At 40.4% G+C, this 144,179-nt stretch overlaps 1 protein-coding gene, 1 long non-coding RNA gene and 3 pseudogenes across 4 annotated transcripts in view; 2 read left to right on the top strand and 3 right to left on the bottom strand.

The window, feature by feature from the left end:
* The window catches only part of LOC148860945 (agamous-like MADS-box protein AGL80 pseudogene), a 1,122-nt pseudogene extending 428 nt beyond the window's left edge, over positions 1–694 (bottom strand). Inside the window, exon 1 of the transcript XR_016094817.1 lies at positions 1–694. This exon is cut by the window's left edge and continues 428 nt beyond it. The product of XR_016094817.1 is annotated as an agamous-like MADS-box protein AGL80 pseudogene (transcript).
* Positions 695–32,950: 32,256 nt separating this feature from the next.
* On the top strand, positions 32,951–35,368 carry LOC148860944 (pentatricopeptide repeat-containing protein At2g03880, mitochondrial pseudogene; annotated as a pseudogene). The gene has a single exon (XR_016112579.1). The product of XR_016112579.1 is annotated as a pentatricopeptide repeat-containing protein At2g03880, mitochondrial pseudogene (transcript).
* A 1,368-nt stretch (positions 35,369–36,736) lies between these two features.
* Positions 36,737–95,507, bottom strand: BSH (transcription regulatory protein SNF5, putative (BSH)). The gene is made up of 10 exons (XM_088986667.1): positions 95,093–95,507; positions 94,784–94,872; positions 91,543–91,637; positions 89,184–89,255; positions 89,026–89,073; positions 88,841–88,924; positions 40,469–40,507; positions 40,249–40,331; positions 39,998–40,060; positions 36,737–37,073 (listed from the first exon to the last, which is right to left on the bottom strand). Exons 1-10 carry the CDS (start codon positions 95,140–95,142, stop codon positions 36,974–36,976), a joined length of 723 nt encoding a protein of 240 aa, XP_088842793.1. The 5' UTR covers positions 95,143–95,507; the 3' UTR covers positions 36,737–36,973.
* LOC148860943 (protein EXORDIUM-like 2 pseudogene) lies at positions 41,596–51,213 on the bottom strand (annotated as a pseudogene).
* Positions 95,508–123,621: 28,114 nt separating the features above from the next.
* Positions 123,622–128,372, top strand: LOC148860941 (uncharacterized). The gene is made up of 3 exons (XR_016094767.1): positions 123,622–124,158; positions 127,930–128,004; positions 128,113–128,372. It is a non-coding gene; the product is annotated as an uncharacterized LOC148860941 (long non-coding RNA).
* Positions 128,373–144,179: the final 15,807 nt, after the last annotated feature.

Here is a 144,179-nt window from a genome sequence, read left to right as displayed (position 1 = left end):
CTTTCCGCCTCACTACCTCCTTCCCCATTCCCATACCTCATCATCGTCCTCTTCTCGTCTACCGGAAGAAATGGTGGGGGAGGTGTCCTCGTAAGGAGTTCGATCCTCTCTTGTATTGCCTTCATCTTCTCCTCCACCAACCACGCCAAATCACCCAAATCCTCAACACCCACGTCGTGCAAGCTCTTATTCCCTGTCAAGGCCTGATTCATAAGTTGGGTGATCTCCAAATCTCGGTTCTCCTTCTCCTGCCTCTTGAGCTGCTCCTTCACTTTGGATATCCTTTGCCTCAGGAATGCCTCCTGGTTCATCATCTTCTTGCTTTGTTCCATCTCCGGCAAGCTCTTGAACCTTGCGAGCACGCGTTGGGCCTCCGGCGGGGACGGCCAGACATCTGGCTGGCTGTCGTAGGGACTGTAAATGATGGCACAAGCACTCACCCCGCACAGGGTGCTAAGCTCACTTACCTTCTTCATCAAACCCTTCTTCCTTTTCTTGAAGGTGGCCTTCCTAGCCGTCTCATTAGCGATCAGAGCAAGCTTCACTTTCTTCCTCGCCATGGATTGATGGGAATTGGGGACAAGTGTGGTATTGGGTATATATTATTTATATAGAGGTGAAGAGATACGATGTATTAAGTTTAGAAGATTTTGTTGGGGAGTAGTAGATAGGGGCAAGGGAGGGAGGAGATTGATGATGGAATTGGTAGTTTTTGATTTTGAGAGCGCTACAATCTACATTGTCATTTATGTATTTAATTAGGTAAAGAAAATCTCGGAGTAGAGAGATTGAGGTAATGTGTGAAACTGTAAATTGTAATGGTTGGATGCTAGCTAGGTTTTGTCTTAAGTGGGACAGCCTAGCTGTATATATTACTCTTTACTCTTTAATGAATGATGGCATGTATGCATGGGCTCCTATCAATGTATCCACTACCCAAAGTCCAAACGGCCGGTTTTAAAATCAGGTTCCTCTCTCAAGTCATCAAGTCTGCAAGTCTGTATCTTCTTTACAAATTAAAGTCGAATCAATTATCAATGGATTGTTTAATTTTATTCGTCACAATCACAAGAAATTGTAGGAGACTGACTCTACAATTAATCTAGCTAGCCTCTAACATTATATACATATGCCGTAGAGGATGATCCAATTAGTGAATCATTTCTCATGTATATTTTGGGCTTAACCATTAGATCAACATATATAATTTTTCTGTAAACAAAGGTCAGCCAATTCAAGTGAATTTTGGGTTTGGCCCAATAATGAGATGCAGCATTTATAAATTATGTTAATTTTTAGTTAATGCCTCGTATATGGTATCTTTGTATTATAAGACACCTGGAAAAGAAAATCAGAATTAAATGCTTAGTTATATATGAAGCAACAATAATTAAGCAGGCGAAAACCCAGCAACCAGTGTTTGTACTGCTATAAGTCTTTTATCAATGCATATGAAAGAAAAGGAAGTCAAATGAACACGTTTGTAGGTGTTTGTATATCCATCTCAACACATCTACGAAAAGATCTTGTGTGTTGTGGAATGCAAATCAAAGGCCTCAAACTCAAAGTGGAGTTGAATTCTGCACAAATATAAAGTCTAGACTTATGAGTGAGGCCAACCTTTTGCTCCCCTGTAGGATCTCGTAGTTAATGAAGAGTAAGAGGAGTTTCTGCAATCTGAGACGAAGGATTGAACTCTTCAGGGGATGAAACTAAAGTTTCTTTTTTTTTTTAATTTTCTGAGTAAGGGCTGTAAGGCCAAGGCCGACCTTTTGCTTTTAATTAGGCTTGGGCGTTGGGATGAAACTAAAAGTGCTGACACTTGACCTCGATCGGGCAAGTTCTTGAACCTTGCGAGCACGTGTTGAACCTATGTAAACTATACCTGTTGATAGGTGGTGTTTTGGATCGGCTCTATATTGTTCAGGCTCAAGCTTCGGGTCCCATTCAAATTTTGACAATCTTAATATCCAGTGTTTTGTGCATTTTTATTTTTATTTGTAAAATATTTTATGCACTTTTTTATCATTTTTATGTTTTCTTAATTGATATTTCTATTTTTAATGCATATATAATAGAGAAAAATTAAAAAAAAAAAAAAGTGTCAGTTTGGATCAGGATGGGTCAAGGTGGGTCAGGATGTGTTATGATCCATCAACATCAGTAAATATGGGCGGCAAATGAGTTGAAGGGTCAATATGAATGAATTGATAGTCAACCCACACTTAACCACCGAATCCGCCCATTTGCCACCCCTACGGCCTATGTACATGTCTAATGGCGGCCTGAGATCTTCACATGTCAAAAAGGATGCTATTTCTTTTAAACTTTTTGATAGTTTTATAGGCTATCCCAACAACCTATAAAAAATTATAGAAAAATCATAAATAATTTTTTATATGTTTTAAATGGTTTCCGTTATAGAAAATGAGTATAAGATTTAAATGGATTTATCAATGATCTATCTTTCATTGGTCCAACAATAATTCATCATATGTCTTGTAGTGAATTAGTTGGAAGTTCAAACATTGTTTATTGTACTGTTAGTAAAGTTATTGTTTTATATGTATACGTTGTAGATTTTTTGTATGGTTGAGTGTATTCATCGTCATTTCAACCTTAGATTTATTGTTGGGAAAAATTTTCGATTAGTACCATGTAAGTTGGGTCTATTGTCATTTTGGTCCCCAAACTTTAAAATACGACAATTCAGTATTCAAACTTTCAAAGTGTGACAATCTAGTACCTTTCGTTAATTAGCTATTAATCAGTCATTAAGTAGCATTTTAAAAAGACACAAATGCCCTTCAAATGTTATCTAATTTTCTTTATCAACTATGCAAACATCAACTAAAAAAATTAATAGTCCCAAATCCTTAATTCTATTCAATAAAGTTGGGTCACCAGAATGCCCATTCAAACGTAATCCCAACTTTCTTGAATGGAAGAATAAACGGTTTGGGACTTTTAATTTTTTGTCAATGTTTAGAAGGTTGATAAAGAAAATTAATTAAATGACACTTGAAAGGCATTTGTGTCCTTTTCAAATGTCACTTAACAGCTGATTAATAGTCAATTAACAAGATTGTCATGCTTTGAAAGTTTGGATACTGATTGTCACATTTTAAAGTTCAAGGGCCAAAGTGGCACTAGACCCAAAGTATAAAGTTCGAGGACCAAAGTGGCACTAGACCCAAAGTACAGGGTATTAATCAAAAATTTTCCTTATTGTTATTGATGTATTTGTGAGATTTCTAAGGTTTTTCCAATGTATCCACATGTATCCATATCTTTCCATTGTATCCATACATGTCCAAAGCATATCATAATATGTATTCATATCCAAGCTTACGAAAATACAATACTCGATACCAATACTTCATGTTTGAACCTTGACTAAAACATGTTGGAACGGCTTTTAGATGAAGGAGATCCCAATTCGGTTTGGACAAGATACCAATGCAGGTATTGGTTGGCATTATAACTTAATTCAGATGAACTATACACCACTTTGAATTTTCATGGGGTGGATTGAGGAGAGTAAGATTAAGTTGCATTGGGTCGAGTTGAAATCAACCTGCATCAAACCTGATCTGTTGTATCCCTAGCCCCATTCTTAGGGTTGGATTAGGATTAAAAAGTCTGACTTAATTTTGGCTTGGGTTAGGTAGGATTGAGGCCTTCACCAAACTTAACTTAACTTCATCTTTATATGTATAAATATGTATTGATATATATATATATATATATGGGCCTTTTGCAAAATAAATGACAAAGTTTGATAAATTTACAAATTCAGATACGTTAAGAAAAATATGACCAAATTTAAAAAATTGTAGACAAAATTACCCTTAATGAAAAACACCTTTAGGTTTCCTGATCAAAACCCCTTCCCTTACTCTTTCTTTGTGAGTACTGCTAAACAACTATTGAGTCTAGAACCAAGATGAGCTACAGAGGAAGAAATCTGTTAACTGTCATGATGAGATGCATTCAACAGTGGCACCCAAACTGCTTGACCTAACTGTGCAGCTTTGGAAAGCTCAAAGCTGCTGCTCTCTTCTACAGTCTTTGACAACAGATTCAGCTAAATCGTAGAAGACTAGTCCCTAATAACATATCAAGTCGTTTGAAGAAAAACTCGGATACAGGTTATCAAGGTAGATCTGACTTTCCAAATCTAAGACATTTAGAAAGGAGATTTGATTGTCTTATACCTTGGCTTTACAAATAAATGGGATTGTTGGAAATTTGGAAGAGTTTCGTTGATTAAATATACTGCTCTCTCTCATTCTACTTCTTTCTAGAAATAACAAAGTTGATGGCAGCGATGGAAGAAGAAGAAAGAGGAAAAGCGGTGGGGACCATTGGTTTTCCTACTCAGCCTACTCTATTTCGGTTTGAGGGTAGAAGACAAAAGAGAGAGAGAGAGAGAGAGAGAGGAAGCTTGCTCTAAGGCCCTTATTGTGACATTTCAAGGAAGAGACGATGAACAGTACCATTGAAATTTGGGTTCACGTGTAAATTTTAAGAAAGGGTAATTTAGTTCCTAAAACGTTTTGTCGTTATCACAGTTTTTGTAATATATTTCTAATTATATCTTTTTTTTTATAGATAAAAATACTAATAAACTATAGAGAACTAACAGAAGAGGGGTCCAGCCAACTAGGAGTATCTTCTCACGTGCAAAAAAAAGTTTGGGTTTTTACCCCTTTGTTGTCAAGTAGGACGACAACAGAAGAGGGGTCCAGCATCGATGTTTGGCATCGATGTTTGGCATCGATGCTGCACTGCTGATGTGTGAGTTGGAAGCACTGAGAAAACGGTGCCTTTTTTTGTTTGGAAACATTGTTGTCAAGTAGGACGTTTCCTAGAGCAACAGTAATCTTTTCTGTTTGGTACCAATGCTCTAAAAAATGTTTTTATCACTGATACTCATTATACAGTGCCATGTCACTGCCACCTCACATCCATGTTGGAAGCAACGAGTTGCAGCTCCAGTAAATACCAAATTTGGTGTTGCTCTAAGTCAAAACTTCCTGATTTCCAAGGCATTGCTTGAAATACCGTTTTTTATGAAAAAATAGTTCCAAACAAGTGCTCTTTACTGAAGTACCATTTTTTCCGATGTGACACTGATGTGGTGCAGTTTTCTGAAACAACAGCAATGATGCCAAACAGACACTAAGTGAGCCGAAAAGTTTTCTTGCCTAGGCTTATATATTATATTTATAGAACCAGAATTCAAAATAAAGGAGTTAATTTTGTCTAGGTAGTGTAAAACTCTCCAGTCAAAAAAATCCTTGAGACCTCCCACTACATCTACTAGCGTCTTTGCATCTGTAAATTAAGATATTGAGAGAAGACGAACCATGCTCCTTTGCTACTTGTATTCCTTAGAAAACAGCTATACACATTTAACTTCTAGAGGGCTGCACACATTTTCCACTTTGCTACCCATATCTACAGTATAAATACATACAAAATAATACAAAATATAAGATTTTATACTTTATATTTATACTCGTTGAGCCTAAGTTCGTTGATTATTATCAAGAGTGCCGCCATCACACATTATATTCAAAGAAAAGACAGTCAAATTAGGAGGGTTGGAGGAGGTACAAATAGTGGAATTATTAATAAATATCCTGAACAGACTCTTGGTTTGTCGGGACATTGGAAACCTTGCACGGCCAGTTGGATTTGATTTAGTATGCTATGAACAACACAATTTTCATTCTGAAAGATAGCCTTATTTCTAGCTTCTCATATGTAATATCAGGCTATAATTATATCAGATTTTGTTAATTCATCAAACTTTTTTAATTTTGTTTTTTTTTTTCTTTTGTAAAAGGCCATATATATAGGCCTGAGTTTAAGGCCCAATGATCTGGTTGGGCTTGGGCGGATTTGGCCTGATAGAGAGAAAGCCCAGCCCTGAACTCGGTCTAACTCGGCCCGTGAACAGGTATAATTACACCCCTATGCCATCTTGTCACAGGGTTGTGCATTGGGGCCCCGTGCGGCACTCGTTAGTCGACGAGTAAGCCTATTAAGTAAACAAGCAAGCATCAAAGCAAAAACAAATACACACAAATTAGACAAAAGACTCTTTGTATTGCATAAATTAGTGGCAAGCACAAGCATACAGTTTAATGTCGAGGGAATCTCGTACTTAACCTTTACACACTATTAATTCACTCGACTACCTACCTCCCCTCAAAGAGTACATTAAGCTTTTGGGGAAGTGATAGAAAGATACATCAAAATTTTGAATAATTATACTATTATTTACATGATTGCTATTGGCATACCCCCTATACAAAAAGAATACAATGACCCACCCAAGACACATGACGACACTTAGATGGCGTGTGATGGTGTGCTGCTAGTCATGCTGGTGGCTGAACCGTCACAATCTTGCATTCTGCTCAAAGCTTAAGCTTATTTCCCTGAAAGGCTAGAACTATCGAAGAGCTCGGCTTTTTTCTCTATTTTGGTAGGGGAAGAATTAATTTTACTTAGCAAACCGAGTAGTTGTCAAGGTATGCTTCTTCTTCTTTTTCATCATGTGTTACCCAGGTCTCTTTTACAAGAATGAACCCTAGCAATATATTTCTTTCTTTGTTTCTTTCTTTTGTTTACTTTAGAAACTCAGTGGTGGCAAGTTCTGAGCTATGTGAATCTAAGAGAAAGGTGCTCCTAGCAACAATCTTCTATGAGTCATTGGAGTGACTGTACTATTGAGATAAATATAAAACATTATATTAATTTAGCCTTATTTTTCTCATGAAATCTTGACATTTTCATTTGCTTTGATCTTGTGACTGAACTTGCAGCATTATGAGGTACTTTTAGGTTTTCTCTTCTTTCCTCCATAGATTTGTAGGAATGGATAGGTGATTTCTAGGGGCTTTTTAATGTTGTGTAATAACTATCAAATGTGGGCTGGAGTTTCCACTTCGAGCTTCATAGGTTGGGTCTAGTTAGTATTAAGGGGGCATTCTTTTTTTCGGATTTTGAAAGGGGAAAATTTGGTCAATGGAATTTTTGTTCCCATTGACCAACAATCTCATGTTCTTTTTTTCAGATTTATCTAGGGACCAAGGAAAGTTCATTTTCTTGGGTATCACTTACCCGACATCTCCTAGGTGGGTAAATAACTTTTCCACCTAGGGGGAAAGTTGCCAATACTTGAATGGGAAAAAAATACCCTTTTTAATAATGGATTTTTATGGCTAAAATGGTCATTGCTTTATTTACATGAGAAATAAAAGAGCATGGGTAAATGCACTTACCCAGTTAAGTGTTTCCTAGGAAAAACTTACCCAAGTAACTACATTTACCTGGATAAATAACTTATCGAAAAGCGAACGGGGCCTAAGATGCTGAATTATTGAGTAATTTCTTTGGCTTTGATAACTATTTTGTAAGGGTTTCTTTTCGTATATCCTGTATTCATTTTTGTTTTGATCATTGAAAATGTCTAATGTAGGTTCTAGATTTGTCTTCAACATTTGGGTTGGAATATGGGCTGCTCGATCTGAGTTCACATCTATGCCCCACAAGGGGGTGCCCTATAATGCCTCATAGCACATCCAGACCTTGTATTGGGAACATCTCCCGATGATAGTATGAAAGATGATAAGACATTACCGGGAGATGTTCTCAATACAAGGTCTGGATGTGCTGTGGGGCACAGATTTGAACTTGCTCGATGTATGCAGTTTTTTTTGAAATTTCCCTTAGGCATCATATTTCATTCAATCAAAAAATTTATACAAAAAAAAAGGCCGCCAAGGCCAATCAAGAAACCTAGAAACAATTTTTCAAGAGAACAAAATAAAACAATGGATTAAGGAGAATCAAAAGATCTTCTGCAATCGAGAAATTGTGAGATCAAATCACTAACAAAAGTAAACAAGCACATCTCCAATCCACCACAAATGGTAAACGAAACTGACAGAGGAGGGATTCCAAAGACTGCCATCACCGAAAAACAGTGAACGGATCTCACCATGAACAACATCAACCGGAGAACCGCGAACGGGACTCACCATGAACAACAACTGCCAGAGAACCATGAATTGACAGAGGATGAAACCAAAAGATTGCCTTCGCCGGCGAACAATGAACTTGAACAAGAATCGCAAACAAATTCAAACCACGAACAGAGAAACAAAACCTTGAAAAACCTCGAAAAAAACTCAAAAGGAAGGCTCTCTCAAAACAGAGAGAGATGGAGGAGGGAGAGAAACCAGAAGGAGAAAGGGGAAGGAGCTGCCCCAAAAAAAATCCCTTTGAGAACGCCTCTAACGAAAAACCCTGGCTATCCGATGTATGCAGTTAGCACTAATTAAGGTGTCAACAAGATATTAAATCTTGGTAAAGTGGTTGATTGGTCTGCTCATGGCGAGAATAGTAGAATACCTATTGAGTTGAATCTAATTTTTTATCCCTGTTGTATCCTGCATATAGTGAAATTTGAAATATCAAATGGTTGTGTAGACAATGTAAAAGGATTAGGTCATTAGGTGTGTATGGTGTGATGCGATACAACATGGGATAATAAAGCACATTTTAGTCAAACACACCAACTTGTTGAGCTTTTAAATAACATGCATAATCACTTTCCTATTTGAAGGTAATCACCAGCTGATGGTAAGGCCCTAAATGGGTTCCCTAAAGACTTAAATCATTGCCTTCACCTACCCAGAATACAATTGCCTTGGTATTGTTTTCCAGTTCCTTGTAGTAAAATCCAACTTTCTACAACTTGCTTCAGGTTTGTCACTTTTATTTATCTATTAAAAGGGACCCTATGACTGTGGTTGTTTCTTGGATTAATGATAAGTTAGGTTGACAACATATAAGAGCACAAACAGAAACTTTCTAACAAAAAAACATGCTATGCCAGACATTGGGTTTTCATGTAAACCCAGATTAGCAGGACTAGTAGTAGTACTGGCATTTATACCAAAAGCAGAACCAAGCAATTGAGGCTCATACGCAAATTCCCACCATCTAGCAGCTTAATAGCATTTTTGAGATTCTCAACTACAACAACATTTTTAGACTAGCTGAAATAGCTTAACATAGTGGAGCCCTCCCAATTTGTCCCTTTGACATTTAAAACCATAATTTGTGATATATATTTCCTTGGTTAGAGGGTGGCCCTTGGCAAAACAGTTAGGTTGCTCAATTGCAACTTCGGTGACTAACGTTCAAATCTTGAAAATAATCTTTTTCTGTATCTGGTAGGGTAAGACTATCTACATTTGTCTCTCCCCGACCCACATTAGTAAGAGCATCGTGCACTGCGCTGTCTTTTTTTTATATATTTCCTTGGTTCTGACACTGTTCATTTCATGGAAACATTGTGGTCCTTCATGATCGACTACTGCCACCAAATTACTACTTAGTTTCATTCGTAAATTATTCCCTTTTGCTGATTTTCTTTGACTTTCTTAGGATTCTATGTTCTCCATGTGCAATGATAATTATCTTTTCTTAAGATTTATTATTTTTCAATCATTGACTCCATATCAGTCATATTTGGACAATATTGCAGTTTCACTTAGGGGTGTCAATCGACTGGCTTTGGATTGGATCCAATTCAATCCAAACTTTACTAAATCAGATTTGGACACTCTATTATAATTATTGGATTTTAGCCAATCCAAAATAAATTGGTCTATATTCGTATTGGTCTGAATTGGACCTAAACCAAATTTCCAATAATCCGATCATCAGGCCAAATCCTTATCCAATTTGAAACCGATCAAAACTAAAACCAGCATAATAAATATCACTTTTATGAAAGTACTTTTACAGAAGCAATATTATAAAAGTAATTTTAAGAAAAGTACTTTTACAAAAGATCTTTTATGAAAGTACTTTTATGAAAGCACTTTTACAACAGTTTTATAAAAGCTCTTTTACAAAAGCACTTTAATAAAAGCACTTCCATAAAAGTACTTTTACATGAAAGCACTTTTATGAAAACACTTTTACAAAAGAACTTTTATGGAAGTACTTGTATAAAAGCACTTTTACAAAATTACTTTTATGAAAGTAATTTTATAAAAACACTTTTACAAAAACACTTTTATGAATGAACTTTTACGAAAACATTTTTACAAAGATCACTTCTATGCAATGTTTTCAATCTGTCGTTGACTCAGTTGGTCAAACCGTTTGAACCGTCATCCGAACATGATTCTAGGTCTGGTTCAGTCAAGAGTGTCAAAAACCGTTGACTTAGTCAAAAACCATTCGACATGGCTGGTTCGATCACTGACCCGTCTAACCCAGTGATCGAGTTGGGAGTTGTAGACTCGGTACATGCAAACTTTCAGAGGTCATAACTTTGCACTCCAAAGTTCGATTGGGGTAATTTTTTATTTTTAGTAACTTTTCGAGATCCATGTGTCCCAAGGGTCCATAAGCACTTTTCCTTGCTATTTTCGTGAAAAAATATCTTTTTGCGCCTCAAATTGCAATTTCTAATCATTTTTTAATTAATACATATTACATATCTAAAACATATTAATACATTATTTATTCCTAAAATATATATTTATACACACACATATGTATATGTATATAAATACATATACTTAATACATATATTCGTCGACGTGGCACAGTGTAAACTGTTCGACCTGGTCAGTTGAACCGGTGACCCAGGACCCAAAGGCAAAAACGGTTTGGCCTCCAGGTTAATTTTTAAAACATTCCTTCTACAAAAGTACTTTGATGAAAACATTTCTACAAAAGCACTTCTACGAAAGTACAAAAGTACTTTTATGAAAGTACTTATATGAAAGTACTTTTATAAATGCACTTCTATGCAAGTACTTTTATAAAATTACTTTTATGAAAGTACTTTTATGAAATCGCTTTTACAAAAGTGCTTTTTCAATGCTAAGAGGATATATTTTTGTAATTTTCAGATTTTCTTCATTTTAATATATTTTTGTAATTTTTATATGTTCTATTTTTTTATATTTTTTTTCGGTTTGGATTGGATCCAATCTAGTCCATTCACATTTTAATGGATTGGATTGGATTTGGTTTGTATTGGATTTGGACTAGATCGAGTCATGTCCATTTGTAAGTGGACTCACATTGGACTGAATAGGGTTGAACCAAATCCAATCCAATTGACACCTCTAGTTCCACTCCTCTCTCCCTCTTTTAGCTGATCAAAATGAACTTGTGTTTTTTTCCTTCTATGCAATTATGTATGAATGGTGATGATTATAAAAAAGGGTGTTGTTTTATGCAGGGAAGAAAACGAATGCCAAGATACTTGGTATCCTTCTAAGCATGTTATACCCTTTTTGAATAAATAGTAAATACGTTATATTTTGACTTATATTTTGTTTATTTTTATTGAAACATGACCCTCTAAACCTAATCAAGTGAGATTACTCATTCTATATAATAAATGAGAAATAATGTGTTCTTATACATATTTTATATTGATGTGCTGCTAGTTCTCTCTTTCATTGGATTAGAGAACCACCAAAAAGCCAAAAGAAGCTACTTTGAAGTTGCTCTTGTTGCCATTAGTCCCTTGAATGAGTTGGTTGTGCTTTACTGTAATGCTAACCCCTATGTTACTTGGACATGGGTATTGTGGTATTACCCTTCTTAGAAATTTACATCTTCAATTTTCCCCTTTTGTTTCAAGCATCTAATAGCCATTTGTTGCCTATACTGCAAAAGTTGCATTATTTATTTTTCATTAATTTCTAATTACTTCATATACTAAACACCACTATTTCTACTTGTATGTTACTTGATGTGCTTTGTTAATTATATTTCAATGTTTTGTTTTCTATGTTACAAATTGTTTAAAATGTCAATGCCTATGGAAATGTCACTTACCAAAATATAAGACATATGTCAGAAATGTTGAGGGGAAATATTGTAAAACTTAGAGACGTTATGGAAATATTATGAAATATGTGGAAATATGCAATGATATTTTGTAAAATGATAAAAGAAGCTTTAATACATATTTCTAGATTATTATCTAATTCCCAACCATTATATAAAGCTAAGAAACTAAGATCAATAACAAATTATTAAATGACGAAGTTGCCCTATAGACTTCAAAAGTAAAAAAATTAACACCTAAATTACACAATTTATTAAATAAATAAAAATAAAGTTTAGCATCACATTCAAACTATCACATAAAACCAAAAAACTAAGATTGATAATAAAATGATAAAAATTGAAATCACCCTACAAACTTCAAGAGTTAGTGTTAATAGTTAAACTACATGATCTATTACATAAATAAAAACTCAAATTAAAATCACATTCATTAGGTGTGCGATTATACTATTGTTTTGGTGGTTTGCAATGTTGTTGCCAACTCATCACATTTTGATAATATGACCTCCTAAAATCTTCTACAAAGCATTGATTGTTTTCTTGATCAATTCTTTGAGAATCTCCTATTTGGGAGCATTGTTCATATCCATATATGATGGAGGGTGATTTGACCCGACCTCATCATAAGAGGACACGTGGACGTGACTCAGCATAAGTGACAACTCAACACGAGCAATCCGCCAAGATCCAGCATGGCAGCTCGGTACGAGATGACACTCCGATTACCCCGAGCTCTTTCTCAAGGGGGGAGCGCCCCGAGGTCCCTCCAAGTGAGGAGTCCCGAGCTCCTCCCAAGTAAAGGAGTCCCTGAGCTCCTCCTCAAGAAGGGAATACCCCAAGCTACGATTCTTCCAAGGAAGCATCCCGAGCTAAGGTTCTCCGAAGACAGGAGTCTCCCGAGCTCAAGGCACTTTGGGGTGAGCTCGGGAGCCTCCTATTTTAGAATAAATTTATTCCTGCTCAAACCTAAGTAGGCCACCTCGGGTAGAGGCACCTCGATACGGCATCTGCAGCTCGGTGTATCACAGGAAGATCTGTTTGACAATCATACTTGCCAAACCTGGAGACCTGCACCCACGTCTCTCGCCAAGCGGCATCGTGCCTACCAACCATGAAAAGTGTCCCCCGCTTGGCAGGGCCGTACTCTACAACAGTTACCTACGCAGCCCTGGCAAGTAATGGCTGCGGCAGAGAATCAGAGGCCGTTATGCCTAATTTGACAAGACATCGCTATATAAGAGCTTCGACCCCCAAACAGCAAAGGTAATTGAAAATTGTGCATCTCCACTCTTAGCTTATCTCTCTACAACTCTCTCTTTCTTAGCTCTTCACCAAGTTCTGACTTAAGCATCGGAGTGTTCTCATCGGGAGAGCTCCCCGGGAATCGGAGTGTTCCCCGTGCCAGCTAGGAGCGCAGCCTCTGCCAGGTAGGAGTGCTCAGATCGCGCACCGTCAATTGGCACCGTCTATGGGAACCGCTTCGAAAAGCCTTCTTCCACCAAACTCTACAACTTCAGTATCCATGGCTTCTCCAGCAACGCCGGGCGCAACTCAGGTGCGAACACTACCCCTGAACCTCAGCTCCCTACAATGTGCATCGGATAGTTCACCCTTTCTCTCTCTGTGGATGGGGTCCCGACGCTGAACGTGCCTCAGATCATGGCACCGGTAAGCGCTTCACTCTCCTCCACGGTAGGCACCACTTTCACTGAGCCCTCTCTTCCCCCAGTAGCTGGACCAAACCAGCTAGAAGATCTGATGCATTGCATGTGAGCCATACAAGCTCAAGTGCAGCAAGTCCAACAGCTTCAGCTGTACCAGTAGCAAACTCTACACCATGTCTACCAGCAGCAATATCAGTAGCAGTTCCCCCTGTTGCCTCTAAACCAGCCGCCAATTCCACCTCGGCATTCGGCCTCACAGCAGACTAAGCCTCACCGTCGCAGTGAATGCCCCTCTTGTCGGGGAGAGACCTCCTAGGCTCAGAATCCTCCCAGGAGCCAAATCTCGTCTCGCGGCAGGAGGGAGAATCTAATCACACCTAGCTCTCCATGCGTGGTTAGGCTGTGGACTCCAGACAAGGACCGATCCACAGTCATCGTCAGTAGTCTGAGCCACTCCCTGCAAGAACCGTTCCTGACAACACAGAAGTGAGCAGCACCAATGCAGAGCCCGCAAAGAAGCAGCGGAGACGTCACCGAGCTCGTTGAACTACGACACACCACCTGCCTGAACTCAAAGGAAAAGAAGAGGGAAGCTTGGGTGAAGTGAAAACCACTCCGCTCCTCTATGTACCATCCCCTCTGTCTCCTGAACTCTTGGCCGTTCCAATGCCCAAGGACTTCAAAGTACCTCCCCTGGACAAGTATGACAGATCGTTCGACCCGAATGACCACATGGATGCCCTTCAGTCGCAGATGCACTTGGCAAGGGAAAGCAAGTCCTGCATGTGCGTAGCCTTCTCTACCACCTTCAAAGGAATAGCCCGCACGTGGTACAGGAACCTCGCGCCCAGGACAATAAAAAGTTGGGCACAGTTTGTACAGGTCTTCACCGACCACTTCGTCACCAGCAAAAGATGCCCGAGAACCCAAGAAAGTCTCCTCGGTCTATCCGCAACTACATCAACTGGTTTAATGACGCTTGTCAACAGATACCCGACCTGGACTCCATAGTGCGGCTCACAGCAGCCAAGAGAGGCATAACACACAAGGAGCTCAAGTGGCATGTAGTTGTCAACCGGCCTAAGATTGTAACTGAGTTCCTCAAGCTCGCAGACCAATTCATAGGGATGGAGGAAGAGATTAACCAGAAGAATGAAAGTTTGCCTGAAAAGAGGAAAAGGGAAGTTGAGTCCTCGACCCATGGGGACAACAAGAAGAAGAAAGACCCAGCTCGGGGAGAAAGGTCAGGTCATCCTTTCCGAGCTCCTCCATTAGAAAGAAAAACCCCCCGAAGCGGCCAAAGTGGGTCGAGATCCTCATGGCGATCAAGGACGCCTCGTACGTGAAGTGGCCACCTCGTCTGAGAAGGGACCCGAGTGTTAGAAATAAAATTTTTTATTGTAATTTTCATAAAGATCACAGTCATAGTACCGAAAGTTGTAAGAACCTCCGCAATGAGATAGAAGAACTCATCCGTCGTGGATATTTAAGAAATTTTGTACAAAATGATAATAAAACAGGACGATAGGGGGAGCAAGGTAGAGATGCTCCCGAGTCTAGTAGCAGACAAGGCGAGCAGCCGCATAAGAAGCCCCCTAAAGAGAGTTCAGTTCGGGGGACCGTACATATGATCACCGGATGATCGATTGTCGCAAGCTGCACCTCAGCCGCAGCTCAGGCCTCAGCTCGTGAGATCGGAAGCGAAGAGAAAAACCCCCCGAAGCAGCCAAGGACGGAGGAACCGATCTTCTTCACTGAGGACGCGTGTGGAGTCCTCTACCCCCACGATGACGCGCTCATCATGAAGATAAGGATCAATGATTTCGAGGTGAAGCGCGTTCTCGTCGACTCCGGCAGCTCGGCAAACATCCTCTTCAAAGCCGCGTTCGACAAGCTTCACCTCCAAGAGAGCGACCTCGAGCACACAAGTACTTCCCTGGTGGGCTTCAGCGGAGAGGAAGTCAGACCCTTAGGGAGAATCACTGTACCTATGGAGGTCGGCACCTGGCCTAGCATAGTGAGGCTCAACCACAACTTTTTGGTGGTCGCAACTCCCTCCCCGTACAATGCCATAATAGGTCAGCCCATCACCCATGCTCTACGTGCGGTGGTCTCCACCTATTATTTAGTAATGAAGTTCCCCATGGACTTCGGAGTTGGGGTAGCGCAATGCGATCAGCTCGAGTCTCGCAAGAGCTACATCGCTGCTTTCAAAGGAAAAGCCAAGGTGGTAGACAACCACGAGCTGGAGTGACCTGTGAAGCATTGCGAAGAGCGAGCTGCACCTACGGAAGAGACTATTTCCGTGCCAACTTCAATAGAGGACCTAGCTCAGACACTCCAGATCGGTGCTTTAGTCGAGGAGCCTCTGCATGGTCCACGACAGAGATGCCCGGCATAGACCCTAGCATCATCACTCACAAACTAAACACTGATCCTGTAGTTAGGCAAGTTAGACAGAAGAAATGCAACCTAACCCCGGAGCATTGGAGAGCAGTTCACGAGGAGGTCGGGAAGCTCCTCACAGCTGATTTTATCAGGGAAGTCCATTACTCGAGCTCGGTGGCCAACCCTGTTCTGGTAAAAAAGGCTAATGGTAAATGGCGCATGTGCGTCGATTATACTGACCTAAAATGGGCATGCCCGAAGGAATGCTTCCCACTCCCCAGGATCGACCGTTTGGTGGATGCGATCTCAAGGCATGAGTTGCTGAGCTTCTTGGATGCCTATTCGGGCTACAACCAGTTCAGAATGGACCCTGCTAATGAAGAAAAAATAGCCTTCAAAATCGAGCTAGGCTTGTACTACTACAAGGTCATGCCCTTTGGGCTGAAAAATGCCGGAGCTACATTCCAAAGACTTGTAAACAGATTGTTTGAGCCATTGATCGGCAAGAAAGTAGAATGCTATGTAGACAACATGGTCGCCAAAACTCAGTTTTCAAGTGATTTAATAAAAGACTTACATTCTGTCTTTGAAATCTTGCGTAAATTTAACATGAAATTAAACTCGAACAAGTGCATTTTCAGTGTCACCTCAGGTAAATTCCTAGGTTACATCATCAACCAACGTGGCATTGAGGCTAACCTTGAAAAAATTAAGGCAATCTTAGATATGAGACCACCCCAGAAATTGAAGGACATTCAGAGGTTGAATGGCCGCATAGCCCCCCTGAGCCGCTTCATGTCCAGATCGGCAGGTCGCTGCCTGCCTTTCTTCAAGGCAATTAAAAGCAAAGGCTTCGAATGGACCGAAGACTGTTAGATCACTTTCGACGAGCTCAAAAAGTACCTCATTCGCATTCCAGCCTTGACCTGACCCGAGGTGGGAGATACTTTGGAGCTATACCTCTCCACAAGTGACGAGGTAGTCAGCTCAGTACTAATAAAAGATGTAGATCAGGTCCAATAGCCTATCTACTATGTTAGCAAAGTGTTGTAGGGGGCAGAGATGAGGTATCCAGAGATCGAAAAGTTGGCGTATGCTCTAGTTGTTGCAGCTCAGAAGCTTCGTCCGTACTTCCAAGCTCATACTATCGTTGTTCTTACCAATAAGCCTCTGAGGCAAGTCTTCCTCAAGCCCAAGGTCTCTGGTAGGTTGATGAAGTGGGCCATCGAGCTCAGCGATTACGACATCTAGTACAAGCAACGAACTACCATCAAGGCCCAAGCCTTGGCTGACTTTGTCACAGAATGTACTTTCAACACTGAAGTCCTCAAGCCGAACGAACCCGAGCATCGTGAGGGAACAACCAGCGCGGCTTCTCTCCTAGTTAGATTAAACCTGAACTGGGATGAGGAGCCCTAAATCCTTCACGTGGACGGCTTGTCAAATCAGCAGGGTAGCGGGGCTGGAATCGTTTTGTATGGGCCAAGCGGTGTAAAACTGGAGTATGCGCTACGCTTTGAGTTCGTTGTGTCCAACAATGAAGCAGAGTATGAGGCGTTAATAGTCAGGCTGGCTCTAGAAAATGAAGTGAAAGCCAAGCACATTGTCATCTACAGTGACTCCCAGCTCATGGTCAACCAAGTCATAGGTGAATATGAAGCTCGCGAGCCAACCATGGTCGCCTACTTAGCCAAAGTAAGAGAGGCTCTACTCAACTTCTAGTCCCACTTCATCAAGAAAATCTTGGATCTGAGAACGCTGAGGCTGATGCCCTGTCACGGTTAACCAGCACAAGTGATAATACCATGAGAACCATGTACATAGAGAACTTGCCTCAATCTAGCATTCTCGGGGGGCAGAGGAGGTCGGTCCTATCGTACAAGAAGAGTTGAGCTGGATCAATCCGCTCGTGAGCTTCCTGCTACACGGGACCCTCCCTGCAGATCATAATGCTACCAGAAGGGTAGAACGTCAGGCATCCAAATACGTCATGATAGATGAACGGCTGTACTGAAGATCTTACACACTCCCCTATCTACGCTGCATGCGACCTTACGAGGCCAAGCTCGTGCTCCACGACACTCATGAGGGCCTGTGTGGCAGACACTTGGGGTGCAGGGCCCTTGCCAGAAAGCGCTATGATAGGGATATTATTGGCCAACATTGAAAGAAGATGTGATTGAGTTCGTCAGAAAGTGTGACAAATGTCAGAAGAATGACAACATCCACCACCAACCCGCTGCTGACCAAAAGTACCTCACCAGCCCATGGCCCTTCGCACAATGGGGGATTGATATACTTGGACCATTTCCACCAGCGACGGGACAGAGGAAGTTCTTAGTGGTAGTAGTTGATTATTTCACTAAGTGGGTGGAGGTCGAACCTCTCACAACGATCACAACATAGAATGTGCAAAACTTCTTCTGGAAGAATATAGTTTGCCATTTCGAACTACCCCGAGTACTTATCTCTGACAACGGCAAGCAGTTCGAGGACATTAAATTCCAGAACTAGTGCAAAGATATGGGAATACAACAAAATTTTACCTCGGTGATGCACCTTCAAGTGAATGGTCAAGCGGAGGTCACAAATAGATCCATTCTCGACAGACTGAAGACATGCCTAGATCGAGCTAAGGGACTGTGGGTAGACGAGCTGCCCAGTGTACTATGGGCTTACCAAACGACGGTGAAGACCACAACAGGCGAGACCCCCTTCAACCTCACTTACGGCACTGAGGCAGTCATCCCAGCCGAGATCGAGGTCCCCATGCTATGTCTGGAAGCATACGATGATGAAACAAATGGGGACGAGCTATGCACCAACCTCGACCTACTTGACGAAGTACAAGACCTCGCATACATTAGGATCGTGGCCTACCAACAGAGAGTAGCTCGGTACTATAACGCTAGGGTCAAGAAGCGGAACCTCCACGTCGAAGACCTGGTCCTTCATCAAGTCATGGTACCCGAGCCCGATGTTAGTAATCTCGGGCCAAATTGGGAAGGACCTTACCGAGTAAAACAGGTGCTCGAGGAAGGAACGTATGAGCTTGAAACCCTAAAAGGGAAGCAGGTACCTCGAGCATGGAATATTGTCAACCTGAGGCAAAATTACCTGTAATTACCGAACTCTAGAGGAGTGCACTATTAAGTCGCTCCCCCAGGCTAAGGGCCAAAAAGATGAGCTAAGGATCTCGGTGCCCAGTCGCCTCTTCGGCATGGGCAAACTCCAGAGGAGTGGACTATTAAGTCACTTCCCAAACCTAAGGGCCAAAATGCCGAGCTAAGGACCTCGGCGCCCAGTCGCCTCTTTGGCATGGGCAAACTCCAGGAGAGTAGACTATAAGTCGCCCCCCAACCTAAGGGCTAAAGCATCAAGCTAACAAAAGACCTTGGCACCACATAGGACCTAGTCACTTTGTCGGCATAGGCTAAGTACTTTTGATGCCTAAGGCACAGGCAGCTCGGGTGTGAACCCTACGATGCATAGCCCGCCCTGGTGTACAGCGGATTGAACCTGTTAAGGGCAACCGACATTTATCTAAGTGGCCCATGTGCAGATAGGTCAGGTATATACCCTACAATGTTGCTCACATCAGCGCACATCATGCGAAGTTTCCCTTAAGAAGTACTGGTTGACAGTTCGGGGTGACGAAGACCTAAAAGTATCTACTTCGGTTACCCTTACTCGGTAGCTTGACAGTTCAAGGAAAATGGATAATTGCACAAGAAAGTTAATTGCACAACACTTAGCAAAAAAAACATATTTCATTACTAGAATTTCATTACAATGAGTTCAGTACAAAAAGAAAAGAAAAGGAAAAACTGAGCTCGCAGGCTCAATGTACAAGGACCGTCCGAACTACTTACAGGACCCATCACTCTTGCTCGATGAAGGGATGAGAGATCGAACATATGGTCACCCAAATCTTGCAGAATAAAGGGGACGAATTCAAAAAATTTCTCTCCCTTCAACTGGGAATCGCATTCCCTATTTAGAAAATCATATTTTCAATGATCAATCTTGAACCATAAACTGAACCAGATCTGAACCAAAAGAAGTAGGAGAGAGATATACCTGATACAAAGAAATATTATCTCTCAATGGGGGTGTTCACGCCCAATGAATGATCCAAAGGCTGCTCCCACTGAAGATGGTGCAGTGCAGGGTGGAACAGAATCAGCAACGTTCTCCAAGAACCTGATCCTCCGTAAGAATAGTTGGATGGCACGTGAGCATCGCTTCCAATCAGTCCATTCCTAAAGGGCTGCTATCAAGATCGAATCTTGATTTCTCCTACAAAGTTGGAGATCGAACTGGAGGTCTAGCGGTGGTAGGAAGGTGGCGGCAAAAAAGAATTTCACAAAGATTGCAGAAATCTCCCTTCTGTATTTTCAGCTCTCAAGCCTAGAGATCTTAGTGTTGTGTTTTCTATTTGTGTCTAAAGGCTGCTGCCCCCTCTTTTCCTTGTAACCCTAAAGAATCAGCCCCTAATCCAATTAGGAGTTGTTGATCCAAATCACATTTGGGTCAGACATCTCTTTAGATGATAAGGATAAACCCTTATCTTCTCTGTGGATTAGATCAATCCTCTCCTAATCCTATTAAGAGGCTCCTAGATCTAAATAAAGATTTAAATCTTGGACTCTCTGAGGGGATAGGGTCAAGGCCCAATCCTATTAATTGATTTAATCCCAGATCCGCCCCTCATTTAAACTGATCAAATCAGCCCAGTTCGAAATGGGCTTTAGGCCCATTAAGGTTGTGTGCTCACTTAGCCTTCCAAACTGCTGCCCAGTTGGGTCCCCTTGTATGGCGTGGGACCCCAACATTGATCTACACATCAGCCACATGGGTTCAGCCCAGCCTTTGTTACAAAGGCCTGGCCGAATACACTGCTATGGACAATGTAACCCCTGTAACCCATCAGATGGGCTCTATGGGCCCAATACTTACCCTAAGTGGTCCCTGGGCTAAGCCACCTTGTGACACCCAGGGACTGTGGGTAGATGCAAGATTAGCCCATCAAGTATTGCCCTCAATGGTCTTACACTCAACCTCTCAGCCAAAAATGATCAAACATAGCCCGACAAGAGAGGACCTCTCCCTCGCCTACAAGGAATAGTGTTGCACTCTCTGCTTATATGGATCCCGGGAATTAAAACCTTTTGCAAACATATTAAAAACCATAATATATATACTTTTATATCTCATATAAAATATATTTTGCAAACAAATCTCAACGATTCAAATCGGTTGCCGGCAGTCTAGGTTTCCATCAGAGAGAGTGCATCCCCGATCATTACCTTTGTCCGACAAAGGGGTTGATTCTGTCACTATGATCACCCACTCAGAAGAATTCTTAGACTGTCCCAACATACCCAGGTTTTGACCCCCACTAAGGATCTCACTGATTGGTATATCAAAGACAGTTCAATCTGACACTTAGTGCAGTATCATAATCGAGTCTAGGGGTTGGGTGTAACTTTTTAGTTTTGCCCATTAATCTCCAAGGTCCAAGGCAATACTGGAAATCTAGTTCGGTTCAAAGATTCAATTGATCCTACACTGCATGTGCCTACGGTCTCACCCTAGCAGCTAAGACAGGCCACCCCAACCAACTTGGTGGCACATCAGTGTCAGTCCTATCATGATTGGTCTCCCCAGACCGACCCACTGGCTGTGAACATTCTAAACTAACACGAGTCTCATTATGTGTCCAGTTTAAGGGTATTACATAAGAAACATACCAAGGAACATGAATCAAATATGTACTATTATTCATTTACAATAAACTCATAATGTACCTCATTCTGATTGAAGCTAGGGGCATACAAAACTGTCTAACAACTCCCACTTGCACATAGGTCCAATCAGGTGCAAGTCGGAGTCCCATGCTTTTCACGTGTTTCTCAAACACTTTCAGTGATAGTGGCTTCATCAATGAGTCTGTTACATTTTCCGCAAACGCTACCTTCTGAATCAGGACATCACCTCTACCAACAATCTCCAATAGTACGTGGTACTTCCTCTCGATGTGCTTCGAGTTCGAGTAGGCTCGTGGCTCCTTAGCTTGAGCAATGGCTCCATTGTTGTCACACAACAACAGGATGGGTGATGTGCTGGATGGAACTACTCCCAACTCATGAACGAACTTCTTCATCCACAGGGCTTTTTTTGCAACCTCACTTGCGGCAATGTACTCAGCCTCGGTCGTAGAGTCTGCAGCGGACCCCTGTTTGTTGCTTTTCCAGCAAACAGCACACGATCCTATCGTGAAAATATATCTAGATGTAGACTTTCTATCATCAGGATCCGATTAGAAATCGGAATCTGTATACCCTTGGATCTATAGTGAGCTACCATCGAACACCAGACAAAACTCTTTTGTTCTTCGAATGTACTTAAGTATATTTTTCACAGTAGTCCAGTGCTACTGCCCTGCGTTGGCCTGGAATTTGGTTACTACACTCACTACCTAAGCAATGTCAGGATGAGTGCATAACATGGCATACATGGTGCTCCCTACAGTAGAGGCATAGGGAACGTCCTTCATGCCCTCAATCTCCTCAGAGGTCTTGGGAGACATCTTCTTGGAGAGAGTGACTCCATGCCTGAAAGGAATATTTCCTTTCTTGGAGTTCTCCATTCCGTATCTTTTGACCATTTTGTCAATGTAAGCAGATTGGGATAATCCTATTATCCACTTTGATCTATCTCTATAGAGTTGAAGACCCAGTATATAGGAGGCTTCTCCAAAATCTTTCATGAAGAATTGTTGTGAAAGCCATACTTTCACCATAGTTAACATTCCCACATCATTCCCAATAAGTAGAATGCCATCTACATATAGAACCAAGAAGGTAACCTTATCTCCACTGTACTTCCTGTAAACACAGGGTTTGAAGTCAAACGATTTGACAGCAGGGTCAAAACAGATGTTCCAACTCCTAGAAACTTGCTTAAGTCCATAAATGGATCTATTTAGTTTACATACCATGTGTTCCTGACCTGCAGCAATGAAGCCTTGCGACTGCTGCATGTAGATATCTTCAGTAAGATCTCCATTCAGAAATGCAGTTTTGATATCCATCTGCCAAATCTCATAATCATAGCATGCTGCTATAGCTAACAGGATCCTAATGGATTCAAGCATGGCGACAGGCAAAAAAGTTTCCTCATAATCGATGCCCTCTTTCTGAGTGTACCCTTTCACCACCAGACAAGCTTTGAAGGTCTCAACCCTACCATCAGGGCCCTTCTTCCTCTTATAAATCCATTTGCAACTGATTGCTTTTACCTCGGAGGGTGGATCTACTAGAGTCCAGACTCCATTGGTCTCCATTGAATCCATCTCAGCTCTCATGGCCTTCACCCACTTCTGGGAATCTATGTCCAACATAGTTTCCGTAAATTATGGGATCCTCCTCACTAGTCAACGTTTCCGCCAGGTAACTATCCTGCTTCATAACCATAACGGACTGGTGGCCTGGATACCCAAGTGGATCTTCTAGGTTGGTCACTACCTGGAACTTGTGGAACATCTCCCACTGCTCCTGAGCTCTCCGCATCAAGAACTACTTCCTGACGATGGGTGTTCAGGATGTAATATGTTTTCCAAGAATTGTGCATTTCGGCTGCAGAACATCTTCTGTTCACTTGGGTCATAGAATAGGTAACCCACAAAGCCTTTTGGGTAGCCTACAAATAGGCAACGACTGAGAATGTGGGTAACTTTGAGTGTATGAGAAGTGACCGGACCATATCCAATAAGGTCTTATTCCCCCTCTCTGAAACACCATTAAGTTGTGGTGTAGCAGGAGGAGTCAATTGTGATACTATCCCATTGTCCTTTAAGTAGTCCATGAATTCGTTAGAGAAATACTCGCCACCTCGATCTGATCGAAGGACTTTAATTTCTCTCCCTAACCGCTTCTCGACCTCTTGTCTAAAATCTTTGAACTTTTCAAAGGATTCGGACTTGTGTCTCATTAGGTACACGTAACCATATCGTGAGAAATCATCTATAAAGGTGATGAAATACACATGTTGATTCCGTGTCCTAACACTTAGGGGACCACATACATCAGTATGTATAAGGTCAAGTGTGCCTGTACATCTTTCAGGCTTACCGTTAAATGGTCGTTTGGTCATCTTACCTTGTAGGCAAGGATCACAGGTGGGAAGATCTTCTACTGTTAGAAAATCCAAAGGACCATCCTTTACCAACCTTGTGATTCGGTCAACACTGATGTGGCCAAGTCGGTAATGCCATAGGCATGAGGGATTAACTGTATCACGTACTCTTTTCTTGGGGATTTCAGCCGACGTAGTTTCAGTTATGTTAGTTTCTAGAGAAGGATATAGAACATAGAGACTGTTCTCCAGTTCCCCGTATGCGATGAACCTGTTATTTCTTTTAATAGTAATCATATTACTGAAAAAGACAGAATAACCATCTGCACACAGATTTGAGACAGAAATCAAATTTCTTCTTAACACAAAGACAATCCTTCAGTACATAATGACAATCCTTCAGTACAATAACTCCTTCTTTAAAAATTAACACCACGGTTCCTATGGCCATGGCTGCAACAGTTGCAGTAGTCCCCAAGTAGAGTGTGACTTCTCCTTCACTCAGCCTTCTGCTTACCTTGAACCCCTGCAGTGAGTTACACGCATGAGTTGAAGCCCCAGAGTCAATACACCAGGACGCAGAAGCTACCAATAGATTGGTTTCTATAACACAAGTTTCGAAATTACCTTTCTTGGATTCCAAGTAGGCAGGACAATTCCTTTTCTATTGGTCGGTCTTCTTGCAGAAGTGACAGGCATCCGATGCTTTGTCTTTCTCCTGTTTCTTGGGTTTGGCATCCTTCTTCTGGGGCTTTCTATTTGCCTTCCTTTTCTTGCCCGATTTGCCAGTTTCAACAAGCATGGCAATGGGCTCATCCTTTTTAATCAATTCTTCGGCCCTCTACAACATATTGTTGAGTTCCTGCAAGCTGACATTCAGCTTGTTCATGTTGTAATTCATGATGAATGGATTAAAGGATGGAGACAAGGAGTTGAGAATAGCATCGATCTGTGTTACCAGATCTAGCTCGGATCCAAGAGCCTCCAGTTTGTTGATATAACCCATCATCCGAAGACAATGGTCGTGAACTTATTGGCCCTTGGACATCTACGTGGTCATGAACTGTTTCAAGACCTTCTGCCGAGTAGAACGATTCTACTCTTCGTACATTGTCTTGATACTGTCCAATACGTCCTTGGCAAGTTCGATATGATCAAACTGCCTCTGAATTGGGTTGTCCAAGGAGGCAATGATATAGCAACGGGCAAGGGAGTTTTTCTCCTCCCATTCATGGTATTCTCTTCTCCAGGCCTCAGAAGCCCTATCTCCCGGAAGATCCGGAGCAGGATTCTTGGCTACCTTATCCAATTTTCAGAGGTTAAGACCAACATAAGGTTCCTGTACTAGTCGGCATAGTTTTGGCCCTTCAGCTTGTTGCCATCAGGCAGCTTTGCAAAATGTCCATTTGCCATTTTCTAATAAAAGAGCAAACATCAGTCCACAACCTAATTTGATTCATGTTCATTACATAGATATGGATTTTAATCTATGTTCCATTTCCATTTATTCATCTCTGAGATTTCCCTCCTTTCTCAGTGACGGAGACTGCGAGTTGTCTCTGGAAATGTGGGAAATCACATAGGGTGCATGGAGCCAACTGTTTCAGCTGCATAACCCCACCACCTTTCTATGAAGGATCATATCCACTCATCATATGAGTTTTCGCTTTGGCCTCTCTCAGACAAGGTTTAGAGTCGTTTTCAGGGAAACATTTTTGTCCAGTGAGTGCTTACCCATCATATTCGTGAACACCAAGGTACCGTGAGAGAGTTCCCATTTTCTAGTGAAGCTCCTCCCACATCGGTCTTTGACGCCCCTATCATCTTATGAAACATTCAGACAAGCCCAACAGCAAATGGATAGCCCATTTTCTGGTGCGTTTCCTCATTACTGAAGGACCCATCACCTTGGCAGTTGAGACAGGCCACCCCAACCGACTTGGTGGCACATCAGTGTCAGCCTTATCAGGATAGGTCTCCCCAGACCAACCCACTGGCTATGAACATTCTAAACTAACACGAGTCTCATTATGTGTTCAGTTTAAGGGTATTACACAGAAGCATACCAAGGGAACATGAATCAAATATGTACTTTTATTCATTCACAATAAACTCATAATGTACATCATTCTAATTGAAGCTAAGGGCATACAAAATTGTCTAACACTCAGAGCCTCCGCAGAAGCATCAACCTGTCAGCAGCCTGGTTGGTAGTGTCAGCCGCCCCGATGTCTTCGTCGCCCTCCTCCTCGGAGTCCGTGTCTTCAGTGGCCTGACGGGCTACATCTCCCGTGGTTCGCGAGGTAGTGATAGCGCTTACATTGAGCTATGGGAACTCACACTTTATCAGCCACCTACTGAGCTTGAAGCCCATGCGATAGGCATCCACCATTACCCCGTCAAATTCCTTCGACACGACGTAGTCTTGGACGGCCTTGACTTTGGCCTCCTCCATGGCATTAAGGAGGATCTCAGTTCTCTCCTTAACGTCAGCTCCGAGGTTCTCGACCTGTCACTTCATAGTTCCTCTTTCTCACGCAGCAGTTCCTCCTTCTCTAACATCTACAATGTAACTAGCTCTTTCTAAGCTAGCACATCACCTTCCAGCTGGTGGATTTGTCTGCGAGCTATCTTCAGGTCAAAGTGAGCTGCGCGGGCTAAGTCTTCTGCAGCCAGAGCTCGCTTTAAGTGCTACTCAGACTGGTAGGTCAGGGCATGCACGACATTGTTCACTTGCCAAGAGTGCTAGTTAGCACCAGTAAAGCAACAATTGCAGATGTTGAAGCTGAAATACAATGAGACTTACCACCATGAAATGGGTAGCTGCTCGAGCTCCGAGCTGAGCAGGCGTTAGCTCAGCCCAACTGGAGACCTCCTAGGCACATGCGGCCCCTTTGCTCTTCCGGAGGCTGTACTACGGGTTCAGAATACTCTGGGCTGCTTCTTCGCTTCCCAAAGTAGTAGCAGCAGTCTCAAGAGCGGGCTCCGTAGTTGTTTCAGGAATGGGCTCCGCAATCGCCTCGGGCTCCCAAAGTGAGGGGTTCTCCGACTTCTCCAAGTTGATCACCGGAGGAGCATCAGTAGGCTGCTCAGTAGGCAGCTCGGGCTCAGGAGTAGGAGCCCGTGGAGATTCAATGCGAGCTCTCTTCGCAGCTCGCTTCTTTCTCCCCTTCATCTTTCCGAAGAGTTTTCTGCACTAAATCACTCCATAGGACCTGCAACAGAGTTCGACGTCAGTAATGCTACCAAGAAGTAGAAATTGGCTACTGAGAAAAATACTAATTCTACACAAGGTGACCTATCGGGACTCAAACCGGCCTCGATGAGCTTGTTCTCGGTGAGGTAGCCCTTGTAGTCGAAGTCGAGCTATGCCCAAGACTGAAGTATATCGCTTGTATCCCAGTCCAGCCTAATGCTGGAGTCTTGAATGGCCACCCTCCAGTGAGTAGGGAAGGGCCACCCTACAGAGTTATGAACTACAAAGTAGTCCCATTTATAAGTCAGGACTTTACTAGGAAGCTTATGTAACAACTTGAATCCCAGGCAGGGGGACAAGTAGTAGGTCCGCCTGTGCTCAGTGAGAACGCTAGATGCATTCTTCTTTATCGACAAGATAGAAAAAAAAATGTCAAGGTCAAGAGGAAGGGCGTAGTCGAAGCAAAGAGAAATTGTACCAACCACGTTTCGGACAGAGTTCGGGTGGAGTTGATCTATGGTTACATCGAAATGATTTAACACTTCAACAATTAGGGGGTGCAGTGGAAGGCAGAGTCCGACCGTGAGTTGTTCCCCGAAAATCATGATCTCATCGCGACCGTGTTCCCAAGGGAAGTCGCCCGTGGGAAGGTGGTAGGTATACTCCCTAGGAAGGTTATACTGAGATATCAGGCTCCTAAGTCTGTCTACCGTCATGGTAGAAGGACCAAACTTGCCTATGATCCGACCTCGATTAGAGGTGGATGCCAGGTTACCCGAGGTCTCCTGCACCTCATAGGTGGAATGTGCCTCAGAGGCACCTACTTGAGCCGAGGTACCCACCTCGGGCTCATCCAAAAGACTGTTGAAGCTATGGTCTGACATAGCTAAGAACTAAAAAATGAACTAAGAGAAGCTAGCTATGAAACTAAAGATTGGAACCAAACTGAAAGAAGGAGCTAGGGGGACTCACCAAAGAAAAAAGCAACCAAGCTAGGGAAAAGAGATGAACTAGAGAACCCGACCTGAAGACCTTAGACGCGACCTCAAGATGAGTGCTAGTGAACTTGTGGCAGAGAAAATGACGGGGGTCCCCCTCTATTTATAGTCGGTATGCCCGAGATTCAACGATTGAGATCAAGATGATCTAACGGCTCTCAAGAAAACCTATTGCGCGACCCCCGAGGTGAAATCAGTTTAGCGCATTTTTTGACGTCTACGGAGTCTATAGATCATGTGACATCTATGCATGAAATGTATGCGACCTGGGTTATCCTTGATTGAGCCGAATAGCGAACTGATCCGACTGGTGAACTCTGATGAGGCAGCCTAGACTTCGGGCCAAATCCACCCGTCACGTCGTGAACTCCCCACACCAGGTCAGGACCCCTGGTTTAGGGAGTAGGGGGCAATTGATGGAGGGTGATTTGACCCGACCTCGTCATAAGAGGACACGTGGACGTGACTCAGCATAAGTGATAACTCAGTGTGAGCAGTCCACCAAGATCTAGTGTGGTAGCTCGGTACCAGATGACACTCCGATTACCTCGAGCTCTCTCCCAAGGGGGGAGCGCCCCGAGGTCCCTCCAGGTGAGGAGTCCCGAGCTCCTCCCATGTAAAGGAGCCCCCGAGCTCTTCCTCAAGAAGGAAACACCCCGAGCTAAGATTCTTCCAAGGAAGCGTCCCAAGCTAAGGTTCTCCCAAGATAGGAATCTCCCGAGCTCAAGGCACTTCGGGGTGAGCTCGGGAGCCTCCTAAGTTAGAATAAATTTATTCCTGCTCAAACATAAGTAGGCCACCTCGGATAGAGGCATCTGCAGCTCGGTGTATCACAAGAAGATCTGTCTAACAACCATACCTGCCAAAACTAGAGACCTGCACCCACGTCTCTCGCCAGGCGGCGTCGTGCCTGCCAACCCTAAGAGGTGTCCCCCGCTTGGCAGGGCCATACTCTGCAACAGTTACCTACGCAGCCCTAGCAAGTAACGGCTACGGCAAAGAATCAGAGGCGGATATGCCTGATTTGACAAGACACCGCTATATAAGAGCATCGACTCCCAAAGAGCAAAGGTAATTGCAAATTGCACATCTCCACTCTTAGCTTATTTCTCTACAACTCTCTCTTTCTCAGCTCTCCACCAAGTTCTAACTTAAGCATCAGAGTGTCCCCGCCGGGAGAGCTCCCCGGGAATCCTTCGCCTTCTTTCTCGCAGGTATCTTGTCTGGTGCCAGCTAGGAGCGTAGCCTCTGCCATATAGGAGTGCTCAGATCGCGCACCATCAATATCCATGTTCATATCCATATCCACATCCATAAGATGTCACATTAGGAGCTTGTCCAAAGTTTGATAACCTCCTATTTGGGCTCCAATCCCAAATGCATGTGGTTGAGTTTGGTTTTCTTGACTTGAAGTGGGATATTCATAGCCATACGATGATGTAGAACACAACTTAGTTGGTTCTTTCATTTATTGCTTTAAACATTTATTTTTATAACTTTATTTTAAATGTTTCTTGCTTTTGTTGTTTGGTTGGGCATTACTTTAAATATTTTTTATTTTCCACTTCAAATTAACACCCCATAAAGTATGCCGCATAAGCATTTCATTTGAAAAAATGTTGTAGCATTGGGAGAAACAAAATTTGACATTTCCCCAAATGCCCTATGCACATAAATCAAAGCATTTCAGTTTTTCAGTGTTTATTTGATAAACGGTGAAACCAAACAGTGATTTCATATGCAATAAACACCAATGCCTATATAGCGTTGATGTGGTGGTGTTTTTTCAATAAATATCCACGAAACCAAACATAACCTAAGTCCTTCGCCTGTTTCGATGAAAGGAATAAATAGTAATCATAAATGCAAAGTAGAAGTCACATAAATAACATTTTTGGTAATATCAAGTTGAATTAATGTTCTGACAAACTAATTATCAGGGATCTGCACCACCCATGGCCCAATCGCATTTATTTAGAAATATAAAACTAGAAACATATGCACACCATGAGAATACTGACTCTAGGGTGCAACATCAGCATCATACCCGACCCAATGCAATAATCAATTCTGCTCAACGCATATTAAAAGGGGTTCAACTATTATATCGGAAGACATGATATCTAAAAAAAATATGTGACCAATCAACTAGTATTATACACATGGTAACCAATCAGGTGGTATTCATTAAAAATTCACTGGTGGGTTTTTGTTTAGTCAAAGCTCTTCTCCTATCATGTCTTTCTGCATCATAGATTATCCACGTATCATATTAAATCATCCATGGTGTGCCCATATCAAATTAAATCACTTGTGTATCCATATAAAATTAAATCACCCATAGCGTGTCCATGTCAAATTAAATCATCTATGATATGCCCATAACAAATTAAATCACCTGTGGTGTGCTCATATCACAATAAAAACCCCATGGTGTGCCCATATCAAATTAAATTGCTTATAATGTGCTCAAATCATTGTGTCAAAAGTCCAATCATTTTTATGACATTTTGCATAATAGGAAATAAAATTAATGGGCAAAAGAATATTGTCAAAATAAAACCAATGGGTAAAATAAAATAGAAATTATTAGTTTTGATAATTACTATTTATTATCATAATTAATATTTAGTATAAGAAAAATTATTATAGTGGCACGTATGGTGTACTATAAATTAATCATTCAATTTACAACAAACCACGCATTCAATTTATTGTAAATATCTTGCTTATTATGATCACCATGCAAGATTGTTTGTGCTCTCTAAATCTGATGTTAGAACTTAGAAGACTATTTTTCATTTCAATCTCAACCAGGAAGAATTTGATAAGAAATTGCCAATAAAGTAATAACTTGGGTAAAACTTTTTCAGCTTATGAGTTTGTTAGAAAAGTATAAGGGCTAGCTTCTCTTAAAGATTGCCACATAGTAGTAAATTTCATTTTATGGGAACCTAAGACCACTATCATCATCTTAATGGCTGGTTGCAATTAATAACAACATAAAAAAATAAAAAAAAAATAGAAAAAAGAACTATGCTTGGACATCCTTGCTTTAATATTTAGATATAGATTTAGGATTCAATGGAATGGGAGAAGATGTTACAAACATTGACTATTGAGAGAGAGAGAGAGAGAGAGAGAGAGAGAGAGAAATTTTATTAGAGACAAGTAAGACCAAAGATTTTTTTTTATTTTGACTTCTTACATTTTTTATGATTTCATTTAAAAAAAGTAACCACGTGTGAAAAATGTGAGGAAGAGGAGGTCTGTGTGAGCTTTGAATATATATATATATACTCCTATATGTCCCTCCCAACTTTTGAATCCCATCACTGAAATATTAACTAGAGAATGACCCCGTACTAAGTACGGGGCTAGTATATTTTGATAATTTTTATTTTGTTTAAACACAAAATGTCTAACTTTTTATTATTATTTCTTTATTTTTTAAAGATTATTTGTATTGTAATATTTAGTTAATTAATTATTATTGTTATTATTAAGTATTTAATATCATATTAATTATTATAATTAAATTTTTTACTGTAAAAATTCAAAGATTAATCAAAACGTAATATTTACTTAATTATTTAATTAAAGATTAATATTATTTTTAATTAGTAAAGGTGATGATTATTTTCTCCTATTTTTATTAATATTCAGTATTTAATTAATGAGTATTGTTGTTATAATAGATTTTCTAATTACACTAAATTCTGGTAATTTACATAACTTTAATTCACAATGAGTTTATGAAGTAAATTGACCTATTTTATTTGAAACCCACTATTAATTTATGTTTTTTAATTTGATTTAAGATATTAAATGAGATCTTATTGGTAAACAATAACTCACCTTACTTGGTATTTACTATTTATCTAATAAATCTATTTTGAGTTATTTATTTTTAAAAGTTAAATTAGGTTGCTTCCCAAAAGTTAAATCAAGTTTGTAATTAATAAAGTATTTTCTTTTTGAAAAAATCATTTAAAAACAAACATGGTTAATGGTAATTTTTTAATGAGTCCCACCATTCGCATTTAATAGAGTATGGATGAACATGTATTAAATTAATAAATAATTGTATATTAAGAATGTTTAAGAGTAAAACTACCCACTTTTTGAATCATATTTCTTGAATTAATAGGATGCCATGTGTCTGAATGGTGGTACCGGGCTGTGGACTTTAACAGCAATTTCTCAGAAGTGCCTACTTTGTAATAAAATGAGAATGCCATATGTCTGAATGGTGGGGACTGTAGCCTGGTAGTGGGTTGTGGATTTAATAGGAATTATTCGAAAACTGCCACGTGTCTAACTTTTAAAAATTTGAGAAGGCCACTTAAATAAATGATGATAATGGGTCGTGGGCTTTAACAACTTCTCAGAAAATACTATGCATCTAAATTTCTAAAAAATTAAGAAAAACACGTGTTTGAATAGTGGAGTTATAGCCTGTTAATATATACAGATAGATTAGATAGATAAGCTGATGCAAATGCATGGCCGTCGGGTCAAAAGTCGCTACAAAATACAGATGGACTGGGTCATATGGGCTTGGGCTTGGTCCTCTCAATTTTTAAGCTTATATTAACCAACGTAACGACAACGTCCAACGCATTGGGAATAATTTTCATACGAGAGTGAGGGAATCCATTAATCGTACTCATCAAGCCAGATCATGTGGCCAATAATAAGCACAAAGAGAAGTGGAGCCACTTCACACTTAACCAACCATTGTTATTAGTCTATTTCCACCGATACCAAAACCCCCTCCCCCTCAAGGCCTGAACTATTCTATTAACTATTATTATGAAAGCTTTGCTCAACGTAAGAAGATGCTACAACCGTAGTACCTCTACTACTACACCCCTTTCTCACTCCACCTCAAGCCCTTTCACATCTTCCTCCCACCAAACTTGTTCCTTTTCTCCTACCCATCTCAATACTCTCCTCAATTCCACGGCTCAGACCAAAAGCTTTCGACATGCAACCCAAATCCATGCCCAAATCATCACAAACAACTACTCTTCCCTCACCTTTCTCTTCAATAACCTCATCAAATTGTATGCTATTTCCGGCCATATCAATCAAAGTGTCCTTGTATTCTCCAACATCCACCATGACACCAAGAACATTGTCACTTGGACCTCTCTTATCGCGCAGCTTTCTCATGCCCATAAACCCTTTGAGTCCTTGGCCCTTTTCAACCAAATGGGGAGCTCTGGCACCCGCCCAAACCACTTCACCTTCTCCGCCATCCTTTCCGCTTGCGCCGATACCACCATCATTGTTCATGGTCAGCAAATACACTCACTGATTCATAAACACGGCTTTGGAACCGATGTGTTTGTGGGTAGTGCCATGATTGATATGTACGCAAAATGCTCCAATATGGACTCAGCGGAGAAGGTATTTGATGAAATGCCCGAGAGAAACCTCGTTTCCTGGAACGCAATGATCGTGGGGTTCTCACATAACAAGATTTTTTATCGAGCGATAGACGTCTTCAAGGAGGTTCTCAGGGACAAATTAGTCAGTCCCGATCAAGTGAGCTTCTCGAGCGTATTGAGCGCGTGTGCAAATGTCGGCAGTTTGGACTTTGGGAGACAGGTTCACGGGGTGGTTGTTAAGCATGGGTTGATGCATTTTGCTTATGTGAAGAACTCGCTTGTGGATATGTATAATAAATGTGGATGCTTCCAAGATTCTATCCAGTTGTTCGGCTCCATACCAGATAGAGATGTTGTTACGTGGAATGTAATGGCCATGGGCTGCGTGCAGAACGACAGATTTGAAGAAGCTTGCAATTATTTTTGGGTCATGAGGAGGGAAGGGATATCGCCTGACGAGGCATCGTTCTCAACAGCCCTCCATGCATCCGCTAATCTTGCGGCATTGGATCAAGGAACTTTGATCCATGATCAGATAATCAAAACTGGATATATGAAAAATACATGTGTTGGAAGTTCTTTGATCACTATGTATGCTAAATGCGGGAGTTTGATTGATGCACATCGGGTGTTTGAAGAGATTGAGGATCGGAATGTGGTATGCTGGACAGCCATGATCGCAGCCTGCCAACAACATGGCTGTGGAGGCTCAGTGATTGAATTGTTTGAGGAGATGCTTGCAGAGGGAATTAAACTTGATTACATTACTTTTGTCTGTGTTCTCTCAGCTTGTAGCCACACTGGGCGCGTTGAAGAAGGTTTTGGCTACTTCGAATCCATGGGTAGAGTTCATGGGATGAAACCTGGTCCTGAACACTATGCTTGCATGGTTGATATGCTCGGTCGATCTGGTCGGTTGGACGAAGCCAAGAGGTTCATCGAATCAATGCCAATTAGGCCAGACCCATCAGTTTGGGGAGCTTTGCTCGGAGCATGTAGGAATTATGGGTATCTTGACATGGGAAAAGAAGTTGCAGAGAAGCTTTTTGAGATGGAACCAAATAACCCCGGGAATTACGTGCTCCTTTCCAACATTTATACGCATTATGGGAAGCTGGAAGAGGCCAAGGAGATAAGGAGATTAATGAGAATTAATGGGGCGAGAAAGGAGCCTGGCTGTAGCTGGATTGATATTAAGAACACAACTCATGTGTTCACTGTACACGATAAATCACACTCTCGGACGGATGAAATCTATGAGATGCTGAGCAAAATGATAGAGTCGGTGAAGAAGAAAGGATATGTGGCTGAAACCCAGTTTGCAGTTAACGACGTTGAAAGTTACAAGGAGCAGAGCTTGTGGTATCACAGTGAGAAACTAGCTCTTGCTTTTGGATTACTCAGTCTTCCTGCAGGCGCCTCAATTAGAATTAAAAAGAACTTGAGAACTTGCGGAGATTGTCATACAGTAATGAAGTTGGCGTCGGAGATTTTTGAGAGAGAGATTGTGGTTAGGGATATAAATCGGTTTCACCGGTTTGTAAGTGGTTCATGTTCTTGTGGGGACTATTGGTGAATTGGGTTTCACATGAACCAAACTAGTATCATATCATTTGAAAGATTTTGCTTGTCCCATTCTTACATTAAGTTAATAAGTTGAATAAGTTGTTCACCAAACTCGAACTAAACCCTAGCAAGTAGCAACGATATCTCCTTGAATGCATACACCATACAAGTGAAGTGATTGATCTAAAAATGGTCAAATAATAACAACCATAACACAGCCATGAAGACCAAGTGTTGCTAATCAGAACTCGTCTGTCAGAGTACAAAACACAGAACCACTGTCAATAAGGCAATAACCTTCTGTTAGAAGAGAGGGAAAGAAGAGAAGCAGGATAAGAAGATGAAGATTACCATCAGAATTGGATGGTCGAAATACTCATAAAGGTCCCCTGTTCGTTATAAGTGGGAAATTACGCTAGAAGGGAGTCCTGGGACTTGGGGCTTAGGAAAAAAAATCCAAGTGCAGCTACAAACTCATTGGGGTACAGTGTGTTGAGTCTCATTTAGGGGCTACAGCCTGTAGGCATGGAATGATAATAGAGCATAGTCTACTGGATAACACAAAACCAAGGGCAATACAGATCATTAAAAAACCAGAAATTTCATTTTTCTTTTAATAGTTCCCCTGGTTTATGTTCCTAATACTAATGTTTTATGATTTTTAACTCAAAAAATCTCAACCAAACATAAAGTGTATGTTTGGCATAACAGTGCTGCTGATGTATGGGTTGAAAATAGTTTTTTCTGAGAAAATGGTGTATTTTTTTATGTTTAGAATCGTTGCTGCCAGGTAGGATGTTTCCTGGAAGAATAATTTTTTCTGTTTGGTACCGATGTTTCAGGAAACGTTTTCAGTATTGTTACCCATTATCCAATGCCACATCACTGCTACCTCACATCCCTGTTGGCAGCAATGAGCTGCAGCGTTAACCATGGTACACATTACTATATTGGCACCTCTACAAATCCTTTTGTTAGAACTTGGGTTTTACCAAATCTGCACCGTAAAATCTATGATGCCAAGGGCATGATACCGGAAAGGCATTGACCAATCAAAGCCCCATGAATTTTGATGAAAATCCACCAGATTGGTTATCACTATGATGATGCCAGTTGATTGGTTACAAGTTTTTCTGTTATCATGTCTTTCAGCATCATAGTTGAACCCATAACTTATAGGCATCAGTTTACCAACGCTAAACAAGTTTCTTAAAAATGTTTGATGCATCAGCAAAATATATGGAGAATACTTTCTTCCATCTTGCAACATATGAATTATGAAGGATTAAACCAAATATCAATTATTGGAACCTTTCAAAAATCCAATACAGTGATAATGAGGATTTATAATTTTCCCCATTGTAGTAGTGCATTGGTATCTTGTCTTGCTACACAAAATTGAAGTCTTGTGTATGTGTATGACATTAAATATTCATCATCTTTTGATTGTACCCTCCCTTAAGCCACACAACTACAAACTTAAAATATATAAAAATAAATAATAGATTCAGAGGTAAATATCCATACAAGCATAAACAGAAAGTTTACTGTAGTGTTCTGTATTCCAGTTTTATTAATTTCTGCTTCTCCTAGAAAAAGTGCCTATACTACAGAAAAATAAGAACCCACTGGGTTTGCACCTAATTGCTATCAAATGGTGCTTGCTACTTTTAACTTTTGGCAGACATGTTACAAGTGTAAATGCAGAAGTCAATGTCACCGAGCATTCCGCTCTTCCCTTGCATCAAGAGCACTCACTTCCTCATTTGATAAGATATCAATAACAGGTTCATACAATTCCCATTCCTTCCTTTTCCTGATTCATGAGAGACAAAAATAGGTTTGAAGTGTCAGTTCCGGGTTGTAGATTGCTTAGATAATGTGACAGTTATAACTTTAAAAGCAGAACGAGAAATGAAAGTAGGTAGAATTAGTGAGTGCAAGGGGGAGGGGGGCAGTGAGAGAAGCAGTAATTAAGAAAATCAAGGATACAAATAAAAGAGGCACATATAGAAGCAGTTGAATCATAGATAGATGGTTTTCAGTTTTGACTAGTTATATATATTGAGAAGAGAAGGCCAAAGTGAAAAGAAAAAATAAATAAATAAACTGGGAAAAAATGACTTCTGAAGTGTAGGGAGAAAACAGAGACATATTGATGAAGTATGATCTTTTCTGTTGCTTCTTATAATATTGGAAATCATAACTATACCTTTCTCTGATTATTTCATACTTCATCATGCTAAAAACCAAGGACATAACATGTATTCATGTCTTTTCAATAGTTTGGCTGGATTATAATCAGTTTTTAGCCAATAGTTTTAAACCCAGAAGGTAAGATTGTTAAAACCGAAGTCCATGGACCATAGGGCCCATCTAGCATCCACCCAACAATCTAAGTCCCACACAACCTTAAGTCACTCAAACCCTAGAAAGAGTGCAAGCAGAAGATCCTGAAATCGCACCAAATCTCCACTCTGGTGGAATCACCAATGGCCATAGGGCCAAAATACACCATAATGTTCTCTTCTCTGCTCTCTCTCTCTCTCTCTCTCTCTCTCTCTCTCTCTGAAAGAACCATCAGCTCCCAAGGGTTCTGGTTCCCTAAGGTGTACCCATAAAGTTGAGCTTAATGATTCCCTGAGGAGCGGTCCACACTTATATCACATGCTGCCTGCTTATGATAATGTCAAATAAGGAGTCCTTGAACTTGGGATGGAAAGATAAATAAATAATCTACCGGACCATTGTAATGGAAAATTGGATCTATGATGTCTTTGACAATTAATTGTTTGTAGGTACCACGCTATTACTTCAAGCTTTTAATGTAGTTCATGTACTTTGCTCTATATGTCTGTATATGATCATCAAATTCAAAATTTTGAAGTTTTTTATTTCTTAGTGTTGCATGGACAGAGCGTGGAATCAGAATACATTTCTAGGAGTCCAACTCAGTAAACTCAAAAAGTAGCAATTGCAGACACATCTCACATAAATATTTTATTTTATATCATTAAACATCATGATTATATTCTTAACCCATATAATTATATAGGCATAATCCACATAACAAGTTAAATAGCTAACTTACATTTTACAACTGACATGTTAAACTCACATCCTTTGCCTATTTTCTCTGTGGCCACACTAGTTGTTTTTTTTTTCATTCTTTTCCTAATTTCGATGTTAATTGGGCAAAGAAATCCAATAAACAATAGGTAATAAGTTATGTAAATTGGGAAACTACAAATACTAAAATCTGGGATGGTTTAAACAGTTGGACCATTGTTACATATAGGCATTTAAAGTAAGCATATGTAATTTTGAAGAGTCAGTCAATACAGTGGGTGTTTTGGTAAATCCACCTGACTCACACTGTTGCTGAATCCAACACATATTTGAAGAGTTAGAGACAAGTCAATTCATGAAGACATCAACTCAGAAGTGATCTCCAAGGGTGGGGTGCCCTTGTAACATTTCCACTCCAAGATCTGGCCTCTGAGGGTATGGACTCAGTAGCAGAGCAAGTCTGTAATGCTGTTGGTTAATGCAATTTGCTTTATCTATTTGCATCGTGTAGACTATTCTCCAAAATTTGGAGCTTTTCATTCTACAATTATGGGGTGCATCCCCACTTCATGATCTGGTAACTGAGGTATCTCAAACATCAAAGTTACTAAAATTCAGAAATCTGAAGTATCATCCCAAGTCAATATGTCATGAATCATAAGATCAATGTCACTTCTGCATGTGGAGTAAATACACTTTCGCACATGTTATGGATTTATGGTTTGTAAGATCTATATAGTCCCATGTGTGATGTTATTTTTAAGAACTGCAATCATATAGATGTATAGTATGGACTATGGATGATGAGAAACTGGTAAAGCATGTAATACAGCATTTTAGAAACTAACCCAGAGGCTGAACCGTTTTTGCCTCCGGGTCACAGGTAAAAGGTTCAACCATATGGGTTGGACAGGTGAGACCGTGACACATCATCAATAATATATACATAAATATATGTATATATGTATAAATATATTAGATAGAATAAATAATATATAATCACATTCTACATGTAATATATGTATTATTTTATGTCTAAGTTACATTTTTTGTTCAGTTTTTAATTTTTATAAATAAAAAAAACTAAAATTGGGATTTGAGGCAAAAAAAATGGCATTATTGGCAAAAATAGCAGGGCAAGTCACCTTCAGCACCTTAGAACGTGTAGATCTCAAAAAGTTGCCCCAGGTTAATAAAAAGGAAAGAAGATCACCCCAATTGGAAAACTGAGCACAAAATTATGCCCTCCAGAAGCTTTGATACATGCAACTTGTAACCCATGACAAGGTTACCAGGTCAAGTGGGTCAACAGATCAACCTCTCAGGTTGGACGGGCTTTGGCCAAGTCAACGGTTTTTGGTCCAATGGTGGGTTTAAGAAAAACTGGACCCGGAAATAGGGCCAGGTGACAGTTTGACTATCCGGGTCAACAGCAGGTTGAAAACGTTGGTGAAATATATTTGACCCTCATATGAGAAAAGAAGAAAGCTTTCTGGTTCATATCTTGACGTATTTGTAACAAAAGAAGTATCTGAACACAATTATCACAAAAATAAAAGAAAAAGAAGTATCTAGACATTACAGCTAGATCATGAACAGTGCACCAAACTGATTTTCCCTGACTCAAACAATAACATCAAATGAAACTTCTAAAATTGACATCAATCTTACCGAAGGACACTTGATTTTCCACCAAATAGCTTCACCAAGTCCAAGACAGTGCCACCTGCTTTGCTGCAAGTATATAAAAGAAAAACCATAAATGAGCATGTCTTCTCAAAAGAAAAAAAAAAAAAAAGAGATGTCAAGCATTGACACACATTTCTAACAAAATGCACCTCGAAGAAGAGGTCAGACTCATGCTTTGATCCTCAGAACAATTAGAAGTAATACCAAACAAACGAGATTGTTACATAGCATACCTAGTTGTGACATGTTCTGCTCCACGGCGACCTTTCTTGCTTATTCTGCTTTCCCTTGCAGAGGCAACACTCTGAATTGCAATCTAAAACATAGAAGTTCTCTTTTTAGAATATAGCAACCAAAAATATTAGTCATACATTATCACAAAATTATGCAAGACATAATATCAAATAATTGGATTCAATAAGTCCATTCCAAAAGAAAAGTAAAAAATCTAACCTCATAAAGTTGCTCCCTGATAGCAACTGCAATTGCAGGCTGCAAAGTAGGAGTTAACAAGTTAAGCCAGTTCTAGGTAATGAAAAATATTCGAAAGAAACTCAAGTAAAAGAGGAGAACCAATCAAAAAAAAAAAAAAGTAAAAGAGAAAGAAGGAAGCAAACAACATAAGTTAATCCCAAACCGAACCCTTCTATTTTGACCAACCACTTTAGATGAGCCAGCCAGAGGCCCATTAAAATTACTAGGCCCATTTCCTTCAAAAAATCACCTTTTCAATTGATCATCAGGTTCCTCACAAATTACACTTTTGCCCTTATCTTATGTGACCCTTCAACTCATCCCTAACCTCTTGACCATTCGCTTCCATTCCCACATGTTCACCTCCTCTATTTCCCTATGACGACCTATCCTCACTTGGAGGTTTCCTTTTCTCTTTGTTAGAGAACAAAAACCTATTCAGGGACTTACCTAACAACTTAAGCTTTTAGGTTGAATGGTTCCTTGGGATGGTATCAATAATCAAAGCTTGTTTAACCAAGTCAGCAACTATTCAATCCTTCTCGCTGCCATTACAATTAATCAAATTTTAGCACAAGGTATGGGTGGGCATGGCCCGTCCACACTTTAAGCCCAACTGGCTTTCATGTGAGGGATGTTGTATAATCTATTATATATACTAAGGTGGGATGGACCTTTGTTTTAGGCAACGTAGCCTTCTCTTCCCATAGGAAAAGGTATCCACACATGAAATCATTTTTTCCATGCGGAAATAGCATTCCCTATGCCAAAACCGACAAAATCAAAACCTCTGTTCAAAAGGAGTCGTGGTTCACCTGTCTCGTTCCCCGATTGCATTCAAGGCATCTACATTCGTAATGGCGTCGATCCCCTGTTCAAGCCCTTCGCCAGTTACCATTTCTTCGATGGTGACGGCATGGTTCATGTTGTTAGCATCCACAACGGCTTGGCTAGCTACGCTTGCCACTTCACTGAGACGGAGTGTTTCGTTCAGGAATGAGCCCTTGACCGCCCTGTCTTTCCGAAGGCCATTGGTGAGCTTCACGGCCACTCTGGAATTGCTCGGCTCCTCTTCTATGACAGGGTACCTGTCCTCTTCCCCAATTGCATTCAAGGCAACTGACCGTCTTGGATGCTAACAGCATGAACCATGTTCATGTCGTCACTATCAAAGAAATGGTGATCAGCAACAGACTCGAATAGGGCATTGGCGCACGGCCTCTAATGGTGTGCTTGATGGCCCCTGAAAGAAACAGTTGTTGAATGGGTTGGTCACCATCCCTACCAGCACCGTTGCCTGGTTAATAATCTTGCTGTCAACCCCGACATCGCCGTTCGGAGGCACCAACTACGATGTCTGTAGACTGTAAATCGGCTAGTGGAAGGGCCAAGCGCACTAGCCAGGCATTGAATCTCCGAATTACTCACACACACGCAGACGATTACTCTTCTTTATTCCCGTAGTTCCCTAAACAAAATCATAGGGTGCCACAACGGTTCATACAGAACCCATCTACAACAACATCTTTGGCCGTGAAGACCACGTTGATCGCGTTCTTCTGGTCTCCTTTGGCAGCCAAAGCAACGATGTGAGAGGTCTTGAGAGACTTCCCGAGAGAGCATTCCTCGTCCAAGATTTGCCTCCCTAAGATGAGTTTGCTAGAACCCACTTTCAATAGATCGCCACCACGACGGGACAAAGGGAGTAGCACGAAGTTGAGGGGCGTTCAGAGATTGAAGAAAGTCGACAAGTATGGAGCGCTGGACTGGGGAGAGCTTGTCGTACCAGCTAATGTTAACCGTGAAATTGCCTTTCAGAAGAACGTTGTTGTGATACTTGAGAACCAGCAACTACTGTTGAACAAGAGCCAGCATCCTCAAGGTGGCGGTGGAGGGGTTTACGAAGGAGGAGAGCAGGTGAAGATTATTAACTTGGTGACAGTGCTGGCAGGGACGGCAACCAACCCATTCAACAGCGATTTCTTTCAGGGGCCACCGAGCGAGCCATTAGAGGCCTAACGTCTTTCAGAAGAACACCATAACAAGCTGCCAAATTTTGTCTCAGATGATGATCTACTCCTAGCTCGCTTAGGCACCTAAAACCTAATCTTCGGTATCAAGCACTGGAGTAGGTAGTAGTATCATACGAGTAAATGCCAAACAAAGTAAGAGGCCCACAACTCAGGTTAGTCTACCTATTGGTCGATCGATGTGGACTTTTGTCCCTTCATCAACGAGATTATGTGGTAAATATGTCACCAAAGTTGGTGTTGACTCAATGCCCCATCCAGTATCACTCTCCCATGCTCAGCATGGGTTACTTCGCTAGTAATAACCTATTCAGGGACCTCATAACAGCTTAAGCTTTTAAGTTGAACAGTTCTTTGAGACTCTTCAACACCCCGACACCCCTTACCCTTCTGAATTCAAAGGGCTAAAAGTGGGATTGACACCTTCTACCATGACCTATAGATCAAATTTCTCTCTAGACTAGAACAAATCCATCCTTGTTGGAATTAATTTTAGCTCTTCTGGTTCAACAAGGATCCTTGTGAATTGTACCTAATACCAGAGCCTATTATGAAAATCCTATCTTTCAATTCTACCACAGGCATCACCAATTGCTCTAAAGGTTTGGGTACTCCATGTGTGTAGTGGGATTCCAAGGACATTAATCTAAACATATGTTTTTTTGATAAACTAATTATACTACAAAAGAAGAAGCAAAACCAAGAAAATCAGCTAAGACTAATGATTTAAGCGTGTTGAAGCTATTATCGTTCCATGCATCATTCCATTGTGACCTTCATTAGCTATCCAGTCAACAACCCTATTACCTTCCCTGTGGATGTGCTTGTATGTGATTCTCGTTCTCAATCTCTCTCATATTCTCTTATATCCCTTGAACATTGATTGGCATTTCCATGGAGCTTTTCACCGAACCTTTGAGAACCTCTATCATTAGCCTCGAGTCTCCCTTTATGATAATTGTATCACTCTCAACTTCTTTGCTTAATTTATTGGCTTCAAGAGGATGGTAGTACTGCCCATTGGGCCTGCTAGGATCTAAATTATTTCCCCACGGGAGTTTCTTGCAATGCAACCAAATGTACATTGTCCATCCAACTTTCTTGATGCATCAAAATTTATTTTAATTTCTTCATGCTTTGGAGGTGTCCATTTAACCTATATGATTCAATGTTCAAAGAACCGGACCAGGCATTGACCCGAAAAAGGGAGAGATTCACAGGTCAGAGGTTCAACCGGGGTTGAACCATACTGGTTTCAGCCCTAGATTAGCAGAGAATAAAGACAAAAGAAAGAGAGAGAAGAGAGAAGGAAGAGAAGGAGGAGAAAACTGGTCCGATCTAGAAAAGAAGACAAATCTCTAGTTGGCTAGGTTGTACTTATATGTTTCTGATTAAGTACATAATGACTCTTAAACATAATAGGCATTACATCACACTTATAATATACTAAAAAGACAACTACCCATGTATAGTCAACTCTAATACTCCCCCTCAAGCTGGTGAGTATGTAACATATAGTCCCAGCTTGTCACAAATGTAATCCACTCTTCCCCAACTCAACCCCTTAGGCTATGTTTTGTTTGAAAGAAAAGGTAGGGAAAGGAAAGGAAAAGTAAAGAAACCTATACAAGGTTTGTAAAGATCTTCATACCTTTCCCTTCCTTTCCCTACTTTTTCCTTCAAACCTGTAGAGAACACTGATGTGGGCCCCACTGCAGTGGTCCCCACTGTGTTCGTAGGACAGCATGTGTAGTTATTTGTCCCAGTTATAGTAGTATCAGTTTGAGTCAGTTTATTAATTCAGTTGTTATTTATTTCAGCTTTTATTTACTTTATTTATTATGTAAGTACTAAGGGCAGATGTGTCCTTTCCATTATGTACTAAACATAACCTATAAATAATAAGAAAGTGGCGGCAGCAGATCAGTAAGAATCTGTCCCTCCTTTCAACCACTTGTGTTCTCCTGTTTCTCTTCTATTCTCTCTCCTTTTCTCTCACTTTTCTTCTGTTTTGTAAACCTAAAACCTATTAGGATTCAAGACTGATTACAGTCTTGATCTTCTACTTGGTATCAGAGCCTATCTAGGGCTTCTCATGTGTGTCTAGTCCAGCTGACCACATGAGGACTAGCTAGGGCTGGAAGCTTTGAAGAAGTATTCGGTGGCTAAATCTTGGAGATTACCAGGAGAGGTTCGCAGCAGTTGAAGACTTGCCGCGGTTTGCAGAGGGTAAGTAATCAGGAAGAAGCAGCGAAGGTTAGGGTTCAGATAACCCTAGAAGACAGTAAACCAAGGTACATAAGTAAGTTTTTTTTTTATTGAGTTTCAGAGACTGCAATCAGTCGAGATAGGTTGGACCTATCTAGAAGTAGGGGTCGAACTGTGTTCAAGTTTGTTTCTAGGGTTTGACTTGCCGAACTGTGTTTAAGTCTGTTTCTAGGGTTTGACTGTTGGGTCGAACCCCTTCCCTCTCGGTGATTAGTTTTTAGGGTTTCATATTGCCCTACGACAAGTCCCACTTGTGCAGACTGCTTGGAGAGTGCGGCTGAGCAATTATTTCAGACCCACAGTTGAAACTCTAATTTTGCTCTCGCAGCAGTGGGCCCCAAAGTAGTGGTTTCAGAAAATAGCATCTCAGATTGGCAGGCTGCCTGGTACTATGCATGCTGGTTGATTTCAGATCAGATTTGAGTTGATTACTTGCCTATATTGTGATAGGCGATTGATTTCATATCAGATTTGGGTTAGTTTCAGATCAGATTTCGGATCAGATCAGATCAGATTTGTGTTGGTTTCGAATCAGTTTTCAGACCTGCTTGTTTGACTCTGTTTTCTGGTATAGTGACTCTAACAGATTGTAGCCACTGAATCTTGATCAAAGATGGAGTTTAAGGGTCAGGAAGAAAGTAATTTTGGAAACCACAGTTATGGTAGTGTATCTGAAACCGGGTTTCAGATTACAACTATGAGATTTGATGGGTCAAATTATTTGGAGTGGGCTCAATCAGCCATGATGGCTATTGGAGGAAGGGGAAAACTGGGTTACCTCTTGGGAGATGTGAAAGAACCTTCCAAGGAGGACCCAACATACACCAAGTGGGTTCAAGAGAACTATTTGGTTATGGTGTGGCTATGTAATTCTATGCAGCCACATATCAACCGAAATTACTTGTGGGCAAAGACAGCCAAAGAGATATGTGATGTTGTGAAAGAAACCTATTCCCAACCCCTTAATTTTGCTAGAGCCTATGAACTGAAGTGTGAGGTGAACAGCCTTAAATAAGGAGAGAAACCAGTTTCTGTCTACTTCTCTACCTTGAAATCTGTGGCATGAGATTGACCATCTAGAGACCCTTGAGTGGGAGAGTCCCAAAGATGCATAGACTCACAAAAAGCAAGTCGAGACGAATAGGGTATTTGAGTTTCTGGCTGGTTTGAATTCAGAATATAACATTGTGCGACAACAGATATTGACAAGAGATAGTGTGACCCTTTCTCAAGCATACTCCACGGTGCATAGTGAAGAAACCAGGAGGAAAGTCATGATGCAGCCTCAGCCCTCTTTCCCAGCCTTGACAGCTATTAAACCTAAGCCAGAGGGTGACTCAGAAAGGGACCGGAAGAAGGAAGATAAATGGGATCTGGTATGTGAACATTGCAAGAAACCCAAGCACACAAAAGATACTTGTTGGAAGCTACATCCTCACTTGGTCCCAGTAAAACTAAGAAATAAGAAGAGTAATGCTCGTGTGGCCGTGAACACTGATTCAGCATCCTCATCAAGCACATCCCTAGAGACTTTAGCTGTTGTTCGGGCTGCCCTCATACAGTTGGAAAAGGAAGTTGGGAGTTCAGCTCAGCCATCTCAGTCACCATCAACTCCTGCCACATCTGCATTTGCACATTCAGGTAATTGAGCCTCAGCTTACCATGCTTCAGCTCTAGGTAATACTGACCACTACTGGGTAATAGATTCAGGTGCATCTGACCATATGACTAGCTTGCCATCTTTGTTCACTTCTTATCACTTGTCCTCTGGCCGAGATAGAGTATCCATTGCTGATGGCTCTCTTGTTCCCATTTCGGGCAAGGGGGACATCAAGCTATCAGATACTTATCTCTTTATCTTCTGTCTTGCATGTTCCTAAGCTTGATATTAACATGCTTTCAGTTAGTAGTATTACCAAACACATGAACTGTTCAGTAACCTTTTTCCCTGACCGATGTGTTTTTCAGGATTTGGAGACGAGGAAGGTGATTGGGACTGGCCGTGAGACGAACGGGATCTATCTGCTTAGAGAGAGTTCTTGTCGGGAGGAGTCAGTGGATAAGAAGTCTTTTGTTTCCCAGTCTGTGAGTTAGGTTATGCTTTGGCATAACCGATTAGGTCATTTGTCTTTTAAGTCTTTGAAGAGTTGTGAGTTTGCCAAACATTGTAGAACCTCTTATTCTTTAAGTAATAAAAAGAGTAATTCCTCTTTTGATATTGTGCATACTGATGTTTGGGGGCCATATCATATCTCTTCTATGGGTGGGTACAGATATTTTCTAATGTTTGTTGATGACCATACCCGTTTTTCTTGGGTCTATCTTATGCGTTTTCGGGATGAGGTTCTTGCTCTGACCCAAAACTTCCATCAGATGGTTCTCACTCAGTTTGGGACCAAAATCAAAGTCCTTAGATCTGATAATGCAAAGGAATACTTTGCTCAATCATTGACCTCCTACCTTCTTAGCCATGGAGTTATTCACCAGAGCACTTGCCCTTATACACCACAGTAGAACGGTGTTGCCGAAAGGAAGAATAGGCATATCTTGGAGGTGGCTAGAAGCATTATGTTTACCTCCAATATACCTAATCGCTTCTAGGGTGATGCTATCCTCACGGCATTTTATCTCATTAATCGAGTTCCTTCCCGGGTTCTTGATATGAGAACCCCCTTTTCCCTTCTATACCCAGACAAGGAGTTGTTCATTGTTCCCCTTAAAACCTTTGGTTGTACCTGTTTCGTTCAGCTTCTCAGGCTTCATCATTCCAAGTTTGAACCTAAGGTCTCCAAATGCATTTTCCTTGGTTATGCCCAAACTCAAAAGGGTTATTGCTGCTATGATCCGGTTTTAGGGAAACGGTTTGTCTCCATGGATGTCACCTTCTTTGAGGAGACACCCTATTATCCTAGGGTTTCTCCTCAGGGGGAGAGCAGTGAGAGTGGGGCTGTTTTGAGTTTCTTTCCTCAGGGGGAGAGCAGTGAGAGTGGAAGTGGGGTTGGTAGAAGTGGGGCTGTTTCTTTACCTATTCCACTGGATAATGAAGGCTATAGTGGTGAGGGTGGTCAGAGGGAGCCGAAGTTGAGAGTCTATCACAGGCGATGCAGGCAGGTTGATCCTAGTCATCGGCAGTCCCGGCCAGCTCCAATTCCTTCCGTAGCTCCAGATCCAGAGCCTACTGAGATACCTCTCACTGTTGCCACTTCCCCTCTTGTGGATGACCTTGATCTCCCTATTGCCATTCGCAAAGGGAAACGACATTGCACCACTTCTACAGCTCAGCATCTCACAGTTCTTATCCTATGATCGTTTGTCTCCATCTTACCGATCCTATCTCACTTCCATTGCCGATGTCCCTATTCCAAGAACAGTGCAAGAAGCCTTATCAGTTCCAAAATGGAAAGATGCAATGCAAGTCGAAATGGATGCCCTGTTGAAGAATAATACTTGGGCACTGGTTGACCCACCAAAAGGAAAAAAACCGGTGGGATGTAGATGGGTGTTCACTGTGAAGCATAACACTGATGGCTATATTGAAAGGTACAAAGCCCGGCTGGTTGCAAAGGGGTTCACTCAGACTTATGGTATAGACTACTTGGAGACCTTTGCCCCAGTAGCCAAGATGACCACCATCCGAATTCTGTTATCCCTTGCAGCAAATCATTCTTGACCCCTGTTTCAGGTGGATGTTAAAAATGCCTTTCTGAATGGAGACTTACAGGAAGAGGTTTACATGCAGTTGCCTCCTGGATTCTATGATATAAAGACAGGTAAGAAGGTTTGCCAACTGAACAAGGCATTGTATGGTTTGAAGCAGTCACCTAGAGCCTAGTTTGATAGGTTCAGATTAGCCCTTGGAAAGTTTGTTTATGTACAAGCCCAGTCAGATCATACACTATTCATCAAGAGGGTGGAGTCCTCTCTGACACTACTTGCAGTATATGTTGATGATATTGTGGTGATAGGAAATGATAGTCATGAGATTGAGTCCCTCAAACAGCTCCTTCATCAAGAGTTTGAGGTGAAAGATCTTGGTGCACTATGGTACTTTTTGGGTATTGAGGTTGCTAGATCCAAGCAGGGGATTTTTATCTCTCAGAGAATATATGTTCTAGATCTGCTGGCGGAAACTGGAAAGTTGGGTGTTAAGCCGGCTGATACACCCATCGAACAAAATCACAAGATTAGTGCATAGGGCGGGGAGCCTCTTGAAGACAAAGTTATGTTCCAACGGTTGGTTGGAAAACTCCTATATCTCTGCCTCACTCGGCCGGATATCAGCTATGCAATTAGTGTTGTTAGCCAGTACATGCACTCTCCTAGAACTTCTCATCTTCTTGCGGCAGAGAGAATATTAGCATACTTGAAGAGATGCCTGGGTAGAGGTATATTGCTCAAGAACAATAATCACATGAGGGTGGAAGTCTATACAAATGTCAATTGGGTTGGGAGTGTTGATGACAGAAGGTCTACCTCTGGATATTGTGCCCTTGTGGGAGGTAACCTTGTCTTTTGGAGGAGTAAGAAGCAGAGTGTTGTTTCCCGCTCCAGTGTTGAAGCGGAATACAGGTCAATTGCTAATGGAGTGGCTGAAATCTTGTGGCTGAGGTCACTACTTGAAGAGTTGGGTATTGACTATGAAAAGCCCTTAATGTTGTATTGTGATAATCAGGCAGCTATTAATATAGCCCATAACCCAATGCAGCATGACAGAACTAAACATATTGATCGACATTTTGTGTGAGAAAGGGTCACATCACAAGAAGTGTGTCTTCCGTACATCACAATCTAATATGCAGCTCACGGATATCCTCACCAAGGTTGTACCAAGGAAGAAGTTAGAGACAGACCTATCCAAGTTGGGAATGATAGATATCTACTCCCAACTTGAGGGGGAGTGTAGAGAACACTGATTTGGGCCCCACTGCAGTGGTCCCCACTGTGTTCGTAGGACAGCATGTGTAGTTATTTGTCCCAGTTATGGTAGTGTCAGTTTGAGTCAGTTTGTTAATTCAGTTGTTATTTATTTCAGCTTTTATTTACTTTATTTATTATGTAAGTACTAAGGGCAGATGTGTCCTTTCCATTATGTACTAAACATAACCTATAAATAATAAGAAAGCGGCGGCGGCAGATCAGTAAGAATCTGTCCCTCCTTTCAACCACACGTGTTCTCCTGTTTCTCTTCTATTCTCTCACTTTTCTTCTGTTCTGTAAACCTAAAACCTATTAGGATTCAAGACTGATTACAATCTTGATCTTCTATTGAACCAAACACAACCTTAGTGAACAAGTCTGGCCACCGGTTTCCTGTGTTTACATATGCAGTACTTATTACTCCACTAAGCACCTTCTCTCTCACAAAGTGACTGTCAACTTCTATGTGCTTTGTTCTCTCATGGAAAACTGGATTAGATGAAATGTGGATTGCAGCTTGGTTGTCATAATAAAGCTTCATGGGGCAATCAATTATACATCCCATCTCTTGTAGAAGGTTCTTCAATCATACTAGTTCACATGTAGTGTGTGTCATGGCTCTATATTCAGCTTCTACAGTACTCCTTGCTACCACTGTCTGCTTCTTACTCTTCCACGTCACCAAATTGCCTCCAAGAAAGGTATAATACACCATAGTGGACTCCTGTCAGATATTGAACCAGCTCAATCAGCATCTGTATATCCCTCTATCTCAAGATTTCCTCCACCCCTGTATAAAAAACCATGACCTAGAGATCCCTTCAAGTAGCAAATAATCCTTAAAACAGCATCCCAATGTGGAACTCAAGGGTTCTACATGAACTAACTCACTACATTGATTGCAAAAGATATATTTGGCCGTCTAATGGTTAGATAATTCAACTTTCTTACCAGCCTCCAGTACCTTCTCATGGAAAACTGGATTAGATGAAATGTGGATTGCAACTTGGTTGTCACAATAAAGCTTCATGGGGCAATGAATTATATATCCCATCTCTTGTAGAAGGTTCTTCAATCATACTAGTTCACATGTGTGTGTCATGGCTCTATATTCAGCTTCTACAGTACTCCTTGCTACCACAGTCTGCTTCTTACTCTTCCACGTCACCAAATTGCCTCCAAGAAAGGTATAATACACCATAGTGGACTCCTGTCAGATATTGAACCAGCTCAATCAGCATCTGTATATCCCTCTATCTCAAGATTTCCTCCACCCCTATATAAAAAACCATGACCTGGAGATCCCTTCAAGTAGCAGATAATCCTTAAAACTGCATCCCAATGTGGAACTCGAGGGTTCTACATGAACTAACTCACTACATTGATTGCAAAAGATATATTTGGACGACTAATGGTTAGATAATTCAACTTTCTTACCAGCCTCCAGTACCTTCCTGGGTCCACAAACTCCTCACCTGCATCACTACTCAACTTGACATTCAATTCCATGGGTGTTTCAGCCAGTGTTTTAAAAGGCACGCCTAGGCGCAGAGGTGGGGCGCTTTCCAAGCTGAGCGCCTCACCCAAGCCAAGGCGCACAAACCTTGAATAGTCACTCATCCCATTGTTTTTCGGTTGCTATCATAAAAACAGGAGATCCACCCCATTTTTTTCAGTTTTTCTTGCATACTTGCAGAATTGCAGGCCTGCTTCTTAGTGAGTTAAAACAATTCGGTTTTTTTTTTGTTATTAAATAGGATATAGTTTATTTATCTCTGTTATTATCAAGTAGAACTAGAATAGTTTATTTATTTTCAAAGATAGATTCACAAATATGAGTATTGATAGTTGCAAATTGTAATTTGTTATTTGCCAATAGGAAAATTTTCCAACCGAGTAAACAGATAGGAAATAAGTCTGACAATACTCAAGAAAGCAATAGGAAAGACCCGTGCTGGAAATATTGTAATTTGCAAAGATCCAAAGAATACAAATTCTGTCACTTGCAAATTTTGTGGCAAAGTGACAAATGGAGGGATCTATAGAGCAAAGGAGCATTTGATTGGTGGAAGAAGAAATGTAAAAGTCTGTCCTAAATGCCCGAAAGAGGTGAAAGAAGAGATATTAGCATACATGCATAGAAAAAAATCAATGAAAGAGGACATAGTTGGAAGTCAAGAGGGCAGAATTCCTGATTTTGATGATTTTGAAAACATAATTGAAGATAAGGATGAGATGGGGGACAAGGTGGAAAGTCTTGGTGTTGGTGGTGGTGATCACATTCCTTCTGCTTCCGGTTCAAAAAGAAGTTCTAAACAGCCCCCCTTAAGAAGGAAAAAGGAGCCTTTGGATAAATTTTTTCCTACTCCAAGCCCAGAAGAAATTGTGAATTTGAGAAGAGAACAGTAAAAGATGAGGCAAACCACTATTAGTGATGCGTATAATAAAGAAGGGAGAGAGCAAGTATGCATACGCATTGCTAGATGGTTTTATCAAGCTGGTATTCCCTTAAATATCGTACGCTTGAGAAGTTTTGAAGCAATGGTAGAGGCAATAGGGCAATTTGGTCCAGGATTAAAAATCCCAAGTTACTATGAGTTGCAAGTTCCTTTCTTGAAGGAGGTTGATTATACAAAAACATTGCTTCAGCACCATATGGAGTCTTGGGAAAAATGGGGCTGCTCTTGTAGAGAAACTGATGTGGGCCCCACAGCTGTGGGGCCACTCTGTCCGTAGGGTAGAATGTACCTAGTCTATTTGTTATGTTTTTTCTGTTATTCTAGTTGTTATTTACTTTTCAGTTTTATATTGTTAAGTGTTATGATGTAAACACCAAGCGCAGATGTGTCCTTTCCTGTAACTAGCATAACATATAAATATTAAGTTGAAGTGGCGGCGGCAGATGAGTTAGAATCTGTCCCTCCTTTCAGCAACTTGTGTTCTCTTGCTTCTCTTCTATTCTCTCATTTTCTCTCATCTTCTCTTCTATTTTACAAACCTAAAACCTTTTAGGATTCAAGACTGATTACAGTCTTGATTTTCTACATGGTATCAGAGCCTATCTAGGGCTTCTCATGTGTATCTAGTCCAGCCAACCACATGAGAACTAGCTAGGGCTGGAAGTCTTGAAGAAGTTTTTCGGCAGTTGAATCTTGGAGATTACCAGGAGAGGTTCGCAGCAGTTGAAGACTTGCCGCAGCCTGCAGAGAGTTGGTAATCAGGAAGAGGCAGTGAAGGTTAGGGTTCAGGTAACCCTAGAAGACAGTACACCGAAGGCAGGTAATCAGTAAGTAAGTTTGTTTCTTTACTGATTTTTAGCGATTGCAATCAGCCGAGATAGGTTGGACCTATCTAGAAAGAGGGGCCGAACTGTGTTCAAGTTTGCTCTAGGGTTTGGCTTGCCGAACTGTGATTAAGTTTGTGTCTAGGGTTTGATTGTTGGGCCGAACCCTCCTCTTCAAAGGGGATTAGTTTTTAGGGTTTCACAGTGCCCTACGACAAGTCCCACTGGTGCGGACTGCTTGGAGAGTGCAGCTGAGCACTTTAGTGATTTCAGATCCTCAAACCTATAGTTGAAACCCTATTTTTGCTCTCACAATAGTGGGCCCCACAGTAGTGATTTCAGAGAACAGCATCTCAGATTGATAGGCGATTGATTTCAGATCAGTTTTGTGTTGGTATTCCTGATCAGATCAGACCAGTTTCAGATCACATCGGTTTTGTGTTGGTATTTCTAATCGGATCAGATCAGTTTCGAATCAGCTTTCAGACTTACTTCCTTGACTCTGTTGGAAAAGTAACTGTCTTTTCATATCATATCAGTTTCGGATCAGCTTTCAGCTTTCAGATCAATTCTTTTCTTGTAAGTCATTTACTTTTCTAAGAAAAGATAGGTTGAAGTGATCTTGCGGCAAGCCCTAGTGCTGGACTGAACCTTGTGATCTACCTAGAGCTGTCCTCAGGTCTATTGTTGGCATTGATCAGATTCTAGGGTTTCACATTAACCCTACTGCAAGTCTATCTATACAGTACTGATTAGATTATGCAACTGAATTGATCACTTTAAGGACTGATTAAAACCCTAATTCTGCAAAGGGGTTAGAGCTCTACGGACAGCCACTGTTGTGTTTGTTTGTTGGTTTCATATCAGAGTTATCCCAGTTGTGCACATACACTGTGAATACAAATCAGGCCTATACTGTTTTTGGTTGTGATTGGTAGTCCAAGTGCTGTTTTAAGACTTGACCGAGATGGAGTTTAAAAATCAGGCAGAAGGCAGCTTTGGGAGCATCAGTTATGGTAGTGTTTCTGAGATGGGTTGTCAGCTTACAACCGTAAATTCAGGTACTCTAGCTTCAGCCTACCATGCCTCAGCTCCAGGTACTACTGAACCTTGTTGGGTAATAGATTCAGGTGCATCCGACCACATGACTAGCTTGCCTTCATTGTTTACCTCTTACCATTTGTCATCTGGTAGGGATAGAGTATCTATTGCTGATGGCTCCCTGGTTCCTATTTCTGGGAAGGGAGACATTAAGTTATCAGATACGATCTCCTTGTCTTCTGTCTTACATGTTCCTAAGCTTGATACTAAACTCCTTTCAGTCAGTAGTATTACCAAACACATGAACTGCTCAGTAACTTTCTTCCCTGACCGGTGTGTTTTTCAGGACCTGGAGACGAAAAAGGTGATTGGGACTGGCCGTGAGACGAATGGGATCTATCTGCTCGGGTAGAGTTCTCGTCGGGAAGAGTCAGTGGGTAAGAGGTCACTTGTTTCCCAGAGTGTGAGTTCGGTTATGCTTTGGCATAACCGATTGGGTCATTTGTCTTTTCGATCCTTAAAGAGTTTGTTTCCTACTTTGTTTGAGTCTGTTGAGTTGTCCCAATTGCAATGTGAAAGCTGTGAGTTTGCTAAACATTGTAGAAACTCTTATTCATTGAGTAATAAAAGGAGTAATCGTCCTTTTGATCTCGTGCACACGGATGTTTGGGGGCCATATCACATTCCTTCTATGGGTGGGTACAGATATTTTTTGTTATTTGTTGATAACCATACCCAGTTTTCTTGGGTTTATCTTATGCGTTCACGAGATGAGGTTCCCGCCCTGACCCAAAACTTTCACCAAATGATCCTAACCCAGTTTGATGCCAAGATTAAAGTTCTTAGATCTGATAATGCAAAGGAGTACTTTGCTAAGTCATTGGCATCTTACCTTCTTACTCATGGGGTTATCCATCAGAGCTCTTGCCCTCATACACCTCAGCAGAATGGGGTTGCAGAAAGGAAGAATAGGCACATCTTGGAGGTGGCTAGAAGCCTTACGTTTACCTCAAATGTCCCTATTCGCTTCTGGGGTGATGCTATCCTCACGGCAGTCTATCTTATTAACGGGATTCCTTCCCGGTTTCTTGATTTGCGATCTCCTTTTTCCCTTCTATACCCACATGAGGAGTTGTTTTCTATTCCCCTTAAGACTTTCGGTTGTACCTGCTTTGTTCAGCTTCTCAGACCCCATCACTCCAAGTTTGAACCCAAGGCCTCCAAATGCATTTTCCTTGGTTATGCACGAACTCAAAAGGGGTATTGCTGCTATGATCCTGTCTCAGGGAGGAGGTTTGTCTGCATGGATGTCACTTTCTTTGAGGAGACACCCTATTATCCTCGGGTTTCTCCTCAGGGGGAGAGCAGTGAGAGTAGGGGTTTAGGTCCATGTCTTCAGGGGGAGAGCAGTGAGAGTGGGGTAGTTCCTTTACCTATTCCATCGGGTGATGGGAGCTGCAATGGTGAGGGTGGCCAGAGGGATCAGGAGTTGAGGGGGAGCTGCAATGGTGAGGGTGGTCAGAGGGATCAGGAGTTGAGGGTCTATCACAGGCGGTGCAGGCAGGTTGATCCCGACCATCAGTAGTCCAGGCCAGCTCCATTCTCATCTGCGGCTCCAAGTCCAGGCATTATAGTGCCAGGACCCACAGAGACTTCTTCTATTGCTGCCATTTCACCTCCTACAGATGACGTTGATCTTCCGATTGCAGTCCGTAAAGGGAAACGACATTGTACCACATTTACAGCCCACTGTATTTCCCATTTTTTATCCTATGAGCGCCTATCACCTACCTACAGGTCCTACCTTAGCTCCATTTCCAATGTCCCTATTCCAAGAACAGTGCAAGAGGCTCTATCAGTCCCGGAGTGGAGAGGTGCAATGCAAGTTGAAATGGATGCCCTGTTGAAAAATAATACCTGGGAGCTAGTTGACTTACCCAAAGGAAAGAAACCAGTTGGATGCAGATGGGTATTTACTGTAAAGCACAATGCAGATGGTTCCATTGAGAGGTACAAAGCTCGGCTAGTTGCAAAAGGGTTCACTCAGACTTATGGTATAGATTACTTGGAGACGTTTGCCCCGGTAGCCAAGATGACCACCATTTGGGTTTTATTATCTCTTGCAGCAAGCCACACTTGGCCCTTGTACCAAATGGATGTTAAAAATGCCTTCCTAAATGGGGACTTGCAGGAAGAGGTTTACATGCAGTTGCCTCCTGGATACTATGATACAGAGACAGGTAAGAAGGTCTGCCGGCTCAATAAGGCATTGTATGGTTTGAAGCAGTCACCTAGAGCTTGATTCGATAGATTCAGACTAGCTCTTGGGAAGTTCGGTTATGTACAGGCCCAGTCAGATCATACACTGTTCATCAAGAGGGTGGAGTCTTCACTGACACTACTTGCAGTATATGTTGATGATATTGTGGTGACAGGAAATGACAGCCATGAGATTGAGTCCCTCAAACAGCTCCTTCATCAAGAGTTTGAGGTGAAAGATCTGGGTCCACTACGGTATTTTTTGGGTATTGAGGTTGCTAGATCTAAACAGGGGATCTTTGTCTCACAGAGGAAATATGTTTTAGATCTGTTGGCTGAAATTGGAAAGCTGGGTGTCAAACCTGCAGATACACCCATTGAACAGAACCACAGGATTAGTGCAGAGAGTGGAGAGCTGCTTGAAGACAAAGTTATGTTCCAGCGATTAGTAGGAAAGCTCCTATATCTGTGTCTCACTCGGCCAAATATCAGTTATGCAGTTAGTGTTGTCAGTCAGTACATGCATTCTCCTAGAACCACACACCTTCTAGCAGCAGAAAGAATACTAGCATACTTGAAGAGATGCCCGGGTAGAGGTATATTGTTCAAGAACAGTAACCACATGAAGGTGTAGGTCTATACGGATGCCGATTGGGCTGGGAGTTTTGATGACAGACGGTCTACCTCAGGATATTGTGCCCTTGTGGGAGGAAACCTTGTCTCCTGGAGAAGTAAGAAGCAGAGTGTTGTCTCCCGGTCGAGTGTTGAAGCAGAATACAGGTCCATGGCCAACGGAGTGGCTGAAATCCTATGGCTAAGATCTCTACTTAAGGAATTGGGTATTGAGTATGAGAAGCCTCTGATGCTGTATTGTGATAATCAAGCAGCTATTAATATAGCACATAATCTAGTGCAGCATGACAGAACCAAACACATCGAAGTTGACCGGCATTTTGTACGAGAGAGGGTCTCATCTCAAGAAGTATGCCTCCCTTACATCACTTCCAGTATGCAACTAGCAGATATCCTCACTAAAGCCGTATCAAGAAAGAAGCTAGAAGCGGATCTATCCAAGTTGGGAATGATAAACATTTACTCCCAACTTGAGGGGGAGTGTAGAGAAACTGATGTGGGCCCCACAGCTGTGAGGCCACTCTGTCCATAGGGTAGAATGTACCTAGTCTATTTGTTATGTTTTTCTGTTATTCTAGTTGTTATTTACTTTTCAGTTTTATATTGTTAAGTGTTATGATGTACACACCAAGGGCAGATGTGTCCTTTCCTGTAACTAGCATAACATATAAATATTAAGTTGAAGTGGCGGCCGCAGATGAGTTAGAATCTGTCCCTCCTTTCAGCAACTTGTGTTCTCTTGCTTCTCTTCTATTCTCTCCTTTTCTCTCATCTTCTTTTCTGTTTTACAAACCTAAAACCTTTTAGGATTCAAGACTGATTACAGTCTTGATTTTCTACAGCTCTCTTATGTCTGATGGGTGGACAGATAAAAAGGATAGGACCCTCATAAATTTTTTGGTCCATAGCCGTGCGGGGACAATGTTTATAGAGAGCATTGATGCTTCAAGTGAAGTAAAAACAGCTGGGAGGTTATTTTGATTGAGAGAATTGGTGAGAAAAATGTTCTCTAAGTTATTACTGACAATGCATCAAATTATGTCCTAGCCAGTGAGTTTTATACTTTGTTATTAATTATTTCTATTTAACTTTAGTCTTTTGACATGTTAAAGTCACATTTCTTAATTCTTATTTCTTAAATTGTTTTCTAGAATTATTAGGGAAGTTTTCGATGGAAATGCATCCTCATCTGACGTGGACACTGTGTGTTGCCCATTGTTTGGACTTGATATTGGAAGACATGGGGTAGTTGCATACTATGAAAAGAACAATTGAGAGGGCAATTGCACTTACGGGTTATATCTATAATCATCCGGGTTTATTTAACTTGATGAGGAAGTTCACAAATCAAAGAGAATTGATTAGGCCAGCAAAAACCCGTTTTTCTACTTCCTTTCTCACATTGCAGAGTATATACAAACAGAAAAAGAATTTGAGAGATTTATTCAACTCAAAGGAATGGAGTGATAGCAGATGGATAAAAGAAGCAAAAGGGAAAAGAATAGGGGAGACAGTCATGATGCCCACATTTTGGAATAATGTCATCTTTACTCAAAGTGTGTGGCCCTGTTGTTCATGTATTAAGGTTGGTGGATTGTGAAAACAAGCCTTCCATGGGTTATATTTATGAGGCTATGAATTGAGCAAAGGAGGCCATTGACAAGGCATTTAGTGGAAGGAAAGAAAAATATCAAGAAATTTTTTAAATTATTGATAAGAGGTGAGAATGCCAACTCCACTAACCATTGCATGCAGCTGGTTACTTTTTAAACCCTCAATTTTATTATGATGATCAAGAGAGAATCGAAACAGATGAAGAGGTTATGACGGGGCTTTTTAAAGTAATTGAGATGCTTGAGAATTACAAGAACAAGAGAAGTGTAATCACTGATAAAATATCCAAGTACAAGAATGCAGAAGGCATTTTTGGTCTTGATATGGCTATTTCCTAGAGGAAGACTAAAGCACCAGGTAAGTAACATTGATTTAATAATTAATACAATATTTGATTATCTTAATATTTTTAGTTTATCTAGTGATCACTAATTCAGTTAATATTTATATTTTTTAGCTGATTGGTGGACCATATTTGGTGCTTCTACCCCAAATCTACAAAAGATTGCAGTGAAAGTTCTAAATTTGGCATGTAGTGCATCAGGGTGTGAGCAAAATTGAAGCGTATTTGAGCATGTATGTCAAACTACTACATTCAAATACTTCCATTTTTTTGGATAAACTATCTTAAATTTACACTTATTTAATTTTTTGAATTAACAAATTCATACTAAGAAAAGAAATCGGTTGGATGAGAAGCGATTGAATGGTATTTGTTAAGTTTAACCAGATGCTTAAAGGAAATTTTGACTCACGTAGCACCAATTACCCCATTTCATTAAAAGATATAGATGAGAGCAATGAATGGTTAATGGGGGAGGTAGGATGTGATGAGGATGGTGCAGAAGCTGATTTGGTGTTTGGTGATGATACACTAACACGGGGAGATGTTACTCGTGCTTCTGGAGTTGAAGAGCCACTAAGGTATACAAGGCCTAGAGCTTCAACTTCCCAAGCAAGAGCAACAAAATCTAGTGGAAAAGGACCAAGACAGCTTCAATTGGAAGATGAAGAAGAGGAAGAAGTTGAAGTTGATGTTGAAGAAGAAATGGAAGAGGATTTTGACGACTACAAGTCAGATGACAATGAAGATGAAGTTGAACTTCCAAGTGAAGATGAAGATGATTAGAGGATGAGGATGCTGATTGAGACATTGAGTCTTGAAGAATGGATGAACTGAAACCTTGGACTCTTCTTGTTTTTAATATAGAAAATTGTCTATGATTTTGTTTTATAGAAAATTGTCTATGGCTCATTTTTTGGGTAGAAAACTGTCAATGACTCTATCTATACTCTATAATCTGTCTATTTTTTACTCTTAATATATAGCTTGCTTTTTGAAATATTTTTCAAATCTGATTCCTTACTTGCTTATTAAAATAAATGATTAATTTTTATATTGATTTTGTTACGTGAGTGTAATGGTGTGAGAAATGGAGATGATAATGATACCAAGAGGTGTCTTTTAAGTGTTAAGTTCATTAATGTTGATTATCTAATGTTGTATAGGAATATAGGTTGTGCACTTGTGCTCATATGTCATATTCTTTATTTCTTTTATATTTTTATATTGAATCGTTGAAATTGAAATTTGAATGTGTTATACTGTTCTGTTATTGTTTTTTTTTTTTTTTTTGTAGTCTAGTCTCCATTAATTATTTAATGCTGATTTCTTAATTCTGTACTTATTGCATCTTTTCCTGATTAACCAATTGAATCATTGCTGATTGCATATTCTTTAACTCTTTTATATTTAATGCTGATTGCAATATTGCATTTGCATATATTTAATCATGCTGATTTCTTAATTCAGATTGATCATTGATGATAAGATGATTGCATATTTGCATATTTTCCTGATTCATTAACTTCAGAATTCAGATTGCTGATAAGCTGATTACATTACCTCTAATGAGTAATGTCTAATAATCTAAGTATCTAATTCTAACCAATTGAGCTAATAATTAAGTAATTAACTTTGTTTTTTGATATTTTCCTGATTTCTTAGAATTTCTACATGTTTTTTTTCTATTTTTTTAGTTTTTTTTTGTGTGCCTTTTTTAAAAAAGCGTGCACCTGACCTTGCGCCTTGTGCCTTGCACCTTGCGCCTCAAGCGCAAAATGGCCCTTGTGCCTTGCCTGTGCCTTTCGCTTTTAAAACACTAGTTTCAGTTGGTTTGGCACCCAACAAACTTGTCTCGTCCAACAAATCAAGAACATACTCCTGCTAGCACAGATTAATACCTTGCTTAGACCTTGCTACCTCTATCCCCAAGAAGTATTTTAACTTCCCAAGGTCCTTTGTTTGGAAGTGATCATGTAAGAATGTCTTCAACTTGTCAATTCCCAACCTGTCACTACCCATAATGACAATGCCATCTACATATACCACCAACAAAATCTTCCTAGCAGACGAATCATAGTCGAATACTGAATGATCAACTTGACATTCTCTCATGCCAAACTCTTTCACCACTTCACTAAATCTACCAAACCATGCACATGGAAACCGTTTAAGTCCATAAATAGCCTTCTTGAGTATGCACACCTTACCATCCTCCCCCTGAGCAACAAACCCTAGTGATTGCTCCATGTAAAAAGGCATTCTTGATGTCAAGTTGAAATAAAAGCCAATCATTCATAGTAGCTAATGAAATCAAAACACGGACTAAACTAATCTTAGCCACAAGAGAGAAGGTCTTTGTGTAGTCAATGCCATATAGCTGTGAATACCCTTTTCTCACCAACCAAGCCTTCGACCGCTCAACACTACCATCTGGGAGAAACTTGACAGTGTACACCCACTTACAACCCAGAACATGTTTTCCAAGAAGAAGAGTGGTGAGAAACTTGATAGTGTATACCCTCTTTACTCTTCTTTATATAAAAGATTTTTATTAAAAATAAAGAAAAAATGAGATCCCTCTTCCTCTTCATCCTCCTCCTAACCCCCATCCTTTTAAGGAGGCTTACGCCTCCTTATGTTCGGGGAGGCTTACGCCTCTTGCGTTTTGAACTATGCCTCACACCTCTAGGTAGTGGAACGCCTCGTGTCACACATCTGTGTTATAAAACATTGGTCAATGCATATACACTTGTCTGATAAGTGGTTGTTTAGCAGGGAGCTGCATTGGAGACAACGACTAAGACGCAACTGGAACTGGAACAAGAGGGATGTGATCCACAACCAGAACTAAAAGTGGAGGCGGAGAAAAAGATTAGACATCTGACCCTAAATGAAATGGAACAAACTCAAAGAACGTTACATCAGCACAAACAAAAGAACATTGAGAACTGGGATTATAACACTTATACCCTTTCTGGGTTCTAGAATAGCCAAGAAAGACACTCGGTAGATCGTGCATCTAACTTGTCCATTCCAGACCCAAGATTATGAACAAAGCAAACACACTCAAAAGTCTTAGGTGTGAGAGGTAGAGGAGACAAAGAGGGAAACAAGATGGAGAAGGAAGAATGACCTTTAAGAATAGACATGAGCATCCAGTTAACAAGAAAGCAAGATGTAAGTACAGCATCACTCCAAAAACATTTGGAAACGTTCATGTGGTGTAAAAGGGACAGAGCAATTTCCAAGAGGTGGCAGTTCTTTCTTACAGTAACCCCATTTTGTTGAGGGGTGTAAGTGCATGAGGTTTGATGGTTAACACCATGTTGTTCCAAACATTGCTGAAAAGGTGTATAAAAATATTCTCGGCCATTATCAGAACAAAGGATTTTAATAGGCTCACCAAATTGAGTATGGATTTCAGCATGAAACTTTTGGAAAATAAAAAACACTTCACTCCTTTCATAAGATAAAGCCATGTCATCCTTGAATAATCATCAACAAAAATTACAAAATATTTGTAACCATTGTATGACACTATTTTATTTCGACCCTAAATGTCCAAATGGATGAAAAAAAAGGACTCGACGGATGGCTATCACTCCTAGACCTAAAGGGAACATGATGGTAATTCCCATACTAACACGACTCACATTCCAAAGTAGAAAGACTACCCAAAGACAGAACAAGTAACTTGAGAGCTTTAAGAGATGGATGACCAAGTTGGCAATGCCACTAAAGAGGAGAAAGAAACGACTTAAGCGTTGTTGAAGAGCCACCACCATCAAGGTAATACAATCCACCAGCTTCATGCCCTCCACCAATTTTCATCCTCATATTGAGATCCTAAAAAACACGAGAGGAAAAGTAAAACGCAATGGATCAATTAATAAACTTGGTTAATTTACTAACAGACATAAAGTTAAAAGGAATTTCATAAACATACAAAACTGAGGACAAGGGTAAGGAGTCTAGTTTAGCATTACCAACACCACTGATAGTAGATGTGGAGCCATTATTAGCAAGGGTAACTGTGTGTTAAGTAGGGGACTAAGAAAGAAAAGAAAATACACCTGGAGTCCCAGTCATGTGATCGGAAGCTCCAAAATCAGTAATCTAATGAGAGGATTTGGAATACCAGACAAGCCATACCTGTGGGCAAGGGTAGTTGTATTCTGTTGTGATGTAGCCTAAAGAAACCGCTCGTACTCATCATGTGGAACAGTCATCATCTCTTTCCCAAAAACATCTGTGAGCGTAGAAGGTGTCGGATCACTATGCTGAATTTCACCTCTCATACCACCACTATTAGCCACCGAATGATTGGCCCAGGTAGAGGGTGGCCCATGTAAATCATAACAAAATTTGATAGTATACCCCTCAATACCACAGTGTGTACACCTCCTCACACCATTACCACATGCTTCCCTTGAGTCTCGACCTCCAAAACATCCACCACCATGGTTGAACATGGGACCATTACTTACACCACGACCTAGCTGACTTCCTCAAGATCCTCCTCTACCACCACGACCTCCAGCTCTAGTTGCTACAAAGGCAGATCTATCAGTCACAGTAGGATGTTCTGAAGGTCCAATAGAAATCCTCTGGAGACGAGCAAACACTTCCTCCAGAGAGGAAAGAGCATATCCGCCTAGTATCTATGCTCTCACCGATTCATATCCACACTTCAACCCTACTAGAAATCTGGTCCCATCAAGTTATTCTCTCTGTTGTTGCTGAACTTTAACATCAGATATAGGGGGATGATAAGCATTCAATTCATTCCGAAGATTCCTCATACTAGCATAATACTCCTCAAAACTTTGATTTCCTTGTTACAGATTAGAATACTCCTGGTAAAGCTGATATACTTTGGTAATGTTGTCTTGTCTAGAGTACAGCTTCTTTGCATGGTCCCAAATCTCTTTGGCTATATCTAAGAACATAAAATTCACACTAATCTATGGTTCCATACTATTCCGCAACCATATTATAATCTATGCATCTTCTTGTTCCCACTCATTGCAATCCTAAGAGTCGGCTAAGGGTTTCTCCTCTATCACATGCTTCACCTTCTTAGCCCTAAGAAAGACTTCTACAAATTTTTCCCAAGGTACATAATTCTCACCGTTCAACTTAATAGAGGTCATTTGCACACTAAAGATAATCAAGGGGAATCATAACACTAGATTTGTGCCTCCCATTGCTGCCATGGCTGCCATAGAAAAAAAAAAAAACTCCGCTCACTAGTACTTCACACCACTTCATTTGCTAACCACCACACTGCACGTGTTTTTTTTTACCTTTCTTAACCCTAACTGTCATTGCAGCCCTGTTGTTTCAGCATCATAGAAGATACCCAAATGCACCAAAACACATACTACCAGACCTGCAATTGATTACTACCTATCTCACATGGTATCACCCATACAACCTACTTGTTTGAACTTCATAAATCAGTACTACACTGATCCGATCACCACACCACCTAAAACAGCCCTCTTCGATCCATCAATTAGAGGGTTTCTACAAACCACATGAAACAAGCACCACACAACCAACTTGAGGCATGAAAACCTCCAAGAGGGAAAAACGAAAACTCCCTTTCAGCCTTTCTGTGAAACTCCAAGGGATCGATGAGATCTCTGCAGAGATCTAGGGCAGAAGACGAACAAGGAAATTTTGGGTTAACCTTAACTATTTATATTTGCTCTGATACCATGTTACAGAACAAATCTATACTGGTTTCAGCCCTAGGTTAGCAGAGAATAAAGACAAAAGAAAGAGAGAAAAGAGAAAGAAGAGGAGGAGGAGAAAACTGATTCAATCTAGAGAATAAGACAATTCTCTAGTCGGTCATATTGTATTTATATGTTTCTGAAGATGTTCAAGACTGCTATCAGTCTTGGGCGCTAAGAAAATTTAGGTTCGAACAGAAGAGTAAGTGGAGAAGAAAGAGGAGAAAGAGTAGTGAGAGAGCAGTAGAACACAGGTTTGAAAGGAAGGACAGATTCTCAATGATCTGCCGCCGCCACTTCAATTTAATATTTATATGTTATGCTAGTTACATGAAAGGACATATCTGCCCTTGGTGTTTACATCATAACACTTAACAATATAAAAACTGAAAAGTAAATAACAGAACTAGAATAACAGAATAACATAACAGATAGACTAGGTACATTCTACCCTATGGACAGAGTGGCCCCACAGTTTCTCTACACTCCCCCTCAAGTTGGGAGTAAATGTTTATCATTCCCAACTTGGATAGATCCGCTACTAGCTTCTTTCTAGATACAGCTTTAGTGAGGATATCTGCTAGTTGCATACTAGATGTGATGTAAGGGAGGCATACTTCTTGAGATGAGACCCTCTCTCGTACAAAATGTCGGTCAACTTCAATGAGATGAGACCCTCTCTCATACTCAATACCCAACTCCTCAAGTAGAGATCTTAGCCATAGGATTTCAGCCACTCCGTTGGCCATGGACCTGTATTCTACTTCAGCACTAGACCGGGAGACAACACTTTGTTTCTTACTTCTCCAGGAGACAATGTTTCCTCCCACAAGGGCACAATATCCTTAGGTGGACCGTCTGTCATCAACACTCCCAGCCCAATCGGCATCTGTATAGACCTCCACCTTCATGTGGTTATTGTTCTTGAACAGTATACCCCTACCCGGGCATCTTTTCAAGTAGGCTAAAATTCTTTCTACCGCAAGAAGATGTGTGGTTCTAGGAGAATGCATGTACTAGCTGACAACACTAGCAGCATAAGTAATATCCGGCCGAGTGAGGCAGAGATATAGGAGCTTTCCTACCAATCGCTGGAGCATAACCTTGTCTTCAAGAAGCTCCCCGCTCTCTGCACTAATCCTGTGGTTCTGTTCAATTGGTGTATCTGCAAACTTGACACCTAACTTTCCAGTTTCTGCCAACAGATCTAGGACATATTTCCTCTGAGAGATAAAAATCCCTTGTTTGGATCTAGCAACCTCAATACCCGAAAAATACCGGAGTACACCAAGGTCTTTCACCTCAAATTCTTGATGAATGAGCTGTTTAAGGGATTCAATCTCATGGCTATCATTCCCTGTAACCACAACATCATCAACATATACTACCAGTAGTGTCAAGGAGGACTCCACCCTCTTGATGAATAGAGTATGATCTGACTGGGCCTGTACATAACCAAACTTCACAAGGGCAAGTCTGAACCTATCGAACCAAGTCCTAGGTGACTGTTTCAAACCATACAAAGCCTTGTTGAGCTGACAAACCTTCTTACTTGTTTCTGCATCATAGAATCCAGGAGGCAAACGCATATAAACCTCTTCCTACAGATCTCCATTCAAAAAAGCATTTTTCACATCCATTTGGTATAAAGGCCAAGTGTGACTTGCTACAAGGGATAATAGGACTCCAATGGTGGTCATCTTGGCTACCGGGGGAAAGGTCTCCAAATAATCTATGCCACAAGTCTGTGTAAACCCTCTTGCAACTAATCGAACTTTATACCTCTCAATGGATCCATCTGCATTATGCTTGCTGAAGTAACACCCATGCGAGCAGGAGAGCAGTCCACACACAACAGCCGCTTCACACACAACAGCCACACACAGTTCGGCCCTCTATTCTTCCTCTACTAGGAGAGGGTGATCTCAGAAATCACAACAACCGACCACATACGACCTGATTGGAGGCATAGAGACCCCCAAGGGAAGAGGGCGATCACTCCTTTTCAGCCCTTTCCCTTATCTCCAATCGAACACAGAAAAAAAAAAAAAAAAAAAAAAAAAAAAAAGAGGAAAACCCTAGATAGGGTGCGCAAAGAATGAACCCTAGGCAAGCAGAAATCTAGGCAAATTTAACCTAGCTCTGATACCATGATAGAATTCAGGTCTACCTTAGAGTTCGGCCTAACTGAGTTCAATTATGTAGAAGAAGAAAGAGTGATAGAGAAAGAGAGAAAGAGAGAAAGAGAGAAGAGAGAATTTTGGTTCGAACTAAAAGAGTCAACATGACTTCTCCCAGTCGGCCAGTAAGTATTTATATTATTATTAAAACATAACTGAAAAGACCTATGTGCCCTTACTTAAGTTAAGAGCACATGTTTCAACACAACATTACAGATCAGCAACATCAATCAAGGTATAAAGATAGAAATACCCCTACGCTAACAATCTTCAACTCCTTTTTATTTGATTCATTCGGATATATGGGGCCCTTCTCAAATTCCCAACATTACTGGTTCTAGATGGTTTGTCACCTTTATTGACGATTGCACTAGGGTCACATGGATATTTCTTCTTAAGTCTAAATCTGATGTGGGTACCATACTTCCCAACTTTCATAACATGGTCCAAACTCAGTTTGGTGTGAGAATTAAAAGGTTTCGATCTGATAATGCTACAGATTATTTTAATCAGAATTTGTCCCCATTTTTTCAGAAAAATGCATTGTGCATGAATCCTCCTGTGTTAACACTCCCTAACAGAATGGGATAGCTGAGAGGAAAAATGGCCATCTTTTGCAAACCACCCGAGCCTTTCTCTTTCAAAACCGGGTGCCAAAACAATATTGGGGGGAAGCTGTCCTTACTGCTGCATACACCATAAATAGGCTACCATCTAAAGTTCTTGACAACCGAAGCCCAATACAAGTCCTTTTCAATTCTACCCTAATAATCGGACCTCAAATAATCTCACACCAAGAATTTTTGGCTGCACTGCCTTTGTTCATGTCCATAATAAGGGAAAATTAGATCCACGAGTAATCAGGTGTGTCTTCTTGGGATATTCCCCAACTTAGAAAAGTTATAAATGTTATCATCCAGCCACCAGAAAAACTTACACCTCCATCGATGTCACATTTGAGGAGGGACAATCCTTTTTCGTTCAACCTTATCTTCAGGGGGAGCCCTCATTAATGGAAGATAAGGCCTCGGATCTACTCTCCTTAGATGTATTACCCTCCTCACAGTCATCCAACCGTCAAGAATCACATCCCTCTGAGCCCCACATTCTCGAGTCTCAACAAGAGTCAAACAACCCGACCATTGAACCAAATTCAGACACTGTTAACCCCACCAATGATGTGCATGATGATGTGAGATATATGCAGGTTTACTCTAGGAGAAGAAATCCAGATCCTCAACTTGTGCAAGTCCAAGATTCAACTCCTAATCCTGGAACTGAGGGATATGCAAAACCTAAACCTGCACCTTCACAGTCTGAGTATGACCTACCTATTGCACTGAGAAAAAGAACCAAAGAATGTACCAAACGCCCATTGTACCCTTTAGCCAAATCTGTATTGTTCCAAAGATTCTCTAAATCCCATAAAAGTTTTCTAGTCAGCCTTAACACCATTCCAATTCCTAATACTCTAGCCGAGGCACTTTCTAATAAGGAGTGGAGAAAAGCCATGAGAGTGGAAATGGAGGCACTAGAAAAGAACAACACATGGGAAGTTGTGGATCTACCAAGAAACAAGAAGACTATAGGTTGTAAATGGATGTTCACAATTAAGTACAAATCTGATGGGTCGTTAGAAAGGTACAAAGCACAACTGGTAGCCAAGGAATATACACAGACTTATGGGGTAGATTATCAGGAAACTTTTGTCCCAGTAGCTAAAATGAATACAGTAAGGGTGTTGTTGTCTTTGGTTGCTAACTAAAATTGGGATTTACAACAGTTTGATGTAAAGAATGCATTTCTCCATGGTGATCTAGAAGAGGAGATATACATGGACATTCCACCGGGTTTTAGAGAAGGCATTAAGGGGAACAAAGTTTGTAGGTTGAAGAAAGCATTGTACGGCCTCAAACAATCTCCGAGAGCATGGTTTGGAAGGTTTACAAAGGTGATGCTTAGTACAGGTTACAAGCAAAGTCAAGGTGACCACACATTGTTTATCAAACACACAGACTCAGGGGGAGTTACTACACTATTAGTCTATGTGGACGATATAATCGTTACTGGGAATGATAAAAAGGAGAATGAAGCATTGAAAAACTGCCTTTCCAAAGAATTTGAGATAAAAGACTTGGGGAGACTAAAGTATTTTATCGGAATTAAAGTAGCACATTCTAAACAAGGCATCTTTATCTCTCAACAAAAGTATGTTGTTGATCTTTTGAGAGAAACAGGAAATATGGCATGTAAACCAGCTTCCACGCCTATAGATCCCAATCATAAACTTGGTGAAGCCAGCAAGAATGCAAGTGTAGACAAGGAGATGTTCCAAAGATTGGTTGGAAAACTCATTTATCTTGCACATACACGGCCAGATATTGCATACGCTATAAGTGTAATAAGTCAGTTTATGCATAATCCTAAAGAAGTTCATCTGCAGGCTGCTCATCGAATTCTGCACTATTTGAAAGCCAATCCAGGAAAAGGAATTTTATTCAGAAGAAATGGGGGACTGGCTCTTGAAGATTATGCAGGATCTCCAGTAGATAGACGGTCTACTTCCGGAGCAAACTTAGTCACTTGGAGGAGTAAGAAGCAAAATGTAGTGGCTCGATCAAGTGCAGAGGCAAAAATCAAGGCTATGGCACAAGGAGTATGTGAATTACTCAGGTTGAAGATGATTTTAGAAGACCTGAAGATTCCATGAGAAGAGCCTATGAAACTATATTGTGATAACAAGTCAGCCATCAATATTGCTCACAATCCTGTTCAACATGACAGGATGAAGCACATCGAAATTGACCGACACTTTATGAAAGAGAAACTGGACAACAAGTTGATTTGCACTCCCTATGATCTACAAAATGACAACTGACCGATGTACTTACTAAAGGGCTCAATAGTACAGACTTTCGAAAAATTATAGCCAAACTGGGAATGGAGGATCTCTATTCACCAGCTTGAGGGGGAGTGTTGGAAAACGTGGGGTTACTAGTGCAGATCTATATTTGGTAGTTGTGTAAAAACAAAATTGTATATATTCCTAGGATTGTGGAAGGATTGATTTAGAAAGTTTTTCTTTCTATTTCTTTCTTTCTATTCTTGTACTTTCTATTTTCTTTTCTTTCTATTTTTTCTTCTTTCTATTTATTGCAGCGGCTTACTGTATAAATATGCCAATTGGCAATAGAATGAAATACATCAGTAATCTACCATTCCAAAACACCAAGCTATAACCAATATTGCCCATAATCCAGTTCAACATGACAAGACAAAGCACATTGAGGTTGATAGACACTACATAAGAGAAAAGGCGACAGTTGGAGAAGTTTGCTTACATTATGTCTTCTCTGAGTTATAGTTAGTTGATGTTTTCACCAAAAGGGTTGCAAAGAACACGCTTGAACATGACCTACACAAGTTCGGAATGTATGACATTTACAACAAACTTGAGGGGGGGTGTTAAGGATTTTGTGCAGATTTATTAGTTGTTTTGTTTATTATTTGTTTACATGGGAAGTGGGGACCACAAAACACTTGTTGGGACCCTTTGGAGTGATGTTTATTAGTTTTATATGCAGTTTTATGTGTTAGCCACGCTATAAGGGAATATTAGTCAATGTACTCTCTTTTTTAATTAAAGTATAAATACTAATGGAGAGAGCGGCCAGATTTGATTTGCTCTCTCTTTCTTTCTCAACTTCTTCTCTTCTCTTTTTCTTCTTCCACAAGAAACACTTCTTTTCTTTATAGTTTTTTGATTCAGTAGATTTCTACTAATATATTACCAAACTTCTCTTTATTCCATGTTTTGAGATCCATAGCCAGCTTTCTAGTTTTGGCTATGAATTGGCTTCCTCTTGAACCTCTATATTCTTGTTCCCATTATCTTTTAATAACCTCCTTAACCAAGGAGTCCAAATTCCATATGCATTCATATCTAAATAGTTTTGGACCCCAATTAATTCCATTTATAGTTGTGAGGAGGGGGGCATGATTTGAGCTAAGAAATGGGAGGTGTTCCAATGTTGCCTCCAGGCATTGGGTTCTCCAGTTATCCGTGGTCAGAAAACAATTTTTTCTAAGTTTCATTTTCTCCGTGTGTATTTATTTCCTTTTTCATGCATCACTGTCAAATTACAATTGGAAATAACTTCATGGAATCTATTTGCCTGAGATCTGTTAAACATTCAATTATTTTTGTCATCTTTGGATTTAAACATATGTTTTCTCAACTGAAGATTTCATCTGTCCAACCTTTGGCACCCATCTATCTAGCCTCAATCCTGAGAACCTAGTTGAATACTTCTTTACAAGATCCAATGTGCACCATCCTTTCTCCTGAAACTAAACAAGAACAAGTCACCATTCATTTTTCTCACCAATATGAAGCCAAACCAACTCCACTCAATGGTTTCTGGATCTGAATGTATGAACTGACCCACTAAACACCTATGTAAGAACTCCAACCTTTCCATTAACTTCTCAACATCCTTCACCCTACTGAAGCCATTCATAACTTCATAAACTGCATGAATTTGGGTAGATTTGGGTAGGGAGCGATAGAGAAGATAAACAATATGTAGCTTATAACCTAATTAGAATCTCACTTAGACATGTCTCTATAATAAAAATAACTTCCATAATAGCATGGTAATACAAGTGCTATGATAATGAAGTGACCTTTTAGCAATCAATCAAACCTACTTGTGGAGGTTGCCCTTGTCTTTTGATTTGAAAATGTTAATATAGTTTAAATTTGTAAATATAGGCCTCATTTGGTTTGCAGGAATAGGAGTCTGGAATTGGAATCTGAATGAGCTATTCCAATTCCAACTGTTTGGTTGGGCAGAATCGGAATCCCAATCCCATTCCTGCTAGAATGCCACTCCCCCATTTGAGGGAATGGCCATTCCCTGCCCCTCAGGAATGAAATTCTATTCCTACCGATTCCAATTTTCATTCCCATTCCTATCTGAACCAAACAAACTATGGGATTAGACCATTCTGATTCTGATTCCAAAGGATTTTGGTTCTGGTTCTGACTACGAACCAAATGGACCCTTAATTCTAACAAGAAACCATATGCCTCATGCATCCTGTGCAAATACTGAACCAAAACCCCAAACATAATGGATTATAGAACATAAAAAAAAGCATCCTTTAAAAGGAGAAGAAAATTCTTCTACATAAAGTTCAAAGTGATGCAATAGGGCATAAAGGTGTAAATCTGGCCGTGCCGCTTGCAGCCCAAAACAACGGCATGTGGGCCTTGCTGGACCAGGGGTTTCAGGTCCATGGGCCGACACGACGCAACTTGCGGGCCTACAACAAGCCAAGTGCAGCCTGTTCGAGAAAACTAGCCATTGGGGCCCTTAGGGGACCCCCAAATGGCTAGCTTCAGCTTTTGTAGGGGGTTTTACAGAAATACCCCCTCAATCAACAACTATAAACCTAAAAATATGGGGGTATTTATGTATTTTGGCTTTGGGAGAAGAAAAAGATAATAATGTCCCTCCAACAGCTATATCCTATAATATAACAACTAATTTGGGACTTTGGGGGCATTTGGGTAAAGTGATAAATGCCAAAATAGCCCTCCCAACAATTAAAAAATGACTAGTTTTTAGGGTATTTTGGGCAATTGAATTATTTTCAATTCCTATAAATAGCCCTATCCTCCACCATTCTCATCACACCAATTCAGCAATTCTCTTTTCAATTGTCATACTCTCTCAGTCTCTCGTTTCATACTATCATACACTTAGAAATTAGGAGGCTTTGGCTTTTAAGGCTTCAACCATTGAAATCAAATTGAGATTTTGAACCGGTAATCCGACCATCTAGGTAAGCGCAATTAAATTAATTATTATTTTGTTAGAATTAAAAAATGGCCAGCTCCTCCTAAAACCAATTCCCAACAATAACTTCACTATCCCGATTTGGAAAGTATTTAAAATTGAGGAGGTTGACGGAAAGGGAAAAAGAGTCATTTGCCAAAAATGTAGGATTGACTTTAGCTTCAATAGCAAGGGTGGTACCGGCCACTTGGGCAGACATTTTCTCTTCCATGAGAAACAAGAAAAAGACATCTACTTTAAAGATTTGTTGGATGTTGAGAATAAATTACAAGACAAAGGAGGGCATGACACTACTACGCCTGATGAAACAGATGATTAAAGTCAAGGAGATGGTGTAGTTTTTTCAATTTTATTTAAATTATTTGTTATTTTTTCAACAATGTAACTTTTTATTTTCAATTTATAATTTTTTATATTTTAAATGAAATAAAATTCCTATTTTTCCAATTTGTTGTCTATTTTGCATTTTGGTAAGTATTTTTTTCATTTCTTTGTTAGATTTTTTATCTTTTCAATTTGTTTCGAAGGAAAGTTAAGTATTTTAGTTTTACTTAGCAAAAAAAATCAAAATGTCGAAAAAAACAAAAAAAAAAGTTCGGACCTTTTTGGCCCGGCCCAAGCCCACGGCACAACCTACAGCACAACACGGCATGGCATGTGCCCGCATGGGCTCAGGCCATGGGCCGTGCCGGACCGACCCCCAAAATTGTCCCAAGGGAGAGAGGCACAGCCCAGCTCGACCTGCGTGTCGGCCAGCACAGCCTGATTTACACCTCTAATAGGGATGGAACAAACTATCACACGACAAAAATGAGAGAGAAGAGAGAGAGAGAGTATAAAGAGAAATGAGAGAGAAATCCCAAGGAATCACTCCAAGGGTTCCTAGAATCACTCTAGGGTTTGTAGAAATCACTCCATACAGCAAACTTGCTCTAAAGAAATCTTCATTCATTCATTCATTAGCTCCAAAAGGAAGAGAATATATCTATTTATAGAGTGACTTGTGTGGCCCGGAATACTGTTCACCATAATTACAAAAATGTCACTCCTTGTCTTGTGCATCAAGAAACACAATAATTTTCTCTCTACTAATACAAATAAACTGAAAATTGAAAAACAAGCCCTACTAAACCAAAGGAACAAGATGTTTAGCCCAGGCCAACACAAGACTAGTTAAAATGACGAAAATACCCATACTATCCAAATATATACAGAAATTCCAAATTTGATTCTTCAACTCATGCATTAGTCTCCCTTGGTTCAAAAAAACTCGTCCTTGAGTTTTGAAGAACTTGAGGATGAAAAGTTGGTGTACCTCAATGACAAAAGTAGTACTTCTCATAGCTACTTCAACATACTTGGACTGTAGAGTAGATGTCACACACATAGCTATAAATGGATCTTGAAAGCAATGTATGTCTGAAATAATTCTTTCCATAACCTTCATTGTTAAATAATAAATAATGTTAGCTTCTTGACCACTTACATCACCAATCAGCCTATCTTGTGGTGAATCTTCCCCTTGCTTATCACTATGAACTTGCATATCCAAAATCTCAACTGCAGCATTTGGAACTTTTCCTTCAATCTCTAGTTGAGAAATCTCCATCTCTACGTGTTCGGCTCCCCTTGGTTTCAGCAAACTCTTGAACTTCTGCCATTATTGATGCTGCCGTTCTTGAATTGGTTCCATTGAACTTATAAGGTAAAGTCATAACTTACTTCCTTACTAACATCTATTACAACCAACACATTTGCATCTTGCACCTGAATTTCTTCAACTTGCTCCACTTCTATCTCTTCTTGATCATTAGCCTCAAGCTGACCATGGGTGTTGGAAGTTCCTTCTTCAACAATTCTAATATTTTCTTGGCCAGCACCCTTTTGAAATTCTTCATTCACAACTTTAGCTCTAGGAGGGGCATCAACATGCAAGAAATCATCTTTATCTTAAACTTTGTACTTTCTTCCCATTGGCTTCAAATTCTTTATTGTAATCAGCTGCCTCTTCTGTATCTTCGGAAATAATTCAAAAGCATGATCTAAGTCATAAATCTAAATTGTACACAATTCATTCTCGATATCATCCCTTAGTCCATCATTAATGAAACGAAGTGATTTGTGCCTTTCACTTTCTGTAAAGTCACATCTAAAATATAATTCATCAGACTTATGCATATATTGAACTACAAATAGCATACCTTGCTTGACATTAGTCAACTCCACATATAGAGGGTGAATCCCCTGTTTTTATGATAAAAACTAAAAAGCGATATGTTTCAATTCAATGAGAAAAACTGAAAAAAATGGGGTGGATCCCCTATTTTTATGAAGAAGAAGAAGAAGGGCGGAGCCTTGTTTTACTGAGAAAAATCGAAAAAATAACAAGTGTGGAGCCCCTATTTTATTGAGAAAAATCAAAAAAAAAATAAAAGGGCGGAGCCCCTGTTTTACTGAAAAAAAATCGAAAAAAATAAAAGGGGCAGAGCCCCTATTTTTATGCATGTATTGTATGAAGAAGAAGAGGCAGAAGAAGAAGAAGAAAAATAGGGCGGAGCCCCTGTTTCAGCCTGGACTGCCAACTACCGCAGGAAGAAGAAGAAAAAATACATAGCATACCTGATAGGCTGATACTGTTAGCTTTGTTCAATTCAGGCTTGGACTGGACGAACTTGAGCTTGAATGAGATTCAGCTTCCTTTGGTTTGTCTTCTGGAGTCTAACTTTTCGACAAAGGAAGTCTTCCCTCCAACTTTTCTTTTTTTTTTCCTTTTGGTTGTTTTGGCAAAGAGTTGTCAATTCAACTTCCTTTTTTTCTAAGTTTCCTATTTTGTGTTTTTTTTTAATATAATTTTGAATCCTATTTTAAGTTGGATTGTGTATATCATACAGGCGCTCGCTTGGGCCGCCAGTCATCTGGCCTGAGGCACACGCCTAGGCGCAAAGGCGAGCAACTGTTCAAGGTTTGTGTGCCTTGGCCTGGGTGAGGTGCTCAACCTAGAAAGCGCCTCGCCTCTGCGCCTAGGCATGCCTTTTAAAACATTGATATAGATTCTTGACAGTGTGGCCGGCCAGAAATAAGAGGAAGAGAAGAGAAGAGAAGAAGAGAAGGGAGAAGAGAAGAGAAGAGATTGGCAATGGAACAGTGCCGGCGGCGCCGGCTTCTATTAGTATATATAGGGCGACTAAAATAAAAGGGGAAAAGACCCTTGTGCCCCTCTGTAAGTGAAGTACAATAATCAGAAATATAAAAAAAGACATTAATCAACCAAACAGACCCTACCAAGACAAGATTAAAAGACAAGAAATAAAATAAACTATTTCAACACTCCCCCTCAAGTTGGAGCATAGATGTCAATCATGCCCAACTTGTCACACAAATCATTATGCCGCACATGATGAAGACCCTTGGTGAAGATGTCTGCAAGTTGTTCTTCTGAGCTGACATATGGAGTGCATACTTCTCCATTCACAAGTTTCTCTCTAATAAAATGCTTGTCCACTTCAATGTGTTTCATCCTATCATGGAGGACTGGATTAGTTGCAATGTTGATAGCAACTTTATTATTGCAATAGAGTGACATAGAGTTACTAACTACAAAACCCAGTTCACCTAATAGGTTTCTTATCCACGTGATTTCAGCAACCCCATGAGACATAGCTTTGTATTCTGCTTTAGCACTGGTCTAGCCACCACACTTTGCTTCTTACTTCTCCATGTGACCAAATTTCCTCCTACAAAGGCACAATACCCACTGGTAGACTTTCGGTCATCAACTGCCCCTGCCCAATCAGCATCAGTATATACTTCCGCCTTTAAATGTCCATGTTTCTGGAACAACAAATCAGCTCCAGGAAACTTCTTGAGGTATCTAAGGACCCTCTCTGCAAATTCAAAGTGAGTTGTCCTAGGATTGTGCATGAACTGGCTAAGGATGCCCACTGCATAAGCAATATCTGGCTTAGTCATATACAAATACAAGAGCCGTAGGTCTGAAACTTCTTCACATCTTTCACGAACTTCCCCTAATTGTCTCCCAGCTGATAGTTAAGTTCAATTGGTGAGTCAATTGGTTTCACCCCTAGCTTGCCAGTATCTTTTAGTAGGTCCAATACATATTTCCAGTGAGAAATAAAGATGCCCTTTTTAGAGCGGGCAACTTCAATTCCAAGGAAATAACGTAAGGGTCTTAGATCTTTCACCTCAAATTGAGTGGCTAAGAATTTTTTTAGTTTCTGTATTTCAGTCTCCCAATCTCCTGTGATCACCATGTCATCCACATACACAATTAAAACTGCAACTTTCCCTTCACCTTTCTTCACAAACAATGTGTGGTCTGACTGGCACTGTTTGAACCCCATACTGTTAAGTGGAACTTACTAAACCAAGCTCGAGGTGATTGTTTCAACCCATATAAAGATTTTTTTAACCTGCACACTTTCTGCTCACTGCCTTTGGAACAAAAACCTAGAGGTTGGGTCATGTATACTTCTTCTTCTAAGTCACCATTCAATAAGGCATTTTTAATGTCCTATTGGTGAAGTTCCCAGTCAAAGTTTGCTGCCAACAAAAGAAGAATCCTAATAGAGTTCATCTTAGCTACTGGGGCAGATGTCTCTGCATAGTCCACTCCATATACCTGTGTAAAACCATTTGCCACTAGTCTGGCCTTGTACCTTTCGACAGTTCCATCAGCCTTGTGTTTCACTGTGAACACCCACTTGCAACCCACTTGTTCCTTCCCTTCAGGAAGATCTATCAACTCCCAAGTGCCATTTTTGTGTAATGCATCAATTTTTTCCTTCATTGCATCTGTCCATTCAAGTTTGGATAAAGCTTCTATCACATTCTTAGGAATCGGGATACTATCAACAGAAGAGAGGAATGCACGATATGAAAGTGAAATATGGTCATAGGACACAAAGTGAGAGATAGGATGATTAGTGGTACAGGATCTAACACCCTTTCTCTTAGCAATAGGAACATCAAGATCATTAATGACATGGGAATCAACATTGAGAGGTGCAAGCATATCAATAGGAACAAGTGTACCTGGCTGATGAGAAGGATTTGCCTCCGGTGAATCTGATGATGTTGGTTGCATAGTGTCAGGTTCCATGACTCTTGAACTCTACTGGCTTTTGTGACGACGGAGAAAGACACGGAATGGAGGAGGATCAGGTAGAGGAGGTAGTTGAGCCTGGATGTGTTTCTCATCATCCCTACTCTCCCCCGAGGAGAAACCGAGAAAAATGTTGATTCACAAAGAATGATACATCAACGTAGACATAGTACTTACGAGAGGTGGACCATAGCAACGATACCCCTTTTGGGATAAAGGGTAAACAAGGAAAACACAAGGAATAGCACAAAGATCAAATTTACCCCGAGTAGGGGACAAGTTATGAACAAAGCAACAACACCCAAAAACACGCATTGGAATGGGAGACAACAGAACTGTGGGAAACCAAAGCTAATGTGGGGTCTTAAACTCTAGTAACCGAGATGGCATATGGTTGACAATGTACGTGGCACATATAACAGCATCCATCCAAAAACATTTTGGAACATTCATATGGTGTAACAAGCCACGAGCTACTTCGAGAAGGTGCCGGTTTTTTCTTTCAGCAACACCGTTTTGTTGGGATATCCGAGCACAAGAGCTTCGTTGAATAGATCCACTCAAAGCAAAGAATTCTGTGAGATCACTATGGAAGTATTCTTTTGCATTGTCTGACAGGAAAATATGAATTTCAGTTTGGAACTGGGTAAACACCATGTATTGAAAGTCTTTCACAATTTTAGGCACTTCATCTCTATATCGCACAAGGTAAACCCAAGTATATCCAGAGTAATCATCAATCAAAGTAATAAAGTACTTATAGCCAACCTCAGTAGGTAGAGTAACAGGGCCCCAAACATCAGAATAGACAATATGAAACGGAAATTCAGATCTTTTATTTCTCAAAGGAAAAGAGTTTCTACAACGCTTACTCAATTGACACGTCTAACACTGCAATTGACTCAATGACAAAGACTTAAACAACTTGGGAAACATAACTTTTAATGACTCAAAAGAAATATGACCAAGACAATTGTGCCATAAATAGGCTTGACTCTCACAGGACGAACTCAAGGACTTTGTAGCCGCAAGACCAGCTTTCTTCTCCAATATGTAGAGACCATCTACCATGCTTCCTCTACCAATTGTCTTCCCCGAGGCCAAATCCTGAAGCACACATGAAGACGGAAAGAATGTAGCTGAACAGTTCAAAGAGTTAGTGATACTACTAATGGAAAGTAAATTTATAGGCAATTTAGGAACATGCAACACATTAGAGAGGGTAATGCCAAGTGGGAGAGATATGGTTCCTTGGTCGGCTATGGTGGAGAATGAACCATCAGCCAGTCTCACCTTATCTCTCCCAAAGAGAAGGTTGTATGCCTGAAATAAATTTGACTTACCGGTCATGTGGTTCGAGGCTCCAGAGTCAATTACCCAAGGAAAATCAGATGTATGAGATGACACATAGAGAGCAATGGCAGTGTTACCTGATGTAGACGCAAAGGAGGTAAAAGGGGTAGGACTAGAATCTATCTGGCGAAGAGTCGTACCATTTAACTCCAAATGGTCACGAAAGGAGTTGATAATCTCTTCCTTAGGGTCAAAACTGGTACTAGTCTCTTGAGATTCCATATTAGCTGAGTTATACCTTTTTTTATTTTGCTGAGTTGGTTTCTTACCCTGATCAGATGATAACTTCTTACCCAAATCCTCTACCCATTTAGGTTTTTCATGGAGATCCCAACATGTGTCTCTGGTGTGTCTTGTTTTCTGGCAGTGAATGCACCAAAGTTTACTTTTGTCATATGCTCTCTTCTGTGAATCACCCTTCTTAAAGGAACCTCTAACATTAGTATCTGTTGACAGATGCTATTGTACACAGGTTTAGTACCGCAAGGGTACTATTGTAATTTTACCCATCTTTATGTTGTACGACTAAACTAGTATAAATAATATCTACTACACATGCCTGTAGTATTCTTTTGGGGCTTTTAATCATCTCGCCTCTCCTCTCCTCTTTTCCTCTCTATCTCCTCTCCTCTCCTCTCTTCTCTTGCTCTCAAGGAACCCTCTCTCTTCCTCTTGGTCTTACCCTTTCTGATGTCCTTCATGTTCCAATATTTCCCATTAATTTGTTCTCTGTTAGTAGTGTTACTAATTCCTTAAATTGCTCCATGACTTTTTTCCCTTCTCATTGTGTGATTCAAGATCTGGCCTCGGGGAGGACGATTGGTAGGGAACGTATGGTTGATGGATTTACATGCTGGAGAATAGGGCTGGTCTTCATGTTACAGAGTATGAGTCAGTCTTGTAAGAGTAAAGTTTATTTATGGCATTGTCGCCTTGGTCATTTGTCTTTTGAGTCTTTGAAAGTTGTATTCCCAAAACTGTTTTAGTCAATGTCGGTTTCTGATTTTTCTTGTCAAACGTGTAGTTAAGTAAACATTGTAGAACTCATTTTCTTCAGAAAAATAATAAATCTGAATCTCCTTTTCACATTGTTCATTCTGATGTATGGGGTCCTGTTACTTTACCATCTAAGAGTGGCTACAAATATTTCATTACCCTCATTGATGATTATTCTAAATATACTTGGGTATATCCAATGCGAACCAGGGAGGAAGTACCAAAAATCATTCAATATTTCCAGCGAATAGTCTTCACTCAATTTCAGACTGACATCCAAATTTTTCAGTCAGACAATGCAAAAGAATTTCTTCATAGTGATCTCATTGAATTCTTTGCTTCACGTGGTTTACTTCACCGAAGCTCTTGTGCCCACACACCGCAACAAAATGGTGTGGCCGAACGGAAGAACCGACATCTCCTTGAAGTGGCTCGGGGTTTACTACTTCATATGAATGTCCCCAAACATTTTTGGCTTGAAGTTGTTCTTTGTTCTACTTACCTCATAAACCGTATGCCCTCTCATTGGTTAGACTACAAAGCCCCACATCAGCTTCTCTTTCCTAAGGCCCCCCTTCTTTATATTCCTTCTCATGCATTTGGTTGTCGGTGCTTTGTCCAAAATCTGTCTCCCACCCGTGGGAAATTGGATTCTCGTGCTATCCCTTGCATATTTCTTGGTTACTCCTTCACTCATAAGGGGTACCGTTGTTTTGATCCTGTTTTTCGGAAATTCTATGTCTCCATGGATGTTTCTTTCTTTGAAGATGATCCTTTTTATCCTATTTCTCCTCAAGGGGAGTGTAGGCATGAGGAGAAACTGGTTCAGCTCCCTTCTCTTCCTGATCCACCGCCTTTTCGTGTCTTTTCTCATCGTCGCAAAGGCCAACCAAATTCAAGAGCTGTGGAGAATCCAGAAGTTGTACCTCCAGCGCCACCAAACTCCTCGAGGGAGGATCATACTCACTCAAGTAACTCGGCTCCCAATGATGTTCCTGATTCTATTGAAAATGATTCCTCTGTTGCTAATGACCTTGACCTTCCTATTGCTCATAGGAAAGGTGTTAGATTGTGCACCACTAAACATCTCATTTCCAACTTTGTTTCCTATGAGAACATTTCACCCTCATTTCGTGCTTTCCTTACCTCTATTAACAGTGTCCCTATCCCCAAGAATGTGGCAGAAGCTCTTTCAGTTCCTGAATGGACAAATGCCATGAAGGAAGAAATTAATGCCCTTCATAAAAATGGCACATGGGAACTTGTTGATCTTCCTAAGGGAAAGGTTCCAGTTGGATGTAAATGGGTGTTCACTGTCAAGCATAGGGCTGATGGAACGGTGGAGAGGTATAAAGCTCGCTTAGTGGCAAAGGGGTTTACTCAAGTGTACGGAGTTGATTATGCAGAAACTTTTGCCCCTGTTGCCAAGATGAACTCCATTAGAGTTCTTTTCTCTCTTGTTGCTAATCTGAATTGGGATCTACATCAGCTTGACATCAAGAATGCATTCTTGAATGGTGACCTTGAAGAGGAAGTTTACATGATTCAACCCCCTGGTTTTCTGGCTCAAAGCAATTAACAGAAAGTGTGCAAGTTGAAGAAGTCTTTATACGGGCTGAAACAATCACCAAGAACTTGGTTCAGCAAATTCCATGTTGTGGTTCAGCAGAGAGGATACAAGCAATGTCAATCGGATCACACACTGTTTGTGAAAAGAGAAGGTAAAATTGCTGCCTTAATTGTATATGTGGATGACATAATTGTTACTGGTGACTGGAAGGATGAAATTTAGAAGTTGAAGGTTTTTCTTGCCACTAAGTTTGAAGCGAATGATCTAGGACCTGCCAGATACTTCCTTGGAATTGAAGTTGCCCGATCAAAGAGGGGTATCTTCATTTCTCAAAGGAAATATGTCCTAGATTTACTTCAAGACACTGGAAAGATGGGGGTGAAGCCAGTTGACTCTCCCATTGACCCCAACCATAAATTAGGTGACAGCCAAGGTGAACCTCTCAAGGATGTGAAACAGTTTCAGAGGCTTGTAGGGAGATTGTTATACCTTTATATGACTCGTCCAGACATTGCATATGTTGTTGGTGTCCTCAGTCAATTCATGCATGCACCTAGGTCCTCTCATCTTGAAGCAGCAGAGAGAATCCTTTGATATTTAAAGAAGTTTCCAGGCACCGGCTTGTTAATTCAAAAGCACGGGCATTTGAAAGTTGAAGTTTATACAGATGTAGATTGGGTTGGATCTCAAAGGAGGGAACCTTGTTACATGGAGGAGTAAAAAGCAAAACGTGGTCGCTAGATCCAGTGCTGAAGCTGAATATCGTGCTATGGCCCACGTGGTAGCTGAAGGCATGTGGATAAAGAATCTGTTGAGTGAGTTGGGTTTCCTAGTGGACAAACCTATGACTCTATTCTGTGATAACAAAGCAGCTATAAGCATTGCTGCCAATCCAGTGCTATGTGATAGAACAAAACACATTGAAGTTGACAAGCATTTTATCAGAGAGAAAGTCATCACAGGCAAATGTGTACTCCCTATGTCAGCTCTAAGAACCAACTTGCAAACATCTTTACAAAGGGGCTAAACCATTCCAGACATCATGATCTCTGTCACAATTTGGGCATGATTGATATCTATGCTCCAACTTGAGGGGGAGTGTTGACAAATGTTATTGTACACAGGTTTAGTACCGCAAGGGTACTGTTGTAATTTTACCCATCTTTATATTGTACGACTAGACTAGTATAAATAATATCTACCGCACACACCTGCAGTATTCTTTTGGAGCTTTCAGTCCTCTCGCCTCTCCTCTCCTCTCTTCCTCTCTGTCTCCTCTCCTCTCCTCTCTTCTCTTGCTCTTGCTCAACAGTATCTATACTTCCCCGGACAGCTAGGGCAACTGGCTCACCCTTCGCACAATTCATCACACTTCTTCTACTCTCTTCTGATTGGACTAAGGCATAAACCTCATGAACTGATGGCAAGTCTTTACTTCCCAAAATCTGTACTCTCATGGACTCATATGAAGGGTTCAACCCCAAGAGAAAAGCAAATACACATTGCTGAGAGACAAGTGACTTGTATGCCTTTGCATCTTCATCACACTTCCAATTTACATTCTGATAGTGATCCAGTTCTTTCCAGATCAATGTCAGATCCAAATAGTACACTGAGAGACTCCTCTCCCCCTACTTGCAAGTAGAGGACTCAGCTTGCAGTTGGTATATCTTGGCATAGTGCCTTTGCTCTGAATAAGTAGACTTCACTTGTTCCCATATTTCACAAACTATTTCAGCCCACATGAATGTCTTTCTTACTTGTGGCAGCATGGAAACCAAGAGCCATGACATAACCATACTATTTTTTTGGTTCCACTTATCATATTCAGCACTTCCATCCTTTGGTTCCTTCACTTTCCCATTAATGTATCCTATTTTCCCCCTAGCAGTAATGTAGAGTTTTATTCCCCGAGACCACTCAAGGTAGTTTAGTCCATCGAAGGGGATTACATCCATGGGAAAGCTCATATCCATTCCCCCATTCAATCCATTATGATTTCCCGAAACCCCCAAAGTAGCAGAATTCTCAAATGACATGGTCAAAACAGACAATTAGTCCCAAACACTGGACTTAGGATCCCTCCTTACTCCAAAAATAAAATTGCTCCGCACACGTACTCAGTCCACACCCACACACTTGGGTTTAAAATCAGTCTGAGCACATACAGTACCAATTTCAGGACAAAAAAGGAAAGATTCGGCAGATTTCAGACCTGTACAGTTTAACAGTCTCAACCTACCAGCCTTCCAAAATGTCTAAGAACATTAATCAGCAGAAGAGATCCTTAACACTCAAGCCAAAAAATCAAGATAACAGGTCATCCTTGACCTACAGTCACTTTAACACAGGAACAGGATCACACGATCCAAAAAAAAACAGGAGGTTTAAACCTCACAAAGGTCTGACAGCATTCAGCAGCCCAGATTCATTTAGTTTTTTCACTTGGTCCACGACCAAGGAGGGTAAGGAAGAGAAAAAAAGGACGTATCAGTCGTAGATATATTTTCTTCAGCCCAGATTCAGATTTCTGTTCCGCCCAGATTCAGCAAGTTGGAAAAGGAAGGAAGCCTGTTCGATCTGTTCTCTCAGTCAGTATTCCCGCTATGTTACCATCTTGACAGTGTGGCTGGCCAGAAATAAGAGGAAGAGAAGAGAAGAGAAGAAGAGAGAAGGTAAAAGAGAAGATGAGATTGGCAATGGAACAGTGCTGGCGGCGCCAGCTTCTATTAGTATATATAGGGCGACTAAAATAAAAGGGGAAAAGACCCTTGTGCCCCTCTGTAAGTGAAGTACAATAATCAGAAAAATAAAAAAGACATTAATCAACCAAACAGACCCTACCAAGACAAGACTAAAAGACAAGAAATAAAATAAACTATTTCAACATAGATCATCAAGGAAGTATTGTGGAATGTACTTTTCTTGCAAATACCTATTCATCTCTACCCATGTGGTAATAGGATATTCACCTCTATTTTCTAGTCGCTACTCAAGAGTTCTCCACCATACTTTAGCAATACCCACGAGCTTCATGCGTACAAATTTGAACCTTTGTTTTTCAAACATATCATGCCAATCAAAATATTCTTCTAGTATAGCAATCCAATCAAAGAATGCTTGTCGATCTTCATCTCCCTTGAAATTAGGCACTTCCCTTTCTCTTCTAACATTGTTGAAAACCTTACTCCTATAGCCGACATTACCAAATCTACTTTCTTCCACCAATTTCTCAAGTAAAATAACCATAGACCCTTCATATGATTCAAAAACCCTATCATCATTGATTCTAGACTAGTGAGATTGTTTAAATGATACCCTAGGCCCATAGAATCGGTCACTTTGTGAGAACATGGTGACTAACCATTAGCTCTGATACCAAAACTGATGCAGTAGGGCTGGAACAAACTATCACAAGACAAAAAAGAGAGAGAAGAGAGAGAGAGAGAGAGAGAGATAGAAAGGCTAGAGAAAGAGAAAAGAGAAAGAAATCCCAAGGAATCACTCCAAAGGGTCCTAGAATCACTCTAGGGTTTGTAGGAATCACATCATACAGAAAACTTTCTCTAAAGAAATTTTCATTCATTCATTAGCTTCAAAAGGAAGAGAATACATCTATTTATAGAGTGACTTGTTTGGCCTGGAATACTGTTCACCATAATTACAAAAATGCCACTCCTTGCCTTGTGCATCAAGAAACACATAACTTTCTATCTACTAATGCAAATAAACTGAAAATTGAAAGACAAGCCCTACTAAACTAGAGGAGCAAGATGTTATAGCCCAGGCCCACACAGGACTAGTTAAAATGATGAAAGTACCCATACTGTCCAAATATATAGAAATACAGAAAATTCCAAATTTGATTCTTCAGCTCCTCCATTACAAAGACTTGGTTATTCTAGATCTATTAGATGATGTGATTAAGGTTTAAGAATGAAGAAGAATAGAGAAGAGAGAAGGTCCAGGTGAGAGTATGCCCCACAACCCTCTCTTCCAACATTTTATTCATTATGAGAACATAGCATGAAAGTACATAATTTTCCATACAATAATAATGGATAATTCCCTCCTACAAGTCCAATACAATGGAAAATACCCATAATACCCTCTATATGCTTATATAACCATCTCAACACAAACTCGCAAAGATGTACTATTACTGATTATTTCTATGAAGAGGAAGAAAAATCTCCACACCTAATGAAAGTAAATGAATCTAAAAGAGGAAGAGGTAGGGGAATCACAAAAAGGACGCAAGATGAAACGGTAATAAAAGACTTGAGTATTTACAATCCCTTGATTGAGTGGATTGGAAAAAGGCGAAGTTCAGGCCTCAAGCTGTGGTAAAGAGAGTTGAAAAGATAATGAGAGGTTTCCTTTGAGAGCCTGGTGAAGGGAAGAAAGATCATTTAGTTAGATGGGATAAGGTGATGCAATTGAAGATTGAGGGGGGTCTAGGCATTGGAAATGTTAAGTTGAAGAACTCAGCCTTATTGAGTAAATGGCTTTGGAGATTTCCTAAAGAAAATTAGAGGTTGTGGACTAGAGTTATTTCAAATATCCATGGGCCGTCAAACAACGGTTGGGATGTGGGCTGCTTACATAGAGCTACTCTGGCTGCTTCTTGGAAGGCTATCCATGACAATCTTAGGATTAGCTTATCTTGTTAGTAGCTTATCAGATTAGGATTAGCTTATCTTATCCTTAGCAAGATAGAACTGGAAGTCTCCCTATTCAGCAAGGAGATTCCCTTTGATTAGGACTCTTGTAATCTCCTATTTAAGGAGACCCCATTATTGAATGAGGATATCAAATTTCCTTCTCTCTTTGAGCTTTCTAGTTTCAAAGGTAAACCTAGTTGTGATTTTATCAGCTCTTCCTCGTACCTTTCAAACCTGAGTTGGAATCTTGGCTTCACTAGAAATCTGAGAGAATCTGAAATTTCCGATTTCTCAGCGTTGCTTCTTCTGTTGAGTTCAATATGTTTGGGGGAGGGTGGTTCAGATTCTAGAGTGTGGACCCTTAGTCAGTTGGGCTCTTTTTCCTGTAAGTCCTTTTTTAAATCTCTTACCTCCACCACCCCCTCTCCTCATTTCCCTGTTAAGGAGATATGCTCTCGGCCCATCCCTCCAAAAGTTAATGCTTTTTGTTGGAAAGTGTTTCATGGATCCATTAGCACCTGTGATTTGCTTCAAAGGAAAAGACCAAAGTGGTGTCTGTCCCCAAGTTGGTGCTCTTTATGTAAGTTGTATGGTGAGACTGCCTTTCATCTTTTGGTCTCCTGTTCTTTTGCTACTTCTATTTGGGAGTGGTTTTCATCTCTTTTTGGATGCAGTTGGCTTCCCCCTGATTGTTTGGAAGGTGTTTTTAGCTCTCACCTTTTCAGATGCCCTAAAAGAAGAGGCAGAATTATGTGGAGGTGCACTAAAGCAGCAGTGATTTGGACAATTTGTGAGGAAAGGAATCTAAGAATCTTTGAAGACAAGGAAAGAAGTAAAGAAGCTGTGATTGAGGTGATTACTCTCAAAGTAGCACATTGGGTGAGCATTTTAAAGTTCTTTGCTGACTTTAAGGTTGAAGATTTCTGCAGATTGTGGGGAATAATTGCAGGTTCTTCATCTAGAAGACAGATTGTTCATGAGGCCTGGTCTCCTCCATGTGTTGGGTGGAAGAAATTAAACTTTGATGGTAGTTGTATTGGCAATCCTGGACCATCGGGTATTGCTGGGGTAATTAGGGAAGAAAATGGAAACATTCTAGCTTTGTACTCAGGTCCTGTTATGGACGCATTCCTCGGGAAGACGTACCGTCGCCACCGGCAGCAACAGGCACCTGACCCACCGCCAGCAGCAGCAGTGATTCAATGATTCTCATCCTACCCAATTCGGCAACAGCAGCCTTATCTAGATTAGATTAGATCATCTTGCTTGTTCTTATCTTATTCTATTGCTCTTATCTTATCTTGTTAGTAGCTTATCAGATTAGGATTAGCTTATCTTATCCTTAGCAAGATAGAACTGGAAGTCTCCCTATTCAGCAAGGAGACTCCCTTTGATTAGGACTCTTGTAATCTCCTATTTAAGGAGACCCCATTATTGAATGAGGATATCAAATTTCCAGTCAAGAAAGAGAGTAAAAGGAGAGTTCGGTGATCTCTTAGACAAATCACCCTCTAGGATGCCAAGATAGGTTCAGCTAGGAAGGGGAGGAACAAGGGAAAACAGGAGCTTTTCCCCATGGACTGACCCGTGACGCGATCCTACACCCGGGCCCATAACAGGTCCTATTCAGCATGGAGATGTGGTGAGATCAGAATTATTGGCAGCAGTCTATGGAGTAGAGAAAGATAAAGAAATGGGGACTACTAAGCTGATTATTTAAGGAGATTCAATAGTTGTGGGCTGGTTGAAAAGAGGGGAAGGAATCATATGGAAGTTAAGGAATGAATTCAGGAGATTCAAGCAGATTTCTAAAGATATGATAATCCAAATAAGATGGATTAGGAGGTCTGCAAACAGTTTGGCTGATGGTCTGGCAAAGCAAGGAACTCAAAGACGCTCTATGTTCTGGGCAATTCTGCAAACAGTTTTAATCTAATGAATCAATTTTGTGTTGCTGATCAAACAAAAATCTCTCCAAGAGTATAAGACTTCATGTGGTTGTTGGTGTGTGTTAAGGAAGGCTATCAGGATATACCAGTTTAGGATGCAAAATTTTGAAATTGGAAAACAAGAATGTCTTGTGTGGTCATATGGAGGAAGACTAACCAATTTTTCATCAAATGTTGGATTCCAAAGGATAATTGGACACATTCATCTTCAAAGTAACACTGCAGCTATTTTCATCTACTTTATTTCTACATTATTAGTAGAATCACTTAATTACCTATCAAAAGAAATGCAGCCTGCCCCAAATAGTCAGAGACTCGTAATAAGGAATTGAAAAGGTGAACAATTACTGATCTAGAGAAACAATCCCATTTTATAGCCCCAGTTTTATATGTACAAGCATGTCATTCCATGCCATATGCACACTCGTATACAATGTTCAGATTTTCTGTTAAAATATACTTGTCAAAGAATAGGCAGAAAAATCCAAAAAGCGTTCAGTTCATTGATAATAATTTCTTACTCCAATTTCAGGGTCAACAATGCCCAAATCCTCACAAAAGGTCCTTGCAAACTCTTCAGGGTCACTCTCAAGGTTGTTCAAGTCCTGAAACATGCCAAAATTACTATGAATATTTTAATTTTCACATACTAAATCCAATTTTATGATGCAGAATAGAAGAAACCAGTTTCAGAAAGTGATATTACCCACAAAAACTGATCTCTTATGATGGTACTATTTACCCGAAGGTCAAGCTGAAACAAGGAAAGAACAAGCACAGTTGGAAGTCCACATGGTAATGGTAAAAAATCTAACAGGGGAGAGGAAACCTTAGAAATTTATAACTGAAATAAATTAAATAAACCTTGATTGGAACAATCTTCTCGCCTGTATACATTTCTTGCCCTTCATACGATCGAAATTCAGCCAGCTGTGTCTGCAATGAAGTCCTAAAGAATTTAGAGATGGACAAAAAGCTGGATTATTAATAGACCTCTTTAAATAAAAAATAAAAGATAAAAAAGCAAAGGATGAAGAAGTGGACATAACAACGACTTCCCATTCAGCCACTCCTGAAAGTTTGGCGTCTCAGATGCCTTACCAATACTTCTATTTAAACAATTTATTATGTTATCTCAGGGTAACAAGGGACCACTTCGTTCAAGAAAGTGCTAAAGGTTAGGCCGGTATCCAGTCTGCCCCTCCCAAATCCTAGATAGCTGGGATCAACATCGAGTAATGGCTCTTTTTATCATATATCTCTTGTTTTTGAATGTCACCTGGGTACTACTTAAATATTCCTTTGTCTTCAGATGATATATACTAATGAAATATCAGTTTGTTTGCTCAGCTGATAAAATCTTTTAACTTTTTTAGAAGAGGTAAAGTATCAATTCAATAAAATGAAACCATGTACAACCAGTGGCTGTACAATGGGGAGTACAAATTTCATTCAAACAACTATCCCACTGGATATTAAAAACAGATTTTCAAAGCCAAAAAGAGAAGTAAAGAAAGAACTATCAACAGTTAACTGTGCTGATGACCAAGAACACAGTTTTCCCACAATTTTCTGCCACACTTTGACAGCCTTAGTTTTGAAATATCCTTGAGTTTCTTTCTTACTCAAACATTGTATCCACCACCCTTTCACAAAAGAACCCACTGAGGCTGGGCAGCAACTTCTGAATGCAAAAATCCTAAAGATCCTCACCCAATGTTGTATTGCAATAATAGGTGGTCACCTGATTCTTCTACCCTGTTACATAGCACACACCTAGGTGACTTAATCATCATTCCCCTCCTAATCAAGTTGTCTCTTGTAAGAATCGTGTTCAGGTATGCAGCTCAAACAAAGAAAGCCACTTTCAAGGAACGTGCTTGCACCATATTCAGGAGGAAGTCTCGTGGTGCTTGTTATTTGCTGATGAAATTGTATTAAACGAAGAAACTAACAAAGGATTAAATGCAAAATTAAGTTTCTGGACAAATACCTTAGAAACATGATGTTTTATAATATGGACTAAAACAGAACACATGCTATGCAAATTTAATAACGAAGGCAATAACAGTAGCACTAACACTAACAAAAACAAGACTTTTTGGGGGATCTTTAATGGAAATGTTAATGTACAGAAACTCTTTGTACAAAGGACCATACATGCATACTTTTCTTTTCAATTAATACAATATACTTTACTTTTTCAAACAAAAAAAAAGTAACAAAAATAATAGTAGTAGTAGAAACAACATTTCCAAAAAATGAGTGGAAAACTAGAAAGAATAGGGCCAGAAATGAAGTCATTTGGAAAGTTTGTTCTTTCCTATTTGGGGTAAGAGCATTTCAGCCAAGAACTACAGCAGAAATGTTTCCAGTTGGTCAAAGCTTAGAGATTGCAGGAAAGCAAGGATAGTTTGGAATTGTATTCCATTTACTGTGTGCTGGATCATTTGGAATTAAAGGAACAGAAGGTTGTTCAAAAACAAATCAAAGAGCATTGAGGTGCTGGTGGAGTCAGTTGGAAAACTAGTGCTGGATTGGATTTTGGTTCTCCCTGATTTTGCTCAAGTTAACTGGGCAGAATTGGGGGAGAGTTTCTGGAATGTTCTTGAGATTCAAGCTTGTAATGTTGATCAGTTCACAGTAAAGTAGCTGTTTTTTTAGTTGTTTTTGTTGAAGTGTCAACTTGACCCCTCTCAGATTGTATTATTTTTCTTGTTTACTGAAATCTTTTCTCTTACTCTTCAGAAAAAAAAAAAAAAAAAAGTCATTTGAAGGAACCTAGGAGTAGCTCCAATAGGTGAATAGGTGATAAAATGAAAGAAAGTAGACTAAGATGGTTTTACTCACATGCACAGAACACCATCTACAGCACTTGTACGAGAAGTGATCTGTTGCAAGTTGAAGGGGCTAGAAGGGCTGGGGGCAGACCAGAAAGGACTTGAGTTATAGTGAGAAATGATTTAAGTGCTAGTAATTTAATAATGCATATGACACTAAATAGAACAGAATGGCTTCATGTAGCCAATCCCATATAGTTGGGATAAGGCTTAGAATGATTATTCTAGTTACCACCCTTGCCCAACATCTCAGTCTTTACATTACAATCATTTAAATTTTACCATGAGGGATGACAATCATCTTTTGAACAGTAAATGTTACTGTGGATACATCTATCAGAATGGGTAATTAACTGTGCATGGCATAATTCCAATCATCATACTTGAATAGAATGGGCAATCTGCGTTATGAATGCTGGAGGGAGTTTCAAGTCCTTCACCGTCCTTTTGGCAAATACTACCACCTCTGAATCTGGATCTGCAAGATTAAAAATTCATGGAAAACAACTTACTGGGAGTCTTGAAATGGATTAGAAGTCAACAGTTACAGATATATCCTGAAGTTGAAAAACGGTCAGTGACAGCAGAAAGATGATGGTGAGCTATGACACCTTGATACTTGTACATGCCTAGTGTACTAGTGTTCAAAAAACAGAGCACATACCAATACAACACCAGACACTGCATAGACACTTCTAGAGTACACTCTATAGCATTAAGAAATGGTATGCCTTGTAAACAAAAAAAAAAAAAAAAAAGTATGTATAACAAATTATACTATAAAAAACTGTATGTGTTAGATGTCTAATGATTATTGAAATTTGGCAAGATAAGAAGTCTTGATAAATGACAAGGAAAACAAAGTTTCATTGTAAAAGAGGCAAATTGTAGCCTTTCTTAAAAAAAATATTTAAGCAAGAAAAATTTCCAGCCATCTTACATAAAGAAATAGAACATTAGAGTCAAAATTGGATATATATATATATATATATATATATATATATATATATATATATATACATATATGTACAGGATCTTAGGTTATTGAATCATATTCCCATTTCTTGTATCTGTGTCTGCCAATATCCATATCTACGCATCATGGATAGTGAGTACAAATTTTGATTCAGATAATATTCTGTATATCATCATCACCATCCAAGCCTTATCCCAACTATATGGGGTTGGCTACGTGAATCCTGCCTCACTATTCTGTTCTGTTTAATGTCATATCCATTGCTCTTAAATCATTTCTTACCACTTCAACCCATGTCCTTTTTACCTATCCCTTCTAGCCCCTTCAATTTGCAACAGATAACTTCTTATAGATGTTGTGTGCCGTCAAAGGTCTTCTATGCACATGACCAAACCATCTTAGTCTATTTTCTCTCAATTTATCACCTATTGGAACTACTCCTACCTAGGTTCCTTCGAATGACTTCATTTCTGACCCTATCCTTTCTAGTTTTTCCACTCATCCATCTCAGCATATGCATTTCTACCACAATCATTTTTTTGATATGTTGTTTCTTGACTGCCCAACACTCTACTCCATACAACATAGCTAGCCTTGCAATTGTTTTATAGAATTTTCCTTTTAATCAAAGTGGTATTCACTTATCACATATGATTCCAGATGCACCCTTCCATTTTGCCTATCTTGTTCTAACTCTATGAGTGACATCCTCCTCAATCTTTCCCTTGTTTTGAATTATTGGACCAAAGTACCAGAAAAGGTCACATTGAGTTATCTCTTGGTCTCCAATCCTAAGTGAAATTTAATATGCACTCCTATTATCATTAAATTTACAATATCATATATTCTACTTTAGTCCTACTTATTTTAAAACCTCTTGTTTCTAAGGTGTTTGTCCATAAACTTAATTTTTCATTTAATCATTCATTCGTTTCATAAATTAAAACAATGTCACCGGAAAACAACATGCACCATGGAACCTCCTCCTAAGATGTTTAGTCAATTCATCTATGATAAATAAGTGTGTCATGTGTAGTTTCTACGATAAATTGTAAATGAGGTCTACAATTTAATAGTTATTTTATTTATAAGTTATGCTCAAGTGACACATTCCCTGTGGGTCATGTGTAGTTTCTGTTTTAAATGCCAGATATCATAAAAGGAAATGGTAAGAGGCAGGTTAACTGGTTAACATGGTCTACACTCTACAGGAATGGCTATGAAAAATAAATTAAAAATCCATGGGACCATTTAAAAATGTCTGAAATAGCTGAACTTAATGACTCATTGCTATGCCATTTAGTGGACAAAATATTCAAGAGCATAGTAATTAACCCAACCTCAGCTTCAGCCATTAAGGAGCTCACAGCCTCCTTAATAGCATATTCATTAAAAAACAAAGCAATATGCCATTCAGTTGAGCCACTTGAGTTGTTATTAAATAGTCACTAACTTCAAAGTTCTTCAGTTCAGTTAAGAACTCCCTATGCTTGAAGTTTTATAGACTCCTCACCAGCTTCTGTTCCAAGGAGAAAGGCTGGGGTAGTTGCAAAGGTTTAAGCCTTAAGCAACTTGAGACAGGAAAGAATATTACTTTGGGATGGGATCATGGGAAAAAGTGTAATTAGTCTTACAAAAGGAATCTCAAAGTTAGAGCAAATGAAATGAAAGCATGTTTCATTTGGACACTATGGGATTAAAAGGTTTAATAGCTGTGAATGTGGAGTAAAAGAATAAGAAAAACAATGAGTTTTTTTTAATCAGATTAGCAAAATAGAAATTAGGAAATCACACTGAGTTGTGACATCACAAGTAAGATGGTAGGCTATCTCCATTGTCCATACTAAGATGGTAGGCTATCTCCATTGTCCATACTAAGAGGACCACTGTATCCACGTGTGACTGATTATATTAGCAAAAGGCAAGATGTATATGAGGGGATGTACATGACACTAAAAAGGCCCCCGAAAAAGTTACAAAGGCAGTATTCTATCACTATACTATAGCTCCCTTTGAACTCCTGAATTAGCTAAGCCATCGGCCAACGTGTTTAACTCTCTGGGGGTCCATCTAAACATGGTATGCAAAAGAGCATCTGTGTCCCTGGCTTCCAAGAGGTAATAGGCCAGTCTCCAAGGCCCGTTCCCCTGCTTCCCCATCCTCTTGATGGTGTTCGCTGAGTCACCGTCCATGGTGATGGAAGAAAGGCCTAACTGTCTAGTAATTTCAGCCCCGTTAGAACGTTTTACCTGAACCACATCAATATTCGGTACAAGAGCATAGTTAGTTCTTTCTTCATCAGTCTTCTCTTTCAGAAAGTGATAGAATGCATGCCTAGGCCTAGCAATACTTTTTAAACAACAGGGAAATTACTAGACTCCATGCTATGGCCCAGAAAGTTCAGAAAGGGAATTTAGTTTTGAGTCTTCGACGAAGGTTCAATATCATTTTTGTCTTATCCTGCTCATAAGTGATATTAACAGAGTGGTTTCAGTTATACTTAATAATCAAGTTCAGACAAATGCAAGCACAATGGGGTAGAAGAACCGAACATGGATTCCAATTGTGTCGAACGGCATCACCAATTTGTCCCGTCACATGGCTTCGAAAATATCCACACTAAGTTCATTGAACCACAACAAACTTACCAGCAGGGTTCCATGTAAACGCATCTTTGAAGCGTTGCCCATCGATTTCGATATCCAAACGAATCGGAACTAAATTTTCAGCAGTTGGGCTGTACAATTTGCGGACATAAATCAATGAACCTACTGAAGTTGGCTTTAAGGCTTTAAAAAAAGGAAAGAAATCTCGAAGGTTTTTTTTCTGGGTAGGAGTTAAGATAAATACAAGTTCAGGAACCAAAGGAGAAAATCGAACAGACCCAGAAGAAGAATAGACATGAAAAAGAAAGGGTAATATTCGAAAGAGAAGGGGTCGGTGGAAGGAGAACTTACAGTCTAAACTTGATAGGTGGCTTGGAAGCGACTGCTGGGAGAGATTTCATGGTTATTGAATTTGATCTTTATGTTTCGCCTTTTTCTAATATTCTTCTCTTGTCCGCCGTCTCTCTCTCTCCGAGGATCAGACTCCAGTGACTGATCCTGAATCCTGATAATCTTCTGAAAGTTGAAACTATCTATCTGCCCATTGCCCGTTGCCGGCGAGCAGGACTCCCCTTCCCAGTTTCTATGGTTTATGGGTTTGGGTTTGGCTGTATCAATTTTAGAGCTGTAATGTGGGCCGGTCCGGTGGCGGGTCAGCACGGCCCAGCACAACAGGGGCCGTGGCACAGCACAGCCGGGCCTAGGCTGCGGAGCAGACCGGGCCTTCAAGGCACAGCACCGCACGGCACAAGTGCGTCATGTGAATATAGCCATTAGAAGGGGTGGGTATATTTGTCTTTTTATTTTTTGAAGTTTTGAATAAAATACCCCAATAGCTATAAACCGCCATGAGGGGGTTTTATGTATTTTGCATCATAGGATAAAAAATGACTTAAATACCCGTGAACTAGCTATCAGTGGTATTTAAGTCAAATAATGTGTATAACCCCTAAAATGACCAAAATGCCCTTCTCAACCATCATAAATAACTAGCTTTAAAGGGTATTTTAGTCAAATTAATCCCCCAATTCCTATAAATACCCTACCCTCCCTCATTCTCACCACACAACTCTCACACTATCTTACATATTCTCTTATTCTATTACTCTCTACAATATACATACTCGCATATTCCTACCTCTTAATTTTCTCAATTTTATTTTTCTATTCCAATTTCCAAATTTCAACAAGGAGTTTGCTTCAAGTGTCTCAATTCCAAATCAAATACTATAATTTTCCAAATTGAGAACCTAAGAGGGTTAGAAAGCTTCATCAGATACTAGTAGTTGGATTGAGTACGCAATAGATTACATTTATTTTTTTCTAAAATTTAATTTTCATTATGATGGCTGACTCTTCCCAGAATCCTTTTCCTTCTGTTGATGAAACCCAATCTAGTAATGCCAAGTCCTGCTCTGGTAGGAAAAGGACTAGTGATGTCTAGACTATGTTTGAGATTGAGGAAATCCCTAGAAAGGGAAGAAAAGCAATTTGCAAAAAATGCAGACATGATTTCAGCTGCCACAACAATGGCATCTAACCTGAAAATGGAAAGAGGAGGATGAGCTTGAATGAACAATATTTGGAGATGTGCATCTACTTGAAGGATTAGGTAGATGCAGAAGATAGGCTGCAAGACAAAAGAGGACATAACACCTCAACTGATAGTTAACCAAATATAGATGATAAACATAAAACTTGAAAAAGTGTTGAATGATATTTTTTGTATTCTTTTATTTTTTTATTTTCAATTTTATTTGTAATGTTTTCCAATAATCCAATCACATTGTAATTTTTATATTCAATATTATCATTTTATTAATTCAACTCCATTGTATTATTTTTCAATGTATTTTTTTTATTTTTTTTGTACACATTAAATTTGAAATGAAATAAAATTTTCACATTTTTTCCAACTTATTGTTTATTATTCATGTTAATTTTCTGCTATTATATGCTATCTTTTTTCTAATTTTTCTTAGTTTAGAACACATACTCTCTCTCACCATTCCAGCCTCCTAGACTTCACATTCCATTTCAAGGTTGCTCAAACCATGCAATGGCTATGTCGTGTGTGTGTGTGTGTGTGGGTGAACCTTGAAGATGTTGTGTGTATAATGTTTCAAGGAGGCCCACCTCGTCTTCTCCTTACATTAAAGGCTTGACCCACTCCTTGGTAACTTTTCAGTGGTGCTACCAAACACGCTATGATGGTCTTCACCTATTGTTGGGATCCTTTCTTGAAAAACAGCTTCACCATATTGGCATATAAACTCAACCCTCTCGAGTTAGGGTTATTCAAACCATGCCATAGCTTATGCTCTATTCACTTCAAGGGGTCCCTTTCCTATTCTGTCACAAGGTCTTGATCATGCTCTATCCTATATAATGGCAGTTTTTACCCATGATGCTACCAAACACGCACCCACTAATGTGTTGTTTCTGCAAATGTTCCACCTTATATGTTGAGCATGTTCGTCGATGCATGTGCTACCTATTGTGTCGCCATGCTTCAATAGCAAATATACCAACATTCCTACCATTTGAAGGGAAGGGAGATCTATCATATGGATGGGCGAACCATGCAGGGTGGCTGGGCGAAATTTAAAAAATTTCTTTTTCTCATCCGGGAATCCTATTTCCTGATTTAGAAAAACTGCATTTTTCAATGTTCGTTCTTGAAACAAACCAGACCAAATCTGAAACCAAGATTAGGGAGATGAATACCTTATACGGAATCCACACAAGAAGCTCCTCCCAATGTAGGTTTTCATGCCCAAAGAGGTTACCAAATCCTTCCTCCACTAAATATGACACAGGTTAGGGTGAGGTAGGATCAGCAAAGAGATTCTTTAGCAAGAACCCTAATTCTTTAGCAAGAATCAACTAGGGATTTGAGCACAGCTTCAAGATTGACTCAACTATCAAGATCCAATCTTGATCACTCCAAGAACTAGAGATCGAATAGGGTAGGGTAGCAAGAGTAGAGGGAGAGAGAACTGAATGCACAAAACTGTGAAACTGTGTAACATTTTTCCAGTTCACCCTCCTTTTATATAATCCTTAAAGAGTTAACCTCCTAATCTGATTAGGAGCTTCTTGATCCAAATCTTTATTTGGATCTGGACTCTTTAAGTGATAAGGCTTATCCCTTATCTTATCTACAAATCAGGATCAATTTCTCCTAATCCAAATCTTTATTTGGATATTGACTCTTTAAGTAGATAAAAGTTATCCTCTTATCCTTATCTGTTGATCCATAACTAGATTCGCCCCTATTTAATTAATCAAATTAAACCTAGTTCGAATTGGGCTTTAGGCCCATTAAGATTTCAGGCTCATTTCCCTTTAAGTGCTGGCTAGCTTGGCTCTCTTTGTATGATGTGGGACCCTATCATTGATCTCCACATAAGCTACATGGATTCAGCCTAGCCTCCGTTACAAGGCCTGGCCGAATTCACTGCTGAATATAGTAAACCCCTTAGTCCATTAGTATAGGCTCTTAATGAGCCCAACATTTACACTAAATGGTCATTGGGTCCAACTATCTTATGAAGGCCCAAGGACTATGGGAAGATGTGAGATTAGCCCATCAAGTAAAAACCTAAATGGTCTTACACTTAATTTCTCAGCCTATAATGATCAAACACTGCCCGACAAGAAAGGACCTCTCCCTCGGCTGCAAGGTACAGTGTTGCACTCTCTACTCACATGGATCCTAGGAATTAAAACATTTTGTAAAATCATAATATTATATATATATATATATATATATATATATATATATATATATATATGTATATCTCTATATAAATATAGTTTGCAAAAATAAATCTCAACAAATTTGAAATCAACTGCCAGCAGTTTAGGTTTCCATTAGAAAGATTGCATTTCCCGATCATTTACTTTGTCCAACAAAGGGGCTGATCATGTCACTATGATCACCCACTCAGGTGAATTCTCGAACTGCCCCAACATACCCAGGTTTTGACCCCCTCTAAGGATCTCACTGATTGGCATATCAAAAATAACCCAATCCAATACCTAATGCAGTACCATAATCAAGTCTAGGGGTCAGGTGTAACTTTTCAGTTTTGCTCATCTGTCTCCAAGGTCTAGGGCATAACTAGAAAACGGTCCAGTTTAGGGTTTCAAGCCACCCCAATCAACTTGGCAACACATTAGTGTTAACCTTGGTAGAGGATAAACCTCCCCAGGCCTATCCAATGGTTGTGAAGATTTGAAACTAACACTAGTCCCATTAATGTCCAATTTAAGGGTATTACATAGAAACACACCATAATAACATGAATAAACTATGTACTTTATTCATTTACAATAAATGTCACTAATGTACATCGATTTGATCGGAGCTAAGGGCATACATTGTTTAACACCATCAACATAAATTAATTTCGAAATGTTGTCTCTGCTTTAGTTGTGTCTTTAACAAGCTACAGATCAATGGGCCATCCATTTGACAATCCAAGACGTACACGCACCATTCATGACCCACCATAATGAACAATGATTAATATTTATGAGGAAGCTTGGCAGTCCCCCACTCAAACCACCACAATATGCCTTTTAAATGATGGCTCATGTGTTTGCCCTTGCATGAGTGCTGCTTCAGGGTCATTGGAATAGGGACATGGTGTATGGTCTCTTAGTAGGCCCGACGTATGTGCTTACCCAAACTTGTTAAGTGGGAGTGTCAAGGAACCCACCCACCATCTTTTGCTATTAATAATGACTACTTCAAACTGGCTACCTATTTTGCTTTGGTACCAATTTCTGTATTAGCTGGATGATACACTCAGATACCAATTATCATAGGATAAACTGGTGTAGCGGAAGATACCCGTGCAACGTCTAGCCTTGTGTGGCCAGTATAAGCCTTTTGTGTGTAGGGGTCATGTGTTGACTTGTTGGATGGCTCCACCAAGGTCAACGACATTGGATCATGACCTCATGTGCACATGGTCAGTGTTAACACCTATTTTTTACTCAATCCACTACTTGAACCCAATTCACCTCAAACGCCCGATTAGACACTCCTAATCTCTTCACCATTAAACCTATCCGATACCAATCCAATAACCCCAATCAACCCCCATTTAAACCTCAATCGTTTAGATCAGACACCACCATTAAACTCAAAACCTCTCAGAATACCTACCCAACAAATTTCAACTCAAAATTCCTTCATTTACCCTTCCATCAAACCAAGATTTTGTTCTAATGTCTCTCGTTAGCCTAAACACATGGAACCCAGATTCCCTTGATTTTAACATATCCGAACTGATCAGACCACACCATTAAACTCTAGATACAACAAAATTCCTACCCATAAAGTTTCAACCCAAGATTCTCTCGTTTACCCTTGCATCAAACCAAGATTCCATTTCGAATTCCCTCGCCAAGGTTCAAAATATCGTTACATATCAGCCCTTATTGGTCGATACGTATCGTATCATAGCCTTCTCGTTACGCCCCTACAAGGGGTGTTTTGGGTCAGACCATAGTTCAGAGGGTAGTCAAGCCTTTAATTGACCTCTCTGAACCAAATTAGAAAAAAAAAAACACACAAAAAAAACACTGATCCAATGTATCAGCCTATATCAATATTTTGAACCTTGCCCCTTACTAACTTAAATTTCTACAGTCTTGCCCCCCCTGAACCAATAAGGCATTACCACTAGGTCCTAGATACCCTAAAATACCCACCTGTAAGATTACAGCCCAAAATACCTTTATTTTCCCTTCCATCGTACCAAGATTCTGTTCTGAGGCTTTAAATTGACCAAATCAAGCCCTTTCCATATCTGCCCAATTTGAGCCTATTTGACCCAATCTGACCCCACCAATCAATTTAGAATGTCCAAAAACCTCACTCTGCTTAATTTTAGTAAAAATACCCCCATTTACCCATCCATCTGGAAAAATTCCATTTTGGCCAATCTTATTAGTCCGCGAATGCGAAACCCCTCTCTATGCCTAGAACCAATCACAATCCTCTGATCATTGACTCCAAACCCCCCATCATTGAACCAGAACCCTGATTTGACCCTTGGACCCGGTTTGACCCAAATTTTCCTAAAATTACTAAAATACCACTAAATTTTCAAAATTATGAAAACGCCCTTTAAGCTTAAACTCGAGTTATTTTTCAATGATTACGATGACGGTGTTTTCGTTTTGAGCTGCTTGTGATCAAGTTTCTAATCTTAGCATCTCAATTTGTAATTTTCTTCCTCTTAATTGTTTTGGTTAATCTGCAATTTTGCATTTCTACTATCTTTACCATTCACTGTTCGATGTCATTAATGCCAGAGTAAGAGGAGATGGTCGAGTAAGTTTGTAGTACAGTGGCTATGGATAAAAAAAGAGAGTGAATAAATAAAATATTACTCAAAATTAGTGACATAGAGGGAGATGACAGATCTGGGTGGGTGAGATATATTCCTGAACTAGAATGAAGAGGGGGTTGGTTATAGAGAGCATTGTTCTGTAAAAAGAAAAGAACAAAATAATAAAATAATAAAAAGTAAATATAATGATAATAAATGTTTTTGATAATTGGATTGATTTTTGGCTAGCTTAGCAATTAGGAAGTATCAACAAGTTTGGAAGGGTTAGAAAATAGTAGGTTAGTGAGTAGTTAATAAATAAATATGTTAATAGGATTTCATGAAGAAATAACAAAATAAAATAAATAATTGATAAAAATAAATAGAAGCAAAAAAAAAAAGAAAAATTATAAAAATGTAAAAAAATATTAAGAATAAAAAATAAAAAAATTAACTAATTAATCAAAGAAAATTCAAAATATATATAACAAAAAAGGATAAAAAGAGAGCAAAAAAAATAAAGATAAGTAAAAATGAGGAATTTCTTTTGTGTTGATTTGTTCTTTTCTTGACATTAGTTAGTTTTTTATGAATTAAATAATTACCTTTTTTTGCATGTGTTTATGCTTGTGCTTATTAAAACCTCATGTGGGCCCCGCCTATTGGACCCAAGAGAGGGGTGCCTAACCCCTTCCCTCTTCCATCTAAATCTTAATTGGATTGGTGTACTCGGTGCCTTAGGCTTTGGAGTCACTATTAAAACAAGAACGGTTTTGAAAATCATCATCAGAGGTTCCATCACCTCCATTTCACATAACCGATGAATGACGAATCCATTTCCAACCCAAGTGAGCCATTTTCCAATGCTCACAAACTGGTGACTCCATTGGAGAGTTCTTGGACCATAGGTGGGGACAACATGGGACCCATTTGGTTTGACTGACATCCTTGTATATATTGCATGCTTCTTTGTTATTTCTATTGGTTAGAATAATAAATACACATTTCTTAATGATTGTTAGATAGTTCTTTATTGCTTTATTTCTAACATTGCTTATCTACTTGTTCACACTTTGCACACATCATCCTGCATTAGATTTAGCATCCTATTGTCCTATAGGAGAGGGCAGTAAGCTAAGCCTCGGGATCAAAGTACCTGTACGTGGAGCTGAAAGTTCTCAACCAACCACCAACCTAAGAAGCTCATTTGTTTAATGGGTGAAGGTTTGAAGCCTGGCAACCTTGTTGGAGCTACTAGGTCTATGTGTCAAATCCTCCCATCATGCATTACACTCCACGTGTCAACCTAGTTAGTTAGGGTGCTTGCTACATCAGCTTTGTTTACTTATATGCCCTTTGTGGGGCCCACATAAAATAATGGCATAAAAAACAAAAAAAGTAAAAGATCAAGAGTCCAATAAAACAAAAATAAAAAAATAGTAAAAAAACAACATAACATAAAAAATTTAAAAAAGTAAATCCAAAACAATTAGAAAAAGAAAAAATTTAAAAAAGAGAGTTAAAATAAAAAGAGGGTAGGAAAGGTTAATCAAATACACATTAATGAAAATCAAAAAAATTGAAAAGATTAAAACGCGAAAAATTTGAAAAAAGAGAAAGAATAAAAAACACAAGACAAAAAAGTAAAAGAAAAAATATAAAATAACAAAAATTCACAAAAAATTAAAAAATCAAACAAAAAGATAAAAAGATAATAATAAATCAAAAAAATTAAAATAGAGAAAAATTAAAGGTTAAGTCTTTAAAAAAGAAAAGTATATAAAAATGTAAAGAAAACGAAACAGAGAAGTACGGATTTGCCCAATGCAAATTTCTGATTTCCACTAAAGAGCTATAAACATTCAAAAGGTCAACGATCCGCACTCTATGCACCAACGCCCACCCATGAATTGACATCAATTTCGAGTGGAGCCTACCCCGATAGTACTCTGAGCCTACAAATTCTGACCCTGGGCTGAACCGTCATTCTCCCAAAATGAAAAGTAAAGAAAGGTAAAAATAATAAGAATTTTCTAAAGCATCCAAGAATAAAGTAAATTGTCAAAAAAATAAAATAAAAATAAAAATATATAATATAATAATTAAAAATAAAAATTACAAATTACAAATATATGGAAAATAAAAAATAATAATAAAATGAGAAATTAAAAAAATAAAAAAATAGAAATACAAAAGAAAGAGAGAAGATGGAATATAAATGGAACAAAAAAAGAAGAAAAAAAAACAAAACAAACAAAAAAGAAAAGTGAAAAAAACATAACAATGTAAAATATGAAAATAATAATAATAACAAAATTAAAATTCCAAAAACAACATATATATCAAATAAAAATTAACAAATAAATAAAAATAAAAAATGTATTAAAAGAAAGTCATAAATAAAAAACAAAATACAATAATAAACTATAAAAGAAGATGTTCACAAAAATAAAAAAAAGGCAAAAAAAGAATAAGATATGGAAATGAAAGAAAATGACAAGAGAAAAATGAAATTGAAACTAAACGAAACAAGAAAAAGAAAATTATTAAGGGATAAAAAATAGTAAGTAAGTAAGTAAATAAATAAATAAATAAAATGAATTAAAAATGAAAAAGAGAAGAAAATAAAAGGTCAAATCATCACAAAAAGAAAAAGAGAAAAAAGGAGAAGGAGATGTATGCAAGGGAAAATATGAAAGTAAAATCAATTTAAATATAAAAAAAGAAGAGAAAATAGAACATTAAAAAAATCAAAAGAAAAAAAGAAAAGAAATAATGTATAAAAATGTAAGGAAAACAAGAAGCAAAAGAACAATAAAATAAAATTTTTTTGAAAAAATCCAAAAAATAAAATAAAGTGTATAAAATAGACAAAATATAATAAAAAATAGAAAAAAAAAACTATAATAAATAAAAGGTACCAATAGGCCATGGGAGTGGTGGTGAAGCACATGGTGGACCTGAGGCTGGACTTGCAGCATCGGGTCGAATACCTTTAGGAGGATATTAGGGAGAGTACTGAGATCTTTTCTCAGGGCATCGAGGATGCTAAGAAGAAGGCCGTCGATGACTATATCACCTCGCCGCGCTTTGACGACCTGATGGTGGGCTCGTACAGAAGGGGTTTTAAACTGAGTCGGTGGATGATCAGGAACACATACCCCGAGCTTGACATCAACGCCATAACTACTTTGCGCATTACTCAGGAGATGGTCAACACGGCTGATGGTGAATCGGATTCTGAGGATGAGGCAGGACCTTCGGTTATATTTGAAGTGCCTTCCGAGGGTGAGGAAAATGTACCTCTGAGCCTGTGAGCTCGCTTCTGTTGTTTTTTTTTTTGGAATGTAAACAGAGTATTTTGTAATGAAATGTTCTTTTGGTTAAGTGGTCTTCTCCTTCTTTGTCGAACTGATTATATTGTCGGACTGCTGGAATTAGGGCCTAGGACAGATTAACATAATAAGGCTATATGCCCGAACTAACTATATTCTGTCAAGAACCATACTCGTGTGGCCGCTTTCGGCGTCAACTCTTGGCCCCCGATGATGAGATACCGAGGTCCTTATCAGCTCGATGTTAGCGCTTTGCCTCGTCAGCTTGGTGCTAGCATTTTGCCTTTGCTTGCCCATGTTGAGGTCCTTGGTAGCAACTTAGTCCACCTCGCTCGGTGATTTATAGGTAGTATTCTCAAGTTAACGACATTCCACGCTTGGGGTACTTGTTTGCCCTCTAAGATTTTGAGCTTGTATTCTCCCCCGAGCACTCTCTTTACTCGGTAGGGCCCTTCCCAATTCGGTCCAAGTTTTCCCACGCCGGGCTCGGGTGCCATGACCTTACGGAGAACCAGGTCGCCGACGCGGAAGTTCCACTTTTTTACTTTGGCATTGTAGTACCGAGCTACTCTTTGTTGGTAGGCTGCGGCCCGGATGTACGTGAGGTCTCTTACCTCGTCGAGTAGATCAAGGTTGGTACATAGCTCATCTTCATTTGTCTGATCGTCGTATGCTTCTAGTCGCAGTGTAGGTACTTCGATTTCCGTTGGGATTGTAGCTTCAGTGCCATAGGTGAGGTTAAAGGGGGTCTCTCCCATGGCGGTTTTTTCCATAGTTCGGTGAGCCCATAGAACATTTGGTAGCTCGTCTGCTCACAACCCTTTAGCTTGGTCTAGTCGCGCTTTCAACTTGCGGAGGATAGCTTTGTTCATAACTTTTGTTTGATCATTTGCCTATGGGTGTGCAACCGATGTGAAGTTCTACCGAATCCCCATATCTTGGCACCATTCCTGAAATTTGATGTCCTCGAACTGCTTGCCATTGTTGGAGATCAGTACCCGAGGTAACCCAAAGTGACATACTATGTTCTTCCAAAAGAAGTTCTGTACGCTTCGAGCTGTGACTATTGCGAGAGGTTCAGCTTCTACCCACTTTGTGAAGTAATCTACCACCACCACTAGAAACTTCCTCCCACCTGTTGCTGGCGGGAATAGCCCCAGGAGGTCGATGCCCCATTGCACAAAGGGCCATTAACTAGTGAGATACTTGAGGTCGGCGGCAGACTAAGGGTGGATATTGGCATGCTTCTGACATTTGTCGCATTTTCTGGCGAGTTCGATGGCCTCTACCTTCATCATTGGTCAGTAGTACCCTTGTCGAAGTGCCTTCTGGGCGAGGACCCTGCCCCCAAGTGTCCGCCGCACAGACCTTCATGAGTGTCACGAAGTACGAGCTCGGCTTCGGTAGGTCGCAAGCAACACAAGTAGGGGAGCGTTAGTACAACCATTCGTCTATTATGACATATTTGGTTGCCTGGCGCTGCACCCTTTTGGCTGCATTGCCATCTGCAGGGAGGGTCCCGTCTAGCAAGAAGCTCGCGAGTGGGTCGGTCCAGCTCGGCTCTGCTTCAAGGACGGGAGTAACCTCCTCTGCCCCCCCGAGAATGCTAGGCCGAGGAAAATCCTCTATGTACACGGTTCTCATGGCGTTGTGACTGGTGCTGGCTAACTGGGACAGGGAATCGACCTTAGTGTTCTCTGACCTTGGGATTTGCTTGATGAAGTGTGACTGGAAGTTGAGCAGAGCCTCCTTTACCTTTGCCAAGTAGGCGACCATAGTTAGCTTGCATTCTTCGTATTCACCCGTAACCTGGTTGACCACAAGCTAGAAATCGCTGTAGATAACTATGTGTTTCGCTCTTACCTCTTGCGCTAGGGCCAGCCTGGCTATCAAAGCCTCGTACTCTGCCTCGTTGTTGGATGTCGCGAACTCAAAGCGTAGCGCGTATTCCAATTTCATGCCACACGAGCTGCGCAGGACTATTCCAACCCCACAGCCCTGTTGGTTTGAGGAGCCATCTACGTGAAGGATCTAGGGCTCCTCAACCCAGTTCTCGTTCAGCCTAGCTAGGAGAAATGCCACCCTGGCTGCTACCTCATGGGGTTTGGACTCTATCGGCCTGGGAGCTCTGGGCTCACCCGAACTGGGGATCTCGGGCTCAACCGGCCTAGGGACTTCGGAGCTGAACGTGCACTCGACGATGAAATTTGCTAAGGCTTGGGCCTTAATAGCAGTTCATGGCTTATATTGGAGGTCATACTCGCTGAGCTCGATGGCCCACTTAGTCAACCGACCGGAAACCTCGGGCTTGAGTAAGACTTGCCTCAGAGGTTTGTCAGTCAAGACGATGACAGTGTGAGCCTAGAAATATGGGCGGAGTTTCCGAGCTGCAATTGTCAGTGCATATGCCAACTTTTCTATCTGCGGGTATCTCATCTCTGCTCCCTACAAAATTTTACTAGAATAATGGATGGATTGTTGGACCCGATCTACTTCTTTTATTTGTACCGAACTGACCACCTCGTCGCTTGCCGAGAGGTATAGTTCTAAGACATCGCCCTCCTCGGGGCTGGTTAAGACTGGCACACTAGTGAGGTATTTCTTTAGCTCATCGAACGCGAGTTGGCAGTCTCAGGTCCATTTGAACCCTTTGCCTTTAATTGCTTTAAAGAAAGGCAGGCAGCGGTCTGTCGACTTGGACATAAAGCGGCTCAGGGCGGCTATGCGGCCATTTAACCTTTGGACTTCCATCAATTTTCGGGGCGGTCTCATGTCTAAGATTGCCTTAATCTTGTCCGGGTTGGCCTCAATGCCGCGTTGGTTAACGATGTGCCCTAGGAACTTGCCCGAGGTGACACCAAAGATACATTTGTTCGGATTTAATCTCATGTTGAATTGTCTCAGGATTTGAAATACGGAACACCAATTGTGTATTAATTCGTGCAAAAACTGTGTCTTGACGACCATGTCATCTACATAGCTCTCTATCTTTGTGCCAATTAAGGGTTGAAACAGTTTGTTCACAAGCCTTTGAAAGGTTGCCCCAACATTTTTTAATCCAAAGGGCATAACCTTGTAACAGTATAGGCCGAACTCTGTGATGAACGAGGTCTTTTCCTCGTCGGCCGAATCCATTTTGATTTGGTTGTAGCCCGAATAGGCATCTAAGAAACTCAACAACTCGTGCCCCGAGGTCGCGTCTACCAAGCAGTCGATTCTAGGCAGTGGAAAGCAGTCTTTTGGGCAGGCCCGATTCAGGTCGGTGTAGTCGACGCACATGCACCACTTGTCGTTGGCCTTCTTTACCAGAACGGGGTTGGCTACCCAGTTCGGGTAATGGACTTCTCTCACGAAGTCGGTTGCGAGAAGATTCGCGACCTCCTCGTCGACTGCTTTCCATCACTCATGGGCTAGGTTGCGTTTCTTCTGTCTAACGGGCCTAACTTCAGGGTCGGTATTAAGTTTGAGTTATAAGGCTAGGGTCAATACCGGGCATATCGGCCGTGGACCATGCAAAAATATCTAAATTTTGAAATAAGAAACTTACTAGTTTGGATCGTAGAGGTTCCTGGACGGAAGCACCGATTTGTAGTGTTTGAGCTAGGTCCGTAGCTAAAGTTGGGATCACGACCGTTTCTTCGGTGGGTGCAGCTCATTCCTCGCCTTGCTCCGTAGGCCACTCCAGTTCAAGGTCGTCGGCCACCTTGGTTTTCCCTTTAGGGCGGCAACATAGCACTTGCGGGACTCGAGCTGGTCACCCTGTGCTATTCCCACACCGAAGTTTGTAGGGAACTTCATTGCCAAGTAGTAGGTGGAGACCACTGCCATAGGACATGAGTGATTGGCTGCCCTATTATGTTATTGTATGGGGAGGGGGTCGTGACCACCAGGAAATCGTGGTTGAGTCTGACTGCACAGGGCCATGTGTCGACTTCCACAGGTACCGTCACTTTCCCGAGGGGCCTCACTTCCTCTCAGTTGAATCCCATCAGAGGATTGTTTGCGGGCTTCAACTCGCTTCTCTGCAACTGAAGCTGGTCAAACGCCGACTTGAAGAGAATGTCCGCCGTGCTGCCTGAATCAACAAGCACGCGCCTGACTTCAAAGTCGTTGATCCTTAGTTTTATGACAAGCACATTATCGTGGGGGTAGTGGACCCCTCGCGCATCATCTTCCGTGAAGAAAATCGGTTCCTCCGTCTTTGGCCTATTTGGAGGGTTCTGCTCTTCTCAGGCAGCTTCGTGAATTGACGCCCGGGCCGCTGCTGAAGTACAACCCGCTACTACCGAACCTGCCACTATCACATGGATGGTTCTCCGAACTGACCTCTCTTCCGGAGGCTGTCTTTGCGACTGTTTGGCCGGCCTACTACTGGACTCGGGAGCATCCTTGCCGTGCTCCCCTCTATCTCATCACGGAGATTATTATAATGTTTGATACTATGATCGTGGTCTCTATGGAAACTACAGTACAAGTTTTTGTTCCTCTAATTTGGGTTCCCTTTTAGGCGAGGTGGCCACTTTACGTACGGCCTCTTTGATCGTCATCAAGATCTCAGCCCACTTCGTGTTCAAGGGCGTGTAGCCTGTCGGACCTGTCATGGGAGCTCAGAACGGCTGGCTTGGTTTCGGCGCTCGAGCTAGATCCTTCCGGCTGTCTCCTTGATTGGGGAGTTCTTCTCTCTTTATTTTTTCAAACCCTCCCTCAATCCTTTGGTTGATCTCCTCCTCCATTCACAAGAACTTGTTCGCGAGCTTAAGGAACTCAGCAGTGGTCGCGGGCTGGTTGGCCACTATGTGCCACTTGAACTCCTTGTGTGTCACCCCCATCTTGGGCGCCACGAGCTGAACTGCGGGGTCCAGGCGTGGGATCTGCAGGCATGCATTATTAAACTGCTTGACGTAGCTGCGGATGGGTTCTCCTTCCTTCTAGACCATGCCGAGGAGGCTCTCCTCAGTTCGGGGGCACCGCTTGCTGGCGAGGAAGTGCGCGGTGAAGACCTGCATGAATTGGGCCCAACTCCTTATTGACCCAGGGGCCAGGTTCCTGTACCAGGTGCGAGCCACTCCTCTGAAGGTGGTAGTGAAGGCTACGCACATACAGGACTCGCTGGCCCTAGCCAGGTGCATCTGGGACTAGAAGGCATCGACATGGTCGCTGGGGTTAAAGGACCAATCATACTTGTCGAGCTCACTTCTTCACCTTGGAGCTCATGGAGGACGCGGGTTGCAGTTCGGTGGTTTCGCCGGCGGTGCCTCTGTTGTTTGGAAGGCCCGACGTTGGCACTGCTTGCCTCGGTGTTCCCAAGCTCGATGGGCCAAGACTGCTGGAGGTAGTCTGCGGTTAAGGCGCTAAACCGATTTTCGGTGTGCAGGGGCCCGTCCTAAGAGCGTCGAGGTGATGCTGACTTGATGGATCAGGTTCCTAGTCCGCCGGCACGTGGTGAGGCGGCGGAAACCACTCTCTCTCTCTTGCCAGGGGATGAGGCCTGGCTTCTAGAGGGGCTCCGAGCCCGGGAGGCCCGAGCTTGGGAAGCCTAGTGGGGGCGCCCGCCTTGGGAGGGTTTGGTTCGCCTATCGGCGGGGTGCCGAGGTGGGAGCTGCGACTAACTTTGAGGCAGTTGGGGGAACTGCTGCTAGTAGTGGTATTGGGATACATGGTGCAACATCTGCTACTGGTAGATTTGATGTTGTTGAAGCTGCTGCGTTTGGGCTTAGATGGCCCGCATGCCATGCACCAGGTCATCAAGCTGGTTCTGGCTAGTTGTTGGGGGAACAATGGTTGGTTCAGCAAAGGTGGTTCCAACAGAGGGAGGAAGGGGGACGTTCATGGCGGGAAGATTCACGGGCGCCACTGTTCGTGGCGCTTTCAGCCTGGGGATCCCATCCACCGGAAGGGGAATGTTGAACTGTCCGATGCACACCACGGAGACTTGAAGTTGTTCCCTAGTGACATTCATCTCCGTGCTACATCCGGCATTGATGGAAGAAGCCATGGGTGTTGGGGTTTCTTGGAAAAAAGGTGCTATGAAAGTTTAGAGGGAGGCTTTTAGAAGCGTTCCCACAGACGACGTCAATTGATGGAGCGCAATCCGGTCGGTCCTAACTGTCAATGATCTTGCCTCTGACTAGAGCAAAAGGTGCCTAAAACGGGGAAGAAACGAGTAGTCTCCAGGGAGGAACCCGGTGAGAGTGCTCCGAAGCTCAAGTTAGTATATTCTCAAAGGCAAGATAAAAAACCATATGGCGCAAAGTTATCACGTACCTTCATTCTTGGGGGGAAGAGGGCCTTTTATAATCACTTCGCGTGCTCACTCCCAAGCTCCTATCAGGTCGGGTATCATAACCTCTACACTTCTACCAGTTCGGGTGTCATCACCTCTGCTGGAACAGACAACTGCCACTACTCTCTTTGTCGGAGCCGTCTCTGTTATTGGAGGTGGTGGTGGCAGGTGGCCGTTGAAGTGCGGCTGTCAAGCGTTAGATCCTAAGTCAGTTAGGTGTTCCACCTCAGGATACATACTCCTTTGGTGTCAGGTACGGTTGTTCAGTTCGGCGGCCTGGAGACGAAGTGCCGGAGTGGTGTGCGAGGTGAAGTCTTGAGTTCAGATAGAAGTGTGGCCCGAACTGCCCTGGGGTGGGCCAGTTCAGGTTGTTGCCCTTTGCCCTTTTCCCTTTACACCCTTCCCTTAGTGTTCACTGCTTTGTCACACTAGTCTCCATCCCAACCAAATTTAGCTTTCCGCTGCAATCCTATTGGTAGCTGACTCTAACTCTATTTGGTAAGGACGATCCCAAGTTTACTACTACAACATCCCCACTTCTGTCTCAAACCCCGTGAAAGGATGATATGAAAAATTAAAAAAAGAAATGAGACAAGTGAAGAGAGTGCACAATTTGGGAATCACAGACTTCAAGGAATTTTGCTTGCACCCAAATGCCAAGTTGCTTGAGAAATTCAAGATACCTGATTCTGAGAAATATGATGGAAAAAGTTGTTCGTAGATTCACTTAAAAGTCTTTTGTGGTAATATGTTTCATTATGATTCTGATGAGAAGCTCTTGGTCAAGATGTTCCAAAAAAACTTAACTGGAAGTGCTAGAATGTGGTTTGTCAATCTTGAGGAAGAGTAAAAGAAATCATGGAAAGGGGTTTTTGAAGCATTCTTGGACCATTTTTCTCACAACATGGAATTAATACCAGATCGAGTAGGTCTTGAGTTCATGACTCAGAATCCTAAAGAATCTTCTATAGATTATGCATATAGATGGCATGAAATGGCATCCAAACTATGTCACCCCATGCCCAAGGAAGAAATGGTTAGGCTTCTTGTCAAGATTTTGAAAAATTCCTACCATGCTCTTTTGGTTGCACAACCACTTAAGAACTTTAGCAAAATAGTGAAAGGAGCTGTTAGATATGAAGAATCTTTAGGCATGCATAGATCAACCCATTGATGATTGGAGTAGGGGCAACCACCTTTGAGCCAAAGAAGTTTGGAACCAAGTATCATGGATAGAATGCAGTACAATTCATATCTAGCCATCTAGCTAGCATTGCAGCCACAACTCCATCTAATCCTTCTTTCAAGATGCTTGCTCCAGTGTGGCCACAATCACATCAGCAACAGCACACGCCAAGGGTGCAACAAGCTCCCCAAACAAAAAAGGAATTGGCCCCACTTCCTTGTCCACACTCTTAGTTATTACCTATCTTTGTTAAAGGTGGATATTTGGAGTTGCCTGAAGAGAGGCCTTTGTTGGTGCATAAACCAAAACATTATGATGAGAATGCCTATTGTGATTACCATAGAAGCCCGAGGCATATCACTAACAAATTCCATCAACTCAAAATTGCAGTTCAAAAGTTGATTGACCAAGGTCATGTTGCATTTTTAGAGCCTCCAGAACCATATTTGAACTAACCCATTTGTTCTTCTCTTCAACATATTTGGAATGTCTTCCTTGGTCAATTTTGGGGTATCATCTATGATGTTAGACCAATTGCATAAATTTGAATATAGTTCTTGAGGTAGGGGTCAATGCTCTCTACCTTGCCTCCAATCATCGAGTCTTTTTTGTTGCATAAATTTGAATATAAATAACTGTTGCAAGATACGAAATTTTAATATAAATGTCACCCGCCAATATAATTTGTGGCGGGAATGCAATTTTTAACGACATTGGACATAAACGTTACAATAAAAGAAAGTTAAACGTCGCAAAAAATTACCTTTGTATGGATTTTAAAATTTTAAAATTTATTAATTATAATTTTTAAACTTTGTTATAAATGTCTCCCGCCAATATAATTTGTGACAGGAATGCAATTTTTAACGACATTGGACATAACGTTACAATAAAAATTAGTTTTAATTGCAATTTTTAATGCAATTTTTAAATTTTTAAAAATTAGTTTTAAATTTTATTAATTATAAAGTTAACTAATTATATAGTTGATTTGAAAGAATTATAGAAATTTATTATTTATCTTTTAACTTTCTTATTAATGTTTTAAAATATATTAATTATAAATATAACTTGTAGTTAAAAAGAAGTAATTATTGATGAAGGGTGATTTGGCCCGACCTAGCAAAAAGGGGACACGTGGACATGAACTGACTAAGAGATGACAACTCAGCTCGGCATGCCTAGTTCGCAACAATTGAGCTTGGGTATTCAATCACCTCGGCACAGGGTCACCTTGGCGCATAGTCACCTCAACATCGAGGCACCTTGGCACTCAATCCAGTTCGAAACTAAAAGATTGAAGTATCAACTTGTGGCTACCGACCTAGACCATCACGTAACAATCCTGAAAATCTCTCCAACAAACTTTGAACCTCACGGGATCACACCGCGTAACAGCAAGCTTATCTTATCCCTGCCTAGATCGGGCAAAATTGATAATCTTTATTAATTGATAACGTTACTCCCCAATTAAAGCGAAAACAGATCCCATCAGGACGAAGATCCCAGAACTGATCCGCAAAACCCACAAGGGCTCAACTATATAAAGGCACCAACCCCAAAGACACAAGGTACACGTGATTTTTCTACTCTCTAGCTCTCAAAGCTTTTCAGCTTAAAACACAATTTACTGACCTAAGCATCGGAGCGACCTCACCGAGTTAGCCACCCCGAGTTCTCTGATTCATTGTCTTGCAGATTCACCTAGCTTGTTGCCTGATTGGAAGCCAGGTCATCCTCCAGCAAGGAGTAGTCAGATCGCGATACATCAATTGGTGTCGTCTATGGGAACACGATAAAAAGGCCTTCTATATAGCCACCAACTTTCCTTTGAATCAATGGCATCTTCCAGTCACGTCGGGCAAAGCAGCGAGATGAACGTCTTCGGGGGATAACTTAACTTCATTCAGTGTGCATCGGCCATTTCACCATCCCGCTTACTGCGACTGGGGTTCCAACACTAACCACGCCTCCAAACACCACACAGGTGAACGCCCCACTTCCCCCAGTGGTAGGCGCAACCTTTTCTGAGCCATTTGTGGTTCCCCCCGGAGTTGGACAGTTATAGTTTGATGACCTGGTGCAGTGTGTATGGGCCATCCAGGTCCAAATGCAGCAAGTTCAGCAATTCCAGCAATACCAACAGTACCTATTCTACCAGTAGTACCAGTAGCAGTTCCCCCCATTGTCGCAGAGCCAACAGCCGGTTCAAACATGGCACCCAAGGGCCCAGCAAAATCAGAACAGACCTCGCGTGAACCAGGACATCATTTGATCTCCCCACTGAGGCAAAGAGACCTTGCAAGTCCCGGTTCCTTCCAGGAGTCAGGTCTCACCCCTTGGGAGGAGAGACGATCAGATCACCCCACTTGCTTCGCAATTAAACCTCAAAAACAGATCCGGGGATACTTAGCCTAATAGAGCCAATCTTCCTCGGCGTTCACAGCAAGAAGGTGGCTCTTTCACAGGTAACCGGTTCGAGGTTTTAGGTGCGAACTCAAGGCAAGGCCTCTCCGTTCATGACAGCCAGCCCTAGAATCCCACAAGGAACCATGAGCTACCTTGCGATAGAAAAATACTGGAGCATATTGAGATCAGTAGCACCAATGCGGAGCTGATAAAAAAGCAGCAACGGAGGCGTCGCAAGGCATGCCGTACTTCAGCTCAGAATATCTAGCCAGTGAGGCCGAACCAACAAGAAGCATAGGCTAAAGGTAAGGAGGAGGCAAGCTTGGTATCTACAAAGGCTACTCCTCCCCTACTTTCCAGGTCATCTCCCCTGTCTCCTGAGCTCTTGGTGACCCCGATGCCCAAAGATTTCAAGATGCCTCCCCTGGACAAGTATGACGAGTCTTTTGATCCTAATGATCATGTGGACTCCTTCCAGTCCCAGATGAACCTAGCTGGGGCTGATGAGTCTTACATGTGCATGGCTTTCTCCACCACTTTCAATGGGGTAGTTCGGACATGGTATCAGAACCTCAAGCCGGGAACGATCAAGAGTTGGGCACAGTTGGTAGAATTGTTTACCTCCCATTTCATCACCAGCAAAAAGTGCCTAAGGTCATAGGAGAGCCTCCTCAACATGGTTAAGAGAGAAGGGGAGTCGATTAGAAGTTATATTAAATGCTTCAACGACACCTACCTGCAGATCCCCGACTTAGACCCAGCGGTTAGACTCACGACAACCAAGAAAGGCTTAACTCATAGAGAATTTAAATGGCATGTGGTGGCCAATAAACCTAAAGACATCACTGAATTCCTCAAGCTAGCTTACCATTTCATTGGAACCGAAGAAGAAATGAACTAGAAGACTAACAACCCGACGGAAAAAAGAAAAAGAGACAGTGACAACATAGGTAATGATGGGCACAAGAGAAGAAAGAGTAAGTCTCCGAGCAGGGGAGGAAAAAAGTCTAGAAGCTGATCTCCTTCGCGATCTCGCAAGTTAGGTCGGCGCTCTAGGATCCCACCTGTTGAAAGGATGAACTACACACCTCTCAATGCTAAACGAGGCAAAATCTTAATGACCATCAAGGACTCCTCCTGCAACAAAAACCCGGAAGGGTACACTCAGAAAGGGTTCAGACATATAAGAGGAAGAAGGGCCCCGATGGTAAGGTTAAGACCTACAAGGCTCGTCTTATGGCGAAATGGTACACTCATAAAGAATGAATCGATTATGAGGAAACCTCTCCCCCGGTGGCCATGCTTAAATCCATTAGGATCCTGCTAGCTGTAGCAGCGTACCATGACTACAAGATTTGGCAAATGGATGTCAAAACTATGTCCCTGAATGGAGATCTTAGTGAATATATCTATATGCATCAACTGTAATGTTTTATAGTTGCAGGTCAGGAATACATGGTACGTAAACTAAACCGATCCATATATGGACTTAAGCAAGTTTATAGTAGTTGGAACATCCGATTTGACTCTACCGTCAAACAGTTTGACTTTGAGCAGAATCCGGATGAGCCCTGTGTCTACAAGAAAACCAGTGGTGATAAGGTTACATTCATGGTTCTGTATGTAGATGACATTCCATTCATTGAGAATGATGTAGGAATGTTGACTACGACGAAAGTATGGTTTTCACAGCAATTCTCCATGAAAGATTTTGGAAAAACCTCCTACATACTGGGTCTTTGACTATATAGAGATAGATCGAAGAGGATAATAGGATTATCCCAATTTTCTTTTATTGACAAAATAGTCAAAAAATACAGTATGGAGAATTTCAAGAAAGGAAATGTTCCTTTTAGGCATGGAGTCACTCTCTCAAAGGGAATGTCTCCCAAGACTCCCGAAGAGATTGAGGGCACGAAAAACATTCCCTATGCCTCAGCCGTAGGGAGCATCATGTATTCCATGCTGTGTACTCGTCCTGACATCACTCAGGCAGTGAGTGTGGTAAGTAGATTCCAGTCAAACACAGGGCATGAGCATTGGACCGTTGTGAAAATCATACTTAAGTACCTTCGAAGGACAAAAGAATTTTTTCCAGTATTTGATGGTAGTTCATTACAAATCTAGGGGTATACTAATGACTTCTACTTAGATCCAGATTATAGAAAGTCTACATCTAGATATGTTTCCATGATAGGATCGTGTGATGTTTACTGAAAAAGCAGCAAACAGGGGTCCCGAGTAGTAAGAATAATAGTCCACAACCCAAGTCGAACACATTGCCGTCAGTGAGGTTGCCTAATGAATGAAGGTGTTCATTATTGAATTTGGAATTCAGCACATCACCCATTCCACTGTTGTGTGACTACACTGAATCTTCGAGAGATTGATGTTAAAAGGTAGCATCAACGGAAAATGTAGTAGATCCATTAAATATGCCACTAACATAGAAAGTGTTTGAGAAACATGTGGAAAGTATGCGACTCCGGCTTGTACCCAATTGGACCAAAGTGCAAGTGGAAGTTGTTAGACAGTTATGCCCTTAGCTCCAATCAAATTGATGTATCTTTTGACATTTATTGTAAATAAATAAAGTACATAATTGATTCATGTCATTGTGGTGTGCTTCTGTTTAATACCCTTAAACTGGACACATATGAGACTCGTGTTAGTTTAGAACCTTCACAGTTGTTGGATAGATCTGGGGAGATTTATCCTGCCAAGGATGACACTGATGTACCGCCAAGTTGGTTGGGGTGGCTTGTCTCAGCTACCTGGGTGGCACCTAAGGTACATGTGGTGTGGGTTTTCTTGAAACTTTGAATCGGACTAAAATTCCATTATTACCCTAGACCTTGGAGATAGATGGGAAAAACTGGAATGTTACACCTAACCCCTAGACTCGATTATAATACTGCACTAGGATGGACCTGAATAGAGCCTGCCAAGTGGCGCATGTGCATTGATTGTACCGACTTGAATAAAGCCTGCCAAAAAGATTGCTTCTCGCTGCCCAAGATCGATCACCTAGTGGATGCGACCTCAGGGCATGAGTTGCTGAGCTTCCTGGATGCCTATTCCGGTTACAACCAAATTAGGATGGACCCCGCCGATGAAGAAAAGACTGCCTTTATAACTGAGATCGGGTTGTATTGCTACAAGGTCATGCCCTTCGGGCTAAAAAATGTCGGGGCAACCTTTCAAAGACATGTAAACAAAATTTTTGAGCCGTTAATCGGCAACAAAGTCAAATGCTATGTTGATGACATGGTCGTGAAGACCAGTATTCAAATTTTTTGTTAAATGATTTGCAAAGTGTTTTTCAAATTTTACGAAAATATAATATGAAATTAAATCCCAACAAGTGTGTCTTCGGGGTCACCTCAGGTAAATTTTTGGGCTATATAGTCAACCAACGTGGCATCGAAGCCAACCTGGAAAAAATAAAGGTCATCTTAGATATGAGACCACCCCGCAAACTAAAAGAGGTTCAAAGGCTGAATGGCTGGATAGCCGTCTTGAGCCATTTTATGTCTAAATCGATAGATCGCTACCTACCCTTTTTTAAAACCATAAAAAAGAGTAGAGACTTCGAATGGACTACAGAGTGTCAGCTCGCCTTTGACAAGATAAAAAGATACTTAGCTAGCAACCCGGTTCTTACCCGACCCGAGGAAGGGGATGTATTAAAGTTGTACCTCTCTGCGAGTGACGAGGTGATCAGCTCGGTACTAATCAATCGAGAAACTAGCGTAGGCACTAATCATAGTAGCTCGCAAGCTTCGTCCATACTTCCAAGTCCACACCATCGTCGTCCTCACCAACAAGCCTCTGAGACAAATCCTATTCAAGTCCGAGGTGTCTGGCAGATTGACGAAGTGGGCTATCGAACTAAGTGAGTACGACATCCGGTATGAACCTCGGACGGCTATCAAAGCCCAAGCCTTGGCCGTCTTTGTGGCATAATGTACATTCAGTACCGTAACTCCTGAGCTGACCGAGCTCGAACAGACGATGGAAGCATCAACTAGTGCGGCGCCGGTCTCGGTCTGAGTAGGTCCAACCTGGGACGAGGAGCCCTGGATTCTCCACATCAACGGCTCGTCCAACCAACAAGGAAGCAGTGCAAGAATAATTTTGTACAGCCCAAGTGAGGTGAAGTTGGAATACGCACTCCAGTTTGGGTTCGTGGCATCGAACAACGAAGCAGAGTATGAAGCATTGGTCGTTGGGCTCACCTTTGCAAGGAAAATGAAGGCAAAGAACCTCGTCATATGCAGCGACTCTCTGCTTGTATTCAACCAAGTCAGCGCCGCGACCCCACCATGGCTGCTTACTTGGCCAAAGTTAGGGAGATCCTATGCAACTTCATTTCATACTTCATCATACACATTCCGAGGTCCGAGAATGCTGAGGCCAATGCCTTGTCCCGATTAGCCAGCACAAGTTGCAAAACCATGCAGGCCGTGTATATAGTGGACTTACCTTGGCCTAGCATTCTTAGGGGGGTAGGAGAGGTCGCTCCTGTAGCACAAGCAGAATTGAGCTGGATCGACCCACTCGTGAGTTACCTGCTTCACAAGACCCTCACTGAAGAACGCAATGCGGCCCAAAGGGTAGAGCGCCAGTCAGCTAAGTACGTCATTATAGACGAACCACTGTACAGAAGGTCCTTCATGCTCCCTTCCTTACATTGCTTGCAACCCTCAGAGGCCGAGTACGTACTCCGCGACACCCATGAAGGCTTGTGCGGTGGACACTTGGGGGGCAGGGCTCTAGCATAGAAGGCATTACGATAGGGCTACTACTGGCCCACGATGAAGACAGACGCATTTGAGCTCATCAAGAAGTGTGATAAGTGTTAGAGGCATGCTAACATCCTCCACCGACCTGCTGCCGATCTGAAATACCTAACTAGCCTATGGCCCTTTGCACAATGGGGAATCGACATACTTGGCCCATTCTTGCTAGTGACAGGACAGAGGAAGTTTCTGGTCATAGTAGTAGACTATTTTATGAAGTGGGTGGAAACTGAATCCCTAGCAACAATCACGATCCACAACATACAAAACTCCTTTTTGAAGAACATAGTGTGTCGCTTCGGGCTACCTTGGGTACTCATCTCCGACAATGGGAAGCAATCTAAGGATATCAAGTTTCAGAATTGGTGTGTTAAAATGGGAATCTAGCAAAATTTCACTTCGGTGGCACACCCCTAGGCAAACAGGCAAGCGGAAGTCACCAACAGAGCCATACTTTACGGACTGAAAGCTCGCTTAGCTTGAGCCAAAGGATTGTGGGTAGACAAACTACCTAGTGTACTCTAGGCCTACCAGACTACCATCAAGACTACCACAGGTGAGACTCCTTTTAACCTCACTTACGGCATTGAAGTGGTGATCCCAGCAGAAATCGAGGTGGCTACACTAATGATGACAAGCTTCGTACTAACCTGGACCTGGTGGAGGAAGTACGAGACCTGGCATACATCCGGGCTGCAGCTTACCAACAAAGAGTAGCTCGGTACTATAACGCCTGGGTCAAAAAGCGAAACTTCCGCGTCGGTGACCTAGTTCTTCGGAAGGTTATGGTATCTGAGCCCGGCGACGGTAAGCTCAGACCAAATTGGGAATGTCCGTACCGAGTAAGACGGGTATTCGGGGAAGGTACGTACGAGCTTGGGACTTTGGAGGGGAAGCAAGTACCTCGAGTGTGGAACATCGACAACCTAAGAAGATATTACTTGTGATCACTGAACTGGAGAGAGGATTGCGAGTCACTCCTAGAAGCCCAAGGGCCATGATGCCAAGCTGATATAAGACCTCGGCACTACGATAAGTCCCAGTCGCCTCTTCGGCATGGGCGGACAAGTCCTAGTCGCCTCTTTGGCATAGACAGACGAGTCTTAGTCACCTCTTCGGCATAGGCAAATCAGTTCTCATGCCGAAGGCATAGACAGTTTGGGTACAAACCCTACTATGTCTAGCCCACCTTGGCTCCAACGGATTCACCGCTCCCATCTAAAAGGCTATCGAAACTAAAGCTAGACATAATGGAAAGACGCAAAATCGAAAAAGAGAGCTAGGGAAGACTCACCAAAAGAAAGACCGAAGAAAGGAAGATGACCTCGGAAAGACACCGAACTAAAGAGACACCGAACTGGAGGACTCGAGTGCGACCTTAGGTTGAAGATTAGTGGACTTGTGGCGAAGAAAATGAGTCCCTTACCCCTATTTATAGCCGGTTTGTCTGGAAATCAACGGTCGAGATTATCATGATCCAACGGCTCCTAGGAAAACCGGTTGCACGACCATTGAGGTTGAAATTGGTTTATCGCATGTTTTGACGTCTGCGGAGTTTATAAAACCGCTTTACGTCCGCATGTACACCTGACGCGACCTGGGTTATAACTGGTTGAGCCGAGCGGCTGAACTGGCCCGACCAATGATTTGCTCATCAAACCGCCTAGACCTTGTGCCAAATTTACTTGGATTCGTCATGAAATCCCCGTGCTAGGTTAAGACCCTTGTCTCGGGGAGTGGGGGGCAATTGATGAAGGGTGATTTGGCCCGACCTAGCAAAAAAAGGACACGTCGACACGAACTAACTAAGAGATGATAGCTGAACCTGTTATGCCTAGTTCGCAACAGTCGAGCTCGGGTATTTAATCACCTCGGCACAGGGTCACCTTGGCTCAGGGTCACCTCGATGCATAATCACCTCGGCACTCAATCCAGTTCAAAACTAAAAGACTGAAGTATCAGCTCGGGGCTACTGACCTGGACCATCACGTAACGATCCCAGAAGTCTCTCCAACAAACTCCAAACCTCACGGGATCACACCGCGTAACAGCAAGCTTATCTTATCCCCTCCCGGATCGAGCGGAATTGATAATCTTTATTAATTGATAACGTTACTCCCCAATTAAAGTAGAAATGGATCCCATCAGGATGAAGATCCCGGAACCGATCCGCAAAACCTGCGAAGGCTCAACTATATAAAGGCACCAACCCCAATGACACAAGGTACATATGATTTTTCTACTCTCTAGCTCTCTAGCTCTCTGGCTCTCAAAGCTTTTCAGCTCGCAACAAAATTTACTGACTTAAGCATCGGAGCGACCTCGCTGGGTTAGCCACCTCGGGTTCTCCGGTTCGCTGTCTTGTAGATTCACTTAGCTCGTTGCCCGACTGGAAGCCAGGTCATCCTCTAGTAGAGAGTAGAGAGATCACATTACATCAATTATAGATTTTTTTTTATTTTTATTTTACAAATGTAATTAATATTTTTATTAATTTATTTGTTAACCTTACAAATTTGTATTCAACTATTAATATTAATTGTATGCTATGTTTTATTTAAAGTTATCTTGAATATTGAAATGGAGTTTAATTAAGTTTAGGCATGTTATTATTATAATTTATTATACTTATAATATTTAGGCATTTATTTTATTTGTTTATATTTCTTAAAAAAATTATAGTGATGATATATAAAGAAATGGTGGAAATTTTTTCACTTTTTATTGGTTGTTTGCAAAAGGGAAGATATATAGTACGTATAAAGTAGTGCCAATGACATTATTAATTTATTAAATATTAACTCTTATTTTAATTAAATATTCATTCATGTATAATTAATCAACAATGTTTTTATCTATTTTATATTTTATTTTATTATTAATTATTAATTAGATGACTAGTTAATTAATTAATTAGATAATAAACCTTTGAGGATTACTTGTATTTAGTGATGTCAAATTGGGTTGAGCATGGGTTTTACTTAATCCTATTCCGAAACGTTCCCATGTAAATTCAATCTGAGCCGACTTAGTAATATGTAAATATTGGGATTAAAACCTATTACTCTATTAGGCTACACAACTAGAGGGTAGGGATGACAAATTTTCCATCCCAATCGAGTATCCAATAGGGGTGTTTACGGTTTGGTTAACCGAACCATAGGCCTTTTTTTATAACCAAACCGGTACTACCGGTTTTTGGAAAACAGATAATCAAAACTGAACCGAAACTAATCGGTTGACCGGTTCAGTTAACCATCAGTTCGGTTCATTGATTTTTTAATTTTTTAATTTTTACAATATATATTATAAAAGTATATATAAACATATAATAAAAAACTATATATATATAAATATTATATTTTAAATAAAAAATAATATATCATATATTATAAATATATATTTATATATATAATCCATATTTATTAATTTATAATATCTACAATATAATATACATAAATATATACAAAATATATAGAAATATATGAATACCGGTCAGTTCAGTTAATCGTCGGTTTTCTATATTGGTTAACTAAAACCAAACCGATACCTTTAGATTTTAAAAAACCGGAACCTTCGGTCAATTTTTTCGGTTGGTTCAGTTTTTTTTTTTTTGCTCACCCCTAGTACCCAACCTTCCCAACTAGGCAAGGATGGAGATGGAGATTGCCTTAAGAGGGGTAGGGTGGAGATGGGATTAATAGGAATATCCTTGATTAGGTACAGGGACGAGGACTAAGCCTATCAATGATGCCCAAAAATCTGAGACTCGACCTGATTATATGATGATGTATTTATATAATTAGATAAAATTTGGAGTTTTTAACCTACATTCGATTAATAATTGCATCGAGATTTGGATTTGACTCCATTTATCCAACTAAAGTCCAAATGCGATTATAATATAACATGTATTGATTTTAATATATAAACTTTATATAATTATATTTGAATTTATAAAAATATATTTTTATTAATTATATTATATATGAATCTATATATAATAAATTCAATATGTATATTTGCATAAAAGTTAAAAGGTAATTAAAATTTTATTTTTGTTGGATTTTAAAACATTAAAGCAGAATTGGGTTAAATCCGGATATGATTTGAGTCTGTTAGGATTCGACTTCGAACCAAATTGGTAGTTTGGTTTGGCCTATAATAAAAATGGTTTGGTTTGGTTACATAATTTTGAAAAATACGGTTTATGGTTTCGATTTGGTTTATTATATTTTATAAACTAAATCCAACTATAAATTACTGTACAAATATATATATCGAATATTTTAGAATTTAAATTACAAATATATAAATATAAATAAAAGTATTTATTTTATAAAAAATTAAAAAGAATAAAGAGTAAAGACAAAACTAAGGTTTTTAAAATCAGACCAGATAGGGTCTGGTCCTTAGGTTGAATGGTTCAATCATCGGTTTTTGACTTGTTCTGACAAAAAAAAAAAAGTTAAAAAACAAAAAAAACCAAAAACCGTTGTTTGAATAATACCACTCGGATCAACGATTCACCAACCAAATCAATGGTGTTTAGCCAAAAATTGATTTTGGGGTGACACGGAACAGATCAGGTGACCGGTTCCTGGATTTTCGTAGTCTACCGTTTCCGGTTTTGAAAACTGAAGCCAGCTCTCAGCCGCCTCTCTCACAGAAACGTATGTCTTCGCAGCCATTCTATCGAGTATCGACCACCGGCCACCACTGCTATTTCCATTTGACCGTCACCAATCGTGGAAACCCGAAACCCTCTTCTTCTCCTACTTAATCGAACTATATCCGCCCCATTCCCACCATTGTTGCCGACTCGCCACTGGCTACTACATTCTCTCTCTCCTTCCCATTCCATACCTTTTACACTTTGAAAAAGAAAAATCCTAACCCATTTATCTCCATCTTTAGACTCTAACCTGTGGCAAAACTGTTAGAACAACATAACGAGTTAGGCTTTCCTGTGAACAACAGAACAAGCTAGTCAGCCTTAACACCGAATACTGAGGAACCGAAGTAGAAGAACAACAGAACAAGTTTAGATAGGTATGTTTATTCTATCCTGTGTGGAGTTTTATTCCTCTTGTCTTGTTATTCTTTTTTGTTTTTGCTATTTTCTTGTTAGATTACTGTGGCCTTTGATAAAATTTGCAAAATTGGCAAAATTGGAGATGATAAAACCATTCGCTTTTCTGTTCTATTTCTTTGCATTGGGCCACTGAGTAGGTGTTTAGGCCTTGGAGATGCTAAAGAGAAAAGGCGATTATTCTTTGTTTTTTCTTTTGCCAAGGAGTCTTCTCTTAGTAGTTTGGTTCTTTTTCTTTTTCTTTCTCCGCCGATTCTTTTATGTTGAAACCTCTGGCTGACAAATGTGAGAATGTGGGTTCAAGTCTATGAACGACCACTCTATGCAAAAAAGTGCTCAAGCAGGCTAGAATAATGTTGATCATTCACTTTTTTTATTGGTAGTACTCTCTTCAGCTAGAAAAGAAAGGATATGATATCTCTGAACATATTAGAAGAAATACTTCCCTTGGTAATCAGCATAACTTTAAAATAATTAACATATGACAAAATTATTAAAATGAAGAAAGACTATAAGAGAGTTTATACGGATTACAATAGCCAATATAGACTACATTAAGAGAGTTCTAACAACAGAAGCAGAAACAGGTAAAACATTAAAATATAGTAATATAAAAACTAGAAGAATTTCAAAATTAAACTTACATTTACAGCAACAGCCTTCAGGGCAATGCTTGCCGAAACTAGACTAGGTGAACTTAATCCTTCAGAAAGTGCTTCTACAAGAGCTCCTGGAATTCCAATTTTAGCAAACTTTCAAGCATATACATAAACCTATTGTTTGATGCATTTGTTCATTACTTGTAGGGAATTAACTGCTACTTGGGTGAAAATGAACATAAGGACCAAAAATTTTCAAGAGTGAAGTAAAAAACTAAAAAATATCCAACCTCTATTTTGTTCATCCAATGTAGAATATCAACAAAAGTAGGACAGGTTTTGAAAAGAAAATAAAATCACCTTGTTATTTCTTTATTATTGATAAAAAAATAAATCATGGTTTTGCAAGTGTCACTTGGCATTGTTAACTAAATTTGAAAGGGGAAGAGTAAGATAGGAAGAATGAGATCTTCATAAACTGAGGGGTACATAAAATTGAACATTGATGGAAGTAGTAGGGCGAATCCAGGCCACTCAGGTGTAGGAGGTTTCTTCAAAAATGAACTAGGTCAGGTGGTTTCATGTATATGTATGCATACAAATTGTGTAAATGGGGGAGGGGGATACCTCTATCCACTTATATCTATTTGTATCACATATAAATTAGCTGAGCTTGAAGTGAGCCACTAATCATAGCTCAAAAAGGGTTTGTTAAGCAAAAGCAGCTAAATTTAATGTTGAGTTTATTTTGAAGGGAAAGGTAGGGAAACCAATAAAATTGTTGTATAGGTTTCCCTACCTTTTCCTTTAGACCAAACACAACCTAAGAGCCCTGCCCCTGCTAGCAATTAATAGGGGGCTCTAGGCTTGGCTCATTGACACTTTTCTAAGCTAAAGTACATTCTTGGAACACCCCAATGACCCAAGCAACCAAACACCCTAAAAGGAAAGCTTTATTTTAGATATCTCAATAACAAGAAATCTTGGGAATAGAAATTGTAGTACTGTAGAATGTACATAACTACCACTTCAGAGAGTTTTGTGGGAAGCCAGATAGAGAGTGGGGGACTTGGTCCATTTCTTTTGATGGAGATATATAAGTTAGATAAGATAATAGGATAAGCTAGAAGAGAGGAAGGGGACTGGTTCACCTTTCTTTCTCCTTTTTGCATATAAGTTCCCAAATTCTAAACCAGACCCTCTCTAGGTTTTACCATTATAAGACCTTGTTGTAACCGTACAACTGAACACCATTTCCATACATAGCAGAGTCTACCCATGATAATTCAAGAAAATGAAAACAACCTACTAGTTTGCAAAAACCAAAGGCTCCAACCAAGAAAATCAGAGACCAAAAACTGAATCCCACACACTAGCAAATCTAGCTCATATGAGGGTTGTAAATTATGAATCATGGACTGGTGGACTGAAATAAATCATACATGGCCAATCCATGAATGATTTGAATGCTTTGGGGAGCATTATCTTCTTTGTTTTTTTGATAAATTTCTTTCCCCCCTCTCTCTATCTATCTATTTTGACAAGAGATATTTCAGAAGAGCTTATACACAAATGCAATTGAAAGAAAAGAACTTGGTCCAAAAGAGGAGAAAGAAAAAGTTAATTGTCCTAGTGCCCTGCCCTCCAGGGTTGTGGTTGTGTTGCAGTTGATGAAAGTGAGCAGAGAAGTATTGGGGGTGAGAAGTCTGAAAATTTTCAATAGAGCGTTAATGGGAAAATGGATTTAGAGATTTGCAAGAGAAAGAAATAGTTGGTGGAGGAATTTACTTGTAGTCTAAGTATGGAACAGATGGAGGGGACTGGTTAGCCAAGCCAAACCTTCCTTCCTTGGGGTGCTCTCTTTGGAAGAAGACCATGGAAATCTACCCTCTTCTTCGCAATGGTTTGTCCCCTAAGTTGGGCTCAGGGCATCGTCTGAGTTTCTGGAAAGACAAGTTGTGCAATAACAAGTCCCTTGAAGAGTTATTCCCCCAACTTTTTCAACTTGCAGAAAACCAAGAGGTAAGGGTAACAGATTGTTGTGAAGTGATTAGAAATAGATTTGCCTGGATTTTCGCTTTCAAAAGACCCTTTCTAGATTGGGAAGTAGGTCAAGTGGTGGAGCTATTGGGCAGCTCTCCAACCAGATGTTGAATCCCTTGGAAGAAGATTCTTGGATCTGGAAATGGAATGCAGATGGAAGCTTCACTATGAATTCTTTTGCTAGAAGGTTAGCAGGTGGAGGAATTGAAAATTTTCCTACTACTAAAATTTGGAACCAAATCCCCCCTTCAAAGTGAATGCTCTGCTTTGGGCTATAGTTTTGGATAGAAATCTATCCAAACAGAATCTGGGCAGAAGAGGAGTCCTGATTCAGAACATGATGCGTGAGCTGTGTAGTCAAGCAGAAGAGGATCATTTCCTTTCTTCTAAGGTCCAAAAGTATTTTTGAGTTGTAATGTAATCTGGGAGTTTGTTCTCAGTGTTTTCTCCTCTTTTGTGGCTTACTTGTAGGGTTCTGTTTCAATTAATAAATTTACCTTACCATTTTACAAAAAAAAAGTAGTTCAACTGGGATCCATTCACTCAAGTCCATGTGATACCAAAGTTGTTCAAGGGTCGGTAAGGGAGTTTGCTGTAGCACAAGTTCTACATTAATTAGCTTTTTAACACTTTCAAAAATTAATAAAATGTCATAAGCTGCACCGAACCAACATCGTATACATTGATGAATAAAAAGTCAAAATTTAGAAAGTTAAGTCTTAGCACTTAAATTAACTTGGCTTAAGTGGACCATATTCAAAGTAGAACTAGATCATATTTGATCCATTTGCTGCACTATCCACCTATACAGGGTAGAGGTAAATGGTAATTTCAAGTTAAGTTTGTTTGGTATTTGATCCTTTTCAATTGTTTCGTGTCACTGGAAAAAACTTGAGGTGTACTTTATAATTTAGTTAAATATTATGATGCAAAAATCAAAATAGCCAACAAAAAGTATTTCTTCATTTTCGATGGCTTTGTACAGTTTTGCTGTATCGAATAATATGTTTATGATAATTAATCCATTTCTCTTATTCACTTCTGATAAGAATATTTGAATACACTTTTTTTTTTTTTTTTTTTGTGTAGAACCATGAGTCGGTAAACACTCTTGTTCCACTTTGAGATCTTGATTCCCATCATGCAGGTCCATCATCAAACCCGGTACGATAAGCCAAATTTAATTTTATTTTTATATCAACCAAGAAAAAATATGTTTATACTTTCCTATTTTTTAGCGAAAATATAATATAGTTGTTTTGTCTTTTGTAGGACATCGGACAAGTACCTGGCATAGGGTCCTTTTGTGCACATGTAACAAGTAGGGAAAAGGAGAATGTGAATGCAAAGGGGAAATCCCTTCATTTTGGATGATATTTTATCTTCTTTTTTATATTTTTTGTTTAAACATAAATGTTTAATTGTAAGTATTAAAGTTTTTTGTAATATTTTAATATATGTTTATATTGTCAATTAGAATGTTATATGGATAAATACGATTAATTAGGCGTAAAGCAGGTGATTTAAACTCATTTGGATAGCTTCAAAAATGGGAAAGATAGAAAAAAGTCAACTTATGACGACGTTTGTAAACGTCCCCAAAGGTGGTCAAGGAAAAAAATTTGTCACCTTTTGGCGATGTGTAGAAATGTCACCATAAGTGATCAAGGAAATCAATCTTGAGAACTTTTAGTGACGTTTACAAATGTTGCCAAAAGTGGGATCATAAACGTCACCAAAAGTGTGGCCTTTGGTGCGATCGAAGGAGACGTGAATCAATTTCAGTGACATTTGCAAACGTCACTAAAATTTCCTAGAAACGTCACCGAAACTTTTTTGGGCTCTTATAGGCGCAATATTTGTGCGAACGTTGCAAGAAGGTTTCCACGATGTTTGTAGTGGTATTGGCGGTAGTTGTCTAACATTGCCAAAACCCTTATTTTTTGTAGTGCATCCTCCTTGTCCAAACTGGGGCAACATTGATACATTCCCTTTGAATAATGCTTGAGTTGGCATAGAACAAAGGCACCATCCTAACCTAGTGCTCTATTGATTATTTAAAGAAAGGATTGGAAGCCATCATTTGACCGTTTCTCTTTTCTCAATAATCCCTTGAATTTGCAGAAGTCACTAGTTAACCAATTGAGCTTATGCATTAGACATTTTTTTCGACAAACTAGCCAAATCCATAGGATACACTTTAAGGGTTATCAAAGGGCTGAAAATGATGAAAAATAAAAAAGGAGAGAAGAAAAGAAAGGAGAAAAAGAAAAAAAGAGAGAGAGTGAGAGTGCCCAAGGGGTTTTGCTTGACATATACTATGCACAACATATGCTTTTTCAATATGTGATGGGCAATCAATAACAAAATGAAGGGAGGCCATCCTTGGCCTCTAGTTTGACCTTGTGCATTTAATTATAATAATATGTAGTAAAGTCCCATAGTTGGCCCTTTTAACCTTTCTATCAACATTTTCTTCATAATAAACATTTCCTAGCGAGTGGGTATTAAAACAAGTAGAGTGCAATTAGGGTAATTGAGAAAGATCTCAAAGGAAAAGGGTAAAAAATGAGAAAATGAGAAAAATGAAAATGAAAGGAAGAGAAGTGTAGAAAAATGGTAAGAGAAAAAGAAAATTAAAAAAAAAAAGAGAAGGAAGATAGGAAAAATGAATGAACTTTTGGTAGTTCTGCTGAGAATGAAATAATCGAGGAAAGTTTGGCAATTATCAAGGAAGATCAATGCAATAGTGAATTGGAAAACGGAGAACCAAGAAATAATTAGAAGAAACTAAGGCAATTAAGATGATTTTATCACTATGGGGTCTTTCATAATGACACCCACATGCTAGTTTTGATCTTCTCTAGCTATTTACATTTTGTCCTAAAATTAAGTCTTCCCTAATCAATAAAAAGGTATAATTCATTCTAATGAAGAATATGAAGAGCAATTTCTATCCATATGGCTATGAAGAGAGCCTTGATAAAAAAAATAAATAAAATAAAAAGAGAGAGAAGAAAGAAAATAAAGAAGATGAAAATGTGATAATGAGAGTAAATTCTGAATTAAATTTCCCAAGTGATGATTTGAGCATGAAAAACCTATATTAATTTGTTATTTGGTCCTTTTAACCCATCATTTGTAACTTTCATTCCATGTTACAGTTCGTCCTAAAGAACAAGACCTCATCGATCTTTGAAAAATCGGTGAATCAACACTAAATAGACCTATTTAGCTAACATTGAAGGATTATAGTTGTGACTCTCTCCATTGGAGTATCAATTTCATAACCCACCATTTATGTTAGTCAAAAAAAAAAAAAAAAGAAAAGAGAAAAAAAAATAGAAAGAAAAATTAAGGTAAACACCCTATAATGAAGGTTTTTCCTAAAGTGACTCCCTTGTTCAAGACCTTACAATTCCATCACACATGTTTTTGAAGTCAATGAGTATTAAGTGATGATCCTGAAGAAAAGACACTTTTATTTGATGCGAACAAAAAGTGGACCATTTGGACATAATCACTTTCATATGAGTTAAGGTTGAAGGCATTTTTGCCCTTGAATATTTTCCTTCTTACCATTCCAATATTTCATGTTCATATGCATTGCTCGATAATTGAATACTTCCTTGTACCATAGTTTGAGGAAATGTTTTGACCTTTTTAATACATACTGATCAGTTTCTATCTTATCTTTACCATCACATCATATCCTTTTGCTTGCTTATATGTTGGTTATTCTGAGGTCTTTTGTGTAAACCATTTCCTAATTATTCAAAAATCCCTTCAAGTGTTTATCTCACACATCGGTGTTTTACTTCTTGAGTTTATAGTTTGATTAAAGATTTGTTAGTTAAAGTATCTAAATCTCAACTTCATTGGTGATATTCACATTGATTTCTGTTGTTCATGTCAACCTCTATGCCTTAACCTGTGTCTGTCTTCCGTTGGTCATATCAGCCTCTATGCCTTGACCCATGTCAGTACATTCCGTTGGTCATATAAGCCTCTATGCTTTGATCGATGTCAGAAAATCCATTGGTCATGTCAGCTTCTATGCTTTAACCCATGTCAGAAATCCCGTTGGTCATGTCAGCCTCTATGCTTTAACCTGTGTTAGAAATCCCATTGGTCATGTCAGCATCTATGCTTTGACCCACGTCAGAAATTCCGTTGGTTATGTTAGCCTCAGTGCTTTGACCCGCATTAGAAAATCCGTTGGTCATGTCAACCTCTTTGCTTTGACTTGCATTAGAAAATCCGTTGGTCATGTTAGCCACTATGCTTTGACTTGCGTTAGAAATTCTATTGGTCATGTCAACCTCTATGTTTTGACACATGTCAGAAAATCCGTTGGTAATGTCAACATCTATGCCTTGGTCAACAATAAAAAATTTTGTTAGTTATGCCAGCCTCTATGCTTTGACCCGCGTCTATCCTCTATTGGTCATGTCGACCTCTATGCTTTGACCCACGTTAGAAATTCCGTTAGTCATGTCAGCCTCTATGCTTTAACACACATATGTCTTTCATTAGTCATGTTAGCCTCTATACTTTGATCCATGTCTATCATTCGTTGGTTATGTCAGCCTTTATGCTTTGACTTGCGTCAAGAGGGGTCAAAGCACATTTACGACAAATGTGCCCTGATTCCATAAGGTTTTTGATACCTAGGAGGGGTCACTTTGCTAAAAGTAATTGGTTCTCACATGATAACCGTAAGGTTTCTGATACCTAGGGAGGGTTAGTTTGCCAAAAGTAATCAGTTTTCACATGATAAGTTGCTTTCATTATTGTTTCTTATTTGTTTGTTTTTTTTTTCTTTCAGCAAATGTACTTTGATTCTGAATGTTCTTGATACCTAGGATGAGTCACTTTGCCAAAAATAAAATGGCTTGTAAATGATGGAACAATGAAAACTTTTCGCCTTCACCTCAATTCTCCTTCCTCCTTCTTCCTTACTTCGCCCCTCTCCTAAGCCTTTCCTTTACAAAAATCTTTGTGTGCTTCTTTCGATTTATTTTATTTTTTATTTTTTATTTTATTTCATAGTTTCTTACCTCATAACAAAGAGAGGTAGTTGTCAGCACTTGATTTTTTCTCAGTCTATTGCTTTAACCCCAATTCACCCCAAATTACCACTCAGACACTCTCGATCTCTCCGAAAAACCTAAAAATCCCAACTTTTTGCCCAAAAGCCCCAAATCCACTATTAAACCTATCTGATACAAATCCAATGGCCTTGATCAACCCTTATTTACACCTCAATCCTCATAATAGAAACCAACATTAAACTCAAGACCTTCCAAAATATCTACCTAGTAAATTTCAAATCAAAATTCCTTTGTTTACCCTTCCATCAAATCAATATTCCGTTTCGATGTCTCTCGTTAGCCTATACACTCGAAACCCGAATTCTCTTGATCTTAATACATCTGTACCAATTAGACTACACCATTAAATTCTGGATGCACCAAAACACCTACCCATAAAGTTTCAACCCAAGATTCTCCCGTTTACCCTTCTGTCGAACCAAGATTCCATTCTAGAGCCCCTTGCTGCCCCAAATTTCTACGATCTTGACCCCCTGAACCAATCAGACATTACCACCAGATCTCAGATACCCTAAAATACCCACTTGTAAAATTGCAGCCCAAAACCTTTGTTTGCCTTTCCATTGCACCAAGATTTCATTCCGAGGCTCCATATCGACCGAATAAATCCCTTTCAAGATCTATCAAATCCAAGCCCATTTGGTCTGACCCCACCAATAAACTTAAAATGTCCAAAAATCTCATCTTGCCAAATTTCAATAAAAAATACCCATGTTTACCCATTTATTTGGAAAGATTCCATTTTGGCCAATCTCATTGGCCCGCACATGTAAAACCCCTCTCTATGCCCAAAACCAATCTTAACCCTATAATCATTGGCCCAAAACCCCCCATCATTGAAGCAGAACCCTAGTTTGACCCCAGGGCCCGCTTTAGCCCAAAATTTCATGTTGTTGAATTTTTAAAATTATGAAAATACCCTTTAACCATATCTATAAATTAAACCTAATTAAACCTTAAGGATATGTTTGGTTTGAAGGAAAGGTTAGGGAAAGGAAGGGAAAGGTAGGGACAGGAAAACCTATATAAAGGTTTTCCTACCTTTCCCTGTATTTTCCTTCAAACCAAACATAGCCTAAATTTTCAGTTTAAGTTAATGCACTATTCATCTTCTCTTTTGTTCGAAGAGAGGCAGAGTAGCGACGGCCCCCTTCATCTTCAATCATCTTCCCGAGCATTCTTTCCTCCCTCTCTCTTTTCCTATTTCCTTCTTCTTCTTCTAACTCATCGTCGTCGTCGTCTTGACTACTTTGTCACCACCGAACTAGAGACGACGAGAGCAGAAGTGATGAACCAAATGTGATGGCGGTAACCTCCCTTCACTTCCGATCTCTCTCTCCTCTCTCTCATCTTCTTTCTTCCCCAAAGAACCCAACCGAAGCTCTGCTCATCGTCTTCAACCTTGCGATGAGAACAGAGCTCGACAGAACCATTTCCCTTCTTCATTCCTCTTCTCCCTTCAATCTCTCAATCTCTCTCATGTTTCTTTCTTTATTCCCACTATCCCGGACCCCCACCTAAATCCCTGTTCATTACCTTCTAGGCTTCCACCTCTTGCCAGCGACGGATCAGTGGCATCGTTTTTTCGCAACTGTGATTAGTCAAAGTAATTTCATTAACACATGATCAGTGGCAACCGGACTTCCCCAATTCTCACTATTCCTACCATCAAGCTTCGATCTATTAGAAGACAGTTGGTTCATGTTGGGTAAGTTACACTATAGTAGCAGAAATGAATGTAAAACCAATTCCAAGACAACAAGAATCTTTTCCCCAAATTATTTGTCAAAATGGGTTTGCCAACAACAATAATAACAAGTAAACAATTCAGTCAAGTAACAGAAAAACAGATAGCAGTCACCACACAGTAGTACACCGGAATTTTTACGTGGAAAACCCCAAAATCGGGGAAAAACCATGGGACCTATGGTTCGCAAAAGTCTTCCACTAATTCAGAAATTAATGGGTACAATAGTCTTTTCTAGTTGCAACTAGAGGCTTACAAATATCAAGGAAATAATCATTGGCTCACAAGAACAACATTAATATCACCAAATGTAAGGTAGATACAACACAAACATAAGTTTAGATCTCACCAAGTTGCTGTAAATCTGAACAGAGAAGTAGAGAAAAGGAAGAAGAATCACCAAATTTGAACTGTAGTGGGATTCTTAACTCCAACACTTAATATCATCAAGAACGGGCTTGAAAGGCACATCCGAACTTGATGGTTACTAGTTTGGTGAAGAATAGGAAAAAATTGGCTTGAAAGGCATGATCGGATAGCTTGATTAGCTTAAATATGGGACTAACAAGATGTAGAAGCATGCTTAAGCTCAAACCACATGCAAAGCCTCCCTTTCATGTGCTGCGCGTAGTGCCAATTCATGCACTATCCCTATGAGCAATTTTGTGCCCATAAGAAACCCTGATAGCTATGAAACCATTAACCAAGGCCGCCCCTCAAGGGATATTAGTCTTTGGATTGTCAAGGGGCAGGGGAGGCATCTGAGGAGATCAACTAACCCTCCTCAAAATTGATGTTTAGCTTTCGGAGTTCTACCAATAGAAAATGTCATTTCTTTTTGAAAAATATACTATCAGAATATATGTTGATACCACTTAACACAGCCCACCAAGCATAAGTAGACTAAGGCCAAGTTTGGGAGTGCTTATTTGAAAAATAAGTGCTTAAAAACTAGTGCTTATTAATAAGCACTTACTAGTGTTTGGTAAAAAGCACTTATTTTAAATAGGGGTAGCATAGGTATTTTTAAAATGACATGGCAGGCAAAGATAAGCCAGAAAGGAAACAAGTACTTGGTGAATAAGCACTTAAAAATAAGACCAAAATTTGGGCTTCTCAAATAAGTACTTAGTCTCTTATTTTGGGCTTATTTCCCAAACACTAATAAGTGCTTATTGGTGTGTTCCCGACCCAAAATAAGTGCTTATTCATTTTTAAGAACTCCCAAACTTAGCTTAAGCATGCGTAATGTATGCATTTCCAAGTCTTAGACTCTAAAACCTACATTACCCTATGATTAAGTGGAGTTTGCAAGTCCCAAACATGGTTGTAGTAATAGACTAATACTAATACGGTAATACCCACTTCTCCTTTAGCAAAAACTTACAAAACTATCGCAAAGAAGATAAAACAAAGAAAAGGAAAACAAATTACTTGATAAAACTATAAAAGTAATACTAATACTTTCATCTTTTTTTTTTTTAATTATTATTCTTCTAGTTCTATCCAATAATCTAACTAATTTAACATATGACTAATTATGTTAAGCGCCATCGTAAAACCAAAAATTCTTAAAATCTTAAAAACTCAAAATGCAAACATTGATACATCTCTTGAAACTACAAGTAGGAAAGAAAACCGATAACCAATAAATACTAGCATTCTGCAAAATTTGTAGGGGAGGGAGTTCTGATTGTCATTACCATTTTGGTATTCTGCAAAATTCAAAGTTCCTCTGCTATGTATCCCTTTGATATTCTGCAAAATTCAAAGTTCCTCTGCTATGTATCCTTTTAATATTATGCAAAATTCAGAGTTTCTCTGCTATCATACCCATTTGGCATCATAAAAATTGCCATTATATGCCTATAGTGACAAATTAATGAATAGAATAAGGCTTGAAGTTTGATGCCTTTTCCTCTATATTTCTTTATTTATTCATCTCTTACCTCCTTGAGTTTACCTTCTCCCAAAAGTTATTCAAAGTATTGTAACATATCGATATAGATTTTCAGCATCACCAATACATTAAATAATTGGAGTCAGACCTATTTAATGGATTTAAATATTAATGTTCATCTTAACAAATACATCTGCAAATTTTCAAATTAAAAGAAAAAATAAAACATAAAACGCCAAAGTGATTAAACACATGACATACAATTTTTGAGTACCAAGCATATTAAGACTTTGAATTATGCTTCTCCCAACTCCTACTAAGAGTAGTCTCCTAGGGGGTGTTTGGTACAGTCTCATTGCATTTTCTATTGCATTTTGAGGCTCTCTTTTGGCTCTTAAAATTACCTTAGAACTAGGGTTTCTCTATGGGAGAGCCATCACTAGGGGACCCCTTGGAAAATCGTCCTTTGCTTCAATCATTTCATCTTCTTCAACTCCTTTTCCCCAAGTTGTAGATCCAAAGCCGATTGATATTCCTATTTGTACTCCCACTCTCAAATGGGGGGAGCCTACAGTTTTGTTTTCAAATGAAGAGGTAGAAAAATCTTTAGATCCTCTATGTTTTGCTCTTGTAGGAAAATGTGGTTATGGTCGTTCATCTATGGCGAAGATCAGGGAGTTTCTTGTAGGGGCGTTTGCTCTAAAAGATGCAATAGTTGTTATGTCCCTTGATTCGGAGCATGTGCTATTTTGATTTTAGGATGAAGATGAGTTTCTCTAGGCTTGGTTAGTTGGTTGCATGAAGTGGTAGTGATTAAAGACCTTTTGTTTCATTTTCTTCGATGAATGCTAGGCATGGAGTAGGGTTGGGAGCCTTTTGTAGTTTTCATTTGGATAAGTTTCCCAGGATTGTCAATCAATCTCTACAATTAATGATCGGTTTATTCTCTCCATTGCCCAGGTTGTAGGGGGAGTCCTGAAGGTTGATCTTGTGACTATTTGACTTACATGTACAACAACCACTAGGGTTTGCGTGGAAGTTGATTTGTTAAAAGAAAACACTAGGGTTTGGATTAGTGTTGGCATTGAATGATTTTGGGCAAGAGATTGTGTATAAGGATCTTTCCAAATATTGTAGTTTTTTCTATAAATGGCCATGATCAAGATGAATGGTATCAGAGGATCAAGAAGGAAGGAAAAAAGTTAAAGGGTGAGAATATGACTCTGACATCTAAAGATAAAAAGTTTGCTGAACCAAAGAAGATGGAGATCAATCAGATTGATAGATAGTTAAGCAGGTTTTTCAGCATACTGGTCGTTTAGTCCAAACGAATCTAACTCCAGTATATATGGATGTAACCCCAATGGTCCCTACCAATAATACCATTTTGGGTCTAGATGAAGTTGAAGTTGTGAAAAATAGAGGTGTTCAAAGTGATCAACTTACTATTATTGTATTGCATTTAGTTATTCAAACCTCGATGGAAGAGCGAAAGCCAAGATTTATCCCTAGACAATATCCCAAGGGTTGGCTTGTTAGACATGACAAACCAGGTCTTCAGGAAAATGAAGTTACGAGTAATGGATTAAATCAAGGCACATCTACGCAAGTCTTGATGCAATGCGAAACGGAACTAGAGGTTGGTACAAAAAGGTATTCAATAAAATTCCAATAAGGACACAGAAAAGGAACAAAAAGACCAAACAAATGATGATAACACTTTGTATCACAGAATCACAAGAGATGATGGGAACACCACAAGCAATTGAGGAAGGGTGCTGATGAAAGGCCGAATTTTTCTTGGTCAAGGGTTAATCAATGGAGTCATGATGATTAGGAGATTGGAATCCATAATAATGTCCACTATCTTCTTAGTAGATCTTTATAGAGCTAAGGGTGTTCCTGAAAATATAGGTGCAATGATCTCCGTTAATATGGCCACTCCTACAAGAAAAGGTGATCCTATGGATGAGAATCCGATTATAACTGCTATACCCAAGGAAACAAATGGTTCAAAATAGGATAAAGTAAGAAGAAAAGGAACTCTAAGCCCAAGAAGACCCAAGGAACATCTCAATCAGAAATGTTCGTACATTCTATAGAATAAACAAAAAGTTACCACTTACCACCCCTGTTATTCTTAAATTACTTTTGTTTCTTTTATTTTTAGTGAGCTCTATCTTTGCCCTCCTACTTATTTTAATTATTAATATATTTTTTAATAAAAAAAATTCGCATCATAACACGGATGTTGATGAAGGGTGATTTGGCACGACCTATTAAGAAGGGGACACATAGAAGTGATCTGCTCGAGGGGTGACAACTCAGCCTAACGAACCCATTTCGCAACATCCAAAGCTTGAGTATCCAACCACCTCGGCCTAAAAGACCACCTCGGTGTAGAGACATCTCAATACCCATTCTAGTTCAGGACTAAAGAATCAAAGTGACAGTTCGGAGCTAATGAACCGAAACACCACATAACAAATTCCAAAGGCCTCCCCAACAAACCCATAATTTATTGGGATCACGATGAGACTCGTCCTAGCTCCGCCTGAATAAGAGATAAACGATAAACCTTATCAACATATTGCTCTCCTTAAAAAACGTAACAAACCTTATCTGCATAGCCCGAAAATCCCAAAGCTCTTTCGTAAGGCCCATGACTACTCCATTATATAAGGACACAAAACCTTAAGGCAAAGGTACGCGTGATTATTTTACTCACTAGCATTCAACCACTCAAGTATTCAGCTTGCATTCGCAGTATAATATTGACTTAAGCATTAGAGCGACCTCGCCGGGTTAGCTACCCCAGGTTCTCTAATCCACTATTTTGTAGGTTGGTCCAACTCGCCGCACAATTGGAGTTCAGATCGTATTCCAACTAAGAGTATCTAGATCACACACCATCAATTGGCGCCGTATGTGGGAAACGATCGAGAGGTTATCCCAACATTAGTTGTAGTTTTATTTATCCCAATAGATTCTTCCAACAACACCAGAAAAAGTATCGAGATGAACGTTACCGGGGGGCAAGATCAGTAATCAACCTTCCTCCGAGGCCCTACAGTATGCATTGGCCAGTTTATTATTCCTCTTATAGTGTCAGGAGTCCCGTCATTGTCTGTACCATAGGGCACTATGCAAGTGAGCATTTCGCTTTCCCCAGTGGGCTCGACTTTCTCCGAGCCATTTGTGGTCCCTCCTGGAATCGACCACTCCCAATTCCATGACCTCGTTCAGTGCGTCTGGGTAATACAAATCCAGATGCAACATGTCCAACAATTCCAATAGTATCAGTAGTACTATCTGTACCAGTAGCAGTTCCCACCACTATAGCCAAACCAGCAGCCGATTCCACTCCGGCACCCAGAGTTGCATCAGTGCCAGAACCCGAATCGGCCTAGAACCAGCCAGAACGTCAACCGATCCCCCCATCGGGGTGAGAGGACCTCACAAGTACCAATTCCTCCCAGGGGTCAGGTTTCGCCTTGTGGGAGGAGAGACGACCAACACACTCCTCTAGCCTCGTAGGGAAATTTTAGAAACAGGTCCGGGGATAGTTAGCTCAATAGGGCCAATCCACCTCGGCACTCCCAGTAGGAAAATGACGGCTTGTGAGGAGATAATAACCAACCCGGAGTTCGAGGTGCGAACTCGAGGTAGGATTCCTCTGTCCCTCACGATAGCTAATGTGAACCCCACAACCAAGAGAATCTACCAAGAAGGAACCAGGATCTACCTTGTGATAATGTCCATCGTGATGCCGAAATACCAGACCAGACTAAAATCAGCAGTACCAATGCCAAGCCAGTGAAGAAGCAGCAGCAACGACGTCGCAAGGCACACCGCTCCTTGGCTAGAAACAATCCGCCAGCGAAGCCAGGCCAGCAAGCAGAGCTTGCCAAAGAAAGGGAAGAAGTGAGCTTGGTGGCTACGAAGACTGTGCCTCCATTACTTTGTTGGTCATCTCCTCTGTCTCCCGAGCTCTTGGCAACTCCGATGCCGAAAGTTTTCAAGGTACCCCCATTAGACAAGTATGACAGGTCGTTTGACCCCAATGATCATGTGGATTCCTTCCAGTCTCAGATGCACTTAGTTGGGGCTGACGAGTCTTGCATGTGTGTAGCCTTCTCTACTACGTTCAGGGGGTAGTTTGAACTTGGTACTGGAATCTCGCGCCGGGCTCCATCAAAAGTTGGTCCCAATTTGCCAACATGTTTATTGCACACCTCATTACAAGTAAGAAGTGCCCGAAGTCGCTAGAAAGCCTTCTGAACGTGGTTCAGAGGGAAGGAGAATCAATCAGAAGCTATATAAAGCGCTTCAACGATACTTGCTTGCAGATACCGGACCTCGATCTAGCGGTGCGACTCACTACGACAAAGAAAGGAATCACCCATAAAGAGTTCAAGTGGCACGTGGTAGCTAACAAACCGAAAGATATCATCGAATTCCTCAGGTTGGCAAATCAGGTCATCGGTACCGAGGAGGAGATCAACCAAAAGATCGACAATCTACCATTGGAAAAGAGGAAGAGAGAGAATGAAGGAATGAGCAATGGTGGGCAGAAAAGAAAGAAAAGAAAGCCCCCGAGCAGGGGAAGAAGCAAGTCAAGAAGTTAGTCCCCCTCGTGTCCCACAAGTTAGGTTGGCGCTCTAGGACCCCACCTGTGGAGAGAACGAGCTATACGCCTTTGAATGCTAAGTGGGGAGAGATATTAATGGCTATTAAGGATTCCTCCTTCGTCAAATGGCCTCCCAGGTTAAGGGGAGATTTGGCAACAAGAAACCCGAATGTTTACTACCATTTTCATCGAGATCATAGACACAACACAGAGAATTGCAGGAATCTCCGCGACGATCGAGGAACTTATCCGCAGCGGGTACCTGAAGAACTTCATATTGCGAGAAGAGAGGGGACAAGCAGACCGACAGGCAGATCGATAGGGGGACCAGAGGATGAATGACACCAAGGTCAGTAGGCAGTATGAGCAACCACCGTGACAGTTGCCAGAGGAAAGACTAGTCTACGTGGTAATTAACATGATCACCGGCGGGTCCATCATCGTTGGATCTACATCAACAACTGGGAGGACCTCGGTCTGTGAATTGGAGAGCGAAGGGGAAAACCCACCAAAGTGACCTCGGTTTGAAGAACCGATATACTTTACTGAGGATGATGCGCGCGGGATCCAGTACCCTCACGATGATGCCTTAGTGGTGAAGCTAAGGATTAACGACTTTGGGGTAAAACTCATCTTGGTGGACTCAGGTAGCTTAACAGATATACTCTTCAAGGAGACCTTTGACAAACTACAATTATAGTAGAGTGACCTGAAACCAATAGATACGCCTTCGATAGGGTTCAATGGCAAGGAGGTTAGACCTCTCGGTCAAATTATAGTACCCGTGGAAGCCGACACGCAGTCAAACATCATGCTATTCGAGCATGTGTTCCTGGTAGTTGCGACTCCCACCCCCTACAACGCCATAGTAGGTTGGCCTATCATGCATGTTTTACGTGCGATAGTAACCACTTTCTACGTAGCAATGAAATTCCCAACTGATACGGAATGGGAGTCGTACGAGGTGACCAGCTCGCATCTCGCAAGTGCTATGTGGCTTCCTTAAAAGGGAAATAAAAGCTAGCAGAGGATGTCGAGCTCGAATAACAAATGGAGTATATCAACAAACGAGTTGCCCCGAAAGAAGAGACGGTCCACATACTAGTCTCTGCCATCGAACCAGCCAAAACTCTTCATATCGGTGCCTCAATCAGCAAACCACTTCGAGCCCAACTAGTAAGTTTCTTATTTGAAAATTTAGATATTTTTGCTTGGTTCACGGAAGAGATGCCTGGGATTGATCCAAAAATTATAACTCACAAACTTAATACCGACCCTTTAGTTCAGGCATGTAAGGCAGAAGAAATGCAACCTCGCCCCAAAACGTTGGAGGGTAGTCGATGAAGAGGTTGGGAAGCTCCTCGCGGCAAACTTCATTAAGGAAGTCCATTACCCGAGCTGGGTGGCTAACCCAGTTTTGGTGAAAAAAGCCAATGGAAAATGGCGCACGTGCGTCGACTACACCGACCTTAATAGAGCCTGCCCGAAAGATTGCTTCCTGCTGCCCAAGATTGACCACCTAGTGGACACGACCTTAGGGAATGTGTTGTTGAGCTTCCTGGACGCCTATTCCAGTTACAACCAAATTAGGATGGATCCTGTTGACGAAGAGAAGGTTGCTTTCATAATTGAGCTCGGGTTATATTGTTACAAGGTCATGCCCTTCGGATTGAAAAATGCTAGAGCAACATTCTAGTGCCTTGTAAATAATTTTTTTTAGCCGTTAATCGATAATAAAGTAGAATGTTATATTGATGACATGGTCGTCAAGACCTAGTTTTCAAATTCTTTGTTGAATGATTTAAAAGATGTTTTTCAAATTTTATGAAGATATAACATGAAGTTGAATCCGAATAAATGCGACTTCAGAGTCACTTTGTGTAAATTTCTAGGTTATATAATCAACCGACGCGGCATCGAGGCCAACCCGAACAAAATATAAGCGATTTTAGATATGAGACCACCCCAAAAAATAAAAGAAGTCCAGAGGCTGAAGGGCTGGATAGCCGCTCTGAGCTGCTTCATGTCTAAATCGGCAGACCGATGCCTACCCTTTTTTAAAGCTATAAAAAAGAGCAAGGACTTCAAATGGACTGAAGAATGCCAACTTGCTTTTGACGAGTTGAAAAGATACTTAGGTACTGCCACAGTTTTAACTTGACCCGAAGAAGGGGATGTGTTAAAGCTATACTTCTCTGCGAACGATGAAGTGGTTAGTTCGGTACTGATCAAAGAAGTAGATCGGGTCCAACGACCCATCTACTATGTTAGCAAAATTTTGCAGGTTGTAGAAACTAGATATCCAAAGATTAAGAAACTAGCATACGCACTGGTCATAGCAGCCCAGAAACTTCGCCCGTACTTCCAGGTCCATATTATCATCATTCTCACCAACAAACCCCTGAGGCAGTTTTTACTCAAGACCGAGGTGTTTGAAAGATTAACGAAGTGGTCCATCGAGTTGAGCGAATACGATATCCGGTATGAGCCTTGACCAACAGTCAAATCTCAGGTCTTGGCTGATTTTGTAGCAAAGTGCACTTTCAGCACAACGACCCCCAAGTTGATCGACCTGGGATGAGGAGCCTTAGATTCTCCACATTGACGGATCGTCCAAGCAGCAGGGAAGCGGTGCAGGATTGATACTGTACGGCCCAAGTGAGGTGAAGTTGAAGTATGCTCTCCGGTTTGGATTTGAGGCATCGAACAACGAGGAAGAATATGAAGTGCTGGTCACCGAGCTAACCTTAGCAAGGGAAATGAAAGCAAAGCACCTCATCGTATGCAGTGACTTACAACTAGTGGTTAACTAAGTCACTGGTGAGTACAAAGCCCTTGACCCCACTATGGCAACTTACTTGGCCAAAGTCAGAGAGATCTTGCACAGCTTCATCTCCTACTTTATCATACAAATTCTGAGGTCTAAAAACACTGAGACCGATGCCTTGTCACGAATAGCTACCACGAGCAACAACACTATGCAAACTGTGTACCTAGAGGACTTACCTCGGTCCAGCATTCTTGGGGAAGCAGAAGAGGTCGCTCTCGTGTCACAAGCGGAACCGAGCTAGATCGAACCACTCGCGAGTTATTTGTTATACGGGACCTTACCTACGGAACGCAATGTAGTTCAGAGGGTAGAGCGCCAATCAGCCAAGTACGTCCTCATAGATGGACATTTGTATAGAAGATCCTTCATGCTCCCTTACCTACGCTACTTGCGATCCTCAATAGCTGAGCATGTACTTCGCGACACTAATGAAGACTTGTGCAGTGGACACTTGGGGGGCAGAGCCCTCGCACAGAAAGTGTTAAGGCAAGGCTATTATTGGCCCATGATGAAGGCAGATGCACTCGAGCTCGTCAAAAAGTGTGATAAGTGCCAGAGGCATGCCAACATCCACCACCAACTTGTGATTTGAAATACCTCACCAGTTCATGGCCCTTTGCGCAGTGGGAAATCGACATCCTTGGTCCTTTCCGGCCAGCAACAGGGCATAGGAGATTCTTGGTTGTAGCAATAGATTATTTTACGAAGTGGGTGGAAGTTGAACCCTTGGTAATGATCACAATCCTCACATACAGAATTTCTTCTAGAAAAGCATAGTATGCCGCTTCGGACTACCCCAAGTGCTGATATCCAACAATGGGAAGCAGTTCGAAGATGTTAAGTTTCAAAACTGGTGTGCCGAAATGGGGATTTAACAAAACTTTACCTCGGTGGTACACCCCCAAGCGAACAGGAAAGCATAAGTAACTAACAGGGCGATACTTCGCGGATTGAAAGCTTTCTTAGCTCAAGCCAAGGGATTGTGCGTGGACGAATTGCCCAATTTCCTTTGGGCCTACCAAACTACTATTAAGACCGTGATGGGTGAGACCCATTTCAACCTCACATATGGCACAAAATCGGTGATCCCGATGGAAATAGAGGTACCCACATTACGA

Source organism: Nelumbo lutea, chromosome 4, assembly GCF_056320005.1.
Source record: "Nelumbo lutea isolate HS-2025 chromosome 4, American lotus-T2T, whole genome shotgun sequence".
In the NCBI taxonomy this organism is placed as follows: domain Eukaryota; kingdom Viridiplantae; phylum Streptophyta; class Magnoliopsida; order Proteales; family Nelumbonaceae; genus Nelumbo; species Nelumbo lutea.
The sequence above is the reverse complement of the archived record's forward strand: the minus strand, read 5'-3'. Positions and strand labels throughout refer to the sequence as shown.

Coding starts and splice junctions, on each gene's coding strand:
- BSH (XM_088986667.1), bottom strand. CDS start 95,142: ATGAAATCTCTCCCAGCAGTCGCTTCCAAGCCACCTATCAAGTTTAGA. Junction 88,925..89,025: donor TAAGAGATCAGTTTTTGTGG/GTAATATCACTT, acceptor GGCATGTTTCAG/GACTTGAACAACCTTGAGAG. Junction 37,074..39,997: donor GGAAAATCAAGTGTCCTTCG/GTAAGATTGATG, acceptor CTCATGAATCAG/GAAAAGGAAGGAATGGGAAT.